Below are 144,179 nucleotides of genomic sequence, written 5' to 3'. Positions count from 1 at the left end.
TTAATTTAACATTCTAGTGATCATTTTCTCTTTTGGGCATATACAAGCTACCAAGCTTTTATTTTCGCTTGATGTATTTATCGGAATGTTTTTCATAACGGTTTCTATCGATGTTAGAAATAAAAGTCCGTCTATTACAGTGTATGAAAAGTAAATAATGTATTAAAAATAGTTTCTGTTATGTATTTATAAGAAAATTGCTTTAAACTATAAACAACCAATAGGCATAATATATAACTAGTGCTCGGAATTTGAGGCATTTTCATCTTTTTTTCTAATGCGTTTATACAAAGCTTGTTTTTACAGAAATGTGGCTTATATTATGTAAAATTCAATGGAATCATTTTTATTTGGCATTTTTTGTACTTTTTGGTAATTTTTGGTTATACAATCATTTTTTTTTAATGATTTTGATGTATTTTTACATTTTTTTTTTTCATATTATTTTGACAAATTAAACTAAATATTCGAAAAAATTAACGTATTGTACAGGCCAATCCTTCAATTATTTGTCTAAAAATATCGATTTATTTTTTGCAATTATTTTATATTACTGACATTATGATTATTTTTTATCTCTGTAAAAAAACATACTTAATGTATAAAAATATTAGCATTGTTTAAATTCAGATGAATAAAATAATAAATTAATGTTAAATTAAAAAATATTAATTTAAAAATCTTGATTTTTTGAAGATTTATCAATGAGATATTATTTATGTTATGTTATTTTTTGGTATTTTTAATATTTATAAGTCATTTTAATACTTCTTTTGAGTGCATTTTTAAAAAATTTTCAGGTCATCAAGTTCGGGCCCTATATATAACTATAAAATAAAATACGGTTTTTTTATTTAATCATTCATTGTTATGGCAAATTTTATTGGAAAATATATTATAATTTTATATTTATATTATCGTTTTCAAATTATTTCTAATCTTTTTAAGCTATTTATAGGTAGGCATGAGAAATTTTTGATTTCTTTTAAAAAAAATGTTCACTATAAATATTAATTAAAAAAATATATTAGTTGGGTCAAAATTTTTGAAAATTTAATCCAAGAATTATTTTGTTTTAAGCTCAAATTTGTACGAAATTATTTTTGTAAATACGATAAGTCATGATATTAATAATTTTGTTATAATTTAAAAACATTTACGATAACTTAAAAGTTAAAACTTTAATATATATATAATATTATTATGAATTTCACTATAATTAATGGAATGTTTTATTTATTTTTAGATATTATCTATTTATACTTTTTTCTTTTAACAAAATGTATGAGATACCTATGTACTTAAAATACAAATATTACAAAATATGTACTTTAAAAGAAAAAAAGCTGAATGTGCAAAACATTTAAAATAAAAATGATTATTTTAAACTTCTAGTACTATGAAATAAATCTCTATATTACTCAGCTATATTTTAGATGATTAGGTATTAAAAAACACACGAACTTCTAAAAGTCCCTAGCCTTACTTATTATCCTTAAATCACATAGTCTAAAAACTTAAAAATCACTTCTTTGAAATTGTATTTAGATACGCGAATATATTTAAAAAAAAATATCATTTGCTAAATGGCTTATAGTAATAAATGTGGTTCTTATTTAAAAGAAAATAATGTTGTTCCGTTATGCTTCTTAAATTATATAAAATGTTAAAATATTTTTAAGTATATGTTTTTTTAAGTATCTATAAATTAAAGGATAAAAAAATATAGCTAGGGAGAAAATCAGATCACGTTTGGTAATGTATTATCTTTTATAACATATATAATATACATAAATATAAGTAATATATTAATCCTGCACGACTCACTTTGAAAGTCTCCCATAAATCATCTGGAACAGAAAACAATGATAACTTTTGTATTTAGTCGTATAATATTACGTGCGTGATCGATGAAAAGGAAGAACGAATCTAACTTTATTTATATTAATATATTATCCTCCCTCTATGTCCGGACGTACATACTCGTATATTTTTTTCGTCGTCGTCGGTTTCTAAAAGCACATTAAAAACCTACACCGAGTATTTTTATCACCCCATTGCCGATGATGTTTCTGCGGCGGCAAACCGATATTTTTATGCGTTCGCGTTATATGTATGCATGTTATTGAATCGTCAGACTCGTTAAAAAACTACTATAAGGAGGCAAATACGATGCGTATACACACGAGGAATATAAGCGTTTGTGTGTGTGTGTGTGTGTGTGTGTGCTAGTATCAGAGGGGCCTCTGAGAAGAAAACATTAAAAAAAAAAAATCGTCATTGCGTTTGGCCACTGACATATTATAGTCTAAATAAAAGTTAACAAACCGCCGCCACTGCTGGAATCTTGTTTTTTTTTCCTTTATTTTGTTTTTCTGATGACGGTGGCTGTCGGCGCTGTATCAGCTGTATTATCACCACCGCCCCGCAGCAGCAGCCACTACCACGTCCTTCGTCAGGACCACTGTTGTTGCTGATGTTGCGGTGTCGATAATCATCTTCGCGCGCGTTTGAGGAAGTTTTTATTACACCTCCGCCGTCGTCGTCCTCGCCAGACTTTATAGGTGGTCGTTCAGAGGAAGCATTTACATAAACGCGTATATATACTTAAATGTATATTAAATAATATAGTGTGAGACCGATAACACTGTACATATGCGATACAGACACAGAGATTAATTATAAATGATATTCATTACATAAACCTACCCGTGCTTATTATAAGTATTACTTTCGTTTCTATACGATTCTGTCACGCAAGACAATGAGAAGTTAAAACAAAATTTAAAAACATTTTTAATAAGACCTTGCAATGTGTGATATATAATAATAAAGCTACTACATATAATGTAGGTATGTTTCATGGTAGGCACAAATACAATTGTAGAGGGAAAATTTTTCCAGGGAAAACACGAATGAGCTAAGATATAAAATATTGAAATCAGACTCTCTACAACTATAGAAAATTTTTTTGCCCATTTATGGTTCAGTCATGTCTGTTTTGTTTAAGTTTTACAAACCCCTCCGTGATAATACTTAGATAATTATTGTTCGAATTTTAGATTTCAATTTAACGGTAAATGATGACATTCATAAAAAGTAAGAATTTAATATTTGTTACTATATTATATTATATTATAGCAGGTACAGGTGTGCAACTCTGTATATTTAAAAATTAATCTAACAGTTATATATATAATTATTATTATATATATATATATTTAATATGCATTTATATTAGCTTTCTTGTATATTATATTATCACCTAATGTACTACTGTAACTCTTAAGCACTAAACGTTGCGCAAAATTTCTCAGACTGGTTTGATTCATCTATAGGCTTTTAAAAGTACCTACGTCTCGTATTTTACATGGTTCTCATATCTGATATTATTAATATTGCGCTTTAATTACTCACTGCATAATTAATGTTTATATTTAAATAATATAATATACCTACCTATTTATGTTATACGGTGTTTATTAATTATAAATGTATTACATAATAACTGCGGATAAATTATCTGTAGCGCTTCCTTTAATCGATCCGTGAACAACTTAGGAACCATCATCATTGTAACGTTCGTACAGCAGCTGTACAGTAATTATATAAAATTAAATCGTTTATATCCACTGTTCGTTTATATACATAATAGTATAGCCGCTGAGATTAATTGCCAGGTAATTGGTCCGCGCACTTAAGCGTCCGAACAGTGTTGCAATGCACAGCTATCTTACAAACAATTTGTAGTCACCGCCGGCCGTCGACTACCTTTTTCACCCGGCTCTGCCTCATATACGTAAAAAACCATGCTCGTAATACGTGCTTGTATTCACTTTATGGTGAGTCGTCGTTGCTAAATGAAAATACCTACGACAACGATATAATAGTAATAATATCTTTGTGTTGGGTGAGAGGGTTGTGTCCATCGATTCAGCCAGTACTGGTAGTGTTAAAACAGCCTACAAACTATTCACTGAAACACGACTGCACCCGTTTTACCTTTTAACACGAAAAATAAAAGCAACACAATTGCGATCTAAAAATTAGGAAAATTTCACTCCTTTTACCATTTCATTTGTAAAAAACGCAATATAATTATTATGCCTCATGAAATATATAAAAGTTGTTTCTCTTAGTAATTTTCCTTTCCAATTCTACATACTTAGGATAGACAACAAAAGTAAATTTTCAGATTTGTTAAAAGTTGTTTAGTATTATGACATTAATACACTTAGTACACTATTTATAAATGTTAATATGTAAATAATTGCACATATACATACACTTACTTTATACTAAATACCCGGTTATAATATTATACGTAGCTTATAATATATTGATTTTGAAAATTGTATGACTTATTTTATATATACTGGGTAAACAAAATTGTTTATTTTGTCATATTTTATTAATATTTTCAAATGATCTATTGAAAAAATAACAATACCTATACTTCATTGAGCATAATCGTGTTGCGTATTTTTTTTGAATTTTTTTTCTGAAAAAGTATAACGCCTTATAATTATTGATTTATAAAATAAAAAATTGAAATTGACTCAATTTTTCAACACAATATTATTGATTATATATGCTCTGACAGAATAGAATAATAAAATAGTTTATTTTTATATCCACCGTAGTTAACAAAAAATCTACTAATTTTGCAAATAAGGATAAAAAAGAAAATATCAAATGTAGGCTTAAAATTTTGGAAAAAAAAGTCAAGTAGGTACATACAAATTAATCATAGTTAACCAAAATTTGTTACCATTATACCTCTAAAAGTGTTTAAACTTAAATATTTATATAGATGCCACATTATTGAGTTTTCTTAGGGAGATAAAGATTTGATCTCAAACTGTAACACCAAAGAACTATCATTGTTTTTCACCATTAAAATACAAAAATGTTTACACAAGTGTTGTATTAAAAAAAAAAATCATAAGTCATAAATAATTTGAAAATAAAAAAATAATAATATGACGTTAGCACCAGTTATATCTAACAAACATGCATAGATAATTTAAAATATTTGCTTTATATGTTATATCTAACAGAACAAAAAATTTAATTAGTTTGAAATATCATTGTAGCAGTGAATTCGACGTATAAAATACTAAATCGATACAACTTATCTCTATTTTAATACCAATAATATATTATAATATAATAGTGTATTGGGTAACTAAATCAGTCAAAATTATATAAATCGTTCGGCATCGTACCTATACTATAGAAAACGGCATAAAACCGGATTTTCAAAACAATGCCTATCATGTTTCATAAATAATAAATAATAATATATTACACATCAAAAAATGGCATGAACCTAGGCATGCATTGTAATTATATATAGTACCTATCTTTTACTCTGATAATGTATACTACATATATTGTTATTAAAACTAAGATAGAAGTAATATTATTTTCAAATAATTGATTTTGTTCGAAAATTCAAGACTACTTGAATACAAAAATTATAATTCGACAACAAAACAATAATCAATTAATAGGTATCTGCTACTTTTACCAATTACAGAAAAACTTTATAGTACACAGTAATGTAATCATTAGGTTATAAATATTTTATTATTTTTTTTTTTTATTGGTCCATTGGCTTCTGAGTTTATTAGTAATTAATAACTATTATAACATGGGAATGATATAATTAAAAAAGATTGGTCCTTACATATAATTTACATATTTTTTTTTTTTTTTAATTAAACTCTACATAACTTGGTTAAATAAAAAATTTAATTGAATTACATAGTTTTCGTTGTTTTAGAAAATAAATGATAAGTATTTAAATTTAATTAAATATCCTGTTCTAGGACCTAGGGTTAAACAGTATTTTTTGCTGAAATGTAGTGTTTTTTTTTTTTTTTATGTAGTTACCCTGAAACATGACACAATTTTTTCTCGTATTTTTTCAATTCACTAATAAAAACTAATATAATAATATTAAAGTACCTAAATATTATTTTTATTTTTTTATTTTTTTTGATTTGTTTATTTATAATGTTTTCATAAAATTAATGTAAATCATTTTTTTTCGTTTAATTATCGCTTAACAACATTCATTTTGAATTAATTTTAAGTAAACAATTCATTTTTAGAACTTATTACACATTTAAATATTCCATGTAGTCATTGATTTTTTTTCTTATTCAATTCCTAAACGTAGATCTCTATTCAAGATAAGTGGATTAATTATGACTCGTATAACAATTTTGAGTAATAAAAATAAAATACATTTTTACCTAATATTAGGATGGACTTTTATATTAATTGCATGTCTTGTAATTTACATTTCACTATGCATAATGGTATAACATAGTGTTCTTTGAAAAGTTATCCTTCGTTAGCTACGTTAAAAAAATCAGAGTTAAATATTATGGTGAGATAAATAATTACCATCACACGAATAACATATACGATATTTAATATTATTAATTATTTTAATAGTTGCTACGTTATAGTATTATGTTAATGTGTACATAAAAATACAGTATGTCAATTATAATTCTATTATTCATCATATTATATACGTAATACATACACCACTTGTTTCATAGAAAATTATATACATAATTTTTTAAACGAGTAATAGACGAGAACGATAAAAATAAACGAAAGATCAAGTAAGCTGACACACGAAAAAAAGTATTATTCAATAAAATATCGATAAAAAGTATTACGAATAATTTACAGAGCATAGAGCATGCTCATCTCATTCCCTAATTTTTCTTTAAAATTATTTAAACTTTTTCAAATTCTGATTTTTGGGGTTTTTAAATACACTCAAAAATTATATTTTCAAATTCTTGATGAAGTGCTGTCTTGAGGCGATACAAATTTTTACATTTCAAATTATAACCCCCACTTTCAATGTACATTATTTGGTCCATAATTTTATTTTTATTTTGACCTACCCAATTCAAAATTTGAATGAATATTTTTTAGTTAGTAGTCCTATAAATAGTTTTACATAAATATAAAATAGACGTATTATTAGGTCTAGTATTTATTATACTTAAGTATAATAAATAGATATAAAATAAAGATAAATAAATAGATATAATAAATAGAGTATTTTTCAAATTATTAATGCTAATAAAGATTACCTAAACAATAGATATTATTAAAATTTAATTTTGATACTTCAAAAAAAAAAAAAAACTCAACATTCGAATTTTAACTCTGATGCACTAAATTAAAAAAATATATATACAAAAATATCTAAATGCAATTTTTGACTTTAAAAATATTTTAAAATTCTAAAAATGAGATTTTCAATAACTTAATGTATACATTAATGAACTATAAGGAAAAAGTGAGCATGCTTGGTGAATCACTCCTACAAAATATACTACAGACTATACTTAGTACATAATAATATAATATGTGTGATAGATATTAGATGTTCGAGAAATCGTCGAACTCACTTATTCCTACATAAATGTAATATTATTATTATTATATTATACACTTTTCAGACGCTGCACCAATGAGTTATTACAGCAACATACCGAATTTGGACATGAACGGATCAAACGGTGAAAGTTATAATGACCATTTACGGATCGAAAATTGCGAGCGCAACGGCCACCGTACACGCGCAGTGCACGTCAAAACGCATCCGCACTGTTATATTGCTGAGATGCTCAAACGTCAAACTATACAAGAGGTAATAACCGATATCGTAAAACTTATGTGTGCAATATATTTTACTGTTCTCGCGGTCGTAGGCAAGCAAATAAACCGTATACAACACTCGATATAATAATAATATATAATATTATAACATCGTCTCGTAGATAATAAATTACTGTCGAATAAATTACATAGGACTGTTGCGACGCGACGATTCTTCGAATCAACTTTTATTACTCGTTTGCTCATATAATAATAATTCTGTAACGGGTAGTGTACACAAGAACGTTATTTAGTGGAGGTACAGGTTTAAATGTATCCAAGGGGTAGGGGAGGCTAAAAAAATAGTTCAAAATATGTCAGATACAAAATATTATTTTACATTATACGTGAAAAAATATACATTTTTCATTTTATCGGAAATTTTGAGCAAATACTTAATTCGAGCAAGAAAAAAAAGATAACTTAAAGTAAATATTTAATCGATTAATTCTATGATATCTATCTAAACAATATAGCTAATAATATGGCTATATATTATGATGTATATATGAACGAGTTCATTGACATTTATCAGGAGATTATTCCTTAATTTTAATTAAAAAAAAACACGGAAATCGAATATTTTATCACTTATTCATTATATTAAACCACGTTAACCCACTTATCACATAAGTTAGCTTTTAAGATGAACATGACAATTCACAAAAAAATATTCAGAATAAATAAAATAAAAATTCGTAGTGCCATAATTGACACAGCATTATAAAACAGAATATTATATAGTTTATAAATATATATATATGTGTGTGTGTGTGTGTGTGTGTTTCTCCAATTCCAAGATTGTTAAATATCATGTGTTAAGGACAATTATCATTATTCATCATACTACATTGCATATTGGCTTAATATATTTTATTTTTTTGAGCACATATTAAAGTAAATAAATTAAATTAAAAAAATATATATTTATTATATCGCATTAACTATTAAGGCAATCGTTCGTTACTACAAAGTTGTTTCATCAATATTTATTGTCTGCAAAAAAACTAGACAGCTACATGTACGTTTAAATTGTAAATAGGTACCTTCTTCATATTATTATGAGTGACTATCGCTAACTCATTCCCTGGTTTACTACATTATAAAATAATATTATACGTCACTACTAATTTTAAACCGCACTGCCAAGATGGAATTAAGATACCGTAGACTCGATTTGAATATTAAAATAAAAATAATTTTTTTAAAAAGAACATAATATACAATATAGTAAAGTTAGATATACACGATTAAATGAAACGGTATATAAAGGTTAATTGTTTTGCATAAATTATATAATATATTATGTTATTAATTATATCCTGTTCACTGTAATGTTAATTTAGTCCCCGACACCCTTCACTTCGTAACTACTACAGGCTACAGCTATCTAAAAAACACCACTGTCTATTATTTCATACCTACGTACAATTACGAGTATAATTACTTATTAATTCATCGAATATCTCATATTTTTATTTGCATGATTTATTTAATCAAACTCGTACAATCGTATTTATTGATTTATACAATTAATGAACAATAAAGATTAATGGATTGTACCACGTATATTATAGTAAGTGTCTTTCGAATAATAATAAAATAATCACTATATTATAGCTATTACTCGTTTTACGATCATTTAATTACTCTATATATAGTAAACATACGCATACACTGGTCGAACAACATACAATTATGTATTGTGTACAATATTATTGTACGAATTTCGGTGGCCCGAATCAATAGATCTTAAAAAAAAATGTCTCAGCATCAGGATATCGGATGACATAATTACATAAGTCGTTTTAAAATTTATCGTCTGAATTTATATACCTGTTACAGAATAGTCGGTGAAAAATATCGTGTACGCATGTTTTATTTAATTTTTTTTTTTTTATTTACCCATAACAATGATGACATAATTAATTAGTTTTAATAATAATAATAACGACACGTGTAAATAATTTATTACACCAAATATTTAAAAAACAAATTACAATAAAGATAATAAATTATAATTTTTGTTTTATTGCATAATCAATACATTTGCGTACAAACTACGATTACATAATAGTATTACGAGTAGATTTTTGACAATTTGTCGTATTTCTGGGATTTATCAAGTAATGAGCGTTTATAGAACTCAACTTTAACCTATATAAGTATAGGTATAAAAATAAATCATTTCACTAAAAATATGATATTGCAGTTTCAACAGTCATTGCAGATAATCACACGACGTCGTGTTTATAATTTACAGATTTGGTCTTTTTATGTGTTATATAATAAAATATAAAAAATATAATATATATACTCAAAAGTCACTATAAACAAAATTTGTATTATATTTTAAATCTTACGTTACCCTGAGCTATGATTTTTGACATAGTTTAGACGATGGTCTAAAATTAAACATAAATACAAAACCGTGAGCAGAATTTTAACTTTTAACAGTACCTATTTGTCTAAGAACGTTTTACAAATTTACAGGAAAAATTTGGAAATGTCCCAATTATTGTATGCACGCGTTTAAAAAAAAACTTTGCATCCACCATTTTATGAAAAAAAAAAAAAAAAAACTTATTTATAAGATTATAGTTTCCTAACAAAACGACATCAAAACATAATTGTAATCTAATATATTATTCTAAGTTATTTTTACAATGACCCATGATAATATGCCCATTGCCCACTGTTATACTTATAACCTGTAATAAGTGTAGGTATATATTTTTTTATTAAATTATTATTTATCAGAGAAAGAGATAAATAAAATGTATAATGATTATGGCACGGTTAATAATCATTAATCATTGATAAATATATTTTAAATATTATATGATGTGCATTTATAATAGTATAACGTATTGCAACACCATTGGCGATAAGTATGTGTTTTAGTTTTCGATTCAAACTGTATAATCTAATAAAGTGTTATTTACAACCGTATTATAGAAATAAAAACCTTATTCCGACTAAGCCTAGATAAATATAAAAATATATTATGTGTAATTATAATATAAATGCTCTTAAACATGATGAGTATTGTTTGAAAAAGTGTATCAAATGATCTAAGATTATTATTAATTAAAAAAATATATATAGGTATATGATTTTTATATTAATAGTATAATGGAGTATAACACATTATTTTAATTGATAGTAATGTGTAAAAGTTTAAAAAAATGTGTCAACCCATTAGTGTTGTGTTATAAAAAATCTACTTGACAGTTCTGTAACATTATTATTTTTTATTCTAATCAGAGATTATTATTAGTTCTTTAAAAAATAATAATAATAACAATGTTATTTTCGTAGTTAATTTTGTTATTTTAGAATTTAAATAATTTTATATTTAGATTGTTTTAATTTTCTCAACCAAGACAATAAATACCTAATTACTAACATGTAATCATATGATATTTAAATTTTGACAACATGACAATGAAAAAAAAAAAATGTGATAGAAATACATTTCTTGATTAAACGATTAGATCCTCGTTAAAAAATCTTTATTGTATCACGCTTTTTTTACTTCAATAATACATTTTGATAAAAATTACAGTACTATTATATTCCAACTTAAACGATAATTATTTGCTTAGCTACTAATGCTACTATTATCGCTTGTTTCCCTACCTTATTTACACATTATAAACCAACGGTGAAATTACACCGGTATGCGTTAAAATCGCCCGAATCGAACCAATCCTTTTATCTTTACCCTGTGAATATACTGTATAATAATATGATATAGGCACGTGACTGTAAGACGCAAAACTGAACACAGTACCTACCGAAACAATGCTTAAAATTTATAGGTATATATACCGGTACCGCAAGAATGAAAAAACGCCAAATAACGGTTTCCAAGTCCTGGACCATGTGTGCAATACACGGCATTTCATACTGCACGGGCGCAAGTCGTAACAATAATTTATATCCGACTTGCAGTTCCTCCCGCGGTGGCAGTGGCGACCGGCCATGTTGGATTTTTAGACAGGAACGCGGGTGAAGCGCGCGCGCGTACTCACACACACGCGCACACGCACATATCACATCCGCACCGATGCGATAACACGTTATAAGTCTGTTGACTGCATGTGTTGCGCATATGCTCTGCTGGTCGGCGGCACAATAAATGCGACGAGCAGCACAAGTAGGTACACGCACACACTTGCACTACACATATTATATGCATTATACACGCTTACATAAGTGCATACACGCACACACACACACACACACGCACATATATATAAATATATATATTGTGTAATTTAGAAGGACCCCACAACGATCGTCGTTGAAAATCCCTTCGACTCGTATTATATAGCGCGTAACAGTTGAACGACATTCGGGACCTCTGTTATACACATAATATATTATAGTGTGTGTGTGTCTGTGCAATCCGGGTATAAAACGTCACACACGACTATATATTATATATATGATAGTAAGTTATACATACAGCGAGAACAGCAGAAATACATAGTATATAATGCGTATGTACGTTTTTTTAGTCGAACTTCCCACAAATCTCGTCTTCGTTACACCATCCATTAATAATATACATATATATAATATAGGATATTATACCCTTTACTATTCGTTATCTTACGACTATACATGCAATAGTCAACATATTATTATCCCATACACGCGTCCCGACTTCTGCGTACATACAACTGTTTTTAGTAGGTACGTGCGTAAAGTATATACCTACCTACATTTCTGCAATGGTTAACTAATTAACACATTAAAATATAATACCTGCTATGAACTTTCAATGATTTGTGTCGCGTATAAAATTACAAAATATGTACTTGAATAAGACAGATATTCCTGAAGTACTAAATCAGGTTTAATAGGTCTCAACCCTACACGAGTACATGACCTCTCTCTCACTCTCTCTCTATGAGCTTAGGAGCTATGTATTATTGTTTCTCAGAATTTGCAAAATTTCATTTTTGATAACGTTAAACTATAAAACAGGATCGTCGAACTTACGGCCGTCGTCCTTGTCAGTTGCAGCTGGCTCATGTCTTAATTACAAAATCAAAATTTACCAATAACTAGTATTAGTTTTAATTTTTATGGTAAACATTTATGAAAAACTATCAAGTCATATAAAATGTATCTATAAACATTTTGATTTTTGGTATATTATTATTTATCCGTGTGGCCCACGAAATTTTTCATGTTGACTACACTTGCTATATAATAGGTATACCGAACCTATACATTTAACTATGATTCCAAAAGTCGATCATATGTATTAATATTTATACTATCTACATTTTAAGTGTACCAGTTACTTTTACAAGATTTTACTGAGTCACCTCAAGCACTTGAATGTATTACATAGGTTATTTTATTCAATCTATTCTTTTAATATTAGGGTGATATATTTATTATACTTAATAGTTGATTAAAATTTATCACAATATATAACTATACAATAATATATAAGATTCAATGTATAATACTTTTATATTGTGAAATGTAAATTTTAATATTGATACAATTTTATATATCAAATATATATATTTATATAACTAAATACCCAATTGATACTCAAACCTTATGAATTTTTCCGCTCTATGTTTACTTAAATTATTTATTCGCCATATTTAAGTACTCAATGTTAGTTGTAGATACTATATCATAAAAATAATGTTTTTGATGATGTTTCGGTGTTATAAGCGTACCGTATACACAAATATGGTTAAAAACTGGAATTCGAAAAAAATTGTATTTAATGAATTGAACTCTCGTAATATTAATCATAGTACTGCAATAAACAAACACAACATACACACGTACACACATGCACACATTATAGAAGGGAAGTGGGGAAGAGATTTTTATGAATTAATTTTTATGCATAATATTGTATAATATTATAATACATAGATGGTACAATATTTACTTTACAGCTGCGCAGTTAATAGTTACAATTATTTGCATTATAGCCATAGACGTGCGTAAAAGGCGAGCCGGTCGATCTGGGGCTAGCCGGCCGAGCCCCGGCTCGACTGGAATCTTTTTAGGGGCGTAATTAAATTTTAACCAGATACTAATACTAATAATGAGCCGATATATTCGTAGCTAGATTATACGAAAGCAAATAATTACAAAAAATCATCCAATAGATTTTTCACTGTACTGAAATTATTCCGTGTAATACCAGTTACGAGTTGTTCTTGCGAACGGGTATTTTTTAAATTAACAATAGTAAAATATAAATTAAGGAGTACTATACATTAATATCGACTTAATAGTTTATTAATAATATTTACTGAATCAAAACTAACATCTGGTATTAATATTGACGTGGTCACTGACGAATTCAAAAGGAGTCCACGTCATAATTTCACCGGTACTTATGTCACTGTAAAAATGTCGTAAACACAAAAGTATTAAATATACAATATTTATTAAATTGGTAAATAATAATTTATGATATACCTATGTATAGTATAATTGTATTTATTTTTATTTGACTGTTACAAAGTATACAGTCTACCTGCGACATTTTTTGCTGGCGACATTTTTATTGTCGCGACGTTTTTTCTGAGATATTTTTATCGCGACATTTTTACCGCAACATTTTGACGCGATACCGTCCGGATTCTATGATATAAAATTAGTTGGTACTAAACCCTAAATAGTATGTTACAAAATGATTATATTATATTTATATAACCTTTAGTATTTCCGTGTCTTAAAATTTAAAAAATTTAAATGCAGTTTTTTAAAAATTTCAATAGCAATGCATAAAAACTAAAATATATATCAAAGGAATACTATACAATATACATCAAAACCGACCTAATAGTTTATTATTAATGTTTACTAAATCAAAACTAATATCTAGTGTTAATATTTACATGGTTATTGACGAATTCAAAAGTATGGGAAATAGGAGAATTCATTTATAATTCTTTAATTAAAATGATTACATAATTAAGTTTATATAATTTAATATTATGTAGATATATGCAATTTTTTGTTCATTAAACTAAATTTTTTTAAATTTTGAGTATGGGGTTTTCTTCTTTTTCTGAAAAATTATACTTATATCATTTTATTTTTAACTTCAAAAATATATATCTAGAAATTAGCACATTAAGATTGTGTGCACATACAATTTGATTCTATTTACACAGTTTTTAATTAACAATCAAAATGTACATTAATGTGTTAAAAAAAAAAAAAAATAGGGGCACTGTCCAAGTATTAGGGCATTAATTGTTCTAGGCTTGACCGGAAATTGAAGTCTACACACGCCTATGAGTATAACGAACATGTATTGAAATCTATATAGTTTAACATTTATTATAATTTGTTTTAATTTCTGTATAAGTTACTTAGGTTATAGAAGCTTATAGAAAAGTTATCAAAATAGTCGCGAGTCGATTTTTGACAGATAATTTTTGGCAATGCCGTTGTGAATTTCTTTAATAATTAAGTGTATTATTCTATGTGTAAATTATTGTTTATTATGCATGACAACCCCAGAGACTGCGATAATGACGAAAATAAGTTTATAAACTTGCATTAACTTTACAAGTATGTAGCGTCAACATGATTGTTTATAAAGTTAGCACAATCATGACACATAAATAATATTACAGCATTACATATGTAAATGATATCGTAATATTTATACTTCATCACAATAACAATTAATACATAAATTATAGTACGTATAATTTAATATCACACAAAGATTCATAACAATATAAATCAATAAATTAGTCGTTAGTATATAATGATAAATTGTATATGTCCTCGAAAATCGTTGTTATCAGAAATCATGTTGTAAGTCAGAAACTTGCAGACCTGACAATGATTAAATTGCTACACATTTATTTGTATCCCGTCCATCATTTATATAAACTTAAGCGCTGTACTTAAACATGTTGTATTTTAACATAAATGTTTGTGAACTGTATATTTAATTACTCCTCATTAAATCTAAAGCAAAATTTGCCAAGTTCCAAATCTTAGTCAACGCCCGGGTACCAAGTAGTTTTATATTTAGTATTTCTTTTTTTTTAGTAAATAATTGTATTCAAATAACTCATTTAAATTATATGAAGTGTCAAGCGACGAAATAAAAAGTTATAATTAGGGCTAAGATTTATATGCAACAGTATATTTTTTTCAACTTTTGATTATTGCCTTTGTAAGTAATGCCCATGGATCATCTCATGGTGGAATAAACAGTGGTGATTTTACTTTGCATATTTTTGAAAAAATGCATATCATTGCATATTTTGAATAAAATTAATATTATTGCATATTTTGACTATAAAAATGTAAAAAATGCATATTTTATAGTATATTTTGCTACTATACGTTTTTATCACACAACAGTATGTATTGATGCTGTTAAAAAATACCTATTGAAGGTATATTTATATTGAGGTTAAACAGAAGACCGTCCAGTTTTTAAAATTTTAAAATACCATGTAATTGTTTTGTGTAATACATTTGAATGGCGTGAATAGTTAAGAATATTATTTAATTAATTTTAAAACATATGATTTTTTTTTTTTTTTAATATATATTTTATATTTTTTGGCGTATATAATACTAATTATATATTCTTGTGTATTTTTAATAAACCAAATGTATATTTTACAATTTTTTTATTGCATATAAATCTTAGCTCTAGTTATAATTAATCCTAAATAGCACTTTGCTCAATCTTAATCGACCCGCAGTTGATATTAAAATAGCATAAATATTGGGTTTATTTTTGTGGAAAAAATTAGTTAAAATAAACAAAAAATATCAATCTTAAGCTTTGAGGACATCTATAAATTACCTGCCCTAACCAAAATCGTATATGATAGGTATATTAAATATTACAGATAATCTAATGTGTAAGTAATTGTTTAATTTTCTTATTAATTTTAATAAACTAAATGTAAATATACTATAGGTAAGGGAGCCCATATAGGGGGAAGGGACATGTCCCTCCTGGAAAATGTTGAAAATGTTAAAAAATTGTTAAACAAGATCTACAATGAGTGAAAATAGACTTGATGGATTATGCATGATAAGCGCACATAAAAAAAAAAAAAATTATAATAAAACGAATGAATACATAGAACAAATAATAAATATATTTGGTGTTAAAAAAAGAAATTTACAATTTTTATTTGTAAATTAATATTTTATTAAATTTAAGTTATTAATCAAATGCAAATTCAATAAATAACTTTTATGGTTAATTGGTTAAATAATTATTATTTCATAATCTTCTAGTTTGATATATAAAATATAATAGTATATTATGTTAAATTGTAAACCCCTTCCTATCTCATGGACATAATTAAAATTTTGTCCCCCCCCTTGAAAATTTTTCTATGAGCGCCCTTGACTGTAGGCTCCAAAATTATACATATGCGTTTCAGAGTATCAGACCACTGTTTTGAATAGGTCACTGAACGTATCAGCTTAAACTAGCGGTTCTCAAACTTTTTTTTTTGCGTACCACTTAAGTATATTATCAATCAGTCACGTACCACTGATGATTAAAAATAAAACGATACAAACTTTACAAAGTTAAATACATTTATTTTGAATGAAAATACAGTAAAATACTACAATATAATTATTATTTATTTATTAATACAAATTCATTAGTGTTTAAAAATTAAGATATGAATTAAATAAAAAATTTTCAATGAGAACCATGAATTTGTAAATTTGATATTAGCGATAATTATATTACCACCATGCGGCCTTTCGCGTACCACCATGTAGTCTTTCGTATACCACTAGTGGTACGCGTACCACAGTTTGAGAACCGTTGGTTTAAAATGTTATATAATAAATACTTAAACGCATCGTAAAACACTACATTTCTGTCCTAATGTTGTTTATTTGTATACAATAAACGAACAAATTGTTTGCATTCTACATAGAATCAAGTTTAAGTATTAAAATCATTATTTAAAACAATTAAAGTAAGAAAATTAATTTACAGTAAATTACCGGCAACTACATTCAGGGATAAGTAATAAAAGCCGGACAGTGACTCGCTTTCCTCACCTCGATGCAGAATAATGAAAACAAGTGTTGTGACATTATGATATAACAATTGAAATATTATGCAACGGAATTACAGCGACAAATTACATGGATTAAAAAATGGACATTCTTTTAATTCACAAACTATAAAATACCTGATACATAGAACTATAAGTTGGTACATTCTCTTCGCCAATAATTCGGAGTTAAATATTAGTACGCTCGTTATCGTAATATAACTGTTTGCCGGAGAACTTTTGAAGCGATTCATGAATATAATTTTTTTATTTTTTACATCGGTCACCTTGAATAACATTCAAACTATATAACACGGCGATGCTGTGTATATGATGTGTATTTTAATCGAACACTACACTGGTTGATACGGATATATGATTGTTTGTGAACGCCAGAATGTACTTTGATCAAAAAGCGTAAATAAAATAATAGACTTGTGTAGAGCATTATAGTATAATAATATGATATATGATTAAAAAAAAAATTGATTGTATTATTAGAGAAAATTTTTTTTACCAACGTTCTTATCGTGTTGTTTATTAGTTGTTCTACTGTTTTGGCTGAATAATATATCTATAGATAATGTACCTATACATACGTACAGGACGAGGAAAATTAAAAAATCAAAGTGTGATAAGATAATATAATCTGATCAACCGTTTTTTATGATGAATCAGTTGTAATATAAACGAAAACTAATAAAAATTTAATGCTGTTACATTATGACTGATATGTTTTTTGTATTCCCTGAAATATTAGCGTACCTACTAATAATACCAATTATAAACATGTAAAACAGTGTGTACATATATATAAATTACATGCTAAAATATATGGTTTTCTAAATTTATAAAATTAGTCAGTGGTGTAATCAGAATATTTTCGGCAAATGTATGAATATATTGTATCATAAAAAAAAGGTTTATATTTTTAACATATAATTCGATACCTGTGTCTATGAACAAAATGTATTAATAAAATAAATTTTATAATTTACATCTGGTAATGTAAATAAATTATTTAGTTTTAATCATTTAACCAAACTTATTACTAAATTTTAACTTAAAACGCATAGTAATAAATAATAGTGTGGAAATGCTTGAACCAAAAATAAAAAACTAAGGAACATGGGGCATATTTCCCTCATCTATTTTTTCTTTATATACACATATTGTTTAACAGTATGTTTGAGCAAAACTGTATATGCGTTATAAAAAAGACAGTTTTTCTGAGCCGATTAATTTATTGTATTTACTGTAGAACCAGAGATTAAAAGATTCAATGTGAAACGATTGACTAATGACTATCATCATCATCATCATCATCATTATTATCGTCATCGTCGAACTCCGTTTTAACGCAGACGTGACCGAATAGAAACGGATACAATTTTATTCGCGTTTCCCCTCAACGTTTTACTCACTAGGCGCCTATAACAATGGTTTGCAATGCAGTGGAGAAAAGGAGGGACGTGACCAAAGAGAAAGACTGTAAACGGACAGATAAAGAGGGTGAAACATTGAGGGCAGATACAAAAATAGAGAAAGAACGAGAGGAAGAGAGAGAAAGAGTGGATAAAGTAAAAAAGATGGTTGGGTGTAAAGCTGCATACGACCCTTTTCCGCTTTCTCCACGTCAACAATCGTCATGTCCATAGTCCTTCTCACTACTTGCTTGTTCTGGTGCTAAAACTCTGCACCAAGACCCTCAAGTAACGGGTAGGATTGGACGGGGGGATGTTGGGAGGGGGGAGGGGAGGGGGGTAGTGGAAAAAGTTTTGAAAATTAACGAGAGTAGTCATGGCAACAGAGACCCCGCGCTCACCTCTAGCCAGAATGAAAAAGATTTTTCTTCTTCTTTATTATTATTTTTTTTTTTTGCCCCTTTTCCCGGTGGACTTGCAGCCGAATCCCGCGGTACATCATTAACTTGACAAAATCCTCGCCAACAGCTTTTTCCCTCGATGTTCTATCTCTCTCGTACTAAAACCAACCATTGGCAATGGTGACCTGGTGGGCGGAGGTGCGAGGTAGATTGTAAAATGTATGTATGTAGTATACTTTGTGTATAGAAGAACGTATTGTGTCTGATTTTTATCCGAAGGGGTTTACAGATGACATCCTCTGTTTTCTCTCTTATTCCCTTTACCATATCCTCGAAAAAGCGGATAAACGTTGCTCTTATTATATGTTTTTTTTTCTACTCGTTATACGTTTTCAAACAGAAGTTGACGACTAAAACTACTTATAAATTTAGTTGTCCATCTCATTTAATGATATCACTCTATCGTTTTGCAAATGTACAACCAAGACTGCTAAGTTGCAAGTTTTTATAAATTCTAAGGATATAGTTCGAGTTATGATACTGTTCTAAAAATGTAAATTATCTTAGTTTTTTTAAAAGCATGTATTATTTTTTGAGTTGAAAAAATTAAATGTATATTTAAGTTATTAAAAAGTTATAATTGTATAAGCGTACATGTTATAACACGCATTATTTATTTTCAATTAGCCAATTTAAATAAAACTATAATACATTTACATTTTTTATTATTTGAAAACATATTAATATACGTCTTGTATTATTGCCATGAATCTAAATTCCAAATATATGATATACATACTATACCTATTACCTGTACACAATATTATATAACTATAACTTAACTAAATTGAATAAAAATATTATGTGTCAATTATATATCAAATCATTGGTTTAATACTTTTGTATTCCAAAATGTTATCTGATATCTCTCAAAAAATCAAAAATTAAAATATATATTATCTCGTGCACAAAATATTTACACATATTATATAATATATTTGACATCCCTAATAATTTAAAGGTGATGATATGTTGCAGTATGTTGTTGAGAAATCAAAAATTAGTGTATATACAGTACACACTAGATATGTACGCTATAGTGGATAGACCTGCTTATTCGTCTGTGCAAGCAAAAAAAAAAAAATATTATAAGAATGTAGTGTTTTCAGAATAAACAGACCGAAACGAATTCATAAACAACAATTTAATAACGATAAGATGAACTTCTTGGGATGCTGCAAATATATTAGATATAATATAATATAATTAATATAGTTTGTTTATTTATTTATATAATATAATTTATAAGGCGTTATACTTTGTGGTATTGCCATTAAAAAAATAAGAATATAGGTATGAATAAGTCTAATAAACACAGATTATAATTCTATAAAATGATAATAGTACTCATCGTACTGGGATAAATTATTATTTTTTATGAATTTTCAGAATCATGATTTATCATATAAAATAATAAAATTATTATTATATAATATAAGTTTAATAATCAGCCTTTTGTATTAAATAAAGTTACGAATAATACACTAAATCAGAAATAGGATATATTATGTATATCCTGTATTATGTATAAAAAGGAACTTCATCTAATAACTACATTATCTATTTTTAGTATTTAACAACAACACATTGTAATAGTACCTATACAGAATTATGTGCATATTTGTATCAATGTCACAGATTATTTAATAGTTTCAACTGTTTTAATTACATTTTTACAACTTAATGAAAAAATTATAACAGTGTTGAATTATTTTCTGTTGCTATTATTGGTTTAATTTAAATCAAGCATTTTATTAATAGCCCAATTGTCTGCATAATAATATGTTACTGATTTGGACAAATTTAATAAAAAAAAAAAAAGTATCCTACACAGCATATTATATTTAAATACTATAAAATACTTCAAATACTAAAGAAAATTATTGTTTAATATTTGTTTAAATAATACAAATTTAACTAAAATAACTTACCTGTCGTTATTTTATTATGATATAATACATATTATTTCAAACAGTATACGATGACACTCTATAAAAGTGTTGTCTGAGTGTAAAGTCTAAAATCTAACAAGCATAATATACTCGTATATTATATTATGTAAAAAACGTATAGCGCATTCTATACAGATTTGAAAGGTACTATAATATCTATACAGTATACCGACTATACCAAATATACATGTGTACAATATTATACTGGAATTAATGTCATTGCCAGTAACATAATACCGTAATATGCATATAATATTATGTATAATAGCATCATATTTGAAAAAAAACCGTATTAACTTCGGTGCAGTATTAGAGTTGCACGTACCTACAAGGTAATACGGTATTAGTGATTCGTGAGTAGAATTTACATGAAATATATATATAATATCTGTTATTATGTTTATTATGACAGTTTATGTTGAAAAGATAGTATACTTTTTTTATTAATCCTTTAAAACGGAAAACGGATAAAATATCAACACGTTACGTTCTACAACTGTAAACATTAATAGAAAAAATTGAATCCTAATTAAACAGAAAAAAAATTATATCTATTATGTTAAAGTAATAGAATTAAAATATTTGGTAGCTTTTAAGCATTTTTTTTTTTTTTTGTACTAAGATAGCTGATTAAAAAGTAATTTTATTAATGATTAGTGTTTATAAAATGTTTTATCATATATTATTACGCGTGACATAAATATTCAAAAAAAAAAATCTTAATCATTTTAAATATGATATTATATATTATATTTTATTATTTAACTAACGACTGTTCATGTTTTTTGTTGTAATTTTGTCAGCTATTAAGTGTGAAATAGGTAAAGTTCCCAGTCAACTGAGAAGTAATTTAATTATTGTATTATTGTTTATTTTGAAGTTTTTGAGATAAATGATAATCTCATGTATTTATATAATTTTATATTATAATATTTATATTTTTAGTACTCGATCAATTGTAAGGAATAAGGATTATCATCGTAAGGATAAGACATCGTTTGTTGAATAAATTAGTCCTTATAGAAGTATGTAATAGAAAAATATCTATAGAGCCGCACGGAATGTTATCTACAACTCAAAGGATAGCTCCACATTCACTCCCTCATCCTATCGCACAACAATAATTACGACACACCTTGATACAATTATCAACATTTACAATATACCCGCCGCCGCGTTATTCGCGGGGAACGTTGAGCTAGTCGGTCACGTGGAAATGTCGATTATTTCATGAAATCCGTCGAACAAACAATATTATGTAATGTTATATATATATTTATATATACGATGAGAAGAGTTGAAGTATACTCGAAATCTGTTTCCAAACACGCGAGACCAAACTTACATACCGTTAAGGTTGAATTATACGCACTCATACATATATAACATGATGTATACATCATGTGCCCGGGAGGTTGTTAAGCAAACGTAATCAATTCCGTTAAATATATAATATATATATATATATATATATATATATACATATACATATATATATATATATGCAGTAGCATCAGCCAGTCTCATCATTATAGTTGGATTAAGTTTTCAGTATTTTCATTAGCTCAACGTAACGGTATCAAGTGACGAATATAAATGTTATAAAATATATCATATTATATTATATGGTGTAAGTCACATTGTTATACACAACATACGGCCTATACGGAACTATGGCTACATAATAAATTGAAATAGTTTTATTTTTATAAATATAAAAATATAACATGATATAAATAATATGTAATAGACAATTGGAATATGAAACAATTACCCTATAGAAGCAGGTTTTTATGATAGTACTTCAGTGTTTGGAAAAATGTATTTATAAACGTGAGTTCGTCGCATTTACGAGCATATTTTAAAAAAACGTCCTCTCGAGACACAATTATTATTTTTTATGAGTGTTTAAAGTCAGAATTATGACGAAAATTCGCAAATTATTTTATAGTTAAAAATGTATAATTTTTCAAGTTTTGTAGCTAAGGCATGATTATTTAGTAAAATTATATTTCTTATTAGTAATTTCTATTAAACCTTAAATATTATCACGAATAAAAGATCCACAATTTTATCTATAGAAATTTTAAGTTCAAATTTTGGCGATATTGAATATTTAAATAAGCAACAATGATATGAGTCATTGCTATTTTTTAGTTCAATATATTTAATGAATTCATAAAGACTTATAATATTTACATATTATATTATTATATTTCACTATAATACGGATTGTTATTTTTAAATTATTTAGTTCCATTTTAAACTATTATCCGTTTATACCGTATAACCGTATAAGTGTTTAACTAATAGTTAAATAAATTACTATAATAGCAATAATATAATATCTAATAATATAAACCGACTACAGATTGTTACCACGGAATAACTTTTAATATGTAATGACTTATTATTGAATGCAAATTTAATTTATCTATTATTCAGACCTACTCAACTACGAGATTATCTAATGACGCTTTTTTTTATAAATATACGCATTCAAAGTTTAAATTTTGACAAAATTGGTAGATTTTGTTTTTATAATTGATTAGATAACAAATTAAATTGTGTGACAGTAAATTTCTCGTTCTTATTTTATTTGTACAATACCTTTCACTCAATCGAATATGAAGGACTTTTTGGCTCTTTTCATAAGATAAACATTTTTATGGATTACAGTGGTGAATAATAATAACAGCACCACGGTGTCCGTCAAAACATTTCAGCAATAATGTCGTGGCCCCTTAATCGCATATCATTTATGCCGTACATCATATTATTGCGCTATTTACATCGGTGTATTATATCGATGCACTGAACGTAATTTTACTGATAATATTAATTTGGTAATACAAAAAACAACAAAAATAGTAATAAAATTATGCAGTTTATTACTAACCAAAAAAAAAAAAAAAAAAAAACGGAAAATATACATTTGACACAGACTCAGGTTTATAATAGTTTATTAATATATAAATAATAAATAAAATATGAATGTTATATTTTTTACTAATAATTTATAAACTATACTTGAATTTTAAGTTATTATAGTTCTAAATTATTATAAAAATGAATATTTGTTAATACATATTCACAATGGTTTTTAATTTTAATTTATTTTATGATTAATGTTTACCTATACCTTAAATTATCAAAAATAATGTTATTTAATTTATACCAATAAATAAAAATAAGCAGAATAATATTCATGAATAGAAAATTATTAATTTATCGATTCAAATTAATAAATAAGTTCTTATTTTGGTAATGAAAGGAAATAGCTGCGGACTTTTTAAACGGAATTCTTTCCGCCTTGATTATCTCATATCACCTATCAGATATATTTTTAAATATATTTTAAATTTTATTTTTGTATTTTAAATTTGGCATTGATTTTAATAAATTTATTTACCCAATATAGTTATAATATTTTTAGACAAAATTGGGAAAAAATTTATTTTATAAATGATATAATTATAATAAATTATCTCATTTTAATATATATGTTATACGCACACAAGTTTATTTCTTAAATGATTAATATTTAATACCTTTCAAAGTTTCACTTAAAGCTTTGTAAAAATAATAGTTATTAAAATAATGAACAACTAGATAAACTTATTCATTTTTTTAAGAATGTGAACGATTTCAATTTTTCAAAGAACTTTTCAAACTTTGCACTTATTATATAATAAGTAAATATGGTAAATATAATATGAATTTCAATTAACGGTTGTTATAATAGCGTTTGAAAAATGTCTGTTTTTACTAGGAAGATAACAGTGGATAATACATAGATGAATGTAAATAAGGCAAGATCTAATCAAAAAGATAAAATTGACAATTGAAAAATATATTAAGTATTTTAATCTATTTTTGGTGACCTATTTATCCAAATAATACATTCCACTAGTCATGACTAAATCCATGTGTACAACAATATTATAAATTACAATGTTTTGAACTATCAGTGAAGAATATTTTATTTCTTGGATATAAATGCTATTTTTAACATTTGAATATACGAATTATGATCCTCAATCATATTTCATATTTTATAATAAATATTATGAAATAAATAGGTAAAACTAATAATATATAAAGTGATTCAAAATTTATGTTACAGCCCTTTCAATATCAATTTTCAAAAGAAATTAAAATGTATAAAATGATTTAATGTTAAAAAAAAATAGTTTTTCAATACACATCGTTATAAGCAATACTCATGGTGGCGTTACCCATCAACGTGCACAATAAAAATATAATTACTAAAACTTTGACATCGTTTTTAAGCTTAGAGCTTTGCATTAATTTATGTTGTTCAATCACTAAAATTTATTAAACAAAATCTTTCCATTATATTTGTAAAAAAAGTATTGATAACCATTTGAATTTCTAAATTGTATTCCAAACCTCCCCTCCCCCTTTTCACAAAAATACTGTAGAAAAAAATATTAAGTTTAAAAAACATTTTAACTAGAAAAAAAGTTTACATCATACATTGATATGTATATACATTTAGAATACTTAAATTGGATTCTTAAATTGGTTGGTCTGAAAATCGATAAATTCTAAGTAGATGCATAAATATATACCTACGTGTTAAAAAACATTAGTAGTGTCACACAAAAATATCACTATAAGATCTTATATCCTCTAACTCCCTAAATACATTACTACTCGTAGGTATTATAGCTATTAGGTAATGTATGAACTTATTTTTACGCATATTACATTATAATTTAATACATACAATTTGATACAAATATACTAATATATTAGATGTATAATTGCATCTATGTCACCGTACCAACATAATACCTACTCATGTATTATGTTCATCGACAGCAAGCCTTTTAAATGAACTGGCAATTATATGTGTATAATAATACTTCATGTTAAAAAATTATTAATAGGTACAGCACATTATACAATTATTCTAATATGTCTTAATTAATTTAGTTTTTGTATTTATCTATATCATAATAAGTAATAAATATAAGCAATTGTAATTTATTTCTAAATAATAAAATTAAAAGAGCTTATTAAAAATAACGTTAAGGAATATAAATAGTTTATTCCTACTAGGAAACTACGAATAATTAATAGGTGACTGTGTATACCTTATGGCTTTTGTACATCGTAATTCTTGAAAATTGGAAGGTATGTATCATCATCGATTGATATTATTCATATTATAATGGTATAATCAATTTTGGAAATTATTTCATACCTAGAAAATGCTTATTTAAATATTTGATATAAAGTTCAAGTCTCTACGGTTATTTAACTTTAAATTACATCAAAAAACCCATGATCAATTAGATTTAATACGCTAATAGAAACCATTTACTAAAAGGAACACTCGAGTATTTTTAGTGTTTCTAAAGATAATGTTAGAAAAAAAAAATTGAAAAGTCGACGATAAATTCATCGCTTTGCTTGAAAACTGAAATATATATTTTGGTGTTAGGTTATATTTTGTGCTAAACAAAAAAAAAAAAAAAATTGTAAAATATTATCAAAAATAATGTAATAATTTGTTATGGTTATAATTATTTTTAGGGTGCTTAATAATTTTTTGAACTGTTACTCACAAAACGTATTTAGTCACTGAACTGAATACATGTTATTATATTTACTAATATATTATATAGATTGGTACTTTCAACAATTCATATTTAATATGATTTTTATTAACTGATCCTAACATAATGCATTACCGCTCTTCATTGGCAATAGCCAAAAAATTAACAACAGACCGATTAATGATAAAATTCACGGTCTTTGTACCAAAATGATACCTAATTTATTACTTTAATACTATATACCATACACACACTCGTGAAAATGGTATTTTTTCAACAATAAATTGAACTAATTATCATAAATGTCAGTCACTCTTTTATTCAATGCGAAAGTTTATCTATATGGTTCGAGACTGCGCAGTTTATCTTACACTGCAGTAAAAATAGGATACCACATTGCAACCATATTTGCAAACGATGAGCACAAATATTTCTGCCATGTAACTCTTTGGAACATTTTTTTACACACTGAGTTTGTATAAATCGATTAGTTTCGATGGGAGTAAAAAAAATATTTAATTAAAATGAAGTGCTACACCACCGCAGTCGTATAAAACTTATTAAAGTATAAGAACTTTTCTTAAAATAACATATGATAAAACGTACAACAAATAAAATTTAATAAAAATAAATATTTATGGTAATGTGGTTTCGGAGAAAAATCAATACGGTAAATTTTTTACAATCTCGATGTATACATCTATGTAAGGGGTACTTACTTATAGGTAACTTCCTAAAACCAACAATTTTCTACTTCATTGTCTGTATATCTATAAAATCTAAAATCTCGAATTATTAATATATGATTGTAAATAAATATATTTGGACTATAAATAATTACGGAATTGATAAAATTGCATAGGAATACCTATGCGACCGTTGCAATTTCCGTAGTATGAGCAAGTAATATAAAATTAATTTATGTTCAATGTCGTCGGATAAACGCCACGTGCGCAGATGGCACGTGCAGTGATCGTCACATACAATACGACTCTTGCGTGTATTGTGATATAGTAAAATAAAGAATTCCAAGTGCAACTATGTTATTTTACTTACTATAGTAATACGGCAATAGTATACAGGTTCGCGGTTTGTTTTGTTCACGACGGAGGCCATTAATTCCACGACTATCGAAACATTTTAAAGTGCGACCATATTTTGTGTTACTATTACACAGTGCTGTCTCAGGGCCAACGAAGCACTCGCCCAGGGCCTCGTGTATAAACGATAGTATAATATATCATGTAAATAAAAATATTTTCAAACATTTTGGCAACGACTTAGAATTTAAATATGTTTCAGATAATACCAATGTTTGCAAAGTAAAAAAAAAAAAAATAAACATTTTTACAACAAACTAACTGTTCTTAGAATAACATAACAAAAAACATCATTAAATTTTAAATAGCTAATTGAGGTACTGACATTATTAAAATACTGTAAAAGTATGTGTTAAATTTCTTTGCAAATTAGGTAATTCCTTCATAATCTTTTACATGTAAATAACGTAGACATACATTTGTTGATAACAAAAGAAGGTTATTAGATCAAGTACGTAAACATTTTAATAATGGACAGGTGGTACTCGAGTACCTACCTATAAAAAGATGGAGAACTGCCATTCTTGTGTACCTACGTATTCAATGTTATATTGTAAGCCCAGATACCTCGTAAAACCTGGGAACATTGCAGTGTTACAATATTGCGTAGAGAATTAATATAAATTTCGATTATTTTTTTTTTTTTTCATTTAGGTACGCCGATTTAGGTAAATAACAAATTTGTTTGCCATAAATTGTTTTCTTAAACTTTTTTACCATTTAAAATTATTATTAATTAACATATTTACTACCATGACGAAATGATTTATACCAAGATGTTACTAATAAGTAATAACATGTATAATACAAAAATTCCCACACATATGATTAATAATGCATTATGTTAATTAACCAACATCTACTGCAGGTAAATTCAAGAATATAATTAATATAAATATTTTGTTTTAACGTATCGGTTTGGCAATATCCAAAAATGCACATCCGCCACCCTCTATGAAAAAAAAAAAACTGAGCACTTAAATTATATTTGTTTTTGACACGGGCCAATATTTAACAATATTTAGTCACAAAATAATATTTCGTCTCGATGCATCTCTGGACTCCGCGGTAGTACTTGCTACACGGTGATAAAAATAATGTATTCAATTTCTGACTGGATACAACAGTGAACGCACCGTGTGATTAGATAATACCGTATTGCTGTGGTAGGTTCTCAGAATTCTATTATACGTCCGATAAAAAAATATTAAATCGTATAGGTATAGGTACACCTTTACTGTAGCTTCGCCACCATGATGGAAATTCAGCCGTCTACCACGAGTGTGCGCACTTTAATGTTATGCACGTACAATATTGTAATAAGTAATAACATAGATTATTATATGTATGTAGGTATATAGATATCTGTAGTTCGCCCGTCGTCGTCCAATCGGGCGGGGGCCATCTCGGCTGGCGGCGCCCCTCGATATTATCGCGCGCGCGTATAGTCTGTTCTCACGACCATGTCGTATGCAGGTACCTTACACGTTATAATATAATGATATATACCTTTATTCCTATTATGTATTATATATTGTATGCGCGTCATTTTGAATAAAAAAAAAAAAAAAAATTGCGCACACTACGACGATATTATATTCATATCGTGTCGGCAAATGTGTGTGTGCGTGCGCGGCGCTGTTAGTCTTGTACCTAGACTATTGTGGCAGATAAACAGCTATATACGTATATATTATGCGGGGTAAAGTAAAATATAATAATAATAACGACGAAATAGTATGGACGTCACCGGGAGGCGGCGTGACGGGCTGGTGGAAAGGGAACAGCTGTATAGTATTTACATATATAAACATAACTATATATACATATATTACCTATATATATATATATATATACGTTCACGTATAAAGCGCGTACCTATATAATAACAATAGTAGAAAACAATGGCGACACACGCACACAAACGCTCGCGCTCACGCCGGGACCCTTCTGCTCGTCGTAAACAACAATAACGAATATTATAATGCCGCGCATATATGTGTATAAATATACAGCGGCGTGCGTATTGTATGTATAATCGTGTGCGGATATCATCTACGGGACTGCCGGCCATTCGTTGTTGTCACAAACGCGATATATATATATATCTATGTATGTATAATATATAGTATACCCGGTCTCTTCTTTTTATTTTTTCATCTTTTTCTCCGGTCATATGTGTGTGTGTGTGTGTGTGTAAGTATAAGGAGAAAATACTTATACACACATATAACCGCGTGCGTGTATAGGAATTTCCCATTGTTGAAGGTGTACGTATCGTAGTCGTATAATATGTATCCCGATGTACCTACCGCCGCCGCCCCGGGTATAAAGTCGGAGGTCGTGAATGCGCCACCGACCGACAGTTTCTGCAGTTGGTCCACATTTGCATAGAATGTATATACACAGTATGTGTGTTGTTTGTACGGGTGAAAAACGTGAGCCTGCGTCTTACATACATTTATATATATATATAAGTATATATGGACGACTAAGGCTATGCGCACGCGTACACGTCTACAGTATGACTATAAGCATTAAGTTTTTCTCCGGTTCTTTGTGCGCCAGTAGATTTTCTTCTTCACCCCTCCCCCCAGAGGTTCTGTTTCACCAGCGACGATGATATTTCTTCTCGTTTTTACGACGACTACAATGTGTATAGTAGTCGATAGGTGCTATAATATACGCCATGAAAAAATTATCGTCATAAATAGGTACGTTCATTTTTTTTTCTATTGGCTTGGTCTGTGCGATACGATGTGATAGAACTCTGCGTTTATTTATTTCCGCGTCCAAAAATCATTTGCTATACATTTAAGAGAATCTATGATGTATCTATCTATTTCATCACGACGCTTTGCATAATACACCGCTATTTGTTCGAATACTTTATGTAAAGTCCATACCTTTACGTCTACATGGTCTTCATTAAAATACTTCAACGAGTACAAATTACAATGATTTATAACTAAAACATAAATCACACTCGTATAATAAGTGTACGACGATAATGAATGATGATTATTTGATAAAATAGACATTTTCGTCAAAGAAAAAATAACAATACATTTTTGTAAATTATTAAAATTTTACCACAATGTTTTTTTATTAAGAGAAATGTACATGTTTTACAAAGTATATGTATAGACACAAGGGAAGTAAGGACAACATCGATTTATACAAGTTACGCTTATTAAGTATGTATTTATAAATATATACCTACTACTTTCAAACATCGTTTCTAAAGACTAATAGTATTTTTTTTCTCTCATTATTTTTTTTTTCAAACCGTTATACTTTCAACAATATAAATATTTAATTATAAAAAAAAAAAAAAACAACAACTTAAGTTACTTATATATGTTCTGAAAATATTGCACTTATACAAAACTGGCTTTTAGCTGTTCTCATATTTTTTATAAACATAGACGTTTATACAATTATAATATATTACTTTATTCGTTATCCCCCCTATATATACACATGAGTTACACATAATGTACTATAATGTTTCTGTATAATAATATGATATACTATGATAAAGGAAACGTTAGACGATAATATTATACATTCTTTACGAAATTTTTCTACGACCCACATTCCATCGGCGACGATGTGCTCAAAAAGCTCCTGGGGCTCATCTGCATAACGTGGTGTTGTTGCTGCTGTTGTTGTTGCTGCTGTTGCTGTTGGTGGAACATAACCGCTTCGATGCCGGTTGAGCCCGTAGAGCTTTCCGAACAGCTTTTGTCTGGTTTTATTGACGGCGGCGCCAACGATCCTAAACCCCCGTCTTGTTTGGTGGACGTCCGCCTGTACTTAGCTCGAGCGTTTTGGAACCAAACCTGCAACAAGACCATCAAATGTAAATCACAGGCATAATCGGTACATGATATGCACGTGCATATCGTGTTATTATTATTATACGTCATGGTGGTGAAAACTATAAACGCGATTGCAAAAACCCTTAAACCCGCCGACCATAAAAATAATAATACATGTAAACTGTGAGTCACGCGATCGCGTGCACTTAACGACGATAGTTTTGTCCACTTGTAAGAAAATTAATTCAATTTATTTTCTGAACCCCTTAACGACAAGTTTTGTTTGACTGCTGTGACTAAAATTCAACAACGCGTAATTGATGGTGATAAAAACATATTTCACACGGAATAAGCCTAAATAGTACAATGCCATTTCGACAAACACGTAATAATAATGATTATGTATTTGTCATATAATATTGTTATGTGTTAGAAATACGTCACAACTCATCGTTTCGTTTTGTGGTGACACATGTGCATACTGCGTGCAAATGGCCTTGTGAATAAAATTGCCATGATTTCATCAACGCGTCAATATCGTGAGAGTTGTTATACTTATACGTATTTATAAACATCAAAAAGCGTACGCACGAAATAACGTGTATATTTATAAATAATAATTACAAAATATATATCTAGAAATTACATTAAACCGGAAAGGTACACGGTTCCTATATACGACACCGGATGCATTTCATCTTAGGCAATTGACGCGACTAAGCCGTGTCAAAATTATCGACGGCTTTTTAATTACTTTATGCTTCAAGTGCTCAAGCATACGAAAATAAATACACCTCGGGTGTGTAGTAGTAATATTACAAAAGTCGAGACTGCTGTTTGTAGCGGATAACCGTCAAAAGTGCACGGGGTCGACGATTAATCATCGGCCGGTTTTCAGTTAAAAACGACAATTTGTTTTCGTAGCTCAGTTTTTTTCTCTGTTCTACTTTAAAATAAACGTGGCGTACGAACGCAGTAGACTTGCTCATATACAACAACCTAAGCCTTTGTTTCAGAGGCGGCTGTGGCGGTTTGTAGATTAATTGACGTTCATCGCGGTCGGTTACACGGCAGTCCCATCAATCTTATCGAGTGCTTGGATTGAAGCCAACAAATCTCACTGGGAGGAGCAAGTATTCCACACACAGTGAAATGAAAGCAGGAAAAAACCCGTAAAACGGCCACGAGGATAATACGTATAGCGACAGAAAACCGATTGAAAGGAAAGAAGAAAATGGCCGTAATAGAGTGGCGGACGTAAAGTCGAAACATGAGAAAACTTGACAAAGTTTATGTGTGTGTGTATATATATACCATAATTCCGCTGTGTAATTAGTATGTCTCGTTGTCGGCTTGTAGCAGTTATTATATTTTTAAAACTATCTACTGTCACACGAAAAAAACAAACACATGGGATATCGTTTCGTAACAGCGTACGGAAATCCGATGCTCGTTCTAAACAACACGGAACAAACGGATAATAAAAAAAAATTAACACGGACATTGACAAAGTGTAGGTATGAATAGTCGAGTGTGTTTAGCCTCTGCGAGAGTAAGGATAATAGCTATAATAACAGAGAGAAATGTAGACGAAGCAAGACTGAAAATATACTAAGTATATGCAACATCATGGTACTTGTCAATATGATACTCGAAAATGTATATCTACACAAAAAGTTATACTTTATTTGTTGTCCTTTATTTAATACCTATACAGAAAAACCAACTGTAAAGTATTATTGTCTGCAAACACAAAATATGTGCTGGTATCGTATGAGATAGTTAGTATTAGTCATGCTGAGTTTACTTATTCTGTGCTTTTTATGTAAGTTTTTTATTGTAAGTTGAGATTTTTTTGTCGAGTATATTCCAATTTATAATGGAAAATATTACTTACTATTTTATTATGCAAAACGAAATTGAAAAACACTTATCTCTATAATACTGAGCGAAGGATAACCAAGTTATACAATTTATACTGACAAGAGAGAGAGTGTAATACCTATAATAACACATGACACAGTCACAATTTATATGCGTCTTACTGTAAACTAAGCAGGTAATTGTGTAGATCCCAACACAGAACACTTAAAGTCCAAAATAAAGCTATTGAAACTTTATGGTGGCACGTAAAAGTCAAATACGAAATATAAACGATAGATTCTATAAACATTTTAGAATGACACTTAAAAGAAAAATGATATAGTGATAATTTATCAATCTATAACTTATAAATTTGAATCGTTTTGAATCGAAACCTAACCTGCTAAAAAATTAATTTATTGATAAAGGAAAATTGTGAATATTATTACTTCTGAAATAATATGTAATATTCACATTATAAAGGCTGGTGTAGTGCCAGATCTTAAAGGCCTCGCCAAATTGGGGTGCAATTATTATAGTATGCAATTAAAAAAAAAAAAATTATTATTATTGGGTAAGTGCTTGAAATAATTTTTCTTCGACCATAAATCAATATTCTTAATTATTCATCACGTTACAAAGTTAGATACAACCTAATATAAGATTATTTATACAAGGTCCTAAACTCCTATAATAGTCTCAAAATCAAAGCCCCGGTGCATTATACCTCTTACACCCCTGCTAAATCTAGTACCTAGTTGGTAGTACATTGGAGCTGGTGTTAGGTACACAATATTATATATCCGGATATATTATTAGTATTAGACTAACATATTTTCGGTAAGTATCAAATTAGACAGATATCCTCTATAGTCTACATAATATGCAGTCTACACATGATCATCAACTCCGTACTACTGGTGACGTGTTACCTCTGGGCGCACGGCGGTGGTTACACCGTATATCATCTATTTCGGTTGCGGGCAACCGACCGCTCGCGGCGTGTACACGGCTATCATTATTATTATTATTATTATTATTGTTATTATAAAACATATTTACACAAGAGCACAGATAGGGCGTGATAAAAACCGTCACGGCCGTCGATCGCACACGCGCTAATTAACGGAGCTTTATTTCAGCGGCGGCGGCTGCCACGCCGTTGCGGTAGTCACGCGGAACACACGCCGCTGCGACCCTTTTCGGCTGTTGCAGAGCAGCGGTGTCGCGGGCGCGCGCGCGAGAGAGAGATAATAATAATATATTATACGCACGCTACGCCGCCATGCGCGTTTTTCCGTCGACCGTTTTAACGCGACACGCCTAATTGCTGGGGCCAGATATCATATCTCTCGGCGGTCCCTTTGCAGCGTCTCCTGTGTGCAGGCTCCGACGGCGGTCGAGCGCGGACGGAAATAGCGCGTCTCCCGGGCATCTACGCGGCGACCGTCTGTCTATATATCATCTCTGCAGCGGTGTGTAGTATATAGTGTGCGATAGCGGCGTGTCCCGCGCCACGGTGCGCACCTACCGCGGTATATATTCGAGTAGGTATTTAATAAAATACTCGAGCTCACTGTTGCAGCCACGTAACCGTCGGCCGTGTGCCTTTCATCGTAGTCTCAGTGACCATCGCACCGGTGGTATCGGTCACCATATATGAACATATAACTATACGATCTAGGTACCGGAAAATTTCCAAAGTTGGACAGATCTCAAATTTTAGACTCGACGCGCGACGGACGGCGTGCGATCGTGGTTTTAGATGAATACCAGAAGGGGTCCGATAACCAATGTTATCTCGCGAAATGTGGCTGTATTATTTTCGATATTACATTAACCGGCTGACGACCGCCGTCTTTATCGTCTTTCGGTCAACCGATAAACTTCATTAAGAAACGCAATTCAAAAGTAATTCGTGACCACCCGATAACGTACATTTTTTGTGACGTTTTATGTAACTCTGTATAATATGAGTCTACAACACAATATAGTATGTGTGCCGCCAATACTATATGCGTGCACAGACGCTGTGAAGAACATTGTTGATAAACGGCAAGCGACAATTTATATGGTCAGAAATTTCCCACGACGTGTAGGTAGATCGTCGCTACTGTAATACACTAATTGTTACACCGCGTGTTTTTCTCGAGGGTAGACTTATAAAATACCTACAAAACTAATTACTTAACAATGTTGTAATTATTTTTAATTATTATACTTTGAGCTGCGTGTAAACAACGTGCCGATCGTTTTTATACTGAATACAACAAAGTCCCAAATATATTATAATGACTCATAATAAAACCTTGACCCCGTCCCCTCTACAAATTTACACATTACACTTACATTCGTAATCGATTGATAATTTATTTAATTTTCAAGAAGAATAACCGGTTTAATCGATCAAATTGGATAGGTGCTATTAGCTTATAGAAATTTAACCCAACATTACATTTTAGACATGTGTAGGTCGTACTACATTATAAACGTATCACAAGTGAGCAAAAAATTGATAAAATTTTATTTTTTTTAGAGGTATCACGCATATTAATACAATATTACATTGAATAATATTTTCAGTTAAAAAATAAAAATTTGTGACCACTAAAAGCGAAAATATTAAAATATCATTTCGGATCATCGATGCACGGAGAGATGGAGGTTTGAATTATCGTACTTTAACAACACTCTTATAATAAATTTTAATCATAAACGTATTAAGTGTATATTATCATAAAGCGCAAGTCAAACAGTATAAATGTATTTACGCTGCACTGCAGAATGCAGTAGTGGGGGTAAGGCATAAGAGAAAAACAGTAAAAATTCAAATACAGATAAATAAAAAGAGATAGAGATAGAGAGAAAGAGAGAGAGGAGGAAAAGAAACAGAGCGAAAAACGCTCGTTCTCCTTTAGGAATGGTGACGGCCGGCCATTACCATTTGCGCGCGGTGTAAAACTCAAACCCCGGCAGGTAATTGTGACAAATTACGAGAGCATGCGAAATCGGTTGGCCATCATCAAAGCGCCGCCGACCGCAGCGCAGCAGCAAACATGCCGCCGTCGTCCGTGATGGTCTTCGCCAACGAGAGGAAAAAAACTCATATTGCTGCGAGTCGGCACAGAGACGACATCGAGCGTATAATAAATAGAAGGGATGTGTGCAAAGAACGAAATAAAAAACGATTCCCGGCCGAGAAAAACAGCATGCGGAATACATGGACGGTATAGAGAGAAAAAAATAGCAAAATACACACATAGTAACGTATATATATACAATATCAACACACATAAAGGCAGATACGAGAACAGAATGTTAAACGGCCATCAAACGGGTTTGCACTATTAATATGTCGTCTCTTCGCTCGTTCTATCTCTTTCTCTCTCCCATTTTCTCTTACACACTCTTTCTCTCTCAGTCACACACACGCGCACACTATATAATATACTGCTCTATGAGAAAAGTGGCGGCGGACCATGGTGCTTGTATATTATATATATATATACGGGAGGAGGATGGCCGCCGCTGAATTGTTCATTGTTTTCAAACAACGTATTGATAAATGGATATTTCGTATCTTCTTTTTTATTATTTTTTTTTTTTTTTTACATGTTTATATGTATTTATGCTCGTGTGTCGTTTGTGCGTACACCTCTGCTCCTTCGTCCGCGGCCATAGTCGCGTCCTACGCCCGCCACTGCCACCGCCCCGAGGACGAGATGGGTTTGTACGTACAATATACAGCACGACGGTAGAACTGCTGAAGAAAATGCGGCGAAGCACCTGCCATTTTCTATGTACACGGAACGTATATTATACATTGGCAAACCAGTTACGCGCATTATATATATGTATTGTGTGTGTGTGTGTGTGTGTGCATCATCCGTCGAGGAAAAGTTTTTTTTATTTCATATTTTTCTCTCCCGTTTTGTACACGATATATATATGTACGTATGTGTATATATTAAATTATACAGATACGATGCGAATTCGTCTGCAGCGTGCGGCCGCAGCGGGGCGGCAAAGAAGAAGCAAAGAGCGCTTTGTCGGCCCGGGGAAAAAAAATATACCGTTTTATACGGTCTTACCAAAGTGTATATATACTACATTATACATACATACATATAAAACATTATGACGTATACGCGGTAAACGTGTAATTCGACCGCAGACCGCTAAATATATATACATTGCACATGATAGTAAAACGACTATAAGGACATATTATAACAGCAGCAGTGTATTAGAGTCACGTTTGCAAGGTTATTTTTTATTCGTCAATGACACATGCCTCCGTCAAAACATTACGATATTGTTGGATAAATGATTAACAATGATTTTTTTTTTCGAGACTGAACTTTCAGCACTTATATGTAGGTATAAATATATTATTATTGTTATAGACATGACATTATTAATCGAAAAAACGGTCTTACAATACACGTTTATTATATAATATACCTAAATGTTTATAGAATGCACTGCTCCGTTCGATGCGTACAATTATTGATACGAGTACTTATAAGCAAATTTGCACGAGCATAACGCAAAATATTGGATTTTGCGACGATTGCGGAGATAAACAAAATTTTACGTATTATGTATTATTGAAATTGTGTAAAGCAAACGTTGATACAACAAGCTCAGGCTAAGGTGATATTTTTTCAAGGATCATACATTATAATATGTTAAAAATATGCTGCAGATACATATACGTTTACAACCGTAAAGGTGCTCTATAATATATAATATGTCTAGTGGGAAAATTATATTCATTTTGATTTACGAACAGCAAAAAAACGATGCGATGCGCTCGTTTAAGATACGGCCAAAAAGTTTTTGGATCTTTGAAATGCAATCGCCGACGAGTTTATACGTCGGTAAATCTGTCGTCGGCGATTAAAACTCCCGTGAGACTGAACCAATTATTATTCTCTCTGTAAATTCTATTGATGTCAAACGCGTTATTTGTCAAATTATGTATAATTATATTCATCTGGTTGGTGCTTGGAAATTTATTGAAATTAAGCATTGCATTATATACTTATTATACAACTTTATATATATCGAAATACTTGGCCACGATACGTTTTGTCGGATTCCGAGTACGAATTATTATAATATTATATAATATGTCTGCTTGATTTATTGTGCTAAAAAATATATCTACAACTACATTGTAAATATATCCCTTATTTTCCTATGCATAATTAATTTTAAATTTATGTTGAGGTGGATTTCATCATTATGATTATTTTTTAAAACATAAAAATACAAATTTTATGCAGGTAACAGATTATTTTCTTTTTATGCACAATAAAAAATATACATGTAAACGAAGATCACATAATCTTCATCACTGACTTCAATTCTTAATGAAAAAAACAATTGTGTATACTGTATATATTAAAATATTTAACCGGTAGTAGTGTAACACTGCTTATATGCTTATATACATATTTCTATTATATATATACATATATTATAATGATGTAAAATAAAGATCTGTCGGAAACAAGAGAAATAAACATAAAGGTTTATGACGTGTTAACTCTATAATGGCGGTTGTATATATTAGGCGTGTGTTTATATCATACGTACATAATGTGTATTTATATACATATATATTTAGTATATATGTAATATGTATGATAAAGTAACTACGATAAGATTTTTTACTATTGACTTTTTTGGATTTTTTTTTTACCGAAAATGAGACAGGTATAGTAAATTAGACATTTATTACTGTATAAACGAAAGTCAACTAACTATAATAAGAATAAATATTCACGGTAATTAAATATTTTTTCGAAAATGTATAAATGTATACCTATAGATTAATAAATATACCATTTATTAGATATAATATATTATGTTCCCGTCGTTAGAGTAGTTATCATTCGAATACTCACCGCAAAAAGCGATTCTTTTAAAAACGGTTTGTCATCTAGCATACAGTTAAGTATATATACACCATAAGTATTATGTATGTAATAGGTACGAATAACATATATGAAATGGCTACAATTGCAAATGGATTTAAACACGCGAATCCCATAAATCGTCAATACTGCGGCGGCCTGTACAGCGTATATATAATATATTATAGTGGTACACCATAACATAATACGCATATTATAATACGGTGGTCGCCGAAAGCGAAAACGACGTTTGAGCATAAATAACTCGTGTAAATAGGGAGGGAAAGAGAGGGGCCCGAAGCGTTACTATTTTGTTTTATGTGTTTGTGTGTATTTTTTTATTACTACTTTGTTTGTATTTTATTCATTCGGTGGTGGTATACACTGCCCAAGGACGATTTATATGCATTTAGAAGAAATATATACATGAATAAATTATAAATCACTTGTATCTTGACGCGTTTTTTTTTATATTCTTCTCTTTCCTAATAAGTTTTTTTTTATCGTTATTATTTGCCTGCCCCCGTCGAAAATCACGTGTGTCAGCAGTGGTATTTTCGTCTTATAACGGAAATGATCAAATCCTATTATAGAGCCGAGCTATTTCAGAACAAACTATGGTCGGCGGCGGCAACGAAGGTGGCAATCATATCGTATTCACGTGCAAATAAGAATATACAACCGCACTAATAATGTAATTCATCATAACAGCAAGTCCGAGAACAAGAACATTTTAATCTGATTCTGATAATCGAAACAAAAATATTCGTTTTGCGTAGTAATTGTAGCAGTAATACTCTTTTAGAACACGTGAAAATCAACTATTGACGTTTTAAAATCATCCCAATTATACATAATACTTAAAACAATTATAACTTATATCAAAAAAAATTGTATTTTGGAAAATGTTAATACAAAAACTACAATAGTCAAACTAAAGATCAAAATCTAAATATATAAATGTAGCATCTATTGAAATGTTACAAACGAAATTTACCTGTAACACCCGTTTGGGAAGGCCGGTCTTTTGCGAGAGTTGTTTGAGATCCTTGGCGTCGGGGTTGTGGTTATGATGGAAGTACGACTTCATGGTGCGCAGTTGATGGTGCTTGAACGACGTGCGCATGCGTTTCGTCCGCTGGTGACCAGACCCGGGACCACCGTTACCGCCCGCACCAGATGACAAGCCACCTGGGCCGAACGCCATTTCCATGTTGTACGAATCACTTGAGTTCATGTCTGAAACATAAAAAGTCGTATAAGACACGTTTATTACTTTTGTGACGTCTTACAATAATTATATTAAAGTGTCATGATCGAGAACGCAATTCGACGGATGATTTTCGGGGTGATAAGTATAGTGTCGATATACAATATGGACTTATAAGAAGTAGGTACATCTAATTTCACTACAAAATTAAAGCAAATATCTTTAAATTTAAACGTGTATGATTGCTTCGTAAATGTTGCTGGTTACTAAGTTCCTCTTACTATCGTCAATTTTATCCAGCTAAACTATTCGGAAATTGGAAATATATAACATTAGATTCGATACTAAAATATTTACGACATGATGATTTATTTATATTATATACAATTTTTTTTTTTTTTTTTTTTTGTTAACAGAATATCGTATCCAAACGACGTCCTTCACGTCCCAATGGTTTTTATTATTTCTATACTTGAGCGGTTTGGTTGTGCTCGAAGTTTTTCAAAAGTTATATGTATAAATAATACACTAGAAGATTTGAATATTCTCGTTCTACTTACTGCCGCTCACATAAATATTAAAATATACGCAGAAATACACCGTTCTATATGTTTATATCGACGTGTTTTAAGAAATTTTTTATGCTTGTAAATTTCGTGAATATTTAATTTTAAGTACTATTTATAAACAATATTTCGCTGTAGCTCAAAAATTTAATATACCTATGTCTATGATGATAAACTTGTTATAATATGCAGTAGCGTCAAGAAGACATTTTTTTGAGGGCAGTCATCACATCAATTTTTTGAAGTGGGTGGATGAATTAATTTTACTAAGTACTATGTTAATCCCGTGTGTTGTGATTTGATAATATCAACATAGTTATAAATCAATTTGTTATTTTAAAAGAATTTAGTATTAGTTTTTCGAATATAAACACTGTTTTGAAAATATGAGTTCATAGGTGGGTGAATTCAGTTTATGGTTCAAAAAGTTCGTGACGCCACTGATAACATGTAACGAAATTAAAATCGGAAATTCACATTTTTCATACAAATTCACAATACACGTGTATTGATTTAAAGATATATTTTTAACTATAAAATCATATATTATAACATTATTTTACATTATTCCATGCAGTAAATCTACAACTGTTACAATTCTTTTATTGATTGAAAAGTCTTCGTCGATAGTTGGTATACTAAACGGTAGTAAGATACTTATTTTATAAGTATATACACACTCGTTTACACGCGTCGACAGTCGATTATACCAAGAGGGGTGTGATTGATGTGTAATGACTATATAATAATATAGGTACACATATATATTCCAGGACGTCAAATTATATGATTTTACTATAATATAATACTCACCACAAGCTGTCCGTCACCTCCCTAACGAAACCAATTAAATTTTTTTAAACTAAAATAGCTACCACGGAAGAAACATAGTGTAGTAACTACAGGCTAACGAAATGATTTAAGTATGTAAGTACACGAAGGGGAATTGTATTATATAAGTCATAATCAAGTTATGTATCTATTATGTATACATAAATAATAATTATTGCATTTCCTCCTACCACCTATATACCTAATATTATCATACAATTCACTTAGTTTATAAATCGACTTGTTCAAATATACTCATAGGTATATAATATCTTAATATCTAAAAATTATATAAGACATTCACCAACGCCGATTACAAAACACGAAAATGTGCTGGTTTTTTTTTTTGTTCTCAGAACGATATAGGTAAAAGTACATAAAATAATATTATGTAGGTACATATTTTATTCTTTCTTTACATTATTATTATTATAATTATGACTACTAGTTTTATTATTATTATTTATTTTGATATTAACAGTTGCCACAACATAATAATAATATATAATAAGATATTATAATACAAGTGTACATATTATTATCACAACCGGAAAGGTTATCAAAATTTCTTATAATAACGTTCTCCGACGTCTTGGGTGTGCGTGTTTTCCCAATATTATTTTAATGTAACAGTATAAGGTACCTATTAAAAGCGCGCGAGTTATAACTAAAATAATAGCACTCATACTATGGTGTGTGAAAAAACAATATACCTACGTACATATATTACAATAAATATTTATATATTACATTATATTAAATCATAATGAAGTACCGTAAAACGATTAGATAAACGTTTCGGAATGACTTCTATAACGACCGAAAGCATACTTATGTACTTATAAAACGCGGTAGCGCGGGTCAGACCGGAGTCATCCATCGGGTGATAAAAATTGTTATGGCCGGTTGCTGGAGTTCATCAGCGTTCGGATAACCTCGATACACGAGTAATATGTATTACACATTATATTGATACTATAATCATATAATTACTTATCGAGAACGGTATTTATAATGGAATATCGCCAATAAACGATAGATACCGAAAACAACGAAAGATAAATTATAATATTTTATATTATAATACATACTTAAGATAAATAAGAAAAAAACACGCACTTCAAAAGTAAATTATAGTAAAACCTAAAGAGTATAAAATAATTAAATGATATTATAATAGATATACTTATACTAATATTAATGTTTTCCTACATGTGTAGTCTATACCTATCTATATATCTATAAAGAAAATAATATTTTAGTCATATATTAACCGTTTTAGTTTTTGCACTAACTACATAAGTCACATACGTAAACACTTTTTCACAAAAACGTTTAAAAAGCTATAAAACTGGTTTAAATAAGATTGTTTCTACGCTTAGTTGAAAAAAAAAACAATTCAATTGTCAACTTCACATATTATTATGTAAATGAAGTTGAAATATATACCTATATAGTCTAAACTAAATTTTTAAGTTTATATATTATATAATATGTAAAGTTAATATATATTATACGATAATTCTACTACTTTATAACAAAGTTCCGCAATTTACTGATTTTGGAACAATTAAATGTTATTAGATACATATAAATATATGTATAAGTAATACTATGATATTTTATTACTCTCAATTTTGTTTACTTAATAGAATAGTATGCACGTCAGCAGAAAATTTTAACTATACAATTTCAGCAGCAGTTATCACGGAACTCTAAGTCACAGTACAGTTTATTTTTTATATATTTTATGTACACGTGGTTTACCTGTATTAAACACAGTCTCTATGACTCAAAAGTGTTTTTTACAAACGTTTCTCGAACCTCGTTTAACTAGATTTTAAGATAATGATTGAAAAATGCCAATATTTTGGTGTACCAAAAAAACCAAAAACATACGCAGTCATTAGTGAATAGCGGAGACCGTATTCTCAGTGTACTAAATGAAATCACCGCCGGTAAATACAGTAAATATACATGCATTATATGTAAACACATTACACATATTAACATTTACATAGATGTATACAAGACGTACAACACTATAATAGTATATTATGTAGATATACACTACATTAGATTGGCCGAAAATATGACAGAATATTGGAAAAAATTTATATTCAAATATTATATACAATATTAAATAGATTAATAAAACGACAATGGCAATTAAACAAGCACGTTAAACTAGTCGACTGTTAAAGTTATCAAAAGCTAAACCATAATCACGCGCTATTGTAGTATATATATACCTTTTTAACAAGGAAATGGCATATAGTAATTTGCCCAGTTACAAACGATAAAAGATTAAACGGTAGCAGAGAATAAAATATAATATCATAATTGATTTTTTTAACGCGTGTGAAAAAAAAACCGCTTGTAAACACAATTTGCCATAGAAGAAAACTGCACGATATCTGCACGTGTCTCGCGCGACTGATTTCTATCGCAATTGGTCTTATAAATACAAAAATAACGATTTCCCGCTATATATACCCAAAGAAGTTTCTTCTATATGATTATATTGTTATTATAGTCGTAAGCTAGGTACAAAATCAATTACGCGCAATCCGGACACTATATAACATATAACCGCGTACATGGTGTAGACGGAACGGAAACGACCTAAACTCGAGAACGGTTATGATATTATTATTATTATTATTGTATACACCAGGCATGAGGTAACCGTTATGATGCACACACGCGCGAGCGTATTATATCATGTTATATAATTTATACGAAGTGTTTGTATAACGCACGCCATTATATTATTATTATACGTATATATAATATATAGTATAGTATTGTGTTTGGTGTGCAGAGGGTATTATTAATGGGAAACCGATTACCGCGTGCGCGAACGGAAGCGACAACACCACACTGGGCGCCGAGGAGTGTCTCTCGGAGACCAATCCACCACAAGCGCGCGTGTGTATAATCATGTCTACGCGTGTACATCGTCCATTCACGAAATCATCGTCATTGTCAAGATCTTAGTCTTATTCTCGTTCAATCCATATAAAATATACAGAATGATTGATTGATCATGCTCACCCCATAATTGTCTTCAATATTTCAAATTTTTGAGATTTGTTTGTACTACATACGTCTGTTTTGTGGAAGTACGTCATACACTTGTGTTTCTCAAATGAGAATCCACCCCCTTTTCAATTGTAAATTATCTCTTTTTTTGAAAATTTTAATGTATTAAAATCTGATTTCGAAAAAGTAGTTTTTAAATTATTTAACTTTGCACACTAACGATACAATAGATCCATGATAATAGATGTGGAAAACATTTTAAGGCTATATCTATTTGAACATTTTAGTGTTCAGTAACAATCTTTAAACATAAATAGCTTGTAAAAATATTACAAGTATAATAAACACTAGATTTAGTATTACATCTAATTTATATTTTTAATAAACTATTTTTAAAAACCTGAGAAATAATTCATTTTAATTTTGAATTAGATAGTACATCGAATTTCTTAGAAAAACTATCTACTAAACAATTTATAGTTTTATAGTAGAAATGAGGGGTCGTTATTTAAAATACAGAAGTTTAGATCTCCTCAGGATTAAACCATGCAAGATTAAATGAAAAAAACGGAGTAGCATGATCAGTGAATCACTCTGTATACCCTTCAATGTGATACGTACGCTATCACATTATTATAATAATATACATAGTGAAATGGTGCGATGGACGTTTATTTTACGTTTAACATATTATTATAACAAGCGCGCGCACCGATTATTGGCGTTATTATCGTATAATGACATAGACGGTAACGCGCGCGTTGTACCCACACGCGGTGCAGTAAACAATTTGATTTCGTCCAATTTGAACACGAGACACTATGGTCGTCGTCGTCGTCGTCTGCTCACATTCGATGATAATAATATACAACGATAGACCACAACCGCTCGCGTTATCGACATCACGTACCGTTTTTTTTTCTCTTACGGATGATTAGATTTTTATTTGTGTGTGCATACGCATAGTTTATAATGTACACAAAACCTTATTATACTAAAGCGGCAAAAGGGTAGGCACCGGGGGTAGGCTAGTTTCGCGGTCGGCTAAGCACGCGGCGGCGTCGGCGGTGGCGGTTGTTCCCACGATCTGTGAACCCGACTGGCAACGGCGGCGACCGAGTCCCACATGAACGGGCAAAAGTGAAATAATATTATACCTACAATATAATATACGCTTCTTTAATCGGCGTACATGAAATAGAGGAGGTGCTTTTAACACTCGTAACGTCATACGACAATATGATATTATATATAGGTACACGCGTGGGGACTTGACGAGTAGGCTCGACATACGTCATACGTTTATAAAATATATTTATACGTATAATATAACACTATAATGTGCGTACGTGGTGCGGCGGGTCTGCTGCAGGTGATCGCACCCGTCGCGGGTTCGCTCGTGCGGTTCATTTGTTCACGTCGTTCGGCCGGAACGGATTTAAAACCACCCAACAGACGTGGTTAATCGATTACGCACACACGCACACACAAGTAGGTACTTCCGACGATCAACTCGGAAACGGCCGATGAGAAACAGAGTGCATTGTTTTTCGTAGCTCCACGGTTTGGCAACTTTTTGTTTAAAATAAAGGAGTAATATTATAGACACCAGAGCTTTAACGTTCTATTTTCAATTTTGATTTTTAAAATTACAGAAAAAAAGGATTTCGGTTTAAGTATTATTGAATATCTGTAAAATATACGGTTATCATAAAAGTTATTACTGCAATTTGTACCCGAAAAGATGAAAAAATAATCATTAAACTGCACTTCGTGTACAGTAAACAAGTATAATTAATATTTAAAAAAAAAAACAAATTACAATTACCCTTACTAAGAGAATAGGGTTATATATTTTTCCATACGTTTAATGATAAAAATTATAAAATAAAATTTTAATTTATAAAAATATCTATATTCTTTAAGTACTAGATATCCGTACCTGAGAAAAAATAAATAGGTATAACGAATCTGATTAGATCCTGATTTCATAACAAATAGACCTAATATCATAACCGTCGACGATAAATTTTATCACGTATTGATGTAAACGATTTTCATGTAAAATACCATTTCCATCAAACAATCAAATTGCATTTTAAACATTGTTATTGAACAAATATTATCATTATAGCATTTTCTTAAAAGTTCAAATTATTGTCACGGAAGATACTCTGTTCAAGACCAATTTCAAAAAACATGTTAAAAATGTTGTTTCCTTAAAGTAAGGCTTAATTAATTATAAGTAGTTTAAGAAAGGATACAAAATTGAAAATATTAGATATTATGTTTTATACAAAGAGGCCAACATTAAAATATATATTATGTTAAAGTATTAATAATTTATGTACATAAATATAAAAATTAAAAAAGAATTTATAAATATAAACATTATATATTATTATAAACTATTAAAGTAGTTTCATGCACTGATTATGAAGTACTCAACTACTCAAACTCTACTAATGTGGTGACGCGTTTACTATATTATACAGATATATAATTTTTGTGTAAAATATATAATATGTATAGTATATACATATACATAATCGGATACAGCGATACGACCACAACCACAAAGGTGCCTTAGTAGACACTCCGTACTCGTGCCTCGATTTGATCTTCATTTACCACGGTTATTTCTTTATCATTATTTTTTCACTTCATACTGCAGTCCTCGACACATATAATATTATCATTGAAAACATGTTGGGAAACGGTTCAGCAGCACTTTTCCCAAGAAAACCGCATAACCATGCACCATAACTACCGAATGATGGTAAGCATAAAATATGTAATGTTTAGATGGTTTAATATCGGGTCGGTAAAAAATATAAAATATAATATATATATACATATAAAGTTATAGGTATAAGGACAACGTCGGCGGCAGAAGGGAAAATATAAACAAATCTTTACCTAACGAAACCACCAGACGATTCACCTTCACGCTTCATCGACACAACTCGTGGGTGCCACCGGATACCTCAATAATTGTTTTATCTTCCCCGTTTAACCTGTGAGACGATTATTATTACTGTGCGGGCACATCAACCACGACAATGGTTTTTTGAATGAATGGAGAAAAACATTTAAAATCAAATATCATTGTAGGTATAATAGATACCTACAATAGTTATATATATATGCGTTAATGCATATCATTACATAAATTCAAATTTTATGAAAAACATTGAAAAAATCAATTTACGAGTATTATACTCGTATACTTGTAATGTATACGATAAGTAAAAATTGAGTATATCACAATAATATTTATAGCACTTCATCAATTTGTAGTGAGGAGAAGTTTATTGAACGCGGTCAAGATTGTCTTTAATTTACATAATATAGTATAACATTTAAAAGAATCATAAATTAAGTATAAGTAGGTAAAATAATATATTATATTTTCATAATATTCTGCAAATACATTTGTATACTACGAAATTGCTTCAAAAACGACAGTGTTGAAAATTTAAACTCAATAACTTTCTATACACCAATATACTCGAAAAAGGTCTAATACCTACGTACAAGGATGATCAAATAAATATATTTATACAAATATACAGGTTACCGGTTCCAGCCGTTTTTATTACCTCCGGACATCTACCCCATTGACACACACGACATACACGATATATATGTGTGTGTACATACGCATGTACATATTATACCGCTTACGTGCACATATTATTAGTATGTATATGATCTCCGAGTCACCGATTAAAACCCGGTGACCCGGGGAGGTCTTGGGTAAGCACACGCACGCACGCGAAATGTCGTGATCGATCATTACACGGGAGAGGCGTTCGTTTGTGTATTTTTTTCCCTCCGCCACACGTTATTATTATCCGGTGGCCATCGACCTGTCAGCAGGTCCTCGATTTATTATTACGTACTAATCCGATGCTGCAGTGGACTGTGGGAATCGGATCCGATATATACGGTTTTTTATTTTTTTAATTCTTTTTTTTTTATTTGTTTTACATTATTATTATTATTATTATTATTATTTTGTTTTTTTTTTTTATTATTATTAAATCCGATAACTTTGTCGAAATCCATTGGTACAGCGTTTGAAATGAGGGCCAAGAAAACACAAAACCGGACAGACAGCATATTATATGTTGGTATACATACACCAATAAATACTATAGGTATAATATAATAATTAAATATATATACCTATAAACCGGCCTTGGAGACGCGACGTATACACACTATATATCGGATCGTGTTTTCCGCGACCACGTACGTATAAACTTTAACCAAACATAAGATAAATACATGCACAGAAACAAAAACAACTTTCCAGCGTGTAATCTCGTCAAATATCGTGCACGCGCCACGCAATAATACCTATATGTCCTACATCTAACATGTAGGTAAGTACACCGAAACTCATATTATACAGCTGCCGCCGTGTCTGAGATTTCACGCGCATGTCTTGGACCACTGTATAATTTATATCGATGTTCGTATCATAAACCATTTTCACGTTGATATTTATCTCTGCCGAAAATTCACTGCTACTTCACGCCTCAGTGATCAATGGTGTATAATATTATAATAGTGCACGTTGCCAAATATACATATACCTAATTTATATTTTATGACAGTAAACGTTAATAAAAAATATGGTAACAAGTTGATTTCTCGACATTATATTCGACGATCGATAAAAAACTTTAAAATTACATGGGTATAGCATATATTATAACTATTATAACATGTTTAAACATATTGATATATTATACTTTCAATATAATATTTATTGGATGTTAACCGCGGCGTCAAGTGTATTTGAATATTTAACGAGAGCGTAAACATTATAAAATATGATAGTATACATTATTAAAATGACGTAGGTAGACAATAACTGGATGTAATCGTAGCATACGGTGTGTGTTTACTTTAATATGCAAATATAGCCACAAGTATTGATGAAAATAATCGTTCCACCCTTTCCAATGAAATTGTTAATTTTCTATACAAATTTGTCGCTCTCCCCGCACCCTTTGCATGACCACAAAACCAGCTAATTTACTGACGAATACGCCATTATATACATAAAGTTGTAAGGTAAATATCTTGCAACGTTATAAAATCTTGAAATTTAACCGATCCAATAATCAAACGTCGACACAATCTTATATTATAATTTAACAGCTCATATCATTGTATATATTGCAGCTGCTATACGGATACAGGTACCTTCAATCGATATAATATAATAATTCAGACGTTCCAAACGCGCACAACATTTTAAAACGACTATTATATATATACACTTATTATTATAAAATCTATATACCAACCTATGTGTTGGTATAATTCTCCGTTGTCATCAACGGCGCTGCGCTACTATCGTTTTCTCACGGCACTCAGACGAACCGCGTGCGAGTGAAAGCTCCACCACGCACTCGGCGCTGATGAAGACATTTCACCGCGCGTCGTCGGTCTCACGCATCCAGGAGTTGGGACGGATATTATTTCCGTTAGTATTATTGTTATAACTATACAGTTTTTATGACGCTTTAACGGTTTATTTTCATATGTTCGGCGAGTATATAGCAACTGCGGTTGGTATTCATGTGAAAATATGGTCATCATCAAGAACTATATCCATCTACATCTACATACAGATAAAAACGGAAGGGTTCGCGCAATGCCCTGCGGCAATTTTAGTGACTATCAGGATTTTTTTAAAACTTTTCACAGTTATTAATTCAAACAGTTAAGACGAGCAATCACATTATTTTAAAGTGCACACTTTTGCATAATTTTTAAGTTCTTAGAACATGTTTAATTCACAGCCCACACTCTCGCGCACTCACAATATAATAGTTAAAACTATTATAAAAAATATATGAGTATATATGATTATGTGTAATGTAAAACCCGCACACCTTTTTATTATTATTATTTTTTTTTTCATCGTCTCCACTCTGACGCGCGATATCGATGTATGTTTTTTTCTGCCTATCATTGTGAAATACACACGTGGAGAAACGGTACATAGGTGTACATGTATGCACATGTGTAGTAGGTATAGTTATTTTATATCGTTTTTTACTCGTAGTCGGTATACATTCTCACGAGCTACTTCGTGTGAATCTGACAGATTTTAAGAGAAGTATTAATAAAAATAATAAATCACTATTCGTTTTTACAGAGCTTATAAAAAAAAAAAAAAAAAAAAAAATGTTTTGTCGAAAAATATGTATAAACGCTATTGTATACATGTATATATGATATATAAAATAGGTAATAATAGAACCTATAACGATTTCAAACGTATTAGCATTGCACACGTGTATTTTATGTTTATATTGCTTATATATTATAATCGGAGACTTCGCTATGAATAACGATTAAAATTATATAAATCTGTAAACATTTATTTACAGCAGTGCGCCAGTGCTGTTAAACACTAATACCGACAGATTTGTTTTTATACTATAAATTTGACGGTAATCTAAAACGCATTAAATAAAAAACCTACAATAGAGACGAATTTAAATAATCTAATATTTCTTTGAATTGTATATAAAAAAATAAATTATGACACCGCATATTAAATACAGTTAGAGATTTATGTTGAAAAAAATAATATTAAACTTAATATATATTATCATAATTACTCTAGAGCAATAAAACGTGCAAAATTATAGAAAGAATTTCGGAGCACCTTATAATTTGATCTAATCATCTAACTTTTCTTATTTCCTGTTTAATAATATCTTAGTATTGTAAACTCTTTACTAAGACCAACAAAATTTCAAAAATAAGTATGGGTATATTTTTTTTTTTAATTTTCAATATTTTTAAATAGTTCGTAGAAAATGTTTTATTTGCTATACGCTGAAAAACTATAAAAAATAAAATAGAAATATTGTTAGGGTAAATGAAATATATTTTCATCATCAATTTTTTGGCACAATATTTTTTATTTAAATGTTTAAGATAATTGTAATGTTTAGTTTGAATTATATGTACAATTTGAATAGCTAGGTTTGTTTAGGGCTTGGATATTAAATCGAAAGTTTGATTCGAGTTCATTAAATTTAAAAAAAGTTCAGTTCGTTCTCGAAAATTTCAAGGGTTCGTAACATCACTACATTATAGTAACTATACAATATTATAAAAAAACTGTTGTAACCTGAAAAGAGCTGTGACAGTGTAAAGTATTTTGAAAACGTCAATTTTTGATTAAAAACACTTAAGACACTTAAGATATACATGTTTAACGTTCTGCGTATACAATAGCATACATATCGTAAGACGTATAATAGGTATACGAATCGATATTTTAAAATGGTGAATTGAAATCGTTGCTCATTCCCGAATGTCGACTAGCAGTTCCTATTTCATTTTAATATCTGCGTGTTTAATATTGGACACTCACCCATATTGACGGTCATGGCGTCCAAGTCTTTGGGTTTGCGCTTCCTGGGTCGGCCCTTCTGCCGCGGTTGAGAGGGCGCGGGAACGGCGGGCGCGCCACCCGCACCGGTCGCCGCCGGACCGCCGTTGAAGAACGCGCCGGCACCGGGCGCGGGCGACTCGAGTGCCCGGGACGACGGGTACGGCGACTGGACGGGCGGCATGATGGTCCTCGGCAGCGGCGACTGTTGCTGTTGGGCCTGCAGCGACGCGGACGGCGGCCCGAACTGCTGGTAATGGTGCTGGCAAAACACCGCGCCGTCGCGCATGCCGAACTGATCGCCTTTGGTCAGCACCGCCAAGCAGACGGTGCAACTGAAACACGGTACGTGGAAAACCGTGTCCCGGGCGCGCATCACCAGCTCCGACGGCGAAATGGCCGCCTGGCACCGGCCGCACCGCCGTATGCCGTACAACCTGCGAACACGCACATATTCCGTGTTAAATATTATATTGTATGTCATGTTTGAAATGTTTAAATACGTAATAATATCATGTGTTCGCCCCGCGAAACAAGTATATGTTTGGAGTGGGTAAATAAATATTAAAACTCAACGATAGTATAATATGCTAGTGATAGCGTGTGATATTCGGGGGAGTGCGGTGTGTCTCCGGAATTCATCATTTTTAGAAGTACTATCAGCAAATCGAACTACGCAGTTCTACGGGGAAGATTAACTTAACATTGTTTCGTCTCGAACTTTTTGTATAGGACACTATAGACGGCCACATACGAGTACATATTCATTATTCATACAAGATATATTATTTAGTAGCACATATTGTGGACACAAAAACACAATGTTACAACATATGCTATGGTTTTATTTTTCTTTTAATATAATAAAAGTGTTTCCGACCATAAAATATTGTGTTACACTATTTCTTGCAATCGTTTTAAGACTAAATTGGACTAGGGACCTAGGGCGTTATGCATATTAGTCGACAAGGTTTTAAAAGAAACAGAAGTACAAAATGATAAACGTATTCCATTGTACCTTACCATAGATTAACAGTATCCGACAAAGTTCATATGCTAACTTGGAGAGCGAGACGACTTTAAGGGTTTTAACATGTGTTACTATAAGTATTACACATTTGCACGAAAAGTATAGATATTTAATCGGTATTATTCAAAGCCAAAAATATGCCCGTTTAGTCCCAATAACATATAAGTACTTTTAAATATTTTTGCAGTGAACCATAGATCATTTTTATGTATTATGTGTGTGTTATAACTTATATTATATCATTATCATCCCGTGAAAATATCGAAAAATCATTAACGTCAACACGTAGCTCGTTTTAACAATTGATTTCCGTGTTCCCCATTCATCATAATAATATACATATAAATAATATACGCGGAGACGTTTATTTACGATGACCGTGTGCGTGTGTATTTATAACACAGTAATGGAAAGGTGGTCGCACAGCGTGTGTCTTTGATATGCCTAAAAGAGGTTGCAGTAGGGAGAGAAGGCGACCGTTGGATCTTTTTCGCACCTCCAGTGTGGGCGTGGTCGAACAGCAAAGTCGAACAAAAGGGGCCGTTGGGAAAATAATGCACAGAAACGCGTATAATATATAATAATAATATACTACATTATTTCCTACGTATATCGCGCCGTCGTAATCGCTATAGCTACTGCAACCGCCGCCGATGGTAGTCCTCTCCCCGGGGTCTTCAAAATAATAATAAAAATACCTCAGCGGGATACCGGAGATACCGCCCTCGTCCATGCCCTGTCGAGGGCGCGGCGGTTTACATCCCCCCGGTGTGTGTGTGTTCCGGTTACCGGTTCAATGAGTGTACCTATTATTTACCGTGTTGTTGTTTGTTACACTAGTGTTTATCCCGTTCTAATGTTATAACATAATATAATATATATATATATATACAATATGTAACTATGTACAGCGTGTACTTCCATCGTCACCGTTTCTGCAGTTTTGTTTGTTTATTTGCGTAATATATATTATATATAGATGCAATAATATGATTATTATCCGTGCACGAGAGTGTGAACACGAGAACAAAAAATAACACCCGGGGGCATGCGTGTGCGCTCGTTTTTTTTAACGGTTTACAGTTTAGCGAGAGACGACCGTCGGATTCAAGTCCACTTATGTGAAAACCACAAAAAAAAAACCGTCGTTATATTTGGTAAATGTTTTTGTCCGGAGAAATTGTCGTCAGACACGTCCAGATTTGGGCACGAAAACTGCGGAAAAAATACCGATATACACTATCATCGCCGCCCGCCGTCTCGCGCACACACAAATATAATATCATTTATAATATCGCAGTAACGCCCAATTACGTAGGTATATTGCGTGAATAAAAAAAAAAAATAGAATAAAAAGGAGTGTTCTTTCTCAAGCACATTCCACGCGTAATTCAAAACGATTTATGCGATACACACATATTATTATAAATATATATATATATATAATATTTTATATATATATTGTCTTATCGTATCAGGACTCTATGGAACCTGATTGCGAGCTCACTTATCGCAGATCTCGTAAAAGCGGCAAACTGCTGCTCCTGCTCCAGCGTTGGTGGCAGTACATGATAATAATATTATAATATTCTATAGGCAGCAGGTTGGCGATATTCGCCACGATTTTCAACGTAAAACAGCACCACACCGTTGCAGATTACATCCAATTTTCACCAACCATCTCCCCTTTCTCATCCTTTAATTCCTTCTTTCCAAACCAACTACCATCAACTAAATTAGTCCAGTTTTCGAGTTTACCTGCGTTTTGTTCGCATAATATATACCTACCAAACATGTTACTTTTGCTGTTATTGTGTATAGATAGTATTACTGGATCTACACCGCAATAGAACGGTGTAGTATTTTTCTTTTTTAACGTGTGCATCGTCGTGACTCGCCAACTCGGTGCAGAAACCTTGATTCGTGCGTCTAAACCGGTATGGCACCGCGCACATCCAGTGGTTATCGCATACGACTGATCGCATCGTCGTCGGGTTAGTATATTATCGTTATTACAATATCATATGCATTGAAAACGCACGAAAAATTTCCGCAGAGAAAATGAAAATATTTATATTGTTCGACATGTATAATTTTATTCGTTAGGGTAAATCACAGGGATGCAAAGAGAGTGCTTAACACTTAAAATAATTGAGAACCTAGAACACGTAGGTATGTTAATGGTTCAAGATAGATTACCGGACTTATCAGTTATAATTTATTCATTAATCGAAAGATATGTAATCCTTAATAATAAAAATATTTTTATACATATTATGCTGAAAACAAGCATACATTGTCATTGAATGTCTACTATAGGAGGTATCTATATTTGTTAACAAGTACAAAATAAATAAATAGTCTGTTTTGCATACAATATTATACATAATTAACTTGCGTTAATCAATTATTAGATTACGTATATTGATAAACATATCAAATTAAACGAATCTTTTTGTTCTAAATCTTGTTGGAAGTTCGAATCACTTAATTTTTTGGATTCTTTACGCCTATTCCTATGTGTCATAAATTATTACATTGTGCACAAAGTGCAGGCCTCGGAGTGTCACCGCACTTTTTGTTACCAGTAGTTATTATACGACGACCATGTATAACATAATCACTGGTGTATAATTTACCACTCGACACTCCGAGAAACGCGCCTGCAAGCATTATTATATATTATATAAAATATACGAAACCAAATCGACGATCTGTGTCGCGGTGTCGCGTTTACCGCGGAACGGTTCGGGTCGGATTGACTCGCGGGACCGTGAACTACTACTATATGTAGGTACCTACAATACAATAAAACAGTAGCTCAAAAATTTGTGCTATGTGAATTATATTAAATGAATAAACATCATGCATAAAGATGTGGTTCCGTACTAGGTCATATTACTACGCCGTCGCTATCACGACAGTGACCCATGGTACCGAATTTTTTTTTTATTTTTCATCGTTACGCGCTTTACTGAGCAAAAAAATCGAATTTAGGAGTTTGACGCACCTTGTAGCTTGTGATTGTAAAAAGCGAAAACGATTAATAAACGCGTTGTTAAGCCTGGGGGTGGCAGTCTACCCGACTTAATATATAGTGTTATATAGGTGCATAAAAAGGTAGGTAATATATATACTACGGATCTCGCATTTGCACGCACTACAGCTGCTCCTGAGAGTACATAAATAACTATTATTATGGTTGTTATCGTCGTCGTTGTTGTTGTTGTTATTACTATCATTTCTTTTTTTTTTTTTTTTTAATAACCGAACACATTTACACGTCTCTACGTTAAAGTATAATAATATAATATATACGCGTCGAGGCCAGCGGCAGCAGGAAATCCGTTTTTGGGGACACGACACGCGATGTGTTCGCGCGTCGGTGTACTAAGAGATGTAATATGCATGTTATATGTATATTACATGCTTTTCTCAAGAGTGCAGCGCGCTATGTCTCCTGTTGCGAAGTTCCGGGTCGGTTGAAGTCCGAAAAATCAACGGCTATAACATCAAGAATGTACAGCCCCATTCCGTACACGACGAATAAACACTATAAAAACAGGTAGGCTGTATAATAAATGACGAAGATAAAATGTTTTTTTTTTTTTTTTGTAAACCTAGCAAAACAGAAACGCATTGTTCCGTATGTGTTATTATTACGGTGTTAATTAGGCGCATCGTTCGCGCAAACATATATAGTATCGTCTATGCTTTTCAAAAAATCGTTTTAAAACCACGGGACGTCATAAGAGGTGTACAGTGTGTTACTGTGCGCGAGCGCGCGTGTTTGTGTGTGTGCATATGCGTGTACAACGTACGTGCACAAGTCTTGTTACTTCTGCAGCGCGCGGTTCTCACTCTTCCATCCCGATGGCTCGGGTGTGCCGCATTATCTTTACGTAACTATCCGTCGTAACAGATAACATCAATGAGAGATTCACACGTATATGCGTGAGCATATCACACACACACACACATCACTGTTGTTAAGAGTGAGAAAGAGAGAGAAACGCAACATAAAAATAAAAATAAATACACGCGTGTATAACTATATTTTGGAAGGCCAAAATATGAGCGACTATCGTAAAGAACGAATGTGCAATAAAAGGGTTTTTGTGTTATGTATATTGCTATTTTATACCAAGTTCGCACTCCACGGTGCGAAATAAATAATCAAAATATCTAATTAAGACGTAGCAGTTATGCGTTTTATTTAAACGTTTTAACAGTATAAAAGAAATTTCCTGCTACACATATTATGTAGACTTCTACTGAAAACCAAAAAATTTCGGTCATCACATAATCTGCATCGGTTTACACAAAAGTAGATACACTAGATACATAGACTTTCTTAAATATATAAACATATACATTATATAGCTATCGTCATACTTATTTTCGTGGTAGCTAAATAAGCTGACAAGCTTGATAAAATACTGACGAGAATGACACAAAATCAGCTGCTGCAACTACTGCAATACATACAGACGCTATAGAAATACGCCGACCTGCAAGAGACGGATGCACCGCGGGAGCAACTATATTATATTATATTATTATTTTTATTATAATAGACGACATGCAAGTACACCGGTGTCGGAGGCACGCGTCTGAGATCATATCGTTTCCGAGAATACGGAGAATAATAATAAGAAGATCGTAATAACAGTATCTAAAATAATATATAGAGGCGCACTTAGACAGTTTAGTCCAGTGCACGGCGGGGCGCCATCGTGTTGGACGCGGTTTTTTGTAGTATTATTTCATTTTTATTTTAGTTTTTTTTTTACTTTTCCCTATCATCTACGCGCGTTTACGACTGTATCATACATTATATCGTAGTATAGGTATTACGCGTATGACGATAACTTAAACCTTTCGGACTGTAAGCGGCGTTTGAGATTTGAACGAAAAAATTGTCAAGTATGCAATAAAAAAAAACTGTTGTACGTGTCAGACGCGTTCGCGTCCAACCGTGGGGGTCCTTGCACCCATCGCGTATAGTATATAATACAACGCGGCGCAATACGACATTGTTATGTGTTACGCGTATCTAGTGTCGGATTACATTCGAGGCAAATTTAAGTGTAATATTATTATAATATGCATATTTTAATATAATACAGTCGTTCGAGATACTCGGAGTTCTAAATCGTCTATCATGAGAAGGTACACCGTTGTATAACTTAATTATTACTATTTTATTGTTCAAATAATAGTCTTACACCAGTACATCGCAGCGCACATTTATTTGTTTTTTCGCGATAATCATTGCGCCAGTAACACCCCCACGTCACCGTTGCTCTTCCAAACAACCGTGACCGTAGTCTCGCGATCTTTTCTCGGCACGTTTTAACTGCGATCACGTGCAAGCGACTGCAGTGCAAGGGACATGTGGTTCATTGCGCTGCATGAAAAACCATACAATACTATTAAACAATATATATATATATGACTTACTATAGTCACTACTTGTATATTAGGTGTATATATGGATCGACCACACAATTCGCCTTCGAAACTTCTTCCAGACTCGTTTCCACGTCGTGTTATTACTATTATTAATATTGCGTCGTACGTTTCCCGTCGATCATAAATCGTTAAATCACACACACACATATATATGTATAATTATAATATCGTGGCGTCTAGCAAAAGTATTATACAGTTCTCGGTTCCCGGGATAACAGTGGAGGTGTGGTAGTGAGGGTGTGAAGGTTATGTTAGATATATACGCCAACCGTTTTCGCGAGTTTCTCAATATATATATATATATATAATATAAGCGCCATAAATCAAGTGTGCATATTGGTATAGAAAATATTCTGGACGCGCCGCCGTTTACATGTGTTGTACATACATATACATAATATATAAGACCCACGTGTTTGTCACCGCACATGACGCTGTATTCAAAGGATCTTTCGATCGTTTTTTATATGCTCCTGTTTTTTTTTTTTTAAGACGCCGCCTTTCTCTTTTTTTCACGACTATCGTTGCCAGAACACATATACTAAAAAAATGCATAACCAAAGTCGTTTCGGTTCTTTTTTTCGTCCAAATTCCAAACCTCTGCAGTCCTCGAACATATTACAGATGGACGTGTCAAATGTATATATTATTTTAACAGTAAACGACACGAAATGACATATTTTTTCAATCACACAATTAAGCTACTGAATGTCTTTACTGTAATAATTTAACAATACTATTAAGACATCATTATATATGCGTACAATTTTCGATAAATCGTATTAAAATGATTTTAATAGTTCAATCAATGATTTAAACAATATTGTTATTTGAAATATACACATTGGGTATTTTATTGCACGAAAAATAACAAACAATGTAAACGATTGCTGAAAATAATAAATACGTTATGATATAATAATGATATGTAATAATAACCACGTTTGGTGCGCCACCGCTGGCCAGCAGCGATAGTCATCGTGAACGTACACATGATCAGCTTCGATCACGGTCAGCCGACTGTCGGACGGAGAAAGGATATAATATTATATACGTATATTTTATAGTGAGAGGGTCGCGGGTTGTGCCAAGTCATAGTGGACACAATGGCACAATGCGCAATAATGCGTGCCCTTTATCGTTTGACTGTTATGTTTTTATTAAATTATCATCGTTATTATTATTATTGGGATAACAGCGAATAATGCCAAAAGGCCGTTCGTTCCACGTGAGAACTCGCATATGTATCTATAGGGTTTTTTGTTGTTGCTGTGGCGCGAACACGATTTATCATATATATATATATATATATATATATATATATGTGATCATATATTTATATTATACACACAACTCAGGTAACACGAGTAATAAGTAGGTATATCGTAAAGAATATTATTTTACGTGCGCTCCCTCAACGCGAGAATGTCCACTTAAATTGCTTGACATTTTTTCATCCCCACGCTGGAGTAATGGACGTAAAGATTTACGCTTCATCATGAATCGAGCACGGTTAAACATACAGTATTCCTTCGAAAACGGTCAAAACAGAGTAGAGAAAATTATCTTGGGTCACTTTATAAGGAAAATTACGATTGCACATTCTGGTTCTTAGTTCTTTGAAAACGAAATCGCTTAGAATGTATATGTACTTGAACAATAATACATAATAAGTACTACCATATGTTATAAGAATGATAGTTTTCAACTTAACAAATTCAACTGTTAAACACCATTTTATTTCTCTAAAAATTCTTAAATTTAATAGTTTACTCATCAAAATGGATTAAATGCCAGCAAATGTTTAATTAACTCGGTATAATATTTATATAGTAAGTATATTATTTTTTTCTAAATTATTTTATTTTATCTATTATTAAATAAAAAAAAATTAAAAAAGGTTATATAATTTTTCTATTAAAATTAAATTAAAAAAAAAAAAAAACAGATAAAAAAGATATCAAAGACAAGACCGAAATGTAAAGCACATCGCACTATAGCCACTTTATCTTATTTTACAGGAGCCTATATACTTCGTGCATAGACAATATTAATTGGTGTTAAATAAATATGATGTAAAAAATGATTCAACATACTTGTGTAATAACTGTTGAACGTCCTGGGTTGAAGAGATAATATATATTTATAAGATATTCGATAATAGATATACTAACTAAAATACAAACACTACAAAGTATATAACATAATATGTCATATAGTACATAAAATATTAAGTATTCAAGAAGTATTTTAATAAACTTTTAGTTATAATGTCACTGACAACTTTTTAACATCAGCATCTTTCTTAACGTCTATACCTTGTACCTTCATAGATTATTTAATCTTCTCGCGCGTGGCGACGATCATCGGCATAACGTCACGTATTAGATTTGTATAGCCTACACGCGCACTACACAAGACTCCCGCGGCGCTGGTCAGTTTAAGATTTTACACAGTTTACGGTTCGGTATAAAAAGCCGGAGACAACAAAACATAATATAATGTGTATATCGTCGTATCGCATTAACACGTTATTTATTAAGCGGAGCACGGTTGACAAAGGGCGCACACGAGAACAGACCCAACACGTAGTTTGAAATTTCGTGTTTTTCATTTTATGACTATTTACTATATATTATTATGCACAGTTTTACGTATAAACCTAGTTTATATATGATGATATACCGATAATAGATGAACCTTGGAGAATACAAAACTAAACAGTCAAAAATACTAAATAGAACAAAGTTGTACATTATATATACCTAAATATAGCAATAATTATTGTACAATATTTTTTGTTAAAAAAAAAACTACTGGTGGTTACATAATTCGACGATTAAGAAACTAAAATTTTTTCAGATCCATTTATTCTTAATTTTTTTTTATGAATTTATTGAGTATATCAAAGGTCAATTTTACCATTCTATCAAATATTTTAAAACTAAAACCAATACTTTTTAATGTGTAGGTACTCGTATTAAATTGATGTTTATTAAAATTCAGGCACGCATATTTAAGGCATAAGCTATTAAACGTCCTAAAATAATAGGTTTACTACATATCCGGACGTGTATTATTAATATTATTATCATATACCTAATATTGATGTAAGCTCTGCATTTATATTTTATTAAATACCAACAATACTATAATAAAAGTTAATAATAAAATAATAATATTACTGTTATCAAAAGGCTGTTAAAATAACAGACATTTTTTTTTAAATATATCAATGTACAATAGGTACTAAATTAATCAATATGTTTTAATATTTACTACATTTTTTAATCAAATAAATTCATATAACAAACGAAAAAAACATTTGAACACAAATTATTATATCTTGAAATATTTTTGAATAATTTAAAACAGCTGATCTCAGTAAAATATCCGATGTTTGTGACCTACAACTTTTAACGTTCTAGCAATTGTTATGTAATTTTCATCGTATACAACATATATCCAATAGGTACATTGATGTACGCAGTTGCAGTCAGATAGCAGTGAGATGGTATATATTGTTTTATAGAAAATATCGTACTCTTTTATTAGATTATTTTTGATTTTTGTAAATTATATTTCTAAGATTGTGTTAAATTATATATTAAAATACAATTTCATAATTTTTTTATTATTATGATAAATTATGCAAAAACAGCTAGAAAATATAATTTTTATTTAATTTTAAAAATAATAATTAATTCACCAACATTAAATTAATTACAAATATCTTTAATGCGAATATAAATGATAATTCCGGTTTAAAAATATTACTTACAACCGCTTATATTATTATAATTTATAAGCAATATCAAATCACTGCAGGAATACTCACATATTATAATCATACGTTTAAGATTTGATTGTTGTTGCAGGATATGCAGGTTGGCTCCACCTCTCACTACTTAAGTTGAGTTTATTTATTTGGAGGGTCCCTATATTTTGTCAAGACTGAGAGTCCCTTTGGCCTCTTCTTTTACTTTTTCTCAATTCGAAGTTACGTAATATTGTTTATAAACGGCAGGCTGCAGGGATGATATAGTATATAATAATATAATACATAAAAATAGGGTGGTTTCAACGTAATTATATATCAGTATAATAAATATACATACAAACTCGGATTAACCTGCCGCCTGCGGAGTATTCGAAGTCGCCTATACGAGGCAAATTCACGAAACAAAATTACACGGTGCACAATAGTACTTAAATATAATAATATAATATATATTTGTATGTGTGTGTAGCAGCAACAGCAGCAGCAACAGCAGCAGGTCGTCCGTCCGTGTCACGTCTACGCACAGTGTGCGATGATCCGATACGACCGCCGATAAGAGAGCGCGAGCGGCAAACACAGAGCACAACATGGTCGTATTGTGCGACTGATTCGTATAGGTATGTATATAATAGTATATAATATGTATAATAGCCGACGGAGATGAAACTAACGAGAAGAGATCGAAGAGTTGCGCGGAGAGAGAGCCCGTCCGGACAGCCGGTCGGAGGCGGGGTACAATGATTGGGCGATTTTCGCTCTGCCGAGTTATTCTCTTTTTTTCTCTCTATTTTTTTTTTTTTTTTTTTTACCATACGCATGATGGTGCATCAGTGTGTCTCGTAACGATTTCGTTGCGTAGTATATTATTTTTTACAAGCATGTATACATAGAGGTATAGGTGGGATAACTGTGTATGTATTCGGCGTATATGTTATAGCTGGTACCTGCACACGTCTTAGTCGTCGTCGCCGTAGTCGTTCCCATCATATGTGGCAGCGACGGCGGCGAACCATATACACAATGGCCCCCAGCCCAGCCGGTGACCTTTTGCGCAGGGAGGTACATAATAATATTATATATATATGTACATAGTACTAACGAAAGAGAGAAGGAAACGAAAGAATGAAAACCGACTTTTATCCTTATTCTTTGACGCGCGCGTTGACGATGCAATACCAAAGTGATAATTAAGACATCCGAATCGACACGAGGCCGCCGCGCGTTCTTCGTCGGCACAAATCGTAAACGTATTACACGACTCGCCTATATAATAATAATGATAATATAATATGCTCATACTATACACCTATATGTAAGACTCATACTACGTATATATATATAATACATACTTGCCGACTCGCATACACACTCACACGCCCCGGCGCCGCCGTATGATGGTTACACGTATAATATACATATATTTACATGTGTATAAAATATAGTATTATAGTGTGTATGTGTGTGTACCTATACAGTAAAACGAGTTGTGCACACCTTTCAATTTCACACGTCACTCGGCCGTCCGCTGCCGCCGCCGTCATCGTCACCGGTAGTCTTCACTGCCGCGACGGACATCGTGCGAATAATAATTATATTATTGTTAATTTAAAGCTCTAAAAAACCTATGAAATATGTGTGCAGTTATGATGCATTAAAAATAAAGAAAATAAGAACATATTAAAAAAAAAAATGATTAGTATTCATGACTTTGCACCACACGCGGTTATACATTTTCAATATTATGACAAGTTTATTTTTAATATTATTAGGCGTTAGTTCATTTTAAACGGTATATAATATTAATAAGATTCTGTATCGATACTTTTCTTTGCATCTACAATTATTGATTTACAATGAACGTATATGTCGTATATAATACACGTTACACGATGAATATACAAAAATACAAGCTTTGGAGTTTATATATTATTAGACATAAGACTCAGCCACAAAATTATAATCTCAAATAAAAAACTTAATTTTTAATTATCAAAGTTTTTCATCTGCATAATACGAAATATCACCAAATATTTATGTTAAAACATCTAATATACATTAGAAAATGATAAAATATGAATGAAGTACGAGTATGCTTTCAATAGAAACCTAATAAATAATCATCGTCTTTTGTTGTCTAATTCGTAAATTAATGAAATTCATGTAAATGGAAAACTATCCAAGCAATAATTATTATGGGCAAAAAAAAAAAACATATGTAAATTAAACAAAATTCGAGCACTAATTATTTATGGATAATGTTCGGGTACGTCAGTTTAAAATACGATGATATATTATTATCGTGTGCAATGCGCGCGTACACCGAGCGTATAAGTCTTCTATACGTTATTAATAATTGTAATGTAATACTTGTACTTAAAAAATAATCAAACTGCTCGAATACACACGTTAAATATCGTCATAAAATATGTTATGTGCTCGCAAAACTCGAGCGATCGTTATCGCAGCGAAAAACGAGGCGAAAACCCCGAGACCAGGTCAGCGAGTGTAATTTCGGGTCGTCGGTAATATATTTTAATTGCGGAGCATCCCGAACGAATAGCAATATAAATGTAAATTATTTATAAAGGTATTTGTATATGTGTGTGTGTATGTTCGTGTATTTAAGTATACGTGCACTGCTGGCCCGTCATGCGCAGGTGCCGAGCGTTTCCCGCTGTTTGATAAATCACCTTGGACGGTTATTATTATTATTTTCGACACCGTGCCGCCGCCGATGATACAATACAATGATAATAATAATTATTGCGAATGTATAAATAAAATAATTATAATGATATGACACCTGACACTGCGAATCCCGGAGTAGGTATAAATTTTCCTAAAAAAAAGCTGACTGTTTTAAGATCCAGATATTTTTTTTAAATATGTCAATTAATTCACGAGATATTTTAAGAAGTTATGCAAATTAAGTAATGCGTATTATATTTTATTAGTTTTAAAAGCTAGAAAACAAAAAGTAGAAAAATTATGGGAAACATGTACATTATATTATATAATATACATAAAAAATTGAATTATTCGTTTAGAATTCATGTGGGAAATTAATTCAAATTTTTGGCAGTTAATCGATTACTAATTTTTAATAATACATTTTTTAATCATAAAACCTTAATTGTATTACCAGTTCTTAGTCTGAAAAATGGAAGGAAAAAAATTATTTTTCGAAAATATCCTTGACGTTATTCACTTAATTAAATACAATTTAACTGAATATTAAATTTCATTCCATAAAAAATATTTATACCACAATTGACATGCATACAAAACATATCCGGGCTGCAATTTATAAAAAAAAAATTAAAAACGGGAAGCAGCTTACATAGAAACCGTCTACGCATGCAGTAGAATGCAATAGTGAATTATGCGCGTTTGGCGTTGTAATATTATGACTATCAGATACGGATGTTAAACACTTCAAGGCGTAAACGACCGCAAAAGAACGGTTTTCGTCTAAAAATATTTAACGATTTACCATATAGCTTTGAGTAACACGCGAACACACTACTATTATGATTATTATAATATATGTATGTATGTGTGTGTGTGTCTGTTATATATATGTTCTGCTCCTATTCCCTCAAGTCTAATTAAAAGCGCGAAGAATGTGTGGCGCGTGTGTGTACATTGGTGGCCACGCGTGCACCACCGGGAGAGAAAGAGAAAAAGAGTGAAAGAGACAAGAAGACCCGACAAGAAGATATACGTTCGCGAGATCGAGCGGTCACGACGACCAGGGCACGTGCGTAATATTGTAATATATACGTATATAGGTGATCCACGAAATAACTCGGCGGGACGCACAGGACGAGATAAATATATTGTATGTACGACGCAACGGTTGTGTGGTTGTCTGTTGGTCCGGTGCCAGTGTGCGCACGGCGGTCGCAGGACTTTATATTTTTTAATTGCTTCCAGAAGTTTTCGTCCGCGATTTAATTTAATTTATATTATCGCGGACGCGCCCGGAGACGTTGAATAATTGCCACCCCACGACCCACTACGGTCGGCTACAAAGAGTATTACCACGCAAAGATAGGTATGTGTAAGTATACACATAATATATGTGTGCGTGTGTGTGTGTGTGTGTGTGTGTATGCGTATAAGAGTTGTAATCGTCTATAATAGGATGACCCATCGTTTAATACGAAAAATTACGGTACGTTTACTTTCAATAATTTGTTTACGAAATTACGTTTCATGATCGGTCGGACACTTTTCGATAAGAAAACGAATAATCTTAGAAAAGTAAAATCATTGAAAGGTATACATGAATAGTATACTATTGTCTCTGAAAACTAATATCGTCATCACCATTGGGATGGACAATAATCAATACTGCCAGTATTTTAAATAAGCTGTTGATAGTAATATTTCAAATATATATTTTAAATGTACCTTCTAAAAATACTTTTTACAAATTAAATCAAATAGATAACTTTGTCTTACTAATACGTTAAAAAGTATGTAACGTACGGTTCTTGATAGGCTACAAAAGCATATAATTCGTTAATACCTATATAATATGTTATAGTGTTATACACATATGTATATAATATTAATGTTATCAATCGACTATAATATACGTAATTTTTAAGAGACTTCGACAACGATATCATTGGTATTTCATCTATTACGAAATCGCGTATTTTGTATTCGAAATACGAATAATGTGAAACAACTAGAAATAAGTGTTCCCGTCGCTTCAGGTCAACACGCCACGTTATTATAACAATGTGACGCGAAAACTACCTCATACGCTGTAAACGATAAAATGTAAAAACAAAACTACTGTCTCACCTTTGGTAGTCGGCTTTGCAGTAAATGTTGCCGTCCCGGTAGAAACATTTGATTTCGGTGGCCAGGGTCCGAGCGCACTGGGAACACTGCAGGCAAGTGGCGTGCCATCTCTTGTCCACCGCGAACAGATAGTAACGGTCGAGGATTTTCAGACCGCATCCGTCGCACAGGTTCACCTCAGCCTGTTCCCGTTTCGGCCGGGCCATCATGTCGACGGCGGGCGGCGACGACTCGTAAGCGCCACCGCCGCCGTAAGACGTCATGTGGCCGGGCGGCGGCGGCGACGAGGACGGTTCCGGCGGCGACCCGTAGTCACCGCCGAGATTATGGTGGTGATGGTGGTGCAGTAGCTGGTGATTGTGATTGTGTCCGGAGGGTGACGAGCCCAGCCCGTGGCCGGTGTCCAGTTCCTGTTTGCACGGGACGGCTTGCAGCGGTCCGCCGCGGTAGTCGTCGCGTCCCATGACGGAAATCGGAGGCGGCGGCGGCGGCGGAGACACTTTGTTGTTGCAGCAGTCGGCGGAGGTGCAGTCGTCGTCGAACTCAGACTTGAACGTGCAACACTGTCCGTGCACGCCACTGCCGCCACCGACCATGCCAACGACGCCGAACACGTTGGTCAGATCCTGGCCACGGCACGACGTGGTCGGCAGGTTCGGGCTCAGGTCCCTGGACGGGTCGTACGGATTGGCCAGCATTGTGTGATGGCGGTCATGCTGCTGATATAAAGTACAAGAAAAAAAAAATGTTATACAAGTGCGCACCGAAATAATATTATAATTTTTGAAAAGCAACTTTAGAAATTTGGCAAGTTTTCGAGAGTCATCGACATTTAATGTAGGTGCATATTGTATGCACCCAAAGTCTGAATACTATAAATTATAATATATAAGTCCTTTATACAGCATTAAGGTTGTAGCACACTAATTTGGAACAAAATAGAACTGACTAAACCGAAACGAAAAAAAAAAAAATGTTTTTTTTTTAAATAGTATTCCATGTATTATATTAGTTTTTGATCAAAAGGCAAGCGACGTGTACATCGGAACGGAACGGAATAGAATATCAAACAATATTTTTACGGATTCCTTTTTCAAAGCATGTGGTTTTAATCTTGTTGAACTTTCTGTTATTTTCTATGTATCGACCAAGTAACCGTAGAATGTATCGTTATGAGAAAATTATTTTTATTGTGTTAAATATTATAAAAATGTAGGTACTTTAATTAAAAGTTAAAATCGCTAAAGCGTTACGACAAAAACTGTTAAAATATTCAAAAATTATACTATATAAAAACTAAACGCCCTATTAAATATATTCGACAAATTATTCCTATAAGCGGATAAAATTGATTACGGTTCTAACGGTTCCGGTTGAAAAGTTTCGATTCTGTTCCATTTCAAACTAGTTTATGCGATAACCTAACTATCCAAGACTTCAAACGGTATGTGATTTTCTTTAAAGGAACTCAAACGCATTCTGCAGTTATGTCGAATCAGTACCTCGCACGTTATCAAAATTTAACTTTCCGTGAATAAGAATCGTTAACGAAAGTTTGGACTTTAGAGGTGAACGAGAAAATTTATCATATATGAGAAATATAGAGGTAAAGACTGAGTACAAACGAGATAGTATCAAAAATTATTCAGATCCTAACCAGTTTTTGAAACCATAACCATATGTCCATATTATGTACCTATAATATTGTAACTAACGAAATATCAATAACACAGTTTTATTTTAATCTAGACGAAGAACGCGTCTCGAATTACTTGTTATACACGCGAATTAATTTCTACGGCACAGACGACATATACGATGCGGCAGTCGTTTTCATGCGGTTCAATTGTATTATGTTATTATTATAACGAGACGAGAAAAGAAATTTGACCGATTGCTAGCAAAATTGATGACGGTGGCGGCAACCCTCGGGGTGGGTTCGAAACGAGGTAAAAATAATATGTTTGCAAAATCCCTCTATTATTATTTAGTATTATTATTATTTCGATGCCCTCACACGTAGCGTCGTCATCACAGTCGTCGTCTCGGATGTCAAGTACCATCGTCAGTACATAATATGATGGACACACGCAAGCAAAAAAAAAAAAAAGAATAGAAGAAATGCACAGTACAACAAAAGGGACAATGGTCATTTTCGCAAATATATATAATCACAAGGCGAGAAGAGTTTTCTATTACAGGTGAGTTTTTGTATGCATTATTACATATATATATATACACGCGTCTCGTTATTACATATTATTATCATTATTATTCTCGTGCTACTGAATTCCGCCAAATCAACATTCTCTCACACATACACACTGACGCGCTTACACGTAGATACTTCACTTCACATCACATTTATTCGGGGAAAAATACCCATTCACCACTACACACTATATACATTTATATAGTTATATTATATAAAATACGTAACACAATAATAATAAAAGGTCACGGCGACGAGTGTATTATCGAGTGGTTATTGTGCTCGAATGCCCCTGGTTTTTTTTTATTATTATTATTCCACTGCCACCGGGTCAAATAGGGTAAGGACAGATGTCAGGCGCTCATAGGGTTTGTCCTTGTTGAAATGACAAATCAAAAAAAAAATAAAAATAAAAATAAATAAAATAATACACGACGGCGGTCATCTGTAACCCCTCATCCCCACCCACACGCATGGCAATCGTCGAACTAATAAAATAATAATACGTAAATAATAATAATAATAAACACCACTCCGTATATTCTGTGATCATTATTATTTTTAAAGTCGGTTTATCATTTCTTTATTTTCGTCCTGAGAAAACGCGGGGTGATCTGCAAATAGTGAAGACATAAGAAGTATATAAAATTATGACAATGCAGTAAAACCCTCTGATGCTAAAATTTTATAGACTGGAGAATATCGTGCAAAGAATTTTAAAATATATTCGTCGAAGATCCAATTGAGTAATAAACAACTGCCAGCAGCAATCCGAATTGAAAAATGTAATAAAAATATTATACACAGGATGATTTGCCAAGCAAGCTCTTTCAAATTTTTCAAGTATTCAAATTAAATTTTTAAAATTTTTAAATATAATCATAGACGATAATTTCAAGTATTTAAAATTACTACTTAAGGAATGTTGAGTGAGTGATATAAACTTTTATTCTCTAAAAAAGTACATCCTTTTTAAAAAAGTTATTGAGTGAATAATTTTTTTAAAAAAAGAGTAATGCATATTTATTTTAAAATTTGAACTAGTAATATTGTGCCTAGTAATTAATAATAAATATAAAAGTCCTATAAAAAATGGTTTTACAAAACTATTTCAAATAAATAGCCCTTATATTTTAAAAGATCTATAATCAATTACGAATTATCCATAGTACATAAATTGAAATAACTCGAAAACATATTTTGATTTTGAAACGTTAATATTTAAATCGTATACATTAAAAAAGAGAGAGTTTTAATTTGAAAACAGAAGTCTGCATCACCGCTCTTTATAATTACCTATACAACAAATTTCGAAGATTTGAAAACATGATTGTAAAGCATATTATCTAAAAAATTTGAAAAATCATATTTCGAATAATTGGGTACAATACCGAAAGAGATAGAACGGACGAGCATGCTCGGTGAATCACCCTGTGCACGATAATATTTTATAATATTTATTATTTATACGAACGTAAGTCGTCGTGCAGCAGCTCACAATGACTTACCATAGATAATAATACATGGTATATTCATATTATTATTATATTGTGTTTTAGTACCTACGCACTATCTCACATACGTTCGACAATATTATAAGGTTATTATTATTATTATTCGTATTGCATTGTCGTCCGCCGACTCTAGTGGCCGACAAACCATACACATTATATTATTATTTACTGTACACACAACGCATAATATCGCCGTAGAGATATCCAATCATTAATAACTCTCCGACGGTGTACACACAATAATAACACAACGGACACATGGCGCTGACTATATATTATACACACGCGCTGCATAATATTATACACAGTAATTTGGACGACTGCCGCGGTGAGAATTGCAACGCGCGAGCGTCTTTTCTCTTTTTCGTATTATTATTGTTACTATTATATTATTTTATTATTGCGTTTATTTCGGTCGTGCCTTTTGTCCGCCGCCAGAGCCGTTCGACACCGTTGCAGTTTGAAAAGTCCGTTGCTGTTGTTGTTGTTGTTATTAAAATATCGACTAGGCCGCGTTGACGATGACGAGCAGCTTTTCTCGGTGCGTACGTTTTTAACAGATGCATAATATTGTTGTACGCGTACGTTCGAGACTTCTACCTCTCCTCTTTTGACCGGCGCCCTCCCCTCCCCCTCATAATCACCACACAAACTTATACCTTCCTTTACGCCGGTTTTAAATACTACGGTCACGTTTTTTCTTTTTTTTTTCGATCATTTTTACCACGAGCACCTACACATGACACAAGGTAAATATGTACAAAACACAATAATATATTATACAAAAATATTAATTGTCGTTTCGAAGATTTCGAACAAGACAAGAAAATCGACCTATATATTCGGTATGATATATCATATACCTACTATGGCTTGAAAAATGTATTTCAGCCCCCACCACCACCAGAGGGTGTACTGCACGGCCACTCGAATTTCGAACAACAAGAGGATTACGGAAACCACAAAATCGCATTATCTCGGTCTGTTTAGCGCGAACATTGAACTGTTTTTTTCACCTCTCTCTCGTTCACCACACGCGCACAATACGCACTGCTTCTTACATACATCTATATTATTATGTTGTTGCATTCATATATAATATTGTTTGGCAGCGGTCGTCGACACAATGTAATGATAATAATACGGTGGGGGATTTGAATAATTGGTAAATTCGGACAATATGCGAACCCAACACGACACCTACGTTATACCATATTTTAATAATGTATACAATGCAAGTATAACTATAAATACAAATACTGCACTGGGGCAGTTTATTATATATATAATATATACTGCATCGCTTGTGCCGGTCTCCGTGTTTCGGCGATCGAAACCATTCGGGAAATCAATGATCGTGCGTCGATGATTTTTATCAATATACGAAATAATATTTTCAAGTCTTAATACGAATACCTCTCGGAATTATACATCAGTGCGCGATCACATGCTCACACAGCCCTCTCCGTCACAAACAAAAATGTATTATTTTGTATCTAATCGGATTGTAAGTACCTGAAGCACCTCACTGGTATTGATCAATCCGAGAATTCTGACCTATTCTGTAGCACCCGTAGGTATTTGTTTAATTTTTATGACTGTTGATTTTTGCCGATCCCAGGGGTTTATACCGTATACCGTTCGTCCACGTACGTTCTTGCTACGTATAATAACAACACGTTGGATTATACTCGACCGCATACCTTCTTATCTACAGCTCTCCCTTACTACGGTAAGGGCATAAACAGAATATTTTCAAACCCACATAGCAGCTATAGCTGTAGTATAACTGATATAAAAACAAAAGTCGTGATCGAGATACATATCTGAATTCGGACAGGGCCTAAACCTTAAGACTTTGGACTTTCACATCCACTCGATCACATCACGCGCTGTACCTTATCACATTATGTGTTTACGAATATTTGGCGTATGTCCCTAACGTAAAATCCACCGATGACCATGTACTCACCCAATGCATTCCGGGTTTCTGATTGGCCAGGTCTTCAAACACGCCCATCAGGGCTGCCAATGCGACGCGTTGTACAAGTGATTCGCGTGCAACAATTGCGTGTCTCTAGTTAAAGTCTTTCGGTAGCGAAGGCGAGGGTGTCATCGACGAAGATTCTGCTGCTGCTGGAGTAGAAGTGGCTCGGACTACTGTAACACTGTAACAAAGGAGCCAGGATTTAGACATTTTCATAGATAGAAACGGTAGCACGTATAACATGTAAATAACGATTGTGATAAGTGAAAAAAATCCAAAATCTACTTTTGATAAGACTAATAATAAATGATGATAATGATAAGGTTGTAAAGCAAATATGATATAGTAATAATATTTTATAATAAATGTATATCCGGGCTAACGTTTAATAGATAACACGTTCAGTACGCGTTGTTTATTGGAAGTTATATACCATACTTATGCGTGCTGTAATAGAGGATAACAAAAACGGAGCAGAAGATGATTGCGCGATAGAGCCGTATAAAAAGGTCAACGGGTGCGGTGGCAGCGAGAGCGCAGTCCAAGAGATAACCGCAAAACACCCGGAGGTTATCATCGGCAACGGTTTAAGACCATATACCTTTAATCTAAAGGCAACACTCTCTTTCCGGACTATTGATTATTGTATACATTATATTATTATTAAATATTACTATATGTGATATGCATATACGATAACCAGGTTTTCAATACCGGCGGTCGGCAAAACAAAAAATAATACGTTTTTTCGTTGTAGATCTTGTTTAGACGCAAGCGTGTAAAAAAAAAAAAAATATGTCTATTCGGTTTCGATAACATATTATTATATGCTTAGTAAAACTGCATTATAATACCTAATATTATAATATAAATGTTACTACTACTTTCGAAGATTATCTGGAGATGACATATATTTTACATTACAGTCGATATATATAGTCATCATCAATTATCATAATTATATTCCGAGATGTGTTTATGATTTAAATTATTTAATATATCGGCGTAAAAATATTAGTTTTCAGATATTGTAAAAAATTTAAATTTATATGCACAAAATCGGATTATTAGATTATTAGGATATAAGTACCTATACGCATCAACACTATAATCATTCTATTACTGTTACTTCAGTATAATTGATGTACGATGACAACACAGGTTGACGATACAGAGCTGACGATCCTATTGAATTAACTGCATAATTATTATCTTTAATAACATTAGATAAATAAAGGTATTACCTACATAAAAATAATTTTTGGACTAAATTTTTCTTTCCGTGAGTTATTACTTATTTCTATTTCACTTAAGCATTAATCCGGCCATGTGTATCCAAGTATATTCATTATTATTTTTTTGTTATGAAGTAAGAATTATAGTCTATAATCCTGAGGTCCTTATAACTATATTCCAATATTTGAAGGCATATTTTATGCAATATAATATTATGTTAATAAATTGTTATACTATAATATAACCTACAGATACTATAAATTATAATATTGTTGAAAGTTTGACGAACCTGATTGTTCAGAAATCCTAATCAAATTATTGCAATAAGCATAAATATGACTACGTACATAAACGAATTATATATTATATAATATTATTATAAGTGTAGAGTACTACAACTTTAAAGGGATATGAAACCATATATATTATTACTGTTATCTCACTACAGTATTATAATTAAATCAATTATAATATTAATATATGAAATACGCGGTAGATGATATTATTACGCCTTAATAATATGCATTAATAATAATTTTAAATAAAAAACACATTCATTACAATATCACTCAGGTCTCAGATACCAAATAAAAGCGAGTATTTTCTTCCAACCAACTTGTTTTCTTTTAAAAAAATCGTAGATAAATTCAGATTATATAATATTTTTAAGTCTACGTAAGTTTATACGCAAATAATATCAATAAATAACAATTATGGTCTGTATTGAATACAATACTAACATTAAGACATCAATCTCAACAAATCATTTTACATTTCCACCACATTAAACTATCGTGATTATTTTTTTTGACACTACAGCGGTGACGCGTTTTCACAGCGAACAAAATAATATACATACCTACCTATACTTATTTACTATAAAAAAAACCACCTATTATAATTATAATTATAACTACGCACACAAATCGTCTGTCTCTTGGTCGCAATATATATTTTATTTTATTTTTTTATCGGCAACTGCAGTTCGTCTGTATAGTTACTATATTTATTGGATCATTGTTAACAATGGTAAATCAAACTTGGGCGTAAAAACAGAACTCTATATACCTACATCTATTCTTCGTGTGTCTAATCGATCGTCGTCAATCGTAGCGTACCGTTCGCCGGTGTTTAAAATGAAGTACCTATATACAATATACATCGTTACTATATATATACATATAATGTACGTACATGAAAATAAATGCTAAAATGTGCGGCAAATACCGAAACGCTGTGGTTATTATACGTCGGTACACCACTGCCGAGTCAGACTGCCATATCGAAATGATCGCATCAGACACGCTGTGCATGAGTTTTATCGGGCCTGCAGATCACGATCGGGGGATTTGTCACGGTCGGATAGCTAATAAATCGACGCGAAAATACTATCGACGTGTCGTCGACTTTATAATATAATGCTAGCTTATATTATATATATTCAACACTCGCCACGCCCTCGACTTACATTATATTATTATTATCACAGAATAAATGAAATTTCATTTCTACTGTGATATTATTATTGTATGTGTATAAAGCGAAACCTTTTTTTCTTTTCATTGAATATAATGAACCGGTGTGAGTTGAATCTGTAAATCCAAAAATTCCTCCCGAGAGTAACTTAAATTTTTTTTTAAATGACATTTAAAAACGTTATAAACTTTTTATTTTTATTTTAACAAATATTTTTTTTTACCACTTGTATACATGAAATAAATTTAAAAAAATATCAAGCCAATAATTATAAAATATTTTAAAAAAAACTATCACTTAAAACTTTAAGCATTTGAATTTAATAAATTTGCAGAATAGTAAAATATTTACAAATGCTCCTCCCTGCCATCATACTTTATATACTGTCTCTATTACAATAAAGATTATGTATACAAATAATACGATCCGTAAATTTGATAAATTGAGTAAATAAAAATTTTTACAAACATACGAGTATCTAATATTTTGTTTTTGAAAACAGGTAATCAATGAAACCAAAAAACATTTGCGAATTGCATAACAAAAGAACAAATGTATAATAAATTGAATGTGACGAGACATAGTGACCGTGTATCTGTATCTATTTAACTATTAGTATAATGATAATGTATAATATATGTATATGATGGGGCTCAAACTTCAACGTATTCTCATTATCTCATTATTCACGTATTGTTGTGGTGTTATACTAAATTTATTGACAAAAATACTATGATTCATCTTGACCTAAGATATCAAAGTTCTTAGTGCTGTTTTAGGTTTAGAGAATATTTGGTAACCAACAACATTTTAAACACAAACACGCAGTAAGCATAAAAAAAATTATGAACTAAAAATAAAGAAACTAATTTAAGATTTTAATCTCACGGCCGTGTTAATCAACGATATTTTTGTATACTTCGAAGTCACTGTACCTATAACCTATAGTTTTAGCGATTATGTCAGTAAAGCAACAAATTAAACACTAGCAAAGACATGGGAAAATAAACAGAATTAGTAAAAAAAGAATTATTTAAAATTATATTTTTTTAGTTCAATTTTAAACATACATTGGCACCTATAAATGTATACAGAGAGAGTGATTGTTTATCGTAAATCAGACAATGCTTTAAAATATAATATTCTAGAAATTTTAATACCTAATAAACATACTTTATACTATTGATATAGGTACAACTTATTTTAAGTTAAACATATTTTATAATATAAATATAAAATAACTTGTAAATTATATAATACAACTGTGTAAGTAAAACTTCTAAATTAATGGTTGCTGTTAGACAAATAAAAAAATTATTATTATTATTATTCATTTTCTTCTATTTTCAACTATATTTACGATTAAAAAAAAACATTGTATATAATATTATATTACATGTAGTAGGTATATATACGGTTTATTTTCCGCGTTCGTCTTCCGACTACTTGTATCAAACGATTAATTTTTATACCGTATGTGTACCTACTTATCTTCTGCCTAGTGAATACCTAAATAGTATAATGTGTATAATTATGTTGTTTGTTTTGAGGTTTTTTTTTCTTCCGCCCGGTTCTTCTACCGTCGCGTCACATGGTTATTATTACTATTACTATTATTATTATTATTATTATTATCATTACAATGCTCACGGGTGATGTGGGAGAGCGAAAAATGCGAATAAATATTAAATTGAATTCGAGCGAAATCGTATACACAATAATATGTAATGTGTGAACTACTGAAAAGATATAATAAAAAATAATACATTCTATTTGCGCAGAAACTATTCCAGCGGTAATTCTAAACCCTTGTTACATAAATACGAGTATAATAATAATAATACGAAAACCGCGATCGTATACCCAAGTATATGTATATATACTTTTAATAACATACCTATTAATGCGTTCGTAGTTCCGAACGTTAATTTCACACACACGTACACGGCTTTCCGTGTGCCCACGTATAAGGAAAATATTAACGGACAGGGGAAATAAAAAAATACTGAACCAATTTTCAAACTTGACGAGTTTATATAGTTTAACTAGCCGTAACCACGCTCTAAATGGGTTTTCTAAAATACCTTTTCGGTTTCGTTGCATTTTATTTATTTTTTACGTTAGTAAACTAAAATTACAATAATACGATACGAGTGACCAAACTTTACGTCAAAAATGTTGCACAAATCTTAAAACTTTTTAAAATTTTAAGTTATTAATGGGAAGCCGCAAATTTCTATACTTTAAAAATCTAACAAATACACGCATATCTGTACTAAAACGAATTAGCTATATTTTTAATATTTATCAATGAATAATATTCATTGAATTTGTCAATACCATTACTGAAACGTCAATAATCAATAAAATGAAAATAATAATTTAAAATATATTTTATAGTTATTAATATCAATTCATAACAAGATTAACTGTGGAATATAATTAGTTTTATTACTTATACTTATTTTTTTTTTTTTATTTTAATTTATATTAAAATTCATCGCCATAAAAGAGATTAGAAGCGATGATTTTCTTTCATTGTCTAATACACGGGATTATAGACGTGTTCTATTTCCAATGTACCGATTGATAAAATTAAGTAATAAAAACTGTAAAAACAGATTTGAACTTTGCGTCAAGTCTTCTTGAGATCAACTTTACCAAATTTTTGATTTTAACTTCTCTCCAATAATTGAAATATGTCAATGTTTAATAACTCTTTTTTTAATATAACGTTTTTAGGATTTTAGGACCTGAAATCAAAAATGCGGGAAAGTCGATTTCAAATAGACTTGACGACGAATTTAAATCTATGCTTGTATTAGACAAAAACAGAAAATCACTGCTTGCAATCGTCTTACACTTTAGTTTACAAATTCAATGAAAATATATTTATTATAATAGGTATATTATTTAAGTTTATTAAAATTTTTCAGTGTTTTATGTGTACTGCGAGATGTAATCTTTGATTAATCATATAATAATATATACCTATAGGTATATTATTTTATTATCAAAAAAGTTAACTTTTTTTTTTCACAATGCGTTATTGGTAAATAATTAAATGAATAAAAATATAGATTTAATCCAAACAAACAAGTGACAATATCTGATTTGTACTGTTATAAAAAGGAAATTTTAAACATGTTACGTATAGGTCCGGAATATACGTACTACAAATCTGTTTTCCGAGTACGCCAACAAATATAGTTATTTAATGTCATATTATTATTAATATTATTTTATCGGCATATTTACTGCAAGAAATGCACCTGTAAGTTACTCCCGCGGGTTTTCTACGACAAATAACTAGTTTTAGAGGTGTTCACACCTTGCAACGTGTGTCGCTGCAACAGACGCGCACGTGTATAAATACCAACATATGTATATCTAATAATAATAATATTCTATATTATACAGCAACAACGAAGACGCAACTCGTTTTTATCGGTTTTATTTTTTTTTTGTCCTCCGACATAAAGGTCGGGTTTTTTCCGGTAGGCATCACGAGAGGATATTTTAACGACTTCTTACCTACCTATACATATTATTTTACGTTTTACTCGACGACTAGTTTCATTCTCCATAAATAAAAAAAACAAGGAAACACTAAAAAAAATAAAACTGTACTCGCATGTATAAAAATAATTTACATTATAAAATATCTCGGTTTTACTAAACCTAAATATTGATGTTAGTACCTTTTTATACGCAATAAGAATTTCAACTTTGGGAGTATCATAGCAAAATATTGAAAGGTACACACTTGTGCCCCAAATATATAATCATAATACGCTATATTAGCAATAATGTAGAAATAAGTACAGCAGTTGGTTGAAACAAATCATAATAATAATATATCATAAGTCTAGATAATAATATATGTGTACAATGGTCTGCAATCAACTGCTATCTGCCGCATATAGCGTTTATTTATACATAATAATTTATAACACATTTCACACCGTTAAATCTTCTACACATTATAATATAATATTAAGTATAATCGAATATCAATATTATAGTAAATAGGTTATCGAACGCGTGTTATACTGTTTTTGCCCTTTGAACCTATGTTATTTTTTTAGAATACATACCTATCTTATTATAAGCTGTTGCTCGCAGTTAAACGCTTATCATTTTCCTCGTCGCCCAAACAAAGAGAACAATCAAGGCACTCAGTGCCTTTAGACACTTCGACGACCAAAGAAAATCAAATATTATTTTGTTTAAGAGAGCATAAGTCAATAAAGAATCCGTTGATATTTTAACATGATTTATTATGAAACGTACGACATAGCAAATGCACGTTTAACGATTTCAATTTCTTGTAGTAACCTTTAATAATAAAGTTAATTGACCAATAATCAAACTATTAAAGGTAAGACTAATATCTGCGTTTTTACATGATTTTTTTATGATATAATAATTTTTAAGCAAGTAAGAGTAGGTAAAATATTAAAGTTTAAAAATTCTCACTTGAAAATACAAATAATGTTCTCATCTTAAAATTTGATGATAAGTCAATTTACTCTATACTAAAGGTTGCTATACAAAATCGAAATCTCTAACCACAAATTTGTTAGATCGTACAGATGTAAGATGAAGATAACACCCACGGTTATGGTGATCTCTTAAGCCACGGAGGAGATAGTTATATCTATAAGAAAACTGATAATTTCAAATCCAAATGTAAAAAACAATTTTCGAATAATTTTTGATAGTGTATTTTATATTTCCGAATACTTTACGCTACTCATTGAAATAGGTATAGATATATTCTGAATACGAAAAAAAGTATTATTTATTGCAAGACTGCACGACTATGGACGAACTCGCGCACGCGCGACGCATCCTTGATCCAAATACCGTTGCGGATCCGGTCTCCAGTGCCCGTGACCATTTATTGTGCCGGCGGAGCACGCGCGTCGCGGTCGTCGTCCGTATACTTTTCTTAGGTTTTTCTGCGTAATATTATATTATAGGCATATTATAAATTGGCAAACCGCTGCTCGTTGATCCCGCGTAATTCCTGTAAATCTCGATCGCGATTTATGACGTATACGTTTAATAAAATATAATGTACGTTGTAGTTGTTATTATTATTAGTATACTGCACGCGCAGACGATCGCGACGCTGTACCGTATCTATACATATACCTTTTATATTTATACTCATAGATACTCGTATACATTTTTATGACGTAAACGCGTATAGTGGCTATAGCTGTAACATAAAATACATATTATACGTCTGCTGATGCTGCAGCAATCGTCCACACGTTTTATATATTGTCTTGTATAGGGTGATGATGCTTCTTTTATCGTTAACCAGACAACTACGATACCTTAAGAAACATAAGTAATTTTTTAAGCTTCCGAGAACATCCAAATTTACTTTTATTCTATGACTATCGATAATTTATAAAAATATGTACCTATATATCAATTACCTACTAATAGTAGAAGTAGCCCGCGGAGGACAGCACTCTGCACTGCAGATACCAGGGGTGCCTCACAAAGTAACATCATACTCTTATTTATAAACGTACTCGTCGAAATCCTCAGAAAAAATATTCATCTTAGAATAAAAAATCTAAAACATACATTGTGATTTAAAACAGTAAAAACTTAAGTTATAATTGTTAACAATAAAAATATTGAAAAAATGTTGAAGGTATAATAAGCAAGGATAATATAAATTATAAAGTAACGTAAACTTCAAGTTATGTAAAAAAAAAAGTTATTCGTCAAATGCAGTTATAAATATCGATAAAATCACTATACTCGTATTATCATAAATGAAGCGATTTTTATTTTATGCCTTATATCTAATATAGCCTGCCTGATAAAATTATATCTATATATTATACATTATATAATATATATTGAAATGAAAACAGTAATTAGTTTACCAATTTATTTGTATGTAATATTGATCTAATACAACATAAACACTTATAATATATTAGATATCTAGTTCAATTCATTTTACAAAAATTGAATTTTAACCAAGCTAGTTAGAACTAGTGATAGGCGTATATTATAAAACCACGTGTTAAGAAAGAATTGATTTAGAAGCAGGAACAATTTCTTTTCCAATGGTTTGATGATATATATAGGAGCAAATTAGTTTGATCGTATATTACTGATACTGATCCAAAAATGTGTATATAAAAATTTTATTATATTAATAAATTTTTGTTTAATCTATCTCATATCTTCACTGCAGTTTGCAAGTAATATTACGCTCGAAAAATCTCTTTCTATTTAACGACCATTTAAAACCCATTATATATACCGCCAGTGTATACTCTGATGCAAATCATGTATTTTGATATAATAATATTGTGTATTATTTTCTACATGATATATGGTCCAGTCTTAACTTCTATTAGTATTAGTTCTAAATTACCAAACTATATAGGGAAATTTATTATCGGTGGAATAAAAACTCTGGGTACACGTAGTTTTTTCTTTCTGTATCACGTAAATTGATTCATCGCTATAGTTATTTTTTTATTAAACTGTGTTAATCATTATTACGATTATAATGTATTTAATATGTATACAGAGACACCACGAATGGACTACAACGGTGATCGCACGCGCATATTATTATTATTATTATTGATCGTGTGTGGTGGTGCGCGATTTGAACATGGAAATCGTTTCGTTGGATCCGGTTTTACGTGGACGCCGTCGTCGTCTGGTCGTCATCGTGTGTACATAACACATATATTTAATAATATTTATACATATTATACTGGTTTTTTTTTTTTTTTTGAGAGATAATGTACGATTGTAAAATGTGTGTGTGGTGCCTATAAAATTAAAATAAATAAACTTACTTATGTGAAGGTGGCCGAAATCAAGCTGACACGTGACCACAGTAATCTATTCTAGAGATAACCGCATACGTGCGATTGACGACGGATCTGTGTTTACATTCAAAAATCATTCTGTCACCCCTCTCGCGAGTGCCATATTATAAGATTAGGTTACATTACTGAAACGCTTTTATAGATCTATAATATGTTATAACACATATTTTATGTGTAACAGATAAAACGAAATTATCGTACATATCAGTTGGCCCATTTGCAGGGTTGTCGCGTTGGATACAATTATTGTTTATTATATTATTAAAACAATTTTGTTTCGATTTTACTACATGGGAAACTTGACGTATGATAATAGATATTATTATTGTATTACAATAATAATTGTAATTATATACTTAAACATTTGTATGGCGTATACAGTAGATATTTTTATCGAGTGAGATGTAATTTTTTATGAGAGCGCATGTGTTTAAAATGTATGATATAAATACATATGATAAATAAATTAAACGAAGTATAAAAAAAAATTACTAATAATGAACCGGCACAGCAGCCGTGCGTATCTAACAAAATTCGACTTCTTTACCAGACACGCTATGAGACATAAGTTTATTTATTAATCAGAGTTGGCTAGAGAGAATAAAATTCATACATTTGTAAATTATGTGTAGATTTTTGGCAGAATAAACTCACTAAAATATAAACACTATAAATCTTTGAAAAATGATCCCAAGAGCAAAAATTATATTTTTAAACCAGTACCATTTAAATACAAAACGTCAGTACCTATACCTTATTTAAAGCTATAATATTATTATTCCTATCAAAAGTTAATGAATTATTCATAAGCTATTTTTAGTATGATATGTGTTTGTTTTCAAAGTCAATTGTTTTATTTATTATTTAATATTATACATACCTAATATACAAAAATTCAAATTTAAATTTCAAATTTTTAATAAATACTTTGTCAATATTCGTAAGTACATATTATTAACTGTAAAAAGTTTCTATATGATGCAAATAGTTACAAATCAATCATATTACATTTTAATTATTAAATATGCATATTTAAGGATAGATAATAATATGTTTATATAATTATTATGTAAATATAATAGGTTTTGTATAAATTTTAAAAAAAGTAATTTTTATTAATTGCATACAAAATCAGTTACTTAAGTTTATAAATAAATTTTCCTTCAATCAATGTATGTATACAATTATTATTATCATGTAATATCAATATTTATTAGTTTCTGATTATTATATTGTATCTATTTACCTACGAACATATTATTATCTTTAAATTAAGAAATAATATTTTTTCCATTAAATCTATGTAAAGTTAATTATCTTTTTAACATTAAACCAAAACCTTTGAATAATAAAATTGAAGTCTAGATGACATCTATTATATATATTATTTATATACCTAAAGTGATGTTACTGATATTGAATACTTAAGAGTGATGTGTATGAATTTATAATATTATGTGATATTATACTGAATTCAAAATTTGTTTTCATTAAATATATAGATTTATGATAAACTACGTAAATAGAAATTTCATTATTACGCAAAGATATTGTTTCATCATAATAATTGTACATTATTGTTTTACAAAAATAATAATAATATTTTCTGTACACTTGTACTTTCATTATATAATCATATAATATAATATTATATTAAATTATTATTATTATTATTATTATTATTTATTATACAAAAAGGATAATACTATATTAAACTATATTCTTAATGCCATATACTGTAAATGGGTTTAAGTTACGTTTAAGACGGAATGGTATATTCAATATAATTTTATATGTATATTACATATATTTTAAGAAACTAGGCTGTAAATCGCAGTCATTGTTAACGTGTATGAAAAACTCTATAAAAAAAAAAAACCAGTTCATTGTCAATCTGTTAACGATTTCGCGACATGCAGTCGTCGTCAATTCGTATGCATATCGAATAATAACAATATTATATATTATTATTATTATTACTATTACATCTCACTATCGCAGGTATGATTATTATTATGGTCGTTACAATTGCGATATCGGAATATCGCCACATAAACAGACAATCACACGCGCAATACCCGCTCATGCAGTGACGTGACTATTTACGGATTGTTTAGGAAAAATCGCAAGTATCTATACCAATAACCTATTTTTACAACGATATAATAATTAATCGCTCATATTATAATATTATTATTAATTATTATTTAGATAATAATTAATTATAGAAATGTAAATACAGTGCTCGCAGACGAGACGCGACGACGCAGGTTAAACCCGCACGCGTGGCGTTACTTGGAATTATGTAAATTCAACCGTCGTTGCCCCGATAATATGTTCCCACAACAATGCGAGTAGGTGGTATACCTATCACGTTACGTAATCATACAAAACATTTATAAATTAAGACTAAACCAAAATAAATAAAATAAAATATACGTATAAATAACTCACCGTATAGCGCTGCCGACAGGTAAACTGCACGAGTGGACTCGCGATAGAAAGCGGCAACGATCGATACGACGTGATGATGCGGATAACTTATTAGTTATTACGACTTCGGGGAAGTCTGATACGGTGTTCTGGCGAAGGGTGTAACGCCTGCGGCGAGGACGCGGGTTTCGGGTCTGCAGGAAATCCGAAAACGCACTGAGTTTATAATATCAACGGCCGTGGCGGCGGAAAAAAAAAACGAAGCGAAAGTAATATGATAAGGACGAAGTGGAAAAAAATCGTCTTCGGCGTCGTCTCGTCCTGCTCCGGTCCCGATCTATATCGTATTATTATTATTATTATTGTCGTCCTGGGTTGCGCGCATGCTCTTTTTCGCGTCAGGATCGGCGGCGGCGGGACACAGCACACACAGCGGCGCACGCGAAACGTTTACCAGCGACAGCGTCGACGAACGTACACACGGGCTTGCGCGCGTACAGACTGAACCGGCGAGGTGGTTTTTTTTACGCCGTCTACGCGGTCCGCCGGTCGGCGCGCGCGCGCCGCGCTACGGTCGTCGGCGGCCGACTAGGGGACGACCACGCGTCCAATGGGCTGTCGTGTAGGCGTGGCCGGCTGCCCGGCCCGACACCATTCCACACCGCGGCCGCTGCCGCAGCCGGCGTCGCGGTAAATCTCCCGGGCGGACGGTCGGGCGGTGGCGGCGGCGACCCCGTTGTTTGTTTCCGGTGCGTCTCGGCCGACCGGAAGACGAATGGTCGGCACTCGTGACTCGACCGCGGCGCTAATAAACTAATAACATAATATTTTGTGTACGTACACGGGCGATGGCTAGTGCACCGCCGCCACGTACTGTGTAACACGCTCCTATATTATGTTGATATGGCAAGTCTTAAGTAAGCAAAAAATGCGCGGGATAGCTCGCGTATATAGACGATATAGTGACTGTTAGTGCTTAAAACCGTATTGAGATGTTTTGTAATATAAATATTACATAACACATAACTTAAAATCAATTTACATATTCAGTACAATTCGTGATAATATACCTATGCGTAAAACTTTTATTAAATCCCCTATGTTTTTGAATAAAAAAAAAAAAAAATCACATCAAATGTATTTAAAAAAAATATTGCATGTATTTTTAAAAATTAAAGATCTAGTACATTTTTTACTAAAAAACTATTGTTTATAAATTCGAATAATCATTATTCTTAAAATTGAAAATAAAAGCATTTTTACATTTTAAGAGGATACACGAAAGTCAATAATAATCATAATAATAAAAACGTCATCGTAAAATCAATACGTTCATCGCTCTACTTAGAATCTAAAAAAAAAAATGAATTTAAGACAAACAAGATGAAAAGTTGTATTTATTAATTGTTAAATACCTACCTTAAAATTTTGGTTTCTTAAATTAGAAGTTTCTTGCTTTCCTTATAAAGATCGTAGGTACATCAATAAAAGTAGACAAGAAAACTTTTGTATTATGCAAATTTTAATGTGTAAAAAAAATTTAAAAATATATTATGCTGTAAAAATAATAATCTTTAATTACATATAAATTATATTTTAAGTGATAAAAAAGTCTTGTATGTTCAAGTATAAATATACCTATTATAATATAAGATAGTAGGTATGTTCTTTTTTCAGTTTATATAAATAAATCAGCACATGAATGATCTTGAGTCAGATTTCAAATATGATAATTTTTTTGTAATAAGTAGATTGTAGATTATTATAATATATATAGTATATTTACATATTTATAGGTACTTATAAAGAAAGTAGGTGTATTATAATATAGTTATATAGCATATATATATGTTAAAATATAAAAAACGTATAATTATACCTACTTGGACTAATGTTCATAACAGAATCATATCATATTTTATCTATAAAAATAATAAATTTCAATATCTAATTCGTTAAACAATATCACATTAGATTGTATAACCTAAGTCCTAACCTTTTAAAGTTAAAAATTCGTATTTAAAAAATGTAAATGATAAAATGCCTTCTTTTTAACTTAAAATATGATGTTTACAATTATAATTATCTAATAAGTAATAATAATATAACATGTTATAACATATTATACCTACATTATACACCAGAACTGTATGATAAATATTCACTGTGTTAGCAAATTTATATTTTACGCGTTATACCTATCCATACATAATTAAATATAGGTATTTACTTACAATAATACCCAGATTCACTTATATCGATGGTTATATATACTATATATTATAACCAATATAATTAGTAACATAAAAATTTATGCTAAAATATTATATTAAGAATTACTGGTATTAAGTACCAAATGTAATAAATAACAATGTTCAATATTGGTCTTCGCCAGATTTATACCGCGTATGTTTATACGGTAAATATACCGTATATATACACTATATACACATATAATATGTATATTTCTCTTCTTGCTGTGGATAGCGTTTGTATGTACCTATATGCTATTATTAGTAGAGTGTGCATTTAAATATCTTACAAAATACAAGAAAAATGTGACTTAATGCATTATAATAATAACATGACGAAACTTTAAATAGTGCCTTAAACAAATTAGGTACCTTAAACATTTTTTCGACATAATGGCAAGTAAAAATGATTAAAAAAAAAAAATCTTTTTGTAGTTTTAACGTTAATGTAATATTTAGTGTAATTGCAATTAATGGTATCTATATATTACTTGTGCAGTTATATCCATCGTTTCTACTTGCAACACGGCCATGGCGTATAAAAAATTCGTTGGTTATACTGTTGTGCAACCGATATACCTAATATTTTTTCTAAATTTTTATTCATCCTAATAAAATATACTCGGGATTTAAAAAAATTTCTAAAAATTCTAAAAAAATACTCTAAAAACAAAAAAAATTCAGAATAAAAGTTTTATTTTTAAGTTTTTTGATGTATATGAAATAATGTTTTGGAACACGCAATTCGCATTTAAATCCTCCCCTAGTTATTGAATAATAATATTTAATACATAAAATAAAATATGACAAAATTATATTATATTTACATAGTTACATATACACACAAGTTGCCAATTGGAGTGTTCGGTAATTGGGGCACATTTTATCTACCTGCTTTGTATACAATATTTGTTTATATTTTAAATTAAATGAACATTTTAAAAGGTACTCGGAGATTAGGTTACAAATATACCTATACAAGCTACAACACAAAAACATACAAATATAACATTTATTATTAATTACAAAATAAAACTGTTTATATCTTTACTGGCCATGTTCTTTTGTTATTATTATATAATAATCGTTTAATTATTTATAATTTTAATTATACAGAAAGATAATATTAATAAATATAATGGTATATTAAATAATTTGTCGATTCACTAAACAAGCTCGCTCATTCTTTTATTGTTGAATTATTATGTAACTAATCAAATTATGATTTTTTAGTCGGTATAAACACTTTAACACTAGATTTTTATACCACTTAAGAAGTATAATATACTTCTTATTGTATCGTATTGTGTGAATACAAACATGTTTTTGTTTTTTAAATAAGCTTTAGGTACTCTTTTTATAATATATATTTTTAAACCAAAGATCTTTTTTAATTTTCTTGTCGATGATGTATTGAAATCGAAGTTCTAACATGTGCCTTTATAGTTTCCGACTATGGCTTAGCCAGAGAGCAAAGGAGACTGCGGCTCTCCCCGAAATTTAAAAGAAATTTAAAAATGTTTTCAATGTTTTTTTCCGTAAAAATATGCTTGTTAGCATATTACTATTAAGACATAATACTATTTATTATAAGTAATTTTGAAAATCTAAAAAATGTCTAAAATGTATACTTACAACATTAGCAAATACTATGCTGTAATGAGGAATCCTAGTTCAGCCTCCTCTATACAACAACAAAAATCAGCTCCCTCTCCTGTAAAAATAAACTCATTATTACACCACTAATTTTTAAGTTACTAAATGTAATGATAGTATTACTTTTTAATAAGTACCTACAATAATCCTTAATACACAACAATTATAGATTTACATCAAAATTGTATAAAACAACATATATAGTATAACATAGTAGTAATACCATCTATTTTAGTCTATTGTACTAGTCAATTTTTATGAATGATAAAAATCTATATAATACAATACATTATTATCTTACTTGTATATCATATTATTATTAACAACTATAATTTTAAAATCATCAAAATGTATAGATAGCCTCCAGTCAAAACTTAACTTTAAACTTAGCACCATAAATTGTTATTCTAATATTCTTATTATTGCAATATACCTATTATAAACTGTAATAATATTTAGAAACTACTGTCCACTACTCGATCAATTTTTGATTTATTTAATTAAGTGCCTATATCGATAATTTTGTTTAGTTATTTTCGATTTATAGTGAAAATTAAGTTTATATCACCACACATATTACTCCTTAAATTATATAAAATATTTGGGTTATTTAAAACATGAGTTTTAGTTAGATGTATCTATTATTATATATATTTGAATAAATAAATTACTTGAATAAAAATGGGGTACCTAAGCTTGTGTGATGAATCATTATATCAATAAAACCAACATATCAAATTATTTACTTTGTACGGATTTTTCTAATTATATAATACATAATATATTATATTGTCGATGTTGCAAAAAAATAAAAATAATTAATAATACGTGGAAGTCATATTGCTGTTTTATTTATCAAAATACTCTGAATACTATAATATGTATGTATACACTCTCGAATCCCATTAAAATACGTTATATATGTATTTTGTGTAGGTTCTACTGATTTAATCAAACAATGAACAGGATACTCTCTTGGTTTAGTGTCAGCATTTTTCATGGTGATTCGGTAAAAAGCAATATATTTATAAACATACCGATATCGCGCCATTACGCCTGCAGGTATCTACAAAAATATAAAAAAATGAAGGGCTCACTTAGAAGTATACAACAAAAATATAACGTCTACAGTATCACAGCGACTGTATCACTATAAAATATTTAAATCTATTTTTTTTTAAGAATTAAAACTTAGATTTAAAAAAATGATTCTTAGCACAACTTAATCATACTTACATTTTCCAAATAATATAATTTTTAAAAGTGTTGATAATCTCTTGAAAAGCTATTGAAGAAATATACAAAAACTATCTGTAATAATATACCAATTATTAATATAATATTTGATTTCTGTTTAATAGATACAACGCTTTACCTACTATATTAAGTACTATTATTACATATATTTTTATATGATTCTCTCAAAATCTAGAAAAATATATTTGTGTGTAGACTTATGTATAATATATCCTATTAATAAGAAAAAAACAAGCGTATAAACCGTGACTTGGTAAAGGGAATGATTTAAATAGTTATCATTTGTTATATCAACCATCTAATACTATATACATTGGAAAACGCAAATATAAAAAAGATGTGTTACCTTATTATACAACCGTACAATATGCGCAATATTCAAACAATACATGCGAAATTTATGTACTTAATAATAATATAACTATAATCAACCAAACAACTATAGTTCAAAAAATAATCATCTATACCATTATCAGTATATTTTATTTGACTTATTAACTATAATAATTAATAATATACAAATTTTTCAATCATTAATTAGAATATTTATTTTTTTAGATTCTGAGTAGAGCAATAAAAAATTAATATCTTATAATGATATGTGCTTTTTTTCTGGCTGTCATCATATCTTATAGGGTGATAAAAATGCTTCAATTTTGACGGTGGTCACCGATAGAAAAATCTATTTGTTATTTTAGAGTGATATTCAATAAATTCTTTACTAGCTTTTATAGTTTATCAGCAATCATCAAGCAAATATTAACGTTTTTAAATTAAAATTATAATACGTTTTTAAATTCAAAATTAATAATCTCAAAAATGATTTTATGAGAATTTATAAGGAAATTTATATTAGCTCTATAGAAATATTAACCATAAAAAAAATTGTCTTTGAACAAAACATTTAGATTATACTTTTTATGTCATTAATGTTCTACCTTTTGTATGGACATTTCGTATTTTTTATCACTTAGATCATATAGCATAATAAACTGTTAAAATAGTATGACGTTTCACACTAAATTTCTATACGATTCGAATAAAAATATTAAAGATCTGATTATACACACGGTCGGATCCTGCGCTGCTAATACATTGTAACAGATATTCTGCCTGAACCGTGAATCGCTTGGGCCCAGTCTGTCACGGTGACCACATCGGCATTCGTTCGTGAACTAAATAATTTCCTGTTAGTTTCATATGCAATGATGACAGAACGATGGAATTTAGAATGTTAGTCACGAAAGCTGACTACGAATCGATGACGGTCAGTAGTCAACAGACGTTATAAATAAACTGCAGCGTATCGCAGCAATCGTTTTATGTCAGGTAGTTTTGAAATTCTAAGGAGTACCCTGTTAACTTGTGAGATGGGCATTCACGTCGTCAGCCATCCTTCTGCTGTCGTACAGTTTCCTTGTTTTCTAAACAAGTTATTGAGTCGTAAGATCGTTTCGGTAGCAGCTACCCTCGATATGCCGATTCACAGACTTTTGCACTCTTCACCATAACCACCACAACCGATTAGGTTACAATGCCCACTTAGCCTTCCCCTAAATGCATTCAGCATGTTCTACGCGTTGCATCCTCCTCGTGACCTATCAAACGAGTTCATCAACCTCTCAATAATAATGTCTCGCTAGGCACTATAACAAAATCAGCCTGCCACTAACACCTACCGTATGCCTACCGAAACCTATACTACCCGAATGGTCCCCCATCCAAAATTTTAGCTGATTTTTCCATTGCGGTGCGGTTCTTTTTGAGAACCCGTTCAATCCTTTCCATAGCCAATCGATGTATCGCCTCCTCAATCAATCCATAATTGAAACATTCAAAACGACATAGTGGCCAGGTAACTGATCTAATTTTGCTAGCGACGGCCCGAAACAGTAGAAACTTTGTCATATTTTGAGCGACGTCAGAAGTTTATATGAGAATAATGCAACCAACGTTACCATCACCACGAAAATAACGCTATTTAACCCTATGTAACCTTAGATTAGGTTAACCATAACTAAGCGCTTCAATTTGAAGTTCCCGAGGCGGAGGTACACCGCTTCTATGTAACTGCATCGAAAATTACGTATGTAACAATAAGGATGCGGGTTACTTGCAGCTGCGGAAGATTATAGTCATGTAATTCTCAGTCGATAAATTAGCAGGCGCGTTTATTTGAAGAAAATTAAAAATGCGTTTTTCTTGTGTTACAGTAATTGTTATGACAACAGAGTGCAGTTTATGACTCGACATCGCGGACTACATTGATAATGTTTTGCCGACCTGCATCGATGCGGCAGGTAGTTGTTACTAGTTAATTTTATAATTGTGTGCGTGTCCGTTTGATATGCGCTCACGTTGACATTTTTTTTCCTATCTGTAATTATAATTAATCATTCTCATGACTTTGTAAGATTAATAAATGGATAACTTTTGGAGTTACTGCCTATACCGCGTCACAACTGCATTATGCAAATTCATATTTTATTTAAAAAACAGTAAGTCCGAATGAAAGTCAGTTTCTACAAATTAATTTTAGTAAACTACTTAAAAGGTCAACTTTGCTATTAGTATAAACCAGTTTAGGTCGATTTAGATCACTGTTACATGGTTAAATTTAAGTGGACTGATAAATCTCCACTAATGCATATCTAAGCAAAAAATAACGATATTAATGATTGTGTTGAATTAAAAAAAATATTCATGAAAACTTGAAACATTTACGTATATTAAACATTTTACACCCCACAATGATATTTTCATTAGATTTAAATTAATTTTAAGGTATCGCCCATTTTATATCACGAAACTATTCACACCATTTTACGATGAAGTTTACCATGTTATTGACTCAATAGTTAATAACAATAATGTATACAATTATATAGTAGGTAGTTAAATATTACGATAATAATATAATAAAATTAATTCAATGTGTTTGGAAAAAATGTAATTAACTTATCGTAATACTTATGATAAAGTAAATTACTTTAATAGAAATATAAACAACAAATTATAAACTATATTTAGTTATTATATAGGCTGACAGACCGTCTCAACTCAGAACCATGTTTCATTTACAAAAATATATTATTGAATTAAAAATGAACATATCTATTAGAGTGACGATATTAATTTTAAGACTTATCAATAACAAAATATTGGATAGGTTTTTTTCTTATATATATATATATTTTATTCGTAGCAATTAAATATTTCTAATATTTTAAATGATTTATTCTTTCTCAATAAATTTACTACACCTACACTAATTATAATAATTAATACGTAATGTATTAGAATGGCAAAACATATAATTAATTTGCTTTGATTTTGCAGAAAAAAAATTTTCATTTTTATACTCATTTTCGATTCGAGGTTTTCGAAATGCATGTTTTATCATAGGTATAGTGTTCGTAAAATATGACGAGACTCTTTAAGTGGATTTTGAAAGACGCGCCTTTCTAGAATGCTCTGGTAAGGTACTTATCACGATTATACACCCACGTAACTTGAGCGAGTTTTTGAAATAAACAAATAATACGATTGTGCTCACAGTGATGGACACACTTAATATCGTTACAATTTATTATTATAATAGTATACATATCAAAATTTACGAGTACATCAGAAGTATCGTATTTTTTTGCCTAATAATAAACGAGACACAACGCAATACATACGCCGCTGTATCGCCTTTTGCCTATACGTGTAACATACATACAATTAGTATTTATGAATTACCGCCACAACACTTCCCTATACCTTGTATAATAATTAATAATCCATTATTATTTATGATATTATAACAAAAATATAGAAAAACAATAATCATAGATTATAAGTTATAACATAATTATTATTGTGATCTTATTTGTTTGTAAAACAAAATATACACATTGTATTGATAGATGTATCTGCAAATTTTCAGAGTCATGCATACATTTGGAACCGAATTAAAGATTTAGTATACACTATACACGATACAGGTTTGGCCATGTGCACGCAATACTGCGAGTTTAATCATGACTCATGAGTGTACTGTACATGTACAATTTAACTCGTTAATATACAATTAATAATTATAAGCTATTTATTACTAATTATCACACAAGTTACAATTATTATTGCTAATCAAATTGTGTACTTGGACACCTGTACTTCCATAAATTATTAATTAAAATTATTTAAATGTTTAAAATATAATCCAATATTTAGTTCGATGTTATACCCGTAAAAAGAGGTGAACACCCGTTTTTTTTTCTTTCGTAATTATTGTAAACTTCCATCACTATTTGTCACGGTAGATTTACCGCCGCTTATGAATATAAAGAGGCGCTTATACGTACTATTATTATTATTATAATTACACACTCGTATTTGAAGATGTGCGACGATTTTACCTGCTTCGGGCTGTAATTAAAAACAGGGAAAATAATATGCAAACAAAAATTACCATTCACGATTATTATTACTCGTGGCCTTAATATGATATTATAATATTATAGCTATATAAAGTAGGTACCTAAACTGTATAAGACACATCGCAGTGTTGCGTGAAACCCGTGTGGCGCGTAGAAACCGTGTCGGTAGCCGCGTGAGAAGATGGGAGGGGAGAAATGGCAATGCACACACAACATAGTATAATATGTACCTTATACCTGGTTGACTACCTATCCGTCATATTATTAAAATAATAATAATATTATGTATAAGACAGTATTTATAATATAAATAGGTATATATCGGAGTAATATTTTCACGACGGCTTCTTCTAATTGCATATACGAATGTTCGCGCGCAATTTGTCGAGAAAATTCATCAAGATTGTCGTACCCGATAGCCGCATTCGTTATCCGAGTTTTCTGTATTAATGTATTTTACCACCGTGTAATGTAACGTAAAAGCGTGTTCTTATAAACGAATATACATACTTTTTGTACACATATTCGAACTAAGATCATGAGAGCGTACTGCAGACACACACTAGCGTATTTACTGAAAACGTTTCGTATCGTAAAATACTGTCAATAACCATTTGGCTATAACCATGCTTCCAATAATAAGTTTTTGGTCGCTATTGTAAGTCAATAGCACATAAATTCATAATAAATGATTAACTTTAAACGATATTTGAATATTCAGTGGCCCATTTAGTACGTCTATGTTATAATGCATAAAAAATTTGAAACAATATATTACAGGGCGAGAGCATGTATTCTAATAAAATATGTTATAAGTTAAAACAAATTTTGTAATATATTATCTATTTATTAAATTTATAAATATATTTTTTAATCGATGTTTTAAACTTTTAAATAATAAAAATAATACGATAGAATAAATATAACAATCAAAATAAAATACCAAAATACGAGTTATTTTCAACATTTATTATTGTATTACTTTATTTTTATTCCAGTTTAACTTACAACTCATTAAAGTTACACACTCGCACTAGTGCACTATACTTAAACGATTGTAATTTACTTTATAGTTTATATACTTATGGGTTATGATTATATTTAATGTTTGACTGATCGAGATTTATAGAGTATCTACAAGCGTTTAATGTGATTTTCATTTAAATTTAAAAATTAACTGGTTCAATGACTTAATTATTGTTAGCTTAATTATGTACACAATAGATAATAAATATTTTATACTAGTTTTACTAATAACGTCCTACATAAAAAAAATTGTAAATTTATCTCAGGTTGTTTCCATTTATCACTATTTTTGTTAAAAAAAAAAAAAACAACAGTTTTATAAAATATAGGTATGTGTTTACTTACTGATAATATCAACCCTCAACATTTTTGAAAATAGTGGTAATAGAGATAGGAAATGTACAACCCCTTCTTTGAGAAATGATGTGTTTGCCAATGTTTATCCTTCTCTTGACAAAATTCTAAATTCGCCACTATAGACACGGATATAGGCTAGGGGAGTTACAGTGAGTATTATACAATACAATACCTGTAGTTTAGATCGGCTTAGTGACGTTAAAAACTTAAAAAGCATTTAAAATAAAATATATCAATTGTTATGCATTATACATAATAAATATATACTTACTTATTACTGTTAACAGTATTAACTAATTACATTTATACAATAACCGTACCGTCTGTACTTATTTCCAATGTTATGGTGAACATAACGGACCATTCATAAAATACAAGATATTAATAGTTGCAACTTTTGTTGTAGAAGATGTTCGATTCACAGTTAGAATAAACAAAAAGTTTTATAGTATCTATCTTTACATATCAATACGGTTATAAATTCAAATGTATTATAAATACTTAGTGTAAATTTCAAGGTTCTACAGTTGTTTGTTTTGAGTTGCATCAAAAATAAAATCAATTTATCAAAAACTGGTTTTGCTTAAAAATTCCAGTTTTCCTTAATTTGTTTGTTTTATTTTACCAATTACATTCAAAAATATTAAAAATATTTAATTTTAACCTGTTTAAAGTACAAACTAGTATCAAAAATTACTCTCAAAATTGAAAATCGAGGAATTTTTCAACTTTTTATGGTGAATACGTATACAAGAATAACATTTATTATTATAAAACGAATACGCATTTATCAATCCGCTCAAAATCTAAAACTTAACGAAATATAATTTATTTATCTAAATTATTCCGATTTTTCTTGTTTTTTATTAAATAGCTACTTTGTATGGCTATAGACAGAATATCTTTACATAAGCTTGACATAAACTTGATTAATACTTGACCAAGTATTCCTTCGATTCTTACCAGACAATGTACTACATACAGTTTATACATAAATAATACATAATATAATCATGGTTATAAGATTCATTAAATTTATTGGGTCACTATTTTTAAAAATGGACAGGATTAATAATTTACAAATTATAATATTATAGTTGACTAATGACGAGTTTGACTGTTAAAACTAATTTAAAAGTACTAAGCTGCAATAGATTTTAGAATGATTCAAGTCTCTATAAGCCAATCCACTTTCAGTCTTCCTCTTAGCGTATAATATGATATATAGGAATAATAATGATAATAAAATAGAAAATAAAATGAAAAACTAAAACGAATTAAATAAGTTACGTGTTTACCGTGATCAAATTGTATATAAATATTATACGGTGTATATACTATACATATACGTATATAACTATATACGTTGTTATTATTACATTAATAATGATAAGCGTTAGGCCTAAAAACTAAGCTCATGCTGAAAACACATTCACTGAGCTGTGAAATTATATTTCCTAAATTGTAAGAAATATTAGTTTTAATGGACATGAGGTATAATATATGTATATGCACATGGGTATAACATACATGGGTATACGTCCGTCGTCGTTTATAAGTTCCATGTCAGGCGCTTAATCTATATAAATACACATTAAATGAATACTTTAATATATTATGTACACACCAACTACTAAGTCGTTTGTTTTAAAGAAATTTAACACAATTAATGTTCACAAAACGCTACGATTACTTCGAAGGCTAATCATATTATATTTTGTTTATTTTTATTTTTACTTCCGTTTCACTATACATACGGTACTGTATCGAAGAAATATTTAAAAATAAATAATTTTACAATATATGAGTTGACTATATTGTACAGGACCATAGAGTCTCACGAAGAAAATAAGTTAAGCCGGAGAAAAATTAATCTGAACATTCTGAACTCGATTATTTGGTAATCAACAAAATATTACTAATTTAAAAACGTCATCTATTTTTGTTATACTTAATTGTGCCTACTGTTTATCATTATTTTATCGTAACATTTACTGATAGACCATCCGATAGCCGTGTGTTCAATTGATATGTATAACTTTTGTAATTACTTCTTAATTATTACTGTTATTAGTATTATTAGTAATAACAAATAAAGTTAATAACTTATTATTGAGAAATACCTATCGGCTATTCCGAAAACTCACTTCACTAGCAGCCGCGATATTAATCACCCAGGGCATACGCATTTAATCGCGCGTCCTCAATGATTTGTATCATATTTACATTCAAGTAATAAGTATGCTATTTTTAATATTATTTAGTTCTCTAGTAAGTCTATTGTTATATTATAGAAGAATTTAATTTATTTATAAACAAAAATAATGTAAAGTTAACTTGTTTTTACTTATTCGATTGAACACATTGTAATAAATAAAAACGAATTTGTGTGTTATTAGCAAATCATAAATACGGAAAGTAAAACTTTTTTATTTTAATATTTAATTTTGTCGTAAATATGGAATGCTATAATATACAATGATAAATACTCATGTCTATCATACTATTCATACTTCAAAGTAAGCATTCGCACTGATAGTTATATTTATATTACATTTATTATCTTATCTTATTGAGTCCTTAAATTTTATAACAATTATATCAAATTATACAAGCATATGAATTTCAAATATAGTTGTTTTAAAATTGCAAAAAATAATTGAATTAATGCATAATAAAGTAGTATAAAATGGTGTGCATACAGCGAATCAACGAATCGTCTTTTACGTGTAGCTATTTACTTATACAGTGCACTGTGCAACGTAAATAGAGGAATAAAAACAATTTATACTTACTTTTTTTATTATACTAGGAATTAGACGTTAGTCACATAATTCGTCTGCAGCGTATATAATATGTTCACGTTATTATTATTATTATTATTATTATTATTATTATTATTATTGTTACTATATCGAATAAGCGATCGGAAATTTTTGTTGAAAAGTATTTTTTGGTCGATTTTGAAACGTCTATATGCAAGTAAAGTCCTGCGCATATATCTTGTTCTACAAAAAATCTTCGAGACGAAAAAAAAACGAAACAATTCGAATCGAGATACCTATATCTCAAAGCGTACAAAACACATGGACACACATAAATATTATATATAGACATAATATAGGTATACTCATTCCCGACACTCTGGCCGGTAATATATAATACGTTTTTGTGTATAAATCAGTTGCAACTAGGGTTGTGTATAGCAGTTAATATATATATAAATATATACATTATAGTTAACGCGCGACCTGCCGTTTCGGGTCGAATTCGGAGGACGTGATGATCGGCGCCGATAAGAAAACGTGTGCTCACTGATTCCAGCCCAAAGAGAAAAATAAATATAATATATATAATGCGCGTGCGTTTGTGTGTGTGTGTGTAATACAAAACGAGAGGAAAAAATCTTCGATCTCTTCGGGACCGCTTTCTCGGACGGATTCCGTAAAACGCTCAATATATAAAATATAGTTAATGTCCCATGTCCATGCATATTAGCAGCTACGAATCCACTACAGGGTTAATACTAGTGTTGGGCAACGATATAATTTTGTGTATCGATATCGTTCAGATTTTTCCGATATTTTATCGCGATATCGTTATTTGTACGATATCGATATCGTATCGAAAATATAATTTTATGTTTACCTAAACAATTAAAAAAAAAACTTTTCGTAATAATTTGATTATTAATCAGTAATCACTATACGATGTTAGAAATGTTCGAAAAATAACGGAAGTTTACATCACACCGACGACACAAATTACACTGTGAATTATGGAATATCCAGTGGTAGTGTGGTACTATACCGTATTCCTCTTAAAAGCCAGCTAAATATAATATTCAATAAAAGTTATAACATTGTTGGCAATATAAAAAAAACCTGTTTCCTTTTTAGATAACATTATAATGGATTATTAATAGTGTACAATAATTGACATTTCACTGGAACACGCGTAGTGTACACCAAACGTTATCAGCTGACACCTATTATTATTTATTATAGCTTAAAACCTACAAATAGTAAATACTAAATAGTAAATACCATGTATTTTTCTTGAAAAATATTATTTTCGATATAACGATATATCGTACAATACAAAATAATATCGATGTCGATAATGTGTCACGATATCGATATCGTATCGAATTATCGATATCGTTGCCCATCACTAGTTAATACATCGTGGAATGCTCTCAATCGTCGTAATACGATCGTCAAATACGCTTAGTATTTCAGATTACAAGAATTATACAAAATAATATTACGTATAATGCATGATTTTCGCCAATACATTCATATGATAAATTAAAAATCTATATATAATAGTATAAATAAATATAAGCGAATAATTTGTCAATTTTATAATTTACATGGACAATAAAAACATTTGCTTATTATATTTATGTAAATTTATGCGTAATAAATTCAAAAGACTAATAACTGATAGATTATAAGTAGGTATCATATAGTCTGTATAGTATGTACGTCGCATCCACATAGTGAAACCACTCATTTCATGAACCGGATATCCGATAGTGCGAAATTCGTCCAGATCGTGAATTTTGACGAAAATACATTATATAGAAATCCATTTCATGAAATGGACAATACCTATATCGTGTCCTTTGTGTAATTATTATTTCGTTATATAATGGTTCAAAAACTATCATTATACATTTATACATGTATTATATTTTATTATATAAATAATTATATTTTAAGAAAAATATTTTTATTTTATTTTTCACGACTGATTATGACATTGGCTGTTACAAAGCATACTTTTCAATATCAATAAAGATAATAATACTTTATCCGTGATCTATATTATATGAGGCTATTACAGAGATATCAAATTTAATTTCGGTAATTCCACATCTGATATCATATGGATGTTTCTTTATCGGATATTCGGATGACAGTTGACGGATACCTATGTAACTCCTAAGTTGTTTAAAAAATAGCATTTAGTGAGTGTTAGTGTATAATACAGTTACTACTGTGTTTGCAGTTTATACGTGTACCTATTTATTATTTCATACAGCAACTTTTAATAAAAATGGAAAAAAATAACTTATTTTATGAAAAGCTAGATGAATATTATAAATTGAAATCTAAAAAAAAAACCGTTTCCTAAAGATGCTCAATTACAGATGATTGCTGAAATAGAAATGGCTAAAATCAAAACGTAAGTAATAAGTAATATTAAGTGTTATAAAATATTCATGAAATTAACTATAATTATAATATTTAATTACCTATATTTCTCTATTGTTTTATTACCTAACAAAATAATTAATTGATTAACTTAAACAGCTTAAACTTTACACACATTTTTTCATTATTATTTATATAATAAAATATAATATACGTATAAATGTATAATGATAGTTTATGAACCATTGTATAATAAAATAATAATTATACAAAGTACACGATATAGGTATTGTCCATTTCATGAAATGGATGTCCATATAATGTATTTTCGTCAAAATTCACGATCTGGACGAATTTCACTATCTATCTAGTTTATGAAATGAGTGATTACACTATGTGGATGCGACATATATACTCTATGCCAAATACCGATTACAGTAAAAAAAACTAGTGAAGTCACTCTGTATACCTAGAGTCGTTGTTAGATTTTGCGAAGTCCTGACATACGCTTGAAAAACAGATTACATCATCTTCAATTAAATTATCAATATCAATTAATAGTATACTTTATATTTACATAGATATTACATAAATACTTAAAAATTACTTTTCATTTAATCATTTTTTAACTTAGAAGTTCACTCCATTTATATTTAAGAGCTATTATGTTAAATTTAAATTGAATTTTTTATACTACTGAACATAGTTGAATCCAATAAAACAATTATGAATTCTATTAAAATCACTGCATTCATAATCAAAAATGTTTATTTCTAGGTCATAAATTATTGTTTAAATTATAATAATAATTTAAAAAAGTAGAAAAAAAAATAATAATAATAATAACAATCAATTGTAACCTTTTTTATAGTGTTGTAAATTCTAAATTGTAGACTGCACTATTTTTGGATTTTAATAAGGATATAATAACGTTGGTTTAAAAGTACATCTAATTATACATATCTTCACGGAAAATAACAACCTCTTAATAATAATTCTACCAGGTAATCCATTTCGACGTTTCAATAAACGTCGGTGCTGTGGTCTCTTAAAAATTAACCTAAATAATTTATAACAAAAAGGAAAAAAGAATGCATATTTTTATAAATTATCAATCCTTTACTGGTTAGTATATTATTCATTTTCCCACACATTTGGTCTGCTTCTTATAACCTATTATATGTATAACACGCGAATATACCATTTTGTTTAGTTTTACGATTAATCCGATAAGTAAATTGTAGTTTAGAAATAATTATTATTCTGTGCATTACAATAGAACTATGAAACATTGAGTAAACATTCTATCCATTAGAGCAGTGTGTAATAATATATGTACATCGTTTGATCTGTTACAACCTTATCGACAGGTGAGTGACCCATTTATAGAAGTTTTACTTCCATGCCCAATTTAATGTTTTAAAGTAATTTTTAAATAAAACATAGCCACTATTATCTGCCATTAAAAATATGCAAAATTTAAATTTGAATAAGATGAGGCATATTTAAAATAATATGCAAAACTTATGTACGACCTGCACATAAAAATAATTATTATAATATGTATAGTAGTAACTTAAACACCTATACACTACTGCATTTTATATTTATTATTTTCTAACTTATAATTTAATCATTATAAAGCTTGTTCCACCTGGAAAGAAATATTCATGATTGTTAAAATATAGTATATATGTACGGACAGGATACTTCAGTTACTATAAGTGTTGGGCGCTCGTCTCGCTCCACTCTATCCGTTGCATACTAGTGTCGAACTAAAACACAATTTCTGAAACAATAAATTATATCGTTCACTAGTAAATGTGTAAAAAACCATGTTATATATTTATATATGTATAAGTATTTTATAGTATTATAGCCATGTAAGTAACAAATAAAAAAAAAATTAAAACAATAATTGATAAAAATATACCTAATTATATAAAAATAATATGATAATTGATAATCATAGTATCGTATGGTACTTAATTTAAAAAAAAAAATCAAAATTAATTACTACTCTCGATGTTTTAAAATTATTTATTTTTTACAAATCTAAAAAATACTGAATTCAACTATTTTTATCAAAATTAAAATAACATTATACTTTGATATTTAAAAAACTGCTGCAGCAGTAAACCTTTTATTATACCTAATTTGTTAATTATTAAGATTTCTGCTTTTCTGCTTATTGTTCAAATTTAAATTAAATAATTATTGAAAACATAGCTTAAAGGTATACTAAAAATGTACACCATATTAAGTTCATATTTTAAAATTTTATTTGCAAATTTTCAATTCTTTTTTTCACAAGTTTGTGCATATTTAGCTATTTTATTTTTTTATATTAATCTTTAAAATAATTTTGTAATAATTGTAACTTTGTTATTTTTTTTAACTAATAACTATATTTTTAAGGGAAAAATCTTAAAAGCTAATTTCTTTGATCAATCATCTCAATAAATTAATTAAATTTAAAAATAATCATTTAACAATTTGTTATTATTATTATCGTATGAAGTATGGACATATTATATAATTACAAAAGATAATAACATAAGAACGGTTGAAAATTAAAATAGATTAAAAAAATACATTTTTGAGGGCTAAGAATTAATTTTATTTAGAGGATTATCATAACAAAATAAATATTGTATTATAATAAAAATGTATAAAGTTATTATAATCGTAACATATTCACAACTGTTTTATACCAATAAATTGGAAACCTTATGTTGATAATATTCAAAATATCGATGGTAGAACTATCTTATATGATTTAAAATAATAAGACGTATAAATATGTGCACTATTCGGTTTCCGTAGTAACATTTTTGTATTTTATTATTAAACCGTAACTTTTCGATTAATTTGATTTGTAAACTCAATTTACTAGTATGTACTAATGTAAAAGTTCTATTATTTTTTGTTTTTAATTTTCTTATAACTTTTTATAGTTTTTCAATTTATTTAATAGTTAGTTTAACAACTACATTTTATTTATATTTAATTTCAAAGTAAATATATTACGATTTGAATTGTTCAATAGTATGCCAAAAAACATGGAGATGTACTGACTCATTTCTTGTAACATTGTTTTGAATATCTACGTATAGGTATATTATATTGAAAAAATGAAGATAATATGCTTTATAATTTTAAATATATTTTTTTAGATGATTAATAAAGATATATTATCAATATTCAACATAGATTTAAGTTCCATTACTTGGAATAGAAGTGATGAAAAGGTAGACATAATTGTTATATTAATATTAAGTTTATTTATATTTTATTTTATTTTTTATATTTATAGTTATAGTTTAGTAGTATGTATTTGTAAATATTATTGTATTTACTTAATAAATGTGGATTAGGCCTACTTCGGGAAACCACAATAAAAAAAACGCGCCGTTATGTGTAATACCTCATGATTTTATAAATAACATATCCGGTAATATAATTACTAGAGATTGTTATTTAATATAATATCTAAGGTGGTGTGGAAACTTACACAATTGCATAATGTATTATAAATAATAAATATAATGTTTTTATTTATGTACCTAAACTATAATTATTGATAATTTTAAATTAATTATTAGTTCAATTTTTGGTCAAGTTTTAGCATCTAATTATAACTGCTTAAACTATTTATCCAAATATTCTTTAGTTGAGATTTAAAAATTCAAAAACTAATTTTAACTGTGAACTATATAAGTATGATGATAATGATAATGAGGATAACAACGTACTAATACCATTCAATATTTGTGGTTGTCTTGCGAGAGAATCATATTCAATTGCTAAAAAGTTCGCAAATTTGTCGAGTGGAGAAACATAAAACGCTCAATTGTTTCCGCCGCACGCACCTACGTAGGTACACATTATGATATGAATATAAGTAATACAACGCACACATTACATCAAATTCCAATACACTAATGTTATTATACTACAGTAATAGTTTTATTTTAGCAAGCAGTACACGGATACGTACAGTACAATTGGTATAAGATGACTAAAACAATATTAGGTTTTCGGTTGAACACCACAGACTCCGTGCGATGTTGTAATAATATGGACGTGTATTATGTAAATATGTTATGCGTATAAATTCACCAGTGGACACAACTATGCGTCATATGGATTTATGAGCGCTTACTGTCGATTTTTATGTCTTACGCGAAAACCGTTGTATAGTCTCCTTTACGAACAGCATTTTTTTTTTTAACTTTTTTGTCAAACAATTAATAAATTCAGTATGGAAATTCAAATAAATATTGAGCAGTAAATTTGGTTGACTCGAAAACGAAAGGATTCATAATTCATAACTCACCCAAAACACACTTTGTACGAAATCAAAAACACGTACAGTATCCTTCGAACCATTTGTTGAGACATATAAGAAATTCTTTGAAGCAAATGACAATAAATTATCGTTTCTACGTAAAGTACACAATAATATGTAAAGTAGATAATATGCTCATCACTGATATTTTTGTTTCGTATCATTTTATAACAAGAATGAGATGGTTAGTGGCGTATATAGAAATTAATTTCGGGGGGGGGGGGGGGTTAAAAAAAATTTATTTACCTAATCAATATTATAAACTAACTTTATTTTAATAATTATAGACATTTAATTCATTTAAATCAGTATTACTATCAATTTTGCTATTATTGATAGTAGTGGATGAACAAGGATTATCAATATTATCATCATGTTTTTCAGGCTCAGTCACAGCTACTTTTTTATTAAAAAAATGTAATAATGAAGGTTGTGATGCCATATTTAATAATTAATATTTTGTTACACACGCGACACTTAACGAAACAACTGACGTCCGAAAACAAACTAAATTTTGTTTGTCTGGTTCTTCATAATAATTAACAACCAAATAATAAGAAATAATAATATCGATAATTTCGTCTTTAGATTATCGTCGTATATTGAACACAGACTTCTATACTAACTATATATTATATGTATATAGACCGTCGACGACTCGCAGCGGTCCGTCACGACTTACGACGCGTCGTTATCTTGTAGTATTTCATAGAAATCCTGATATTATATAATAATAATAATAATATTAAATAATATGATATAATATTATAACAATCAAAATCAAGGCCAATACCAACCATACATTTCGGGGGGGGGAGGGTTGAACCCCCAACCCCCCCCCCCCTATATACGCCACTGGAGATGGTTTAATATTTTCAAAGTTGGCTCATGCTTATATGACCTAATAATCCTATAAAACTAATATATATTATATAATGTTATTTTATTTATATACTTTGGTATACATATTATTATAATAATATTAAAGTAGTATAATTACTATTCCTATCATATTACATATAGGTATTTACTATTTAATCAGTTGATATATTGATCACAAAATATTGATAATTATTATTATAAATTACTAAATCAATTGCTTTTAGTCTGACTGGTCTGTACAGTGTATGTCGTGAAGTGTATAATAATACTAAAACTTATAAAAGCCGTTCCAGTATTACTAACGTAGTCACCGCTACACAGAATTACGGTATTTTTTAATATTTAAACTAGATTTTCGTAATAAAACTTAAAATTATCAATATATTATTCGAAACTGACTCCACGTGAAACCACTTTGATTATTTTCTTAGCACCTACCCAATTAAATAATAATATTATTTTTAATTATTTATCTTTTCTATAATAAAACGCATCAAAAACTATTTAAGGTCCAGCATGGATGAAAATAGATTGAAATTATTGAATTTATTAACTACAGAGACAGAGTTAGTAAACAAAATTGATTTTAATTATATAGTTAACGATTTCGCTACTCAGAAATAACGCCGAAAGCCATTGAGTGTGTAGATTAATAACTTTTCTAATCTATATTATTAACGTTCTTAAAAAAAAGTATTATTCCACAATCCACCGTATAGATTTTCTTTTTAATTAGCACACATTTTTAAAAAAAATATTTTTTTTTGTTCAATACATTTATAATACATAGATCATGTATAATATTATATTTTATTTCATATTTATAGTATGTAATATTTGAAAAAAAAATGTACCTTTTACCAATATAGTCTATAGATACTTAGTTCTTATAATTTTAATACTTTATTCTAATTGTATGGTTTCAAAAATAACAAAAGTTCCTATCAAATTATAAAATAAAATAATTTATTTGTATACCTAAAAAGTAAAAAGGCAGAAATTTGTTTGTGGTTACAGAGGCACAGTTGTTAAAATTCAGAATTTGATACCTAGAATATTTAAACATAACAATCTGTTATTAATCAACATAATCACGAGAAGAATTTTCTTTTAAGCCGAGAGTATAAAATATAAATAAATTACTATAAAAATAAATACTTTTTATGAAAATATGTTTAGCTATTTATACATACACACTCGGAGGTTTCAAAACATGAAGCCTGTATACATAACCTATTAAATAATAACTTACAGTGATATGCAATAATAGAATAACTTAATATATATGTACATGTATAATATATTTAATGTTTAATACGAAACCAAAAAACAAAAACTTAGCTAAATATATAATTATTGTGTGAAAAAATTAATGCATTTTTAAATGTAACCCATCCCGTGTATGCTATCCAATGAACTCCTCAACCGTGTAGGTTACAATAGCAAAATATAAAATTATTGTGATTATTAAGACATAAATTATATTTAAAAAAAACAAAAAGTGCGTGGTTCGAAACGTTTTAATTATTTGTTTCCGGATCAGGTCCCGTTTTGAACCATTTTTTACTTTTATATAATATAGGTATTACACAGTATATCAAAAACGAAAAACGAACATTGCGTGAAATAACTTCTTACTAGACTTACCTACCCATTATAGTATGCGTTTACATTAATTGATCTTGAGTCTAAAATATATTATTTTTTAATTCTATTTCTTAACATTAATAATTCTCATAAACATGTAACTATATACACTATATGGTTACCGAACTACACAATAAAAACCTATTTAATGAATAAATGGGTTGGCTATATAATATTATACCAGATGATATGGCTACAAAACGTTTGGAAATTTTGCAAAACGCCACACATTTAGGCGCAAAATCGTAATATGTTTTTGCACATTTTTCCTTAATGTTATAACACGTTTGAACACTATAATCTATAATAAAATAAATAACTTTGTACCTACGTAGAATATAATATAAATTTGCTATGAAAGTTCTTAAATTAAAAATCATATGTTATGAATATGAAGTAAAACTAAAAAAACTAACAATGTAATATTGAACAACGCTGTGACCTACGCTATACGCCGTGGCTGTCAAACAAGGCTTATTACAATAATAGCTTTAGTGAACTGCGATAAGGTACCTACGTAATCACAGACAATATCGAAAATCTACCTGTAATTTCCAAAAAATATGTATGATTATTATTTAAACATATAATATCTGTATTATTATATTATTAATTATTATTGAATATTGATAACTTTCAATATTGTTTTATTAATAACTTATAATAAAAATTTTGCTTTACACATCTTTTACTTATTTGAATTATCATAAATAAGAATTATCACAAGTTAAGTGTAATGTATGCCATTTATGACTTATAATACTTATATATTTTTTAAAAAAAAGGTACCGTATCTTTCTTTTATTTGAACTCCTAAACATACAGTATTTTTAGAAGTATCAAACGCCTAACGTGTGGATTTTGAATACCGAACGGAAAAAGTTCTCCAATCGTACTAAAACACAATTTACATATTATCATATTATCATATACTTTTACTTGCTAGTTGCTACGTTTTTTCGATGCACGCTATGAAATTAATTGCAGATGTAAGATAATATATTACAACATTATAATAATTAATAAGCAATACATGCAAACCGGTTTTGATATTCCAATTTCAATTATAATGTAAAATTTAGATATTGCTTAAAACAATCATTTATTTTCGACAACAGTAGTTAAATAGTTTACACGCATAGTGATTACTGATTAAATACAATTCATAAACGCCTTAATTACGCTCTATACTGTACACACTTCACACACACACAAAGACACATATATTATATACCCCAAATATTCCTGTTTTATGTGTATAAAAATAACCATAATATATTAATACTATACCAGTTCTAGTGCAATGTATATAAAATGTATATATATTATAATAAATGTATACGTAAATGGTAAATAGCTCAAACTTAGAACAGTAAGTTCTGGATAACATTCCCCTTGCCTTAGGGTAAACATACAGTGATAAAAATGTATGTAGATTAGGTACTTACTATTATCATTAATAACCATCACACAACCACCCTTAAAAATGTTAGTTAGATATATCTTTTCCTTATAATTCTTATAAAATGATCTAATAAAAAAGAGTATTATTTCGTATTTGGCTTAAATTTTATTTTTTAAGTAAAAATGTAACGTATCATAATAGTTAAATTTCTTGTACTTAATTTATTATTATGTGGCTGACATATATTGTATATAAATTTCTATACGATACTGTACAAACAATTTATGAATTACATTTTTAATTTATTGTTTTACCTTTGACGAATAATTTTATTTTTTTCTATTTAAATTACTTTACAATTGCGGCATTAGTCCTCCTCATTAATTAAAATGGAATTAGCCTCAATATTTAGTGCTAAATTTTAGTTAACAATCAATCAACATTTATATAGCTGGTATAGAGTGTTGTATAAAGATATTTCTTTCCCCACAAAACTAATGCCAAGTTGCATAAAATAAATTGATTAATTTAATTGTTCAGTCATAGGTCATTAAATTAAAAAGAACGATTAGCTCACTATATTGATTAATTAATTAGTTTAGTGATTGTTTATGCTACCCAACAAACGAAAAATAAACTATTAAAAGTGAACATCAGCAGAAAATATTTTATAATAACACTCACTTTATAGTATATCTGTATATAATATAGACTCACAATGTTATTGTAGTAAGTTGCATTTTATTTCCTATAATATTTGCATAAAACATACCACAGGATTCAAGGCCATAATGAGTTAAATGTTTGTAATTGGTTTCTCTCCTTCATGACTATTCAGCCGTAAAAATAATATAACTGTAAAAAGTACAATTTAAAAAAAAAATAAATATTTCCTCAAGACCTCATATTACCTAAAATTACTTTTAAATTTAAAGAAAATTAATGTCTACTATTTAAAGAATTAAAATATTATATTTACCATAAAATATTTCTTATATTTTTATTGATTTTTAAACAACTTCTATCATTGTGACTCTTAAATTCGAATTACGCCTGTGACTCTCGAATAGAACAAAACTGATAATAAGGATATACCAAGACTTATTATCTTAAATTATTACACTAAAAAGTTTCAAAAAAAAGAATGAACATTACACAAAATTACTTGGGTTTTGAAAGAAATCATTAAATATTAATGATAACTTGTTATGTCACAGTATTTATAGAAATGTGCAACTTATAAGTTTTATGTTGACTCCAATATACATAAAATTACACATTTACTTATAATTCTATGCCATGTATGCGTGTGTATTATTACAGAATGCTAATAATGGTCTCTATTTAAAACAACCAGTCTTGCGGTATAGGTGGTATCCGGTAGTTGACGGGCGTTATTCGTGCGCACGTATTATTATTGTTATTATTATACCCTTCAAGACATAATACAAAATATGTAATATAATCTCACACGGACGGATGAAAATAACGGAAAAAAAAACCTTAAAAAGTTACGATGAGAATATGTGCTGTAACGCGTGCGTATGTGCAGGAAACAATTTACAAAATCGCGGCATACATTTACACAGTATCACAGTATATTATGTATAGTAGTTAATAGTCAACCTCGTTGGGCGGACTGTGGTGGCGGCGTCTGGTAAGTTATTTTATCGCAGAGGGGTCAGCGGCATACGACAAAACGTCCGCCTTTTTTTAAATTTATTTATTCGTTTTGTCGGTTGTCGCATACACCTTACACCCAATACGACTTTAATCACCGGTATTATAGGTATACTGCAGGTATATACCACTACAACTATAATATGTATCGTTATCGAATTTCGGGATCTGCACGGCGTGCGACTGTGCACTGTGCAGGCGGCGACGGCGTCGGCGGCGGCGACTATGGAGGCAATGTACATAATATCGGGTCCCTTTGACACACACGCACACGACTACAGATATGTAATATAATATACAGAGTGATACTGCAGTTTGCTCACCCCCTTTTTCTTCTCCAATGACGCAGATGATTTTTAGAAATTTTGTAAAAAAAAAAATATCCACAAAATAATTTACAGTAAAATATGTAGTGAGAAGTTCTCATTTGAAAAAAATACAGAAGCTTGTTTCACTACAATTAACTATTTAATTTGTACGAAAAACCTAAAGAATTTGAAAAAGTTGACTTTATAAGACGTATATCTATTTAAAAATTCGAAAAATCAGAATTTGTACGATTGTATTGTTAAAGGAAAAAATAGGACTGATTATGCTTGGCGAATCATTCTGTATATACAATTCTGTGGATGTACATGTCTGACAAGTGTGTATGCGCGCGCGCGCGTCTCGGATCATCAACGGGCGGCGTCGATTTCTGATATGAGACCATGATATATGTAATATGTATATGCACATAAAATAAAGGGTAAAATGACTTTTTATATGTCTACGGATATGCGTTTGTATTTTACCTGTATGTCGGCGCAGCGGGTTGGGCGCCTGCGCTGCTGTATATACGACTAAGCGTGAGATCCGTTTGCGCATTTTTTTTCGTTCTCTTCTACCCCGTTTACGTTTCCCGCCATTTAAGTGGCGCATGTTTTCTCGTATAAACATCATACCGTATAATAAACCTTATTATATATAGTGTCATAAAAAATAATGTACAATTATTCTTGTTCGTATATCGCGGACGATGGCCGACGGGAGTAGAGGGCGAAAAAAATTTAATAACACTATTGTGAACGTCATGATGAGATGGTAGCCGGGCGTGAAAAAAAATAGTTATTACACATTAGATACACTCGCGGAGTTGCGGCGCAAACCTGACAACCGGAACAATTCTTCGAGGTAGCGGTGGCGGTTTCCTATGTGGGTACGTCACATACACATAGGTGGTGTACCTATATATTATACGCGTGCGCATATGTGTGCATGTTATGTATATATATTTATACACACACTCCGTGCATCTCGCGATTACGACTACGTTATGAGAGTATCCGTTTCAGGTTAATTAAAAACGAGTTAAAACGAAGTCAGTGAAAAAAAAAAACCAAACGCGTATAAAACATTTAATGACCACCGCTGAATAAAATAACAACATATATGTGTCACTGTTGGCTCGTAGGTTTCATATATATGTATATAAATGTGTGTGTGTGTGTTGTATATAAATGTGCATGCTCGGTGTGTTGCACCACAAGTTAATAGACTTGGGCACGTAAACAGAGTTCATCTTATTCTCGCCACACATGCACAGATGCGAGAAATATTACATTTTTTTAATTTTTCACCCCACCACTCCGTTCAAAACGGATACGTTGTTTTTAAACGGTCGACGTGTTCGGGAAATGCACATTTCGTCATGTGTGGCTTAATAATATATAATATATACATAGGTACAAAGCGTTCATCAACCACGTCGTGGTCATCCAATATCTCAGAAAATATACAGCAGATTATTTTGTTTGCTTACTATAATATAATATCACACAACCTGTAAACAATCGTTTATTGTTTTAAAAAATTAATAAATTATATAAGGTAACAAGGATGAATATCAAGTAAAGAGTACATTTATGGTTGATTTTATTTGGTTAAAAATTGACGACACCTACACCATTTTCATTTTAAACCTTTGCATATCATAGACTTGTAATGGTTGGATAAGTTGGAATGATTGGAGTGGAAACGATTGTGGAAGGTTTTTGCATCATTTAGAACAGTCGGAATGAGTTGTAGATAATTTATGGATACAAGAAGTACACTATATTAAGTATTTAAGTATTTTTAACATAGAAAAATGCTTAGATGAAAGCATTAGAAGTCATCGGAATGTTTGGATTCTATTTGCTTAAGGACTTGACTTATCTCTTGAAAATTATTTTAAAAAAAGTTTTTGAGGATTTGAAATTTTTTTTTCTTAATGTTATTAAGAAAAATATAATAAACTATAATTACTTATTAACATATTTATTTGATTAACTACATATTTTTATATTAAAAAATAGTTATAATTTACAAATTATTATATTGTTTCTTAAGACATTAGAACAGTAGGTAACCTAACCTAACCTGGTTCACGCCTTCATGGCAATTGAATCACTTAGTATGAATGTTATACAAATAACTTACATTATAATATAGTCTATAAGCTTTAATATATATATAAATATATGTATAATACGGTTGCATGATAGCACTGCTACTACTTATTATATTATTCTTCAGGAATGCACGTAATACGATCTATAGTGTTAAAAACTGTATAATGAAGACGATTTTAAAACTTGTTACGATTGCATTGTGACAAACTAATATATATATTGTATTGAACTATATTAATATTTATATTATACAGTTATCGATCGGTCTATGATACCAGTCAATAATAATTAATCAATACCTACTCATTTCCTCTCCCGCCCCGAGGAGTAGATTATTATTTTCAAATCGTGTCATTTCAAATGGATTAAAAATAGCGTTAAATTACTGCTATATATATATACCTGTACAAAGAATTTAAAATCGAAATCATTTAATATAATTATATACAAGGCAAACGATTCATTCATTATCTATAATTAATATACCTATAGGTAACTGTAGTCTATACACAATCATTTTATGTGAACTCTCTATCTATACATAAATTTTTTTAATATATTAATATATAATATGTATATATTAGCGCTCCAAATTCAAGAAAAAAAAATACCTAGCCCAAAAATGAGTGATAATTACATTTTGGATCACATAAATCTTTTTTCAAATACTATTTTAACAAAATGTTACACTTGTTTAAATATTATACATAATTGAATAATACATTTAATACTACCAAATATATAAACTACTTAACACATCAAAGTACTTATACATTGAATAATTATTAATTATTATATAATATTTTATGATAAATTTATATTGATATTAGGAATCTTTTTATTAGTCAGTAATACCGATAAGCTAAACTAATTATTGCTAAAAATAAATACCATATTAAATTTTATACTAATATTATTTCAAAAATAATAAATTAATAATAAAAAATGTTACAAATATTTTTTACTATTTATTATAATATTATAACTTACACACATTTTTAAATCAATACAAGAGTTATAAAATAAATAATAATTTAAAACAAATTTAAATATTTTGAATTTTTATTATGTTTGATAAATAATAATACCTATACGAAATCGAAGTATTGAAACATTTCAAGTCCTTAATATAAATAATATATATTTATTTATTTTTTGCAACAATTTAACTAAAATGACTATTTTAACTATTTTTTATTTAATTTTCAAATTTCCATTTTAACTAAAGTATAAGAAAAACAATTTCACATGTATTTTTATACATTGAGACGGCTATACGAACAACTTACAAAAAATCTAAGGTTTAGGTATATTAAATTTTCAAACTTTTTTAATCATATACAAGCATTTTAATTTCTATAAATAACACAAAAAAAGTCAAAATATTTTTAAATTTTTTCTCATGTCTAGAAAATATAATATTTAGTAAAAAATTCAAGACGACAATTATTCGTGTTTAAATTTCAACAAAGAAACAAAATAAATATTATTGTCCTTAAAATGGGTTATGCATAAAAATTTCAGATTTTCACGATGATTTTGGAAAATTTTAGCTGATCTTTTTAGTGATCTAAAAAGTAGATAATGGTAGACATAAAAAAATAATTAGTTACTATATTGAACCAGACCTTAAAAGTAAAGACTTCCTTAAGACGTTTAAAGCATAGTAAGACTGGCTAAAGAAGACGTTTTAATATACTTTTATTTAAAATTTACTGGCTTAAACATAAATATAATAAAGAAAATGAAAAAGTATTTAAGTTAGATTAATTAATGCATTATTATAATCAATAACTGTAAACAATCATGTCATCATCTCGCAGCAATAGTATAATACTTCTAATACCAAAATTTTTCAGATAAGAAATAAATATTATTCAAAATACTCAAAAGTGTATAATATTAAGAATAGTATGTACTGAACTGCAGTTAAGTAATTGCGTAGGTACATAAAAGTGAGGTTATTTTTTATTTGTTTCTATTGATTGAAATGTTTTTAAAATCGGGATTTTTTTACTCGTCATTGTTGTTTTAAAATAAAAAAAAAACACTTATTCGTTATGAATGGGGATCTCTGTAGAAGATCGTATCACATACTGTGCGGTGACGGTGAACAGAAGGGTGAGAACAGATCGAAAGAAGAAATTATACATACCCTCTTTTCTTATTGATAAATATCTCCTGATATGGTGGACGTGAAACATGTACATCGTAACAGTAGATGAAGACGTTCATAGCTGCAGCACTCATCACTCGCATCTATCTATATTATATCCTTTTGTATAATATGTAAGTACTAGGTATATAAGTAAAGATGTGTGTATCGCTGGCTCAAAAGGTTTAAGACAACGACCAATAAAATATGGCAATTCATTTATAGGTATTAGTTTTTTTTTAAACAAATATATAATAAATGTATATAATATTATACATACAGGGTGTATCAGAAATAACTAATGTTATAACTTTCGTTCTTAATTTATGTTTCATTTTTTCAAATATGTATAGGATCAATAATAATCACATTGATTAAAATTTGTTTAAAAAAATGATTGAAATAAAAAAAATTAACTCAACAATCTAAAAATTCACTATGTTACACCCTATATATGGTGTAATCATAAAATCACATCTACCGGTTTTTTATGTTTTTTTTTTTTTTAAATTACAGACACGATGTAAAATGATTGTAGTCGTACATTTTCAAAAACCGAGATTACTCAATAAATTTAGGTTTCGATGTAAACTGTTTTGGATCCATTACACTTGTTTTAAGATTGGTATATAATATACTTAAAAAAAAAATACTGAAGGTAGAAGGTGCACGGTTAACGGGTAAACTTAAACGATGAGATTGGTATGCTGCTACACATACACAATTCAGGGATGTAATCTTGTGTATTTGATATGAATTTATAGGCAATGATTTATAACAATGATTTTTGAAAACATTGAAATAAATCTTTTTGAATTTAAGAATAAAGAATTTATTCACACATGATATATGTTATAATCTATATTATTTTTAACGTATATTTATAAATAAATGCATTTATAATCCATAAGTATATTAAACAATAGACTTAATAAAAATAAAAATAAATGTATTTTAAGGAATAGGTGAATACTCGTGATGGAAGATGATGTAGCTGAGTAGATTTAATGTGTCGTAATTAATTTATAAACTACAGTATTAAAATATAAGACTACTGCGCATTAGTATTTAAATAAAACTTAAACAAAAATCAAAAATTACCTTGTAAATGGAGTTATAAATCCACCTCAAATTATAACTATGTATCTCAATGAGAATAATATAATAATACAACATAACTAGGTATATTATTATTTGTACAGCTCAAATTATAATTTATTATGTGAAGTTCAGGTAGAGAAAATGATATAATCTGACAAGATATCTATAAATATAATAACTATCTGAATATGTTAACTATCTGTTAATCAGAAAAATGTTTTTTTTTTTTTTTTTTAATCATACGTGGGTTTTTTGTTAGCGTGGCCAATTTATTTAGATGTTTATAGTATAAGTTCAGTTTTATTAATAAATATAAATATAACTCATTGATATTTTGAATATTTTAATAATATGAAACCGTAAAAATATTTCTTTACTCCAACATTTCCGGCGAAAAAGGCATTGTTTATTGTTTTTTTTTTTTTTAATATAAAAAAAAAAACTTCTCGACCTTCCCTAACGATATAAGCAACGTATTATTATACAACAAATTTCTAAGAGTAGATGAGTGTAAACTCACTGGTATAACATAGGTATATCGGTATAATTGAAAACTGGACGTTGAAAGCGCATCAAACGTATTATTAATAGTAGTAGGCTCGAAAACTTTGTACAATGCTTTGACGTCTCAAGTATTTTAATAAAAACAAATAAGATTTCAATTATAAATTAAACAAATAATAAAAAAAAAATGAATTTAGTTATACGAAAGAATAAGAAGATAATTAAATAAAAAATAATTGTTACATTGTTACTAAAAAAAAAAAATATATATTCTCATTTGAAAAATTTGCGCTTACTAACGTCTGATTTTCATTTAAAATTAAACAGTTTACTATTCATTTATTATAAAATAGGATACTTTTTTTATGCATAGGATAATACTTTTTTTGGAATACCTAATCGAAATATAATCTACACACGTTATAAAAAAGAAACATTTTTCTTAAAATACATAATTGTATTGATTTTACAATAATGTGCAAATGTTTTTTGTGTTTGTATATACACGATATACATACTCTAAGCAGTTAAAAAAATACTTTGAGAGCGGTTTCTAAATAACAAATTGTATCAATGTTATATTTTTAAGAAGTCAAATTATAAAGTCACAGTGTTTTTTAAAATAATCGATAAAAAGAAAAATTAAAATTAAATACTTCTATTCCTATCAAATACATCCATTACAGTGGCCCATTTGACACCTACCTATGTTATAATAAAGCGATATTCACTTGTCCACTTTTTTCGTTATTTTTTCTTAATTATTTATAAAAAAGCTGGACATTTTAATGCCTTTGATTCCCTCCCTCCCTCCTTTCTAAAAAAAATAAAATAAAATAATAATAATAATAAATAAAAGTATCTTCTAGATAATAGAATTTCTTATAGATAATATATTTAGATTCTCAGAATCTAAAAAACTTACGATTAGAATCAGTGGTCTAAATAATTTTAATGCTTATGAAAAAAAATAACACTTTTATTAAAACGAGGTGTTTCAACAAGTATTTTGTGGTTTAGGCTATTATACTAAAAAAATAGACTATGATTTAAAAATCAAATGATAATAAACCAAAACAGTAACAAACACATAATTAAACCTAGCTGAGTATGAAATATAAGAATTGTTTATAAGACAATAACGAAAACGCCTTTCCAATTCCTACTACACAGTATTTTCAAACAGAAAACTTTTGAATTTCACACTGTTAGTTATACAGCATTAGGTATAATATCTAATATTATGATATAATTATTTTATAAATAATTGTATGTTTATATTAGAACTCTTGCTATTCACACCTATGGATACGTGTAATAATTATACGTATTTTATGTGTACAACGTATATATTACATGCGTGTGTACTTATATGATGATTATTTTATTATGAACCCTAAGGCAATAGGTTAAAATATATATCTTAAGAAAAATTATACGTTTGTAAATTATATGTATTTTTTAACTTTAAGGCCAAATACTAAGAAGCTTACAAACATTAAATAATAATTTCTAGTAAATTGCTAAACGTTAATTTTTTTATCGTAAAATATTATGAATTAATTGTTCGTGAAAAAGAATAACCATGTCTAATATTTCGAGTTATTATATTTTCATTACTTATAGCGCCTATATCTATATATTATACTAATACGAAATGTGACAATTGACTCGAATATAGTTTTACACTTATCAGTAAATATTTATTTTATTATAATAGTATATACAGTAAAACTTGTTTACGGTCAACTCTATGTAACGATTTTTTTTTTTTTTTTGATAAATTAATGTTTTAAAAAAAATACATTAATATCCTTTGTATACCAGTCACTCTAAATAACGGTCAAAATATAAGATAAAATATTTGAAAATATGTACATATAAAAAATTTAAAATACGTAGTTTGTTAAAATTATTTATGGTAGTTTATATAGTTATCTAATAGAACTTTTACGATAATGCTATAAACATAAATTCATTACTTAGTTTTCAGAACCAGTTAAAAGAGTTTTAAAGTGTGTGATTATGATGACGTTCAAACGAAAACATCTTAACTGTCGCAGAAAAAATCAAGCTATTGGAATATTATGAAAAATAAAATGTAAGTAGTCTCGCACATAAATTTAGAATAAAGAAAACTCAAGCAACCGATTTAGTAAAAAATAAATGCGCGGTTCTAAAATTATGGAAATCCAATAGTAATGATGAAATTAAAATAATAAAACGTTGTAAAACCGAATCAATTATTAACGATGTTATGTACGAACGGTTTTGTGTTGTATGTGCTAAAAATATTCCAATCAGTGGACCAATAATATTCAAAGAAAAGACTTTACAAGTAGTTTAATAACTCGAAATTTTAAAGCGTCAAACGGTTGGATTGATAAATTTAAAGCATGGTAAAATATTTCTTTTAAAGTTGTTTGTACGAAAGTAAATCGGTTGATACGAGAACAGTGGACAAATTACCTACGTATAAAAATATAACAATTATTTTTTTCTTATAAGCCTCGAAATATTCTAATGCCAATAAAATAAAATTGTTTAATAAAGTTCTCCTTGATAGAACGTTCAGTTTTAAAAATGAAAGTAGTAATTCTGAGAAAAAGTTTAAAAAAAGATTACAGATGGTCATTATTGTATGCCTTTACTTAATTGGTGAATTTAAAAAATCACTAAAAATCGAAAAATCAAAAAACCTTGTTGTTTTAAAAATAGGGAGACATGGAACGTCTTCACATTCATACACTAGGATGCAAATAAAGCACAAATGACGTGAAGTATCATGGCTGAGTGATTAACGTGATTTAATGAAAAAATGAAAAGCTTACAATTATTTTGTTTTTGGATAATACGACATATCATTCTAATTTAAAGTTCCAAAATATAAATGTAGTAGTTATACAGTCAATTAAAACGTCACACTGCCTCTAGACAAGGGGGGCCATGGAAAAATTCTTAAGGGAGAGACAAAATTTTAATTTCCCATGAGATAGGAAGGGATTTACAATTTAACATTAGGTATACTATTATATTTTATATATTAAACTGAAAGATTATGAAATAATAATTATTTAACTAATTAATCATAAAAGTAATTCATTGAATTTTCATTTGATTATTAACATAAATTTATTAAAATATTAATTTACAAAAAAAATTGTAAATTTATTTTTTAACACCAAATATATTTATTACTTGTTCTATGACGTATTCATTTGTTTTATCATCAATTTTTTTCCTATGTGCGCTTATCATGCATAATGCATCAAATCTATCTTAATTTATTGTAGATCTTGTGTAAACAAGTTTTCAATATTTTCAACACTTTCCAGGGGGGGACATGTCCCTCTCTTGTCCCACATATGGATGCCCTTGCCTCTAGATCAAAGTATAATACAATATTTTAAAGTTATTTAACAACAAATGATAGTAAGACGTATATTATCACAGATCGATTTAGTAAGAAATGCTCATGATTTTGCAAAAAGTATATAACTGTTATAGATGCTTTGATGTGAATTAAATGGTCTGTAATTCAAATTACAGTTGGTCATGTCAATACATTTTTTTTTTAACCAGATATAATTATATCATAGAAATTTTGCATGAAGAATTAGATAACATACACCTTGAAAAAGAAATGATTGTTGCTAAACAATTAGTAAATAGCTTGCCAACTCGTATGCAAGTTGAAGACAAAATTATGTCTTCCAAGAATTGCGATCAATCAAAATCAGAACACTGAAGAAGAAAGCAATGATATCGAAAATCATTCATCACTAGAGATAGTATTGACTGATGAGGCTGAATTTAATAAAGAAACCGAAGAAGCTGGAAGAACTAAAGAACTTGAGTGCTATGTATCAAATTATTCAGAAGTTGTTGATCAAATAAAACAATTAGCTCTTTTTACTCTTCGAAAAGATGACATAGACAGTTTTAATTTATTAAAAACAGTAGAAATTCTTTTCGAAAAATACACAAAATAAATGTTGTGATAATTAATTGATTTCGGTTATAAGTTTAAACTGAAGTTAATTAACATGCAAAAAATGTACAAAATAGACGTATGGAAATTAGTCATTATTACTATTAATATTATTAATGGAGTTCCGAATTTTTACATTGAAAGTTAAATTGATCATATGGTAATATATATATTTTTTAAAGTATATTTTAATTTATATAAAATATGATTCTATGAGCCTGAATAAAAATATTGTGAAAACTCACCAAAAAACACAGACATTGTGTTCTTAGGTACCATTAATTTTTATAAAACATTAAAGCTAACCTTATAGAATTGGTTTTGCTGAAACAGAATATTTCTATTCTGTACATATTTTATAAGATGAAAAAACTATTTCGAATGCGAGTCATCTTAAAATAACACTTAATCGTTAAAAAAAAACTTTTAATCAGTGTTTTTTGTTTTGCCGTTTACTTATTAATTATTATTCTACCTTTTTAATAAATTAAGTATAGATACAAATAATAGGTACAAAAAATAATCTAAAGATTAATTCAAACAATAAAATATTTATTTAAAAGTGTAAGTGACGATTTGTTTGAGTTTTTACTGTTTTTAATGTTTTATTTGTTTCATACATGATTATACCGGAATACCAATTGGACTTATGATGAACTCATCAATTCGAATATAAAGAAAATTAACATCATACGTTTTGAATAGAAATACAAAAATCTGTAGATTATCATAAAAAATATGTGTACATTATTAAGATAACGTAAGGTCAGAAAGGCTGTAATTCAGGTAAACCTTGAACTTTTGTCCTCTATAAATAAAAATGTTTTGCAGTAAGTAGATTAATCGGTTAAAATTTCCTCATTGTTACAATTTCATTGATAAGGTAGTTAAGTAGGTAGATGGTAAATATTAAAAACACCTACCTATGCCCATTACCTAGATGCAATATTTTATGTAACATCATAAACATCATATAATATCGTGTCATATACATAAGCGTGCACACGGGGTAGTCAGGGTAGGCACTTGACTACTCTGCGAACAACTCCCCCTCCTCAACTTAATATTATGTTTAACCATTTCAGTATGTCCGTAAACGGTAAAATGTTAGAAATAAGAATACTGGAAAAATTAAAAAAAATATATCGTCGTTAGTAACTGCCATGATAAAATAAATATATCATAATTTTATTTTATCAATTTATTGTATCATGGTTATCGCTGTTCAAACATTGAATTCTATCCATAGAGTAATACCACAGACTATGTTTTCATATACAAGATTTTCAAGGAAGAAAACGATACGTATCGATACGTTCCGGAAACGGGCTCGAGTGTTCAAGAAGTTTACGATACGTTAAAAAGTTACATCTGTATCCACGGTTGTATTATATATTGTATTATATATCTATTGTATCGAGATTTGACGTATAGTCTGTGGTAATACTCTATGATCTTATCGCAAACCAGACTGGTTGATTTCAGTTTACAATATTGAGTAATCCATGGCTAAATATATTCATATTTATAATTAGTCATGGAGTAATCTATTTTAGGTTCTATGGCTCCGTGGTAGACCATTGAATAATATCGATATTCGTTTATGATATTAATATTATGATAAAGTATTCGTGTTTTTACCGAATGTGACTACTGACTAACGAATTATTGCTCGAAAAAACGATACCTACATATTATAAAGAATTTAATTTGTAAATTATTTAATAAGGTGTATGTTAATTTAGAATTGTGATTTTAATCTCAAAAAATTTTTTTTTAGGTATACTACATTTAATTATTACTTATAAAATATTTTTTTATTATGGTAAATGCAGTTAAATAAAGTTACCCTATTAAAAATTTTTTGTTCATGTTAAATGTCAATGTGTAATGTATCATGTATGACTACCCTGCCAATAATGTCTGCGCACGCTTATGGTCATATAAACGTATGCGTTTAAATTTTTTGAAACATCGTATAGTCTTACTTAACACTCAGTTTTCGGTTTACGTTGAGTTTAAAATTTAAAACAAACACTAAATAATATATGCAAAAATACAAGTCTACGGCACGCGCTATACGTCACTACATAAATGGGGCTATAAGCCTACATAATATAAGCACATGTTATAAGACGAGTGCTGTGATGAATGTGCCTATAACAATGCAACGTCTACTAAGTCTGCACGTTTGCTCATTGCATTACATTACGATTCGTAGACATTTATTCAATGACGTTTATGGGAATATCAAAATAATCAGCAGATTTAAAGGTCGGTGATGAACCACAATATTATATTATTATGAACAATAATCACAAAAATCGAACTCGCCGATCAAATTCCCAGTATAATTGATGGGAGGAGGGGTATGGGACATTCCCGAATCCTACACCATAGGCTTTGGGACAACGGCGATTAATATTTTATCGGTTATTAATCGAAGTAAGGATTCCATAACATCAGCGCGGGCGGTTGGAAAGTTCACGTCTGTCGAACTCGATCGTCGTGCCCAGTGTTCTAGACGGTAATGGCCGCGCTATCTACCGCAGTAGCTTGAAACTGTCCGACGTTGGCGAGTGAAAACAAAATAATATCAGTGCCGTCACCGCTCTCGCCGTCGTCGCTAGATGGCGCTGTCGTATACGATTTTCGGAATTCGTGCGCCTGAATTGATCTTCCTGTTTTCGACTCGGACCGACCAGCGCGCGGTTTGCATTTGAAACTAAGACCACAAACGACGGTGACGTCTTATTTATTTTTTTTTCTTGTGACTATAATGACTACCAACCCCAATTTTTTATGAACATTTCGAGGAACGATGAAATTATATTTTGTATTTTACTATCAGACAATGTCGGATACTTTATAGGTACAGAAAAATAAATCGATGAACCCAACGGAGGACATGTCAAATGGTTTCTGTATTAGGTATGAGTAATTTATTTTTTGTTTTAATGATCAAATATGACTCGTACACAATGATTTACACTAAATCTTAAATTATACGTGAAAAAATTTCTGATCAGCGATCTGTTGGTATAAATACGGAATGTATAAATGCTATAAATTTATGGTGGATCAACTATTAACCGATCAAATGTGGTTCGATTTTAAAATATTACTGACTGATAAGCAGGGCCAGATTTTTAGGTGGCGTGGAGGGTATCTAACCCCCTCCCCCCATTTATGATTTTTTAATATTTACTCGGCAAATTTGACACTAGGTCAAAGTGGTCGGCGATTCGATACCGTGAGAATTTTAATAGTATTTTTTTATTTTTAAGAAATATTTGTATACATACTTTATATATTTTGTATAAAACGACGACGATGACAACATTTTATTAGAATACACCGAATTCTAAATATAGACGAGTTTATCTTCTATCAGCACAACTGTAAGATCCGTTGACTTATTCTTAATGTTATGCAATATAAATTTATTATTGTTGCAATCTACACTTATGCAGTCGATAGCTATCATCAATTCAACTATTCGTCTAAGGTAAGTGGTAACATCATTTGTAGCTCCTAGACATGAACTCTTCTCTATAATTTTAATATTACATGATTATTTTTTTCGTATCAACATTTGAAGCCATTGTCGCTTATTTACAAGCCATTGCTTCGAATTCTTCAATTCTCCAAGCCCTGGACACACGTAGTGAAGACTTGATCATCGCTTCAATTGTTATTGTTATTAATAGTACGAAATAGCCTGTTCTGGACCCCCCCCCCCCCCGCGCCATTTTCAGCCAACGCCAACACAGTGACTTCCTCTCCCTACTCCCCCACCTAACGTCCCGCCTATGGTCGCACGGAATGTGCATACATAGTATAGCATACATCATCACGTCATTAGGGAAAACAACCTTTATATATATTTTATATATACTATAAATACATACATAATAATAATATATACTTTATATGTAATATACCGTGTGTCCCAAAAATCAGGGGCCACTTTACCACTCATTACCATGTAAATATTTTTCAATTCTGTTTGCGGGACATTAAACTAGACTAATGGATCGTAAATTTCTATGACTTACAATGTTTTTAACTCATGTATCTTGCGCATGCGCAATAAAACTTCACTTTTTTTAAATGGCAACCCGTAGTTTTAATATCATATTCGGGTTCATCGATTTTTTTCAAGCCATTTTGATGTATCAACTTGTGTCCTAAACCCAAAATTGACTAAACTAGAGCTAAGTAAAATTTAAAAAATTTAAAAATTCAATTTAATTAATTTTTTTTCTAACTGTACGTATTTTTTTTTATTTTTTTTAAGCACCGTGAAACAAACAATCAAAATTATTATTTTTAAACTAATTAACTATTTAATATTTATGAATTATTATTATATTTTATTATTACACATTATGAAATTGCATATGGTCTCAATTGGCCGAAACCAAAAAAGAAGAAGAAGTGTATTTTTGTTTCCATCAGAATTATAATTAAGTATTTATTAAAATAATAATGAGCATTGGTGTTTCTATTTTTGTTATCTACTTATAGGAACCTATTAAAATGTCATTAGCTATTTTTTTATTAGGTATTATGGAACTCATTATCAAAGTCATGTGTCATTGCGGTCTTAGTAGTTCGACGTTTTATGTTCGCTATTGTCAATACCTTTAGGTATTATAAAGTTATAGTTTGAATTTTGTTTGAATAAAATATTAATCATGAATAATAGTGAAAGAGTACAGTTACTATTGATCTACGGAAAATGTAACAGAAACGCACGAGAAGCAACAAGAATGTACGCTCAGCAATATCCAGATCGGTATCACCCCAATCGTACTTACGTTCAAAAACTTGAAAAGTCATTGATTGAAACTGGTTCATTTAATAGAACAAATGCTGTTCAACAACAACTACGGGTAAATCAACACGTTAATGAAGTTATTGAAAATCAAGTTTTAGCGTATGTACATCTTAACCCACGTTCGTCTGTTAGACACGTCGGACATGAAGTTGGCATACCTAAAACTTTAGTTCATAAGATTTAAAAAAAAAATAAACTACACCCTTACAAACCAGACTTAGTCCAACATTTACGCATAACAGATCCAGAAAAAAGATTAAATTTTATTTCTTGGTTTATGGTGATGTCTGAGGATGATCCATCATTGATTAATCATATTTTGTGGACTGATGAAAGTAAATTTACAAATAATGGAATATTAAACAAGCAAAATAACCGTTATTGGTCGAATGAAAATCCTCACTGGGCTGTTCCTACAAACTTCCAAACATGTTGGGGTACAAATGTATAGGTTGGTTTGATTGGTGGTAAGTTACTTGGACCCCATTTCTATGACGGAACTTTAACGGGAAGAAGATACTTAGATTTTTTGCATAATGATTTGCAATTACTCCTTGATGATTTACCATTAGATATACGTAGAAACATTTATTATCAGCAAGACGGGGCACCTGCTCATAATGCTCGAATCGTCCAAGAATTTTTGAGAGTAAGATTTGGCGAAAAATGTATTGCAACACATGGACCAGTAGAGTGGCCCCCAAGGTCACCAGATCTAACACCGTTAGATTTTTTTTTGTGGGGACACTTGAAAAATGTTGTGTATGCTGATCCTCCAATCAACATCCAAGATTTAAAGAATAAAATTACACACGCATGTTATCTCTTAAACGAAAACCAAATACTGGCAGCAACTAATCGTGAATTTTTACGTCGATTTGATGCATGCATTTTACACGACGGAGGGACTTTCGAACAGTTTATTGAATAGTTTATGTTTGTAATTTCTATAAATTAAATTGTAAATAAAAATGTATAGTAACGCTAAAAAAAATAAAATAGACATTTTTTTTCTTGAAAATACGTGTTTAAACTATGTTGTTTCATAATGCGTAATAATAAAATAAGATAATAATTCATAAATAGTAAATAGTTAATTAGTTTAATAATAATAATTTTGATTGTTTGTTTCACGGTGCTTAAAAAAAAAAAAAAAAAAATACGTACAGTTAGAAAAAAAATTAATTAAATTTAATTTTTAAAATTTTTAAATTTTACTTAGCTCTAGTTTAGTCAATTTTGGGTTTAGGACACAAGTTGATACATCAAAATGGCTTGAAAAAAATCGATGAACCCGAATATGATATTAAAACTACGGGTTGCCATTTAAAAAAGTGAAGTTTTATTGCGCACGCGCAAGATACATGAGTTAAAAACATTGTAAGTCATAGAAATTTACGATCCATTAGTCTAGTTTAATGTCCCACAAACAGAATTGAAAAATATTTACATGGTAAAGAGTGGTAAAGTGGCCCCTGATTTTTGGGACACACGGTATTAGTGTACTACATAATATAAGATAACATTTTATAAATATACCGCATTGTTGTTGTGTACGTCTACTCATAATAATATTGTTATATAATATTATATCATGGTAATTGGTAATGTGTGAATATACTATATTCAATATAGCCTTGAATCCCCCACGCTTCCCGCACGATTAGCAGAAATATCTTCGTGTCCCGTATAACTCAGTGTAATTAAAATAATTTTAGTCGGCAATTTTGAAGACTGAACCCCTCTCGATTTTTTTCTGAGATAGTATCTGCAATTTGCAGATGAGTGCAGATGAGTCTTTATTCAGTGTTTAAGCCATCGTATTGCTGAAGAAATACTTAAATTATTAATTTCGACGGTGGTTTCTGTTAGCTAAATGTATTTAGTTAATAGTTTTTACTTTGAGGTTTCAAAAATAAAAAATTCCAGCAGGGAATACATTGAAATTTGACAACTCTATTTTTATAACGTCAGATTAATCTGCTATACAATTTACGAACACGCGACGGCCAATGTACAAGAGCTATATATATAAATATTATGGACTATGGTAATAAAATATGAACCTACCTATACAATATATAATATTATAAGAGTATGTATAGGCGTTAGCACGGGACGAGCCGGTCTATCCGGATCGACATAGGGAAACAAATTATAAAAAATAGTTCATATTAGGTATTTAAATATGCGTGTATAATTATATAATTAATAATATAGTTTTAGGTACCTACATATACGATGTTACTGATGTGCGTTATTGTTCCGCGATAAAACAATGTTTTGATATTTAGTAGTTTATTTTCATACCACAATATACAATATATATAATAATATAATATATTAATTGTAAATTAGTGTTAATTATGAATTATTTTAGTACCATATAATTAGTACAGGGGATTTTTTTTTTAAATTTATTATTTAATAAAAAAATATTCACATTATGTCACGTAGTGTGCCAATCTTAAAAGTTGTTGTGGATAGGATACCCTGCCCCATCATAATTACCTACATCACTGTTTGACTGTTTCCATAGGTGTGCGCACAGGAAGAGCCCCAATTTGACCAGAATCTTTTTAGGGGTATAATAAAATTTCAACCAGATACTAATACTAATAATGAATCAATACATTCATGGCTAAATTTAATAAAAGCAAATAATTACATAAATACTCATTGAATGGATTTTTCATTTTTCACTGTATTGAAATTATTCAGTGTACCTAATACAGTAATACCAGTTACAAGTTGTTCCTATGAACGGGTATTTTCTAAATTAACAATGTTAAAAATAAATCAAGAAGTACAATCAAGTCCAACTTAGTAGTTTATTATTAATATTTACTGAACCAAAAATAATATCTAGTATTAATATTGACGAATTCAAAAGTATGGGAAATAAGAGAATTCATTTATAATTCTTTAATTAAGTGTGTATAATATAATATTATTATGTACTTACAACTTTTGTTTATTAAACTAAGGTTTTTTAAATTTTGGGTATTGTGTATTCTTCTTTTTTATGCATAATTATACTTAAATAATTTTATTTTTAACTTCAAAAATATATGTCAAGAAATTAGCACATTAATGTTGTGTGCACATGCCACATACAACTTCACAACTTAATTCTTTTTACAGTTTTTAATTGAGAATTAAAATGTACATTAATGTGTTAAAAAAAAAAATGGGGGTACTGTCCAAGTATTAGGGAATTAATCGTTCCATACTCGACCGGGAATAGAAGTCCGCGCATGCTTATGTGTATAGAGGTAATGTACGTACCTATGTTAAATGAATGCGCTTAGGTATATAGATTACAATTTACATGTATTATTAGCATGTGCAATTATGTGTAGAGCCGGCGCGGGCTATTTTGCCGCCCTGGGCTAAATTATAAATGTCGTCCTATTAAAACTAAATAAATAAGAAAATTAAATAATCATATGATACAAATTATGCAATAATATTGGTTTATCTAAAAACATTTATTTTCAGTCATAAATATAAAATTAAAGTATAAAATAGTCTTTACATAACACATAGATATAATTAATATACTAATAAATAATAATATTAATACAATTATAGAATTGCGTAAGTTTTAGCTAAAATGCCGCCCATGGGTATTTAGACAAAAATTGCCGCCTTGGGCTATCGCTCAGACCGCCTCTGATTATGTGCATGTCGTATACACAACAAAAGCTAGTCTCAAATTTATATTATGTATGTATATAAAATACATGTAGGTAGGTATTTAATATGATAAAAAAAGTTGCCTAACAATCGAAAAAAAAATGACTTGCCTAAGTTTTGAAGCCCTAAATATTAACGCTGCTTTGTTTGTACAATATTTTATTTTATAATATGAATTAAATTTTATGAGTTGATACATTTTCATTATAAGTCAAATCGATGCTTACCTATCATTTATCAATAATCTTTAACAAATCATATACCTAAATGTCAGATGTAGCAAACTAGCAACACGTACCTACGATAAATGGCTTCAACAGATAAAACACTTACAAAAGGAGTCATTTACATACTACATTATTGTGTTTAGGCTTATAGTTTCCCGATGAGTGATGACCGCATAAAATTACGTCAATTACAATTAAACGACGCAGTGTACAACCATTATCGATGTAAATCTCCGCCTCGAACACCAAAACTATGCTTTGTATACGAAATATTGTAATAACTAATATCTATTCAGCCGTGTGTAAAATGACTACTAACCTGCGGTGTACTGATCTATAACTATTCATCTATTTCTCTTAATCAAACTGAGTTATTAATTTTGTTATAGTTGAGTCTAAAGATTTAGATCATTATTAGCATACACGTTAATTATATTTTAAATTAGGTTTGACGATTTATAACTAATATTTCCAATCTCCATCAGGATTCAGGAGACCTCTTCGCTCTATTATTTTATCAATTAAGTTTATTGTTCAACTCTGTAATAGGTAGCCTAAAATAAAATTGTTTAAAAATAAAAAATATTTTACATTAATTAGATATTACTGGTACCCAAACAAATATAATTCCAATTTGATCTATGAAATCTAATATCACACACTGCAGACCAATTTATTGATTGCATATTATTAATTAATTAGATTACATTGTGTTATACACAAATAAACACTAGTATTTTATAATATTTGTAAATATCCATTGTAACAAAAATGTTGGCACACACAGAATTCTGAAAAAAATAATGATTAGGTAAGAATGTTAGGTTTTAATGTTGAAATTGTTCCAATTTCAATAACCCAAAATCATTAAAAATGTTATACATCATTGTTCAGTATAAACTTAATTACAATTTTATAGTTTAGTTTTCCATACACATCAATCCAGCTAATGACATTGAGGCAATTAAAATTTGTTTTTTGCTTTTAAGTGACCAACATTAAAAACATTAAAACACCTCTATTAATAATAACAAATATAAGAACTTAAGAGGTCAGAAAAATTAGAACAGATCTTAGTTTTACTCTTGAATGGTATTATTAATTTAATAGATTGAACTTTTTAGTCATGGAATGTTGAACTTAACTATCGAATACTTTATACACGCTATATTTTTGTAATTATTACTCTCAAAACTTTTTGATAGTTAAATATTAACCTTGAAAATAAGTTTGGTGTAGAAATTTGTTGTGATAATATTTTTAAAATACTAAAAAACACTACTAATTAATTGTTATAACTATATATGCCATGGGTACAGCACGTATAAATAAATAAATGTTATTAGTCTAAACATTAATTTTTTTTAAATCTTATATGAAAATAATTGTAATTTATCGATATCACAAATAAATATTATTGAATAATGTTCTACTTTGAATTTAAAATTAATGATAAATTTAATACATACTATTTCATAATTTGAGATTAAAAATATACTTAATTATTTCCATAGAATATAGCCTAAGTTCAATATTACAGAATATTTTTAAATTTGATTATAAAAATTATATTTCAGTGTTATCATTTACCATAAATTTCATTGTTGAAAATACAGTTAGCATATTATGATTATTTCTAAACAAATAAAGTAAATTAATTAATTTAAAATAAAATACTTAAACATTAGATATGTGCAATTAAAATTCGATTGTGTAAAATTGAATGAGAATCATTATTTTGTATTCATACCAAGTTATGCAAAACTATACTGTATTATTTTGAATAATCTTAATTAAAATTGTATTTGTTAATCGGGTTCTTACATTAAATTATCTTGTTCTAACAGTTAGATAATATTTGTTTAGGTTTTTCTGAAAAAGAAATACTAGAATTTTCAAATTATACTCAAAATAGACTGTTGACAAATTATTACAATATTTGATAGACTATTTAATATATTATCAACAACTAGATTCAGTTGTTTTTAACATATTTTTGTATGTAAATGTAAAATAAACGTATTACGATATAATATGAAAACATTGTGTATGAATTACATGTGGATGTGAATGTATTTATGTAATAGATATTTAGAAATGTCTTACCATTTATTAGCTATTACTGCCTACATTTAACTTTATATATTTACTCACACAGGATAATTATTTAACTAAGTTTAAAAAAATACTGAAAAAACTGCAAAGTTATATATAATGTTCATCGTAAAGAATGAGTAGATATATCCAATTAAATTTTTATATACCTATACATATATCATAAATATGTATAAATAAAAACCTTTGTTTACTTTGAGTATTTAAGAGAAAAAAATTATCTACCAGTACAAAATAGTTTTTTAGTAAAAGTTAAATTACTCCTGATTTAAAAAGAATAAATTAAATTAACAGCATGATGTAATTTTTAACTTTTATTAGACATGATATTAGTTGTCGTACCATTCAAATTATATATTATATAAAAAAAAAGACATCACTCGCTAGCAATGCTAACTTCGGCAATAACACCAGGTTCGAGGTTGACACTAGTGATTTGTTTGACTTTATCACTTGGGCATTTTAAATCGATCACCCTCTTGTGAATTCTCATTTGGAATCTGTCCCATGTCTTTGAACCTTCACCACAAGGTGTTTTTCTAGTTGTGATACGCAAGAATTTTGTTGGCATACGCACTGGTCCTTTAACTGGCAGTTTCCTCTTCTTGATATCGGCAATCATCTCGGAGCACACTACAAAAATTTATTTTAATTAAGTAACAAGACAATATACTAGCATGAATTAACAATAAAAATATACTTTACCACTTTCCAAACTTTTGATGTTCTTGGAAGTCAATGTGATACGGATTTTGTGTCTTTTTTGATCAGTTGGAGTGTTTTCAACGTCTTTAAATTCCATATCCTAAAATAAATACAATTATATTTTATTAACTAAAAATTTTTGACAAGAAAATAATAAGTAAGTAAATAAATAATATATCTAGATATTTATTATTATTTAATTAATAAAACAAGTTTTAATATTTATAATCTATTAAGCAATAGACTATTCTGTACACAATTAAATGTTTTTATAATTAACCAATAAAAATAATTTTATTAATGAGAGCATGTATGTTAAAAATTAAAAAAAAAAAAATTAATAATAACAATTCAGTAGTTGTAATTAAATTAGTTGAATAAAATTTTTTATTTCAAATTGTAGTAAGCAATAGGTACTTTATTTTAATCGACCAACATTTTGAACAAATAAAGAAGCATTTAGCATTGTATCCTATAGTTTATGAATAAAGCAAATCATTTTAGAGAACATTTTTTAAATGTATTACGTGATAAATATTCAAAAAAAAGAAACCTAACATTTTGAGAAATAGGAACAAGAAATTCAATTGAACAAATTAGTCTATAAAATAAAGCAGAAGAGATGATAATTATCATTCTCAATGATTCATTTAATAAGTAAATGAACTGATCTAATTAATATGTAAATAGGTTATTATGTGAAAACAGTAAAATATTTTTAAACATTAAATAAAGATGATAATAACACTTACAATTATTAGAACTTAAAGTATCTAATTAATTTATTTTGAAAACAATGATATTTAAGAAATGTCCAAAGTAACTGGGACATTTCAACATAAAATTATTATATTATATTATTATATTATTAGAATGCTCTACAAAATGTAAAAACGAATGCATTTAAAGATAAGAAAAAGTCAAATATTTAAGAATACACAAATGTATATGCTTAGGGGTAGCAATTCATTAGTAATAACATAAGAGACCTATTCATTTATAGACAATTTGAAGACTATCATCAACAGTGATCAAACGACTTAATTTGACAAGTATTTGTTGTCGACCAAAACTTAAGAACTTCAGACAGCACACTAGGGAGGGTTAAAGGAGCGACTAACAGTATACTTTACAAGTATTAAATTAACATAAAAACATATATTTTATTGTAAACGATTAGTGCATTAGTGCGTTTAGATACGGTAGTGTCTGTGTGGTGAAAAAAAACTGAAGCCGTTTGTGATGATACGATAACAGCGATCAGAAACAGTTCTCGAAAAATGTAACGACATAAATCAAGTACTATTCGGATGACACCAACTACTGGAAGACAGAATTTTACCGCGTTTGAGAGAAACAATACAGGTATGCATCGCGTCCTTTTTTTATTTTTCCGGAGTACGTCAAAAGTTTTAACTGAAAGCAGCAGTCAATTAATACTAGTAATGCAATACTCACCATGATTGAATGGCGACAATACAGCAGGCTGATGACGAAAAGAAAACGGAAAAGATCCGAATCACGAACGATTGAAAATCACCAAACGTGGAAAAACGATCGCAAACGCAAAGGAGAGAATATGTCGAGCGGAATTGTTAGGTTATGTTATCGTGCATTCAATAGTAGTGGTAGGCGGACCACGGATGTACTTGGGTAATATCACGGTATGCTTTCTCCCAGTGCCGACAACATGTTCATTCTACCGTGGTACCCATGTACTACATTATCAGTTATAAATGTTTTGCTATAGTTGTGATAATGTTATGTGAACGATATAGTTTGTGATAACGCAGTCCACAAGATCACAGTACATGATCGTCATGATCAGTAATTTCAATCTTTGTAATCGCTTTAGCTTAATGCTTAATTTTTATTATTATTTATAATACGTTAATATTAATTAAAACAAATTTAAGCTTATGCTTCATAGTACTGGGCACTGGCGTTAAGTGCCTCATTGATAACTGATAATGCCATGTAATATGAGTAAATGAGCAATAAATAGTAAAATAACGAATAGGTAGGTATCTACTTAATGAACACTTATTTATTTTAAAAATACTACCCACTAATCAATTAGGTTATGGATATGATCAGTACTTAAAAATATTTTACGTTTTAAAAACAAAGAAATATCAAACATTCATCTAAATATTTTAAATATTTTTTTAAAGTACTATTGTATGTTTTATTAATTTAAAATTGTACAATAATTTTAAACTATTTAAAAAAAAAATAAACACATTGTACTACCTCGGGCTTCTTACGTGACGGGCCCGCTTGTGCCCGCACTCTGATCTCTCTTAGTTGTACGCAATTGGTTTTCTTATTCATTATTTTATATTATAACCATGCCAGTAGCGGATCTGAAGCTCATTTAAGGAGAGGTGATGTGGTATCACAGATTCATACGTACTAACAATGAAGTAACTGAAAATAAATTTCCTGGTTGGGAAAAGGTCCAAATATGTTTAAATATATTGTACCAGGGATTGGCAACTCAAAATTACTAGAGGGCCAATTTTTAGAAATTAAAATCTAGCGAGCCAGAACATAGAAAGAAAGAAAGCAAAAAAAAAAGTCATTTAAAATCTTTCAAAATATACATTTTAATAAGCATTTATTTTATTTGTGATGTAAATTTTTAAGTTTATGTTGTATGATTTAATTTAAAAATATAGCGTAGGTCAGATAAAAAAGGCTTGCTGGCCACCAAATATCTATCACTACTATTAAAAAAAAATCCCAAAGGGCAAAGGGAAGATCGCCACATCAACCCTTTCTCAAATCCACCATCGATACACGCCAATCATAATATGCATAATAAACCATATTATTGTAAGCAATACTTAGCAGCTAACTCTATAGTTGACGGTACATGATTTAAACCGTAAAAGTAATTTTTAGTACTGTAGATTACTACAGTTCTTTTTTTATTTACGATAATTTATTTTTTCTGTAAATGTCAAAAATATTTGCTAGGTTGAAAAGCTTAAAAATATAATACAAAGGTCCTCGAAAATAGTTAATTGAGAAATTCAAATATATCAAAAATCAGAATGATTTTTACATGAATATTGAATCTTAATTGCTTAGAAAATTAATCTGTCGCTTTTTGACGGTTTTTTTTTTTTAAAATTAAATATTACGATTTTTTAACTAGTAAAATGTTTAAAAAGTTATTAGAAATAGGCTAGAACGTTTTATGCACTGTCGCTCTACCTTTTTATGTAAGCGTTAATATGATTTTCAAAAATTTTACAACAAGAAACCATGAAAAACAGTTTTTTTTTTTAAACCACGTTTCATGCGTAGGTGAAGGAATAAGTTTTGAGTTTCAAAACTTCATATCCACCATTAAATGTGAATTTGTGATTTGATTTTTTTTTTTAATTTACAATATTATAAGTACCTAGAGTTTTAATGAAAAATACAAAGTTATTTTGAAATGATTTAAATTTATTTTTAAAATTTTCTTAGATGTAGAACTAAAAAAAAGTATTAATAAAAACCATTCTTACATTTAATTTTTCAAGTAGATAGCTTAAATTTTTTGCTGCCTTTTAAAATGTGCTGCCTGAAGCTTATCTTCTTTTTGAATCTAGGTTAATGCAATCTGGTGCATTTGTACCTTTTAAAACTATCATACATGAAATATAGAAATATATAAAATTACTAAAATATATTCTTAAAAATATTTTATTTTCGTTAAAACATTAGAAATTAGAAATTTATTCACTTTTAAATAAGGCAATTTTCTTTAGACATAATAGACATTTTAAATTTAATTTTCACAAAAAAAATTGTTCCTAGTATAGAATTTTATACTAACTATATTAACTCAAAATGTAAGCACTATAATATGAACAAACGAATTTATATCAACTGACCGTAATCGGCGATTTCCTTATCGACAGATTTTGTTTGACATACAAATAATTGGGATTACAAACAGCACATATATTGTTTAATAATCTATATTTAAAAATGTTAATCTATTTTTTCAAATTTCTATAAAATTCATATTAAATATTGTATGATATGTACAAACATTTCAATATTTTACGGTTATTTACTTTTGAATTACAACAAAAATACGTAACCAATTTTATCGTATAAGTATCAGTTTAAAATAAAATTTTTCATTATTCCATAATTTGTTTGTTAATTTTACTGATTATTATAAAATAAAATGGGAAAATTTGTCCCTTAAAGTATCAGTCAAATAAAAATTGCTAATAGGGATTATAATTAAAGTATTTTTCACTGGGCCATACTCCATAGGTAATAGAAAGAATAAAAACAAATCAGTGTAATACCTAAAACCAAGAACTTAAATTTTTTATCTTTTTTTCACGTTTTTAGTGAATAGCACATTTTTAATCACGCATGCAAATGTTTTGATAATCGCTGTTCGTTCATTTACACTAAAAATTCGTAGTATTTAAATGATTTTTTAAGGCCTTTCCTATTTAAATATTTACATTGTTAATACAATCTTTTTTTAAATAGGTACATTGTTTAATGTACCTCATAATATATTAACTTCTTTGTGTATATATTTCATTTGATTCCTTCCCACATAAAAATATGAACAATTAAAAATATTAGGAAAACACATGTAACATATGTCCAAGAACACTATACTCGTATTGTACTAAAAACTTATATATCAAGCATTTAATGAATGCCATGATACTAATCAGACATGCAAAGTTTTGATAACCTTAGTGAATCCTTCAGTCTAAAATCATAAATGAACTGATTGATTAACGATTTTCCCATTGTCAGGAACCACCTAAGGAACGATTTATATAATATTGTAACAATGTATTTTGTAACTGAAAAATTAAATTTGAAAAAAATTGTCATATTATGGCACGTATTAATTTATAATGCAGTGATGAAATTAAGTTCATAATATCTGATTACCACGATAAACATTCTCATAGATTTTCCGAGGCAAAAAATGTCTCAAGCGTGATAAATCGTCGTGTGCATTACGGATGAGGCGTTGCAATATAGTGTGCTATCATGGTGGCGGTGGCGATGACGTCAAAAATAGGAGTGAAGTGCTCTAAAATTTGTGGCCATCAACGACTTATATTGGTCGCTGGGATTCCAAGGACACATAAAAAAGGTAGACGGTGAATTTTTGTGTTCTGGTGCTTTATAATATTTACCCCATTGGTCCATGCCTTACCTAACCATCCGGTTGCCAATGTCGCGTATCTACATTATATACGGAAATGCTTGATAGGCACTAATGATATTTTTATTCCGAACAACTCATCTATAAAGCCTCCGCCATCGATAATTCGCTATCATAACCATCGCTACCTGAGTTGCGTCTAAGCTCGCGCACGCTTTATAGCTGTAGTGCCGGTGCCACTGTCGATCGACTCACCGGTACCGATTATGTACATGCCTACATTAAATTTTTGATTTAAAATCATACACGATAACTTTCAGGTAATCATTTACCCACAGCTTAAAATATTAAAATTATAGTATACATAATATAATAGTTTATATTGAATAAATGTATCAACATTTTAAAAATTATAAATTCATTTCAACGGGTCCCTAAAAAAATGAGTAGGCACGCCTTTAAAAGTTAAATTTCTATTTCTATTTTTGACTTTTAGTTTTAATTGTCCTAATTTATCTAACAGCAAGATTTTAAAAATCTACGACCAATGTTTATTAAATGTTATTATTATTATGTAAACAAAATTAAAATTAAATAAAAAATATAATTCTAAACATGTTAATACTTTCCATCTATATTTTATGTTATATAGAAATTATATACAGATTAAGATTCGTAACCACCAAGTGCAACCAAATTTAATATTCCGAAGATGTGTTCAATTACACATGTCCTTTCTCCCTCACAATTACACACAGATTCAACGTTCTTTATCTTTATTCCTATCTAGCCTTTTCTTTTCAAAAGTTAACACTACTGAATTACTATCCCACATCTACCCTTTCAATAGTTTTTCTAACCTGCGTACTCGATATCTGTCTCACACCACGTTCCATTCTCTTCGTCAAATCACTCTCTTAAAATCTTAATTCTCCAACTACATGCCTTGTGTGCATTGCCAATACTAATGATCATTTTATTTTTTTTTAATAAAAAATGTTATAGTTTCTGTTGAACATTGATTTTATAGTGTGTAGTAAGTTCGTTCCGTATTGCAAAATAAAATAAAATAATACATAGTGTTGACGAACAAACATAATGTAAATTTAATAACTTTGGTTCCGCGCTGACGTTACGAAAATATTGTCAACTGTCTCGGAAAATTGTTCATTTGCATATCGTAATGAAATGACGGCAAACAGGATGAACGCGTTAACGGCGTCACACGCAGGATACACTTCGGCGGCTTTGATCGTGTCATATGACGGACGACTGCGGTACGACAGCCACTGCTACCGTCATGACGTTCGACAGCGGTGGGGCGGATCGTGGTATCTACGTGACCATGGTATTGATGACGGCGATGGTAACTTGCCAGTGGCGGAAGCTGATACGGTGAGTACCATGCAGTAAAAACAACCTAGCAGTTCCGAGTCACAGCAGTTTCCGGGTACTATGTAAAGTGCGCGGTATCAGCGGTAACCATTGATTGGGTACAGATATATTTCTTAACCAACGAGATGAAAGTATTATATTGTATAAAGTATTGTCATATAGGTATTTATAAATGTAAATATATAAACACACATACATAATATAATAGGTATATAGATTTATATCATATTTTTAATGAATTATTTGTTCAGACTTTACGAAACAGCTTCGACTGGAAGATACTGCACGCTACGTTTCTGATTGTTAAATCAGACATTTTATTAATTGCCTAAATAATATTGTATATTAATAAGCTTTTTGATCTACAGCCTACAATAACTAAGGATCGTATTATTATTATTTTAATTATTTGTGTACTGTATTTATTATAATTATTTATCATATATTGTTGTGTGATAACAGTGCAATACATTCACAAAATTGAAAATGCTATTGTTTTTTAGTTGTGAGTACACAAATAAACACATACACAAACTCACACTTCACTCATCTAATTCTTTTAAAAAAATATTTGTTTACATTTAAGAACACTAGTAACTTTAGGTTAAAAAGTATTGAAAGTTACATGCAATTTTAAATATATTAAATATTTTTATAGCATTTTAATTATGAAATTTTTGTTAAATTTGAAAACATTTTTATTCAAAAATGGTGTTAAATAAAATAAAATAAGATTTTATATTTAAATTATGATTAATACGACGAATAACTATTTTATTATAATTGGTAAAACTTTGAATATATTTTTTTTAGAATTTTCTAAAGAAATTTGTTAGTATGTCAACTTTTCAAAACTAGTAATATATTAATAACAATATTTAACACTTTTACACATAATAGCCTACCTATGTAGATAAATATTTATTTATTAGACTTACAGTCATCTGAGGTTTGTGATTTGTAAAAACACTTATTATTTAATCAATTTAGAGTTACTTGGTACATATTAAAATCATAGTGTACTATTTAGTCCAATAATGAATAATGGAATTGTCTTGATTTTTAAATAATCAGTATCAGGTACAAATCATAATGTTATAAATTTAATGCAAGAGACTTATAATCTAAATACCATTATTATAGATATCTTAGTATGTTACAAATAAAGCTAATAATTGTTGTATTAGTATAAAGTACAATTGCAATTAAATTACATTATAAATTATAATATACTTAACTGTGTAATTATAGTAGCATTTGTTATAAAGAAATACATAAGTCTTTAGAATAAGATAATAAAATTAGCAGTGTCTTATTGCCTATTGAAATTTCTTTCTTGAATGTTTTGGCCTGCAGTATTGCCAGTACATAATTATTGTTTTTTTTATTTTTTTTTTTTTATGTTTTATAGATATTCCGACACATAAAATATGAATATATTATAATGCCCTTAAAAAAAAAAAAAAAAAAATAATAATAAAAAAAAATGTCTATTATACAGTTTTGAGACATGTGATATTATTAAATAGGTATTTACAAAAAAATTAATTGGGTAAATAATAAGGATGAATTATATTTTTAATAATTATAGATGTTAACAATTAGCATAATGATTAATGTATTATTTTTTTGGTATACCTTTTGTGTTATAACATTGTGAAAATGTAATCAATGAGCAGACACAAAATAAAAATGTATTACAAAATTCGTTTTTATTTCAGCACGATTATAATAACTTCTTTTTGCTTATTATTTTTCTCCTAATAATAATTATTATGGGCACAACTAAATATAGTTTATATTAAAGCAATACATTACAACGCTGTACAATATTATTTTAACATGTTATTATTATTTCAACAAAACAAATTATAATATAATATATTCTAAATTATTATATTTTTTTAATAATAATGTTACATAATATTTCAGAATGAACGTCTACGGTTTAAATGCATTTAAAATGAGGAAGTTTAACAACAAATACAATTGAAAATATCATAATATTATTAATACACTTATATTAGGTGTCTAATGTCTTTATACAGTTGATATTTGGGCTACTAATATGTTGTTATTACTTTATCATAACTTAGTTTATAGGTTAATGAATATTCTATAACATGTATAAGTATAATGCGATAGGATAGGGTAAAATAATAATGTTTTTATACTATTATGTACATAATACATAAAACGTAATGCTGTTAGGCGACTGTTGGTTTGTATGTAAATAATGACAATCAGAAAATGAAACCGACGTATTATATATTAGTGTAATACTATAGTAATTATTTAGGTAGGTAAGTAATAATATAAAATCGAAATAACGTTAAAATAGTAATAATAATAACAATAAGAAGGTATAAAACAAATTGGTTACAATAATAAATCTAAATTTAATAATATATGCATTATTTAATACAGACTTATACAGTATTACATTATTCTAACCGAGGATAAAATTAACTAATCTCACGAAAAAGGTAAATAAATAATGGTCTAAAATCTATTTATCAGTCATATCGTTTATAACATATTAATACTCATACTTTATTAATCATGTCACAATAATATAATAATATATTTGTTTTGAAACTGGCCACTCAAGTAAAAACCAATAATAACAATATCAGTTAATGACAAGCCTAACTTTGAAAACATTTATTATTTAACACAGTTTTTTTTATTTTAATTTATGGTAAGTAGGCTTCCAGATTCTAACATTAATTTTTGTATAGACGAATAATTTTGAATATAAATAATTAATATCTGTGTTACCAAGCAACGATGGATTGCTTTGTGGTTCAGAATATACTTATTTACACGGAAAACTTAAAATTCTCAAAACACTGCTCAAATTGTAATGTAATTATAGAGTGTATCTAAAACCATAATAGTTCTTTAAGATAAACAAACCGAACTCTGTATTCAGCTTTAGAACGGAGTAAATAGACAAATTGTATCATCAAACATAATATGATAATACAATTTTAAGGGGTATTTAAAGTAATACTACAAATAATAAAACGAGACTATAATATGTAACTTGAAATGTGTTGTAACTTTATAAACACTAAAAATCGCCACTTTTCAGTCACGTTCACTGTGTAATACAATTGCAACTTCAATTAATGTATATAAGAATTTTTTATACAATAAATAATACTACTAATAGAATTACTCAATGCGAATGAATAATATTTTACATTTATTGAACAGGTATTATTCAAGGTACCTTGATAAAATTAAAAGCGGTATACTTTGACAAAGTGGTAGATATCTAAGATAATAATAATTTTGTTTAATCGATCTTAGAAGGTTGAAATTTAAAATCAGTTCAGCTACAAAGTACAACATTTGATTGCACTACAAAGGTAATACAACAATATTAATAGGGATTTGTGTAAAATTGTTAAAAAAAGAAACAATTTGTCCCTATTTTACGTCAATAAACACGTTATTTTTTGTTAACCATCTTGCATTAGTATTACGAGTTTACAAAACATCCACAATACAGGAAAAATTGATAAATTAACATTTCAGTTGTGTAAAAATCAAAAATCGTCGTGATCGTGTCACAGACGCGTACGCTCTGATATTTGACTGTTTTTCGATTGTCTATAAATATCTATCTACAACATGCAGTGCACTGGTAGTATGTTTTTTATTATGACATCTGAAATTTGTCAATGAGAATTTACAGAAACATAACTCATAGAGATTTATTATAAATCAAACGGTTATTAGTTGAACGAAAGTTTTATCATGCGTAGTATATGACTTGAATACGTAAAACCTGTTGTTGTACCTACGACAATAAAAATGTAGAACATGATTGTTTCCAAATGTGAATGTATGGAAATATAATAATATTACTTTAAATGGTTTATACAATAGTTTTAATCAATTTTGTATAGGGAGCCA

General features: G+C 29.4%; 2 protein-coding genes across 3 annotated transcripts; both read right to left on the bottom strand.

The window, feature by feature from the left end:
* Window positions 1-31,371: 31,371 nt before the first annotated feature.
* LOC112598739 (protein apterous-like) lies at window positions 31,372-86,370 on the bottom strand. Of its 2 annotated transcripts, none has more exons than XM_025345322.1 (6): window positions 85,856-86,370; window positions 73,791-73,986; window positions 68,093-68,811; window positions 52,971-53,425; window positions 40,902-41,143; window positions 31,372-32,138 (listed from the first exon to the last, which is right to left on the bottom strand). In XM_025345322.1, the coding sequence occupies exons 2-6, from the start codon at window positions 73,836-73,838 to the stop codon at window positions 31,881-31,883; spliced, it is 1,722 nt and encodes a 573-aa protein (XP_025201107.1). In that variant the 5' UTR covers window positions 73,839-73,986; window positions 85,856-86,370; the 3' UTR covers window positions 31,372-31,880. The 2 variants fall into 2 exon arrangements, with proteins under 2 accessions (XP_025201107.1, XP_025201108.1); XM_025345323.1 differs by having other exon boundaries at window positions 68,093-68,808; window positions 85,856-86,363.
* A 46,926-nt stretch (window positions 86,371-133,296) lies between these two features.
* LOC112598898 (40S ribosomal protein S20) lies at window positions 133,297-135,303 on the bottom strand. The gene is made up of 3 exons (XM_025345562.1): window positions 135,164-135,303; window positions 133,706-133,805; window positions 133,297-133,633 (listed from the first exon to the last, which is right to left on the bottom strand). The coding sequence occupies exons 1-3, from the start codon at window positions 135,164-135,166 to the stop codon at window positions 133,377-133,379; spliced, it is 360 nt and encodes a 119-aa protein (XP_025201347.1). The 5' UTR covers window positions 135,167-135,303; the 3' UTR covers window positions 133,297-133,376.
* Between the last annotated feature and the right edge of the window lie 8,876 nt (window positions 135,304-144,179).

This window comes from Melanaphis sacchari, unplaced genomic scaffold (genome assembly GCF_002803265.2).
Source record: "Melanaphis sacchari strain LSU unplaced genomic scaffold, SCAv2.0 Contig4_pilon_pilon, whole genome shotgun sequence".
Classification (NCBI taxonomy): domain Eukaryota; kingdom Metazoa; phylum Arthropoda; class Insecta; order Hemiptera; family Aphididae; genus Melanaphis; species Melanaphis sacchari.
The sequence above is the reverse complement of the archived record's forward strand: the minus strand, read 5'-3'. Positions and strand labels throughout refer to the sequence as shown.

Coding starts and splice junctions, on each gene's coding strand:
- LOC112598739 (XM_025345322.1), bottom strand. CDS start 73,838: ATGGGCGTGTTTGAAGACCTGGCCAATCAGAAACCCGGAATGCATTGG. Junction 41,144..52,970: donor CGCCATGACCGTCAATATGG/GTGAGTGTCCAA, acceptor TTTATGTTTCAG/ACATGAACTCAAGTGATTCG. Junction 32,139..40,901: donor TTCCCAAACGGGTGTTACAG/GTAAATTTCGTT, acceptor GTCTTGTTGCAG/GTTTGGTTCCAAAACGCTCG.
- LOC112598898 (XM_025345562.1), bottom strand. Junction 133,634..133,705: donor CATCAAAAGTTTGGAAAGTG/GTAAAGTATATT, acceptor AAATTTTTGTAG/TGTGCTCCGAGATGATTGCC.